The following is a 144,179-nucleotide window of genomic DNA, read 5'->3' on the forward strand; positions in this document are numbered from 1 at the left end:
GTGTGGCAACAATAAACAAAATACTGAGTGTTGAGGCTGAAACAAAGCCCATGGACAGTTCTGAGCTCAATCTGTTAACTTTCTCAGTAAGATTGCAAATAGACTCATATCTCTGCCCTCCTGGAAAGCGGCTTCCTCCTGCTCCCAGGTGCAGACAAGTCACAATCGGTGATGTTCTCTTTGCAGTACTCACTCAACTGCACCAGGCCTCTCACTGCTGGGAAATTGGCTATTGTGTTGAGCTGTTCAAATGAAATATGGAAACTTTGGAAGTGTAATTAGTTGTGAGGGTATTTTCTGCTCCGTAGTGCACTTTCAGAATAACACACATCCAGTGTGAGGGGTTTTTTCTGCACACATTCAACAATATTTCCCATACTTAAAACTCGTTATACTTTGTAGACTATTTATCTGTCCAGTGTTCTTTTACCTGTCTCCAGAACAACTTTTTGTAGTTTCCAGTGCATACAGATAACACGATGCAGATATATTGCCAGAAGAATGCTACCATGCCAGTGAATCTGTTGGCTAACTAAAACCAGTGTATATTAAAAGCAGTGTCCCTTTGACTCCATCTGTGCATAAGTCTTTTTTAGGTTCATCATATAATAATTACATTACTTTTGGTGTGGTATCTGTAAATGTAGGTATTTCAGTCAGTTTTACGGTAGCACAATTCTCCCTCTAGTGTCCAAACTGTAAATTGCAATTATAGTATTCAATGCAATTTCTCTGTTTAGACTGAACTACATGTAATGGAATTACTGACAATACATCTCTGTTCCTCATACTACTAAAGCAGTGAATGTTACAGATTCCTTGAGGTCAGAAATGCCAATTTCTTCGAGTTTGGAAGTCTTCAAATAGCTATCACTTGGTTAACTATCACCTCTCTTTACTGTACAAGGTAAAGCACTAACAGCCAAGGACATAATTTGCAGCAAACCAAATTTTTCTTTCTACTACCTGTACAGAGGGAGTATGTAGATGATTTCCTCAACAAAACAAGCTAGTCATCTGTTCTGAATTCTGAATTCTGTTCTGAATTCTGTTCTGAATTCTGGGCGCTCTTAATACCACCCTCTGTTCCCTGAGCACCTCCTAGATTTAAGACAGACAATCCAAAGAAGCAGGGAGTTCACAGCTCCCAGAGGCTCAGGCTTATGGTGCTCTTAGTCAGTCCTGAGAGTGAGCAAGCAGGAAGGAATAGCTCCATGAGATCCTTTTGCACAGTTCAGATAAAGTCTGCCATCACTTGAACCGAGTGGTTAATACTGGAAACTCCTAATCTACTGCTGAGATCTAGAGCAGTGGCCCTATGAAACTCTAATACAATTGCACTCTGAATGACACCATCTCACACTACACCATGCCTGCAATGAAATAACAGGGATGTTCATTCCTACATAACCCACCAGCTGGTTCCACAAAATATAATCATCTCTACTACTATTTCCTCCTCACGCTGTTCCCTGGTTCACTGTGGAGTCACTCTCACAGGTTGCAATTCTTCATGAACTGCTCCAGTGTGGGTCCTCTCCACGGGGTACTGACCTCCAGGAACAGACTGCTCCAGTGTGGGTCCCCCATGAGGTCGTAGCTCCTGCCAGAAAACCTGCTCCACTGTGGATCTCCATGGGCTGCAGAGGGACAGCTGGCCTCACCACAGTCTGCATCATGGGCTGCAGGGTATCTCTGCTCTGGTTCCTGGAGCATCTTCTGGTCATCCTCCTTCACTGACCTGGGTGTCTGCTGTTTTTGTTACAGTTTTTTCACTCTTGCACACGAGATACACACCATGTTTTGTACACTTTCCTAAATACATTCATGCAGAGGCACCGTTTCAGCTGCTGGGCTCAGCTGCGTCCTGCAGTGGGTCAGGAAGGGCTGAGTGGAATGGCTGTGTCTCACATGGGGCAGCCTCAGCCTCTCTTCACAGGGGTGTCCTGCAGCCCCCTGCCAGCATCTGGACATGGACACCCACTACAGCTTTACAGACAGGCAGAGGTAAAATATGAAGTGGAAGGAAAGGTGGTATATTTCACATCAGTTGTTTGATCTAATGAACTCCCATGACCACTGAAGCAACAGCTGAAAGCAGTGATTTGGAAATAGTAAATAAAAATGTGGTGGATGCACTCAGCCAAACAGCAGCAGTTTGGTCCAGGTTCCAGAGGAGGTAAAGGACTGAGCTGCGGCCACACCAAGAGCTGCTTTTTGGAAACCCACAAGGAAGTAGAATGGCAACCAAACACCAATAAGTTGTGGGCGTAGGGAGCCTCGTGCAGACCTTTCCCACTGTATGCAATTTGACTACGAGTCAACCACTTTATTCTATAAATATGACAGCCTGGGTGAGCCCACTTTGAGCTCTCTCTGCTAAATACGCTGACTGTATGGCAATGGTTTTATTACTCACAGGTCAGTGGATGAACCCAGTTTAAGTTTTATGTCAATCATTTAGCTTATGTAAAAGCATACTAAACATAATGAATCATCTAGAAGTATAAAGTGGTGTGATTTTTAATATATTCTCTGCTTCATGTTACTTAGTAAGCTGGATTTCCCAAAATCTTAAGCTGTAAAGTTATGCCTATCTGCAAGCTACACTGAACACCTGCAAGATAAGGTTCAGTTTGCACTTTGCTGGGAAGAACAGAATTGACTGGGGAATAATTATTTAATAATTGTTTAATTAATTAATAATTATTTAATATTTGTTATCAACTTCAGTGCTAACAAGAAGACATTACAGACATCTGCAAAATGGGGCCTGTTTTGCACTTCACTGAGAAGAAAAAGATTTATTCAGACAAAACAGCACCAGCAAGGCTGTGGACCATAAACAATATCTACAGCTAAACAAAACAAAGGCACATATGCGATTAGTGAAAAAGATCCAAGGAGAAGCAAGAAGACCCCAAAACAAAGTATTGCTATTGGACTGAATCACAGCATTAAAGGTCTGTAAATATATAGAAATCTATGGTTTTCTCTGCTTATCTGGACCCCTGTGCAGCTACCCAGCTCGAGCCAGCCCTCCTACTATTCTACTCCATTAATTATTTTTTCCTTTTAGTTCTGTGAATTCTGTTGCCTGTAAGTTTGCTCTCTGGTTATCAGGACTCGCCTGAAAGTTTGCTTCTGGAGTTCTGGAATACAGACTTGGGAGTGAATGGTTGTCAGGAGAGAAGACTCCTGAAACTTAGCTCTGTGAACAGGTCCTGGAGGAAAGGTCAGCAGCATTCGGCTTGGCTGATTTCCCCCATGCAGGGAATAACAGGGTGAACCTGCCACCAAACTCTTTTAAGTCACACTTTTATTTGAGAAATCTTAACATTGTTCTGCAGTAAACAGAACCCTCACCACATAATGATTAACTTTAAATAGAGGCACGATGTCCACATTCAGGCAACCTGATCTTGAAATCCACCCTGCCCTGCTGCGGCTTCTGTTGGCACCTGTGGAGATGTGCCTGCCGCACAGCAGGACTGACAAGCTCGCTTGTTCAAATCCTTGTTATTTCACAAGCAGCTCACCGTGCCTGTAAAGGTACAGAAACACAATGGGGAGGCGGGGCTGAAGCCCAAAAACAGCCGCCTCCCCCCCGCCCCGCGGCGCCTTCCTCCCGCCAGCTCAGCGCCGCGGGCACCAGCATTGCGGGCGGGACTACATTTCCCACAGGGCGGTGGGCTCAGGGCCGCGCATGCGCGGCGTGCCACCCCCGCCCCTTCCTGCCAGCGGGGGCGGTCGCGCAGTCGGGCGCAGGGCAGCGGAGTGCTATGGCGGGGGAGCTGAGGTTTGACGGGCGGGTGGTGCTGGTGACCGGCGCCGGAGGAGGTGAGCAGCCCCGTCCCGGGTGCGGTGTGGCGGAGATTTACTTTTGCGCAGGAGGCGGCTGCGCCCGTGGCGGGGCTTCCCGCGGGAGGCCGGGCGAGGCGGGCACTTGGCAGCCAACGCGGCCCTGACAGGTGCCCCAATGCCCTCCGGTGGCAGGCGAGGACACCCGTGAGGGCTTATTTCGTTAAAAACTTTTTTTTTTCCTTTTTTTTTTTTTTCTTTTTTCTTTTCTCCCGCAGCACAGAGAGGTGTTGCGGCGGGTAGCGGGGTCAGCACGCCGGCGGAGGCCAGGCCCGGGGCGGCGCTGTGAGGTGCCGGCTCCGCGCATCAGGGCCACCGCGACAGCGCGGAGGTTGCGCAGGGGTTGTTGCTGTGTTTCTTGCAGGGCTGTGTAGCCACTGCAGTTTGATTTGAGCCCGGGTGCCCCTGAAAGTTAGCACGTTAGTACAGCCTCCAGGTGCGTGCTTACTTTGCTTTAACACAGCGGAAGGGTCACACCACTTCAAACCAGACAGTAATGCATGTCCTGCACCGTGTACTGTTTTGTTGTACTAATTCCTTCCAGTTTTGCCTTGGACCTAGCAACGGACGCTTGTAACCTGTGTGGTCTGGCACAGTCTTGCTCCAGCCGTGGCTGGAGAAAGCAGCCCCTGGCCCGCTGCTGCCTTCCCTGACCCCCTTCTGGGAGGCAGCCTGAAGTCACAGGGGAGAGGGCAGCAGGGAGGTGGACGGGTGGGGAGAAATTCTTCAGCAAAAGGGTTGGCCTGTGCTCTTGCTGGGCCACGGGCCTGGCCTCCCCAGGGGAGGTGGTTCTGCAGTGGAATGCTTGGTTGTGCCAGGAAATGTTTTTGTATTTCTTGTTGTGATGTGGGATTGATTGTTTGTTGTGGGGTGTTGGTGTTTGCTTTTTTTTTTTTCCTTTGGCCAGGGTGGTGGGGCTACTTCTTTTGTTTGTTTTTTTTTTTTTGTCTTCTTCCTCTGAATGCATGCATTGACCTTTGCCTACTTTGGTACTTCTAGCAAAGATGTGAGCTGTGAGTGTGGACAAGAGAGAGGCAAAGTTTGTTGTGGTGAGCTAATAAAGCACGTTGTTCTGCCATCTTCTAAGATGCTACCTCTCCACAGTAAAGTTTTGCTCTTTTTTTGTGGAGCTGCATGTAGTCAGAGGAGACATTTTGGGGGCCTAGATTATGTAATGTCTTGCAGAGAGGGGCCAAGAATGTGGGATTTTGTAGAAAGCACTGAACAGTCCACTCATATCAGCTGAAGACAACAAACCTGAGAGTAACTGAGGCCAGATCTTTGTATGGTGCTTTTCAGCTTTTACCAGACCTACATTTATGTGCTTCTCTCTATATAACAAATCTCCCTGAACACAATAAAGACACTTTAGCAATAACATAACTCCTAAAAAGCACTGCATGGACAAGAGTACAGTGTCCTTTGTACTTCTGGAATTAGGCTGCTTGAAAATGGTTTGTTAACAATGAACACTGTAATTGGATGTGTTCTTTCATGATTTTTTTATAAGTGGTTGATTAAATTTAAGCCAAAATAAAGGGAAGCCCTGTTAACTTCAGAGTAATTCTTGTTTTTCTTTTATTTAGTTTACAGCACTGTAGTTAGACTTTACTGCTAATAGCATTGTTTGTCAGCTTTGATTTTTTAATTGGATCAGAGCTGAGAATTTATCTGAAACATCTGAATCCCTAATTTGTTTTAAAGTGAGACCTGTTCTCACATACACAGGCATCTAAAAATACACCAGTTTCTTTATCAGGTTGGGCAAATCCTTTATGAAGTATTATTCCTGCCTGTCATGCAGTACTTTCATTGTTTATGCAATTCAAGCTAATTCTGTTTGTTTGTTTGTTTATTTATTTATTTATTTTAAGATTAGTTTTGATTCTTAAACATTTAGTCTTTGCTTGTCACTTGAGAATACCAGCACATACAACATGGCCTGGTGTTTGTGCACTTCTCAGTTATGTGGCTTCTCAAAACAAAACACAGAAAGTTTTCTTGGACTCTGGTTATGTCAGACTGTGGATGTAAATGCACCTTGCATGTGATACCCCTGCAGACGCTCATAGGAGTCTTAAGGAAAATTCTGATTTGTTGGTGTGAGATTAGTGAGTTTAATAATAGTCTAAACAGTTCTGATTTTTTTTTTTCACTTTTGATTTTGAGAGCTAGGTTTGAATGTTTTGGTGAGAGGCAAAGAGATACTGTTTCACTCTGAGAATTTTTTTCCAACTTCAATTATCTTTTGATGGTTCAAATCTCAGTTTCTTTTGGAATGGAAAAATAAGATTGTGGTAATTGATTTCAATAACTTTTGATGGGTACAGTGGATAGTATCTCTGCAAATCATCTATTATAACAAATAATTATTGTATAGCACACCTAGAATCCAAGCTAGAGTACAGGTGCTGTAGTCTAGCATTTGTATGTGAGGCAAAAGTGACAGTCTTGTTATGATAGGTAAACTATGAGTGCATCTGGTTAGCTGTGATATTAAGTGGTTCTTTTACATGCAAATAATAGGAGGGATTTTGTCAGTACATCTTCAGTTACAGTTAAATCTTGTTCAGTTTCTTCTTTAAATCTTAAAAACTGACTTTAACCGGGGAAGTATCTTATTCACTTAGAATGTAATTAATTAACTTGAAAGACATCAAGACATTAAACTTTTTGCCTTGCAAATGTGTTTTTCTATCACAAGCACAAACTCAGCAGCAGACAGCTTTCTGTGATGGTTCTGTTGAGTGCAATACCGAAGAGTAAGTGTAGGGATATTATTTTTTCCCTCGTGACTGGAGGCTTGTCTACAATTTATGTTTACTTTTATGTTTTGAACTTATAGGGAATTTTTAACTGCTGGGGGAAATAGAGTTTTACTTTGAAACTTAGAGGTGTTTCCGTTGATTTGGTGCATTTTTTTTTCATGGAATTCATTTTTGTTTAGCTTTTTCTCTGAATTGTGATCCAGGAGATAAATTGACTCTTTTTTTTCACTTTTATTTTTTTTAACTAGGTTTGGGCAGAGCATATGCTCTGGCTTTTGCGGAAAGAGGAGCTTCAGTAGTTGGTAAGTTTAATGTTAACTAACTTAATCTAGACAATAACCTTTGCTTTTTCATGTGGTTCCCGTTCAACAGTCCATGCCCTTTTTGACAGTAACCTTTGTTATTTAATGGTTTTCTGTCTTATCTTTTGCTATTTAAATTTTGCTTCTAAGCTTTATTTTCTTATGAAGCAAGTTGCCACCTTTGTCCAAAGCCTTATCTTTGCTGAAAAGCCAGTTTCAATCAGATTGTTTCATGGACTTGACTTTGATCCACGCACACCAGTCTTTACTGTGAGTTGTGGCCAGAGAGGTTGTTGCATCAGGTGAATACTGTTCAGAAACTTCTAATATGACTGTTTCAAAATGTGAATATGTATCTTCTAGTACCATCTACCAGGAAACTAATTATTGGAATGTAACATGGTAGAAGTAGTGCTCAGAAAACACAGAATGTGCTGAACATGCATTACTGCTTTCTGCAGCACATCACACAGAAGAGCCATCTGATTTCAATGACAGTGCCAAATAGCTCTTAGTAAAGGATTTGTGGTAGTTTTGTAATCATTTGGTTGAACCTTCTTCAGGAAATATGTAGTTGTGCAAAATGCTGTATCATAAGCGGATTCCGAAGGTTAAGTTGTATTCTTGGGCACTCTCTGGCAGTTGTTGTCACATTTGTCCTCCTCTGAATTAATTTCTACAAACTGATGAGTTCGAGGTTAAAGGTTAAAACAGATTATGGACAATAACTTGCTCACTGATTTATTTTTTAATAGCTTTTTTTTTCTATAAAAATCCCAATCTTAGTCTGCAAAATTTAATTAAAATTGTTTGGCTTTACTTTATTGACTACGTGTGAGATGTCTGTGTGTAGACAACTTAAAAAAAAAAACTAGTGTTTTTTTCTGGTAGTTGCCAACTTTGATATTTATCTTAGTTACTAGGAACATTAATACTTCATCTCAAGTTCTTATTTAACAAAAGTTGTGTTACTAAAGCAGCCCAAATTGTATTGATTCTGTGTAGCTAGTGATGTTCTGACTTTCCAGAACAATCTGAAAGAAAATATATTACATTGCCTGATCATGGCTAATACTCCTTTAACTCAGGGCTGTATTACACAATAGCTAAATCAATAAGTTTAGAATTACCTGTCCGTAAGGAAAACTTCTTGTTTTCTTTAGGTAACTGCACCTCACTTCGCCACTTCCTATAGCAGTGCTTTGCATTTACCTCTATATGCTTGTATTTATTTTCCTTACTCTTATTCTCTTATGATTCTGACTTCAAAGAATTGAGAACTTACTTGTGTAAAGATTTGAATTTTTTTAAACTAAAGCAGATATGAGACTCATATCTTGTTTACTTAAAACAATTTCTCCCCCCCCCTTTTTTTTTTTAAGTTATGGAAATGAAGGCATATTGTGTAATAACAGTGATCCAATGTTCTACTTGGAGGAATACCAGTGAGTCCCAGCATAGGAGCTTTTTCTGTCCACACCCTCATCTCAATGTACAGCCTTCTAGTGAGTTGAGTTGCTGTCAGTGTGGTTAGACTGACCAGTTTGACCTAAGTGGAAATCTCCCTTGTCACCTGAAGGCTGCCTGCTGCCACCTTTTTGTCACACTTCATCTCTTGTGTGCTTCACATCAGGAAAAGTTAAAAGCAGGAGGAAGGGAATGGATTGTTTTTGTCTTGCAGCCTGTATTATGTCCAGACCTTACTGTTTCTTCCTTTTTAGCCTACCTGAGGGGGGCTCTTCTGTGTTGCTGTTTCAGTTTAGATTAGAGTCATACTTTTGAAGCATCTCTCCTGATTTGTATCTATTTGCATTTTTGTTTGCATTGTGGGATGGTATTGAAGTGCATGAGTGGAATTCCTTTGAAAACCAAACTGGAAGATGCAATTTACCAGTGCGCCTAAATTGTTCCAAATGAGTGCTTCATTTGTGGTACCAAACTAAAGCAAGAAATGAGCTTGTTTATATAAACAAACAAACAAATAAAACCTACTGTAGTTGTCATGTTGTCAGCACCATTTCATTCTACATATTTGCTTCTGCTGCTCTGCACTTCTGCTTATGATGCGTTCATAGTCTTTGAGAAATTCTTCCCTATGGTTCAGACTGTAACTGTAGCCTGTTGCAACTGCTACAGATTTTTTCAGGCTCTTTTCTATTGGGCATATTGAAAGTTTTCAACTGGAAATTATATGGTGTAAAGCTTGAGGTTAAAATAATTTTGCTTATCAGTTTTTGCTTGTTTGTTTTTAACTATCACACTTTTGGAGTTATTTTATAATTTCCAAAGCCTAGGGTAACTCTGTTCTTTCTTGTGTACTCATTCTTGCTTCAACCATGTTAGTGCCTGCTCTCAGCCTAAGGTGCTTTGCTGCCTCTGGAAATTTTCCCAAATGCTTAATTAAGCTTTTGTCAGCAAATTACTGTTGAAGTGAAGGATAAACATATATAAGCATGTCTTCGGCAAAGAGTTGTAATGTCTATACAAAAACATTCAGTTAATCTTGTTAAAATGTTTACCACAAAATAGTCCACTCTTCTTTTCTAGGACAGACTAGAAATCCTAGTACTGTTCCTGACTTGTTTTCTTTTAATGTCATGTTAAAGACCTTTGATGTTGCAGACTGAGCAGTCTGCCCTTGTTACTTGTTCTAATGCTTCACTGCACTTGGCAGTTTTCCCTAATGCCTCACCTGAATTGTTCTAGCTGCATGTTTGAACTTTTAGATATTGATCTATTTAACCTGGAGATTTTGTTTCTTCTGTTTTTTGCATCAGTGTGTTAATGTACTTGAGCATATTGTAATGTTCTGTTGTAATTTTTCCTGCTTTAGGCTAGGCAGTTTTGGGGTCTGATTTGATTTGTTATTGGCTTTTCTTTGTCTATTATTTACATGGCTCACTTTATCTAGGCTTTGGCATTTTCATTTACTCATTTGAATTTTCTGCACTGTTCCCCCATTTCTCTTGAAGTGCTGCACACAAAGTTGAATAGAGGATTCCAGATGAGACTTTCTTGATCTGAGTAATAGAGAATGGTGTTGTCAAGTGTTCTGCAAGCTATGTTCCTCTTTACATGGAGAGTTAAAAAAAAAGGGAGGGGGGAGGGGGAGCACAATATGTGTTTATTTCCTTATGTGGTGATACAGCATACTGTTCAGCATACTGTTTAGCATCAAGACCAGCAAGAATATCTTGAGTATTTTGTGGATTTCTCTATGGCTGGCTTCTGGGACTTTATGAAAGTTAGAAGACACAAAGCTGGAGTTCAACTTAGCAGAAGACTGTTTAGCAAATACCAATATTGCATGTAAATCTACAGTAAATTCGTATTTTCTTACAATTTCATTTTGCACCCATTTAAACATCTTACAGTTTTTTAAGATTCTTTATCCAAATGTAATGTGTGTATGCTTTTTTTTTTTGGGGGGGGGGGGGGGGGCGGGTTGGGATGTTCTTGTGATGAATTTTATGAAACTGTGAGACATGCAAATACAGCAATGCAGCAAACTGTGGTGATGACACACTGGAGCTACCATTAATGATGCATGTCCCAGTATAGAAAGCAGCTTGAAAACAAAGCAGCTCTGTCAGGTTGGCCTCTTATCCTGCAGGAGCAGGATCTGAAGCTCCAGAGCAACTCTTCTCCCACTGTTGAGACCACTTCCTCTGTTCCATGGTTAAGGTTACTAGTAAGATTTTAGCTACTCTGTTAAACAGGAACAAAGTATTTCCAGTCTTCTTTAGTGTTCATGCAGTAGCTATATAGCAGTTTAACAACAGACTAGAATCAGTCACCTGTGACTGCTATGTAATCTTGTTCTTAATCTCTGAACTACAGTAACATGGTTAGAGAGGTAGCCTGGGAAGGGCAAGCAAATTGAATGCATAGTGGACAGAGAAAAAAAGGTTGTTTCCTATGTTGTTTTAAAAATTGATGCTTTATGTTATGCTACTCTTTGAAAAAATAATAATGTGACCTACTGTTCTCTAATTATCTGAGATACTCAGCAGGAGTCAGATGCAGCAGGTTTTATTAATACTCCTTACAACTTCCAGTGTGATAATGAGAAAAGGAGAGACCATGAAGTCTGAGTGTTAACAATGAAAAATCCATTTCTTTTTGATGCACAGTGAATGATCTTGGAGGCGATTTCAAGGGATATGGCAAGAGCTCCTCAGCTGCTGACAAAGTGGTCGATGAAATCAGAGCAAAAGGAGGGAAAGCAGTACCCAATTATGGTATGTTCCTTTTCCAGACTAGTTTAATGCTTTATCTGTAGGAATAGTGGACCCGTGGAATGAGAAGTTGACAATGCTTAATAAAGGACTACTGCCAGCTTGCCGCTCCCATATAAATTGAATAGGTGGAATATAATGTGGAATATGGAGGCAGAGATGCTGAAAACAAGTACATAAAATATTTTTAATTAATACTTATATAGTAATGTGCTTTTCTTTCATATGCTTTCCTAATATCGAGATACAGAGAAACTGTCCATCTACAGTTGTCAGAGACAAAATGGGAATGGATGATTCTTACTTGTTTTGCTTCTTGTTTTTCTTGCACTGGCAAACATTATGCGATTTAGACTTACTGTGTGGGTTTTGCTTTAGACCACATGCAACTAGTGGCTGAATCTGAATTTATTTTGTATTGGGATTGTATGCAATTAATTTTTGTTATCTCCATTAAATTTGCATTCAATATCCTGGAAGTGCAGTGTATCCAGTTCATTTTAATTCAAATTTTGTACTTTTTTCTTATAGATTCAGTGGAAGATGGCGAAAAACTTGTGAAGACAGCACTTGAGGCTTTTGGGAGGATAGGTACAGTTGCTTAATTGTTGTACCTTTGTTACAAGTCCAGAGCCATTAAAAACAGAGCAATCAACAACACATATATGAAGCACACTGTGGCAACAGTGGAACTTACCAACCCTTCATGCATTTAGTCAGTGAAACCTAAATCATGGGCTTTCCAGAAGTCTGAATGGGCAACTTTTCTGCCTTTTTGGTACCTTTTAGTATAAATTTAAGGCTCAGTATTCTTGTTTTCCTGCCCTTCAGAATTTTGGTACTTCAGTAATGATTGACAATTTCTGTCTCAAAGTGCAGAGTTCATAAAGGTTTATAACTAGCTGCATAAAAGTAGGATAAATAATGTTGCTGAAGAGTCAGAGATGCTCTGTCATGTTTTGGAAGCTCTTTTGCCTATGTGAGGATCAAAATGCTTTAACACAAATCAAATAAAAAAGCTTGAGGTATTCTATCTAACCAATAATGTTCCTTTTTGCTATATGATTGCCGCTGTTGGTTGTGAAGTTTATGTGATTTTTAACTCAGGGTTAAATGGCTAGAAGTACATATGATCAAAGCCCACAGGAGTAAAATGTTTCACAACAAAATTGTTGATTCAGGTTGCTTCAGTGCCTCTATGACTGCGGTTCATTTGGTCTTACTGCAACAAAGTTAGTGGCATAATTGAGAGCACTCTGGAATTCAAACCAAACTGCGAAACTGTGCAGGATGGCTGCATCCTGCAGGTGTTGTGTTCCCAGGTAGCCAGTGCTTCTCAGCTGTATGTCTCTGCCAGGCTTTTTGCTTTTCATTGGCAGGCTGAGACTTGCCTGTACCAAAGTCTTTGGTCTTGTCTTAATTATTGTCCAATGATAGAGTTCCACTATTCAAGACAAGGTGCTATAATATAGTAACATGGTGTATGTGTGCAGTGTTCTGATTGTCCATATATACTTTTAGAAATGGGAGAAAAATAGGAACAAACTTGTATTTTATCAGTGTATTCACTTAGTTTATTTTCTGTTTTTTGCAGATATTGTTATAAACAATGCTGGGTGAGTACACCTGAAGGTTTTTTCATGTTTGATTGGGGGCTGTCACTTTGTGTAAACAACTGTTCATCTTTTTTTTGTTTCTTTTGTTTTGTTCTGATGACACATTTTAGGATCCTAAGAGACCGTTCATTTGTTCGGATAAGTGATGAAGATTGGGGTGAGTAGATAAACTTTAAAATGTACTTTCTGTGTGAAAGATGAAAGGTACATCCCTTCCATTGGTACAGAGAAGAAGAGGTGAGGAAGGCTGTCTATGCCTAATCAAAGAATTACCTTTTGCCCTGAAAGCTTAGTGGTGAGCTGCTTGTGTTCAGCTGCCTTGGGTTCAGCTTGCAAGCCAGATCTGTGCTGCAATGCATGGTAGGTGTATGTAGTTCCAGAGGAGAAGGAAGCCTCTAGCTGCAACTCCTCCTTGCTGAGTGGAATACAAAAAAAGAGGTGTATGAAACACACACAGTAGTTTTTGTCAGCAGAACATGTTCCTAGTGCCAGTACTGCCTGGCTGAATGCTAAGCAGGATAAAAGAAGACGCAGAACTAACAACAGAGGAAAGAAAGCTGATGTGCCAAGGGACAGAAGAACAGGGGCAACCTTCAGTGAGATGGTAGGTGGTGATAGGTCAGTTGAGCAGACTTCTGCAAAGAAGATCTGGCTTCTGTAGTCCTTGTTTGATTGTGCTTAAGCACAGGAAGTTTGAATGCTTGTGAGTTCTATAGAGGAGAGCCTCATCCAAGAGGCAGAAAAAATGATCAGTGTATGTTCAGGCAGGCATTTAAAAATGAAAATAAAAAAGAAAATAAAATGCCCAACACTTTTTTAGTAACAGTTTGAGAGTGTGCAGTGAGTGAAGTTTTTGTCTTGAAGAAAAGATGTTGTATTTCAAGTTGGGAGATGAAATCCTGGAATTATTAAACTGCCATTAATTTGTTCCTAGATATAATTCATAAAATTCATTTGAGGGGGTCATTCCTGGTCACTCGAGCTGCATGGAATCATATGAAAAATCAGAAATTTGGCAGGTAAAAATTTATCTTTTTTAAATTATTTTTTTGTTGGTGCTTTTTTTTTCAGTAGGGTATAGCAGACTGATGCATGCCCTGACAGTAAAGTAGGAGTTTTGTGTCCTTTTCTTTAACTATCCCTGCAATGAGGGAAAAAAACCAAAACAAAACAGTCTAAATGTGTAAGCCATCATTGTTTCAGTTCTGTCCCACTCTGTGTCTCTCCAGCCAAATGTTTAAAGGATTTTTCCATGTCGATGCAAGTATCTGAGACAGGTGCTGTAGAGTTGCAGAAATACCATATCTTTTCATGAGGACTGTTCAGAAATGTTTGCTACATGTATGTTACTGCAAGTCCAAAGACTTATTCTCCTGCTCTTTCTAATTGAAAGGACAAGTACATGCAGTTCTGCTTGTGGGTCTTGTTTTTTTGTTTTGGTTGTTGATTTTGTTGGAGGTTTTTTGCATTTTTTGTTTGTTTGGTTTTGTTTTGTGTTTTTTTTTTTTAATATATTTTTACTATATTTATTTATTTATTTCCCACTTTGGACAAATGTACTTGTCTTAGAAGCCATCGGGGTGTTCTAATCTATTTTGCTATGTGTTACTGTTAACCTAAAGAGTGCAGTGAATTCAAACCTTTACATTTCTTGTCTTTTGTTGTTTTTTCCTTACCAAAACACTGACATGATTGTACTAATCTTAACAACCATACCCACATGTTGAAAGCTGTGTGAGCTGCTTTATCTTTCTGTGACCAAACCAACATTCATTCTCATCCAAGTAACTAAACTGTAAGGACAAGGGAAGAGATCAGCAGGCAGAATATATGGCTAAAGTCTAGGAGTTACATCCATTTAGGAAAATGCTTCCCTTGGCTCCTTTTCCATAATTGCTTAGGTAACAATGGTAGTGAGTGCTTCTGCAGTTTATGTATAGGTTTGTGCCATCTGCAAAATACCTGCTTTGTATTGGTTTTGCAGGTTTTTTCATCTTGATCATGTTGAGTTAGTACTTTTAACACATCTCTTTATTTAGATTAAAAGCTGTGGATTATTGTCTGTGAGTCAAATAATAACAAAAATGAAATAAATTTTGATCCCAGCTATGCAGTGTGTTTACAGTAGATTGGAACAGATCCTGGTAAGTCATCTTCTAAAAGTGAGGGTGTAGACCCTTTCCTTTTGAATTCCAGTTTATGAGAAGACACGCAGCACAATGTTTTCTTTCATCAAACCAGCTATGAACTGCAGTGGTTTTAGAACTTCTTGTGAGCAGTCATCTCACAGCAGTAATGTTAAGGGACAGCAAAGGGAAAGACTTTGATATCTTCTTCCTTTATGTCCCTAACACGCATTAGGATTCTTTGAAAGTGAGCTCTGTAAGAGTGCGTTTTCACATGTTACCAGATAGATATTAAGGTAAAGTAATTTTGAATAAAATAATTTTCTTCTGACCACTGAAGCCGTTAGTTATAAGAATAACGCTACTTAAAGTGCCATTAGAACATGCACACACTTTTCCCTATACTGTACACTGTTATTACAAAACGTCAGTTCTAGTTTTGTAGTATAAATCAAAAAGGCTCACAACTTTTGTTAGTTTTCTGCAACTATGACAATACTTCACGATTTGTCAGATGTTTTCTATCAGTCAAACACAAAAAAGGCATCTGTTTGTTTGTTTTTTTCTCTCCCCTAAGAATAATTATGACTTCCTCAGCTGCTGGAATATATGGAAACTTTGGTCAGGCAAACTACAGTGCTGCAAAACTTGGCCTTTTGGGTCTTTCAAACACAATTGCAATTGAAGGCCGGAAGTATAACATCCACTGCAACACAATTGCACCCACTGCTGGATCCAGGCTGACCCAGACTGTCATGCCACAAGGTGAATCTTTTAAGGTCCACATGTACTGATATTTTTTAGGGAACTTACTTGTCTCTTAGAAAATGCATATCCTTTACACTGCAAATGCTGCTCATTCGTTACTCCTGCTGTCTTTTTGTCTCTGAACTGTCAACTTACTTGTTTTGTTGTAAGAAATTCTGAAACAAGAATAAGAAGCAATTTTTGTAATTCACAGAAGCCGTTTTAAGTGGCAAAGCTCTTTGATTGTGGTCTCTTCCAAGATCTTCCTAGGGTAGTGGAAAAGCTTGTTTGTTTCATCAGATGTGTAGTCAAGTATGTGCATAAGGTGTTCACACTTGTTATAATACTATCTAATTGCAAAATACCATTTTTTTTGCACATCACACTATTTGTACTTCGTCCCATGATCAGTGGAAGATTATAATGAACTGAACTGCCTAATACATTGTACTTTTCTTTATTGCACAGTAATTAGTCTTGAAATTCTTTAACAGGTTTTGACAGAGCACTGCATTGGGAGGTCAGTATAAAGGGCAGTGTAGGAGACAGCTGTGTGTAAAGTGTAAATTTAGGATAAACAGAGTGACTAATTACTTTGGCAAATGACCAGATAAAGCAAAAAGAATTGGAAAAAAAAAAAGTCTGTGAAAGGAAAGCCTTATAGAATCAGCCTATTTAATTTCCCTCCTGCTCCTCTTTTCCCTAGTGATAACAGAATTCATAGCCAGGAGAATCATTACATTTTCAAACTGATATACAAGATATTGAAGAGTAATATATTTTATACAGTTATGCATGGATTGAATGAATGATTTTGTTTGATTAATGAGTTCTGTGTAAAGTACTGTGCCTTAGGTCTAAGTAGTCCAAGTGATCAGGAAGTCTAGCACCTCTATACGTTCTAGGTTCCAAGGATTTATTGCTCACAGGAGAGTAAAATGCATTAAGCTTGCACCTGTCAGTTCCTGAAGTGTAAAGTGGTGCTCAGTAGCTGAAATTTCCTGAAGATATTTACACAGAGTGATAAAACCACTCCCTGATTTTCTTTCTGAGTAATTTTAAAATGAATGAGGTCCTTTGGTCTCCCCGTGAGATAGTAAAAGTTCTGATCATTGATTTCTTAGCTCAACTCCGTCCGGTCCAGGTTTTCATATACTCTTAGAAGCTATGGACACCAGAACTTTAAAAACATTGTCATATGTCTTATCAAATTATTTTTTTTGTCCTAGTCATTACTTTCCTGTTCATCTTTAGGTGTCTGCAAGCAACTATGCTTTAGCATTGCCACAGTTGTCTATGTTCAGCTTGTCTCACTTAGTTTTGTTCTTGCTAGAACTCTAAATGCAGTTTACATCTTTTTGCCAGATGACAATGAAAATCCCAAAATACAATTGATATATAAATTTAGCAGGGCTGGTAATTCTCCATATCTCATTTGGAAACATAAGCATCTCCAAATGGGATGTTTCTAAAATATTCAGCAGCTGTAATTCTTTTCATACTGTCTTTTCTTTATAACTGACTAGCAAATTAAAAGGGAGATTGCTCAGGTACATCTCTGTCATGATTATGGCTAGCTGGCTCATCCTAGTTTCAGGCTACCTGTCAGGAGGAAATTTAGGAAGGTACCTGCCTTTGCAGTCTGCCTATTATGGTGTTGCCAGTATTTAGACAGTCTTTCATCTATCTGGCTGAGAACCAATGTCACTGGGTTTGGAGGCATACACATGTCTCATGAGTTGTCCGTATTTAATGAACCTTCAAATGTTTCATTTCATTTGTCCTTTCTTTTCATGCCAGAACACTGTTGGTTATATTCGCTTGGGCTCTGCTGGTCATCAGAAAGTGTTAGAATTAGAATGACTTGGTGAAATCTTACAGTATTTCTGTTTCATGATACCTCCCTCCAATTTGCTCTAGATCTGATTGATGCTTTCAAACCAGAGTATGTTGCTCCTCTAGTTGTTTGGCTTTGCCACGAGAGCTGTGCGGAGAACGGCAGTCTGTTTGAGGTAACTTTTTTATTTTCTCTGTCTTCCCCCTTCTTCCCTCCTTTTGCTTTTCCCTGAAATCAATCATTTGCTCTAGCCTGTCCAGCTTTAACCATTCAGTTTCAGCAAAAAGATTATGTGAGATACTACATACTCAGCACAGACAGAAGACATGTTGACCCTGTTGTGCTGTATCCATCAGGCAGTAACAACCTTGTCGTATTTTGGTGTGTCCTCAAAATACTACTGATCTGATTGTTACAATTCGTATTGTTGTACCCTTGTAAGTTTTAATAGGTACCAAAGCAACTACTTCAAAAGAAGCTTTTGTTTTCTAAGTCATTCAAATGACAAAAGCAGCTTGCAGGAAGGATTAATTACTTAGTTGTAGAATACATTATAGGTAGTGTCATCAAACTGCTGTCTTACAAATTGCATGGAAGCTGTTCTCCTGTTCTTGGAGTTTTATGTTGCCTATGTTCCAGTGCTTCATTAAACTGTTAAATACAGTCAGCAGTAGTTCAGAAATTTTTATTACATTGAGTTTGTTCTGAAATACAGTTTTGTTTGCCTAGATTACCAAAACTTTGCTTTGTAACATGCGGTAAGCTGATAATTTTTTTTTCTTGCCAGGTGGGAGCTGGATGGATTGGAAAATGTAAGTACTTTATGTTGCATTGTTGTTTGTTTTTTTTTTTAATTGACAACAAAAGCATGCAAATCATCTTTGCAGTTAACTTCTGCTCAAGACATTTTTGTATAGGGAGAGATTAGTCTAGGATTCTGAGGAGACTGCTTATTTTAAGTAGAAGTCACAGATTTCACTATGCATGGGGGAAACTTGTAAATTAAGTACGTGCTTTGTTATGCCTTTGAGCTGATTAACAGTCACTGAAAATCTCCCTAAGTGACCTTAACCCTTGGGTCCCAAGGGCATAATTGAAGTCTAGAAGAATCTTCATTTTTGATCCTGAGTATACATTGCTGCCTTTTCTTGAGAATTCAGTTTTTCATGGTATAAAAGTAGCACATGCTGGTAAACAAGCTACTTTTTAATTGCTTTTCACCTTTATAAATACTTCTATAAAAACACTAGTGGTACGCATTAACATGTTGGGGCCATCAGCTGCCTTAATAACCAGTAGCTATGCTAGCTAAGTATTTTCTTCAAGTAACTCCAGTGACTGGCTTAAATATAAATGTAAAGAAAACTTGCAGACAATACTGAGAGTTTATGGGATGAAAAATTTAATTCAGTGTGTGAAATGTCTTAGCTTTTTTCCTAAATATGTTGAACCTAATATCAGCATTCTTTCCCTGAACTATTCAAGGACTTTTCAGCCTACATGAGTATCACAAGTGGGTTGGAAGTAGGGCCATTAATTCAAGAAGTAGTTCCTCCTTCTTCCAAAATGTTTTTTTTTGTTTGTTTGTTTTGTTTTGGGTTTTTTTTTTTGTGTGTGTATGTGGTTTTTTTTGTTATTGTTGTTGTGGGGTTTTTTTGGTTTTTTTTTTTTCCCCACTTGATAAAGATTTTGTGCATTTCAGACTAACTGTAAGTGTTCTAGTGGCACTGGAATGGCTTTTCGCAGGTAGTATATTGCAGAGATTAAGCAAATTGGGGCAGCTCTGTAAAACCTCTTGCTGCTCTCCAAAGGGAGTTGAGTTTTACTACATCTGAAGACCTGTGGCTTCTCCTCTCTCATCAGAAGAAAATACCATTTTTCGTCATGATAATGGCTACTGTTGAGGTCCTCAAAATGAAACCAGGTTGTTAATGAGGTACCAGTATGGCCTTTTTCATTGTCTATGGCTGATTAAGAGTAAACTGAACATGAGAGATTAAGGATTAGTTGTGATCTAGGAAGTCCTTATCCTTCCAGAACTGATTTCACATTAGCATTACCTATTTCTTTCAAGTTACAGTATTGAAATACAACTTCAGGGACTATTTGGAGATGCTGGCTACGGGTATTGACATTTTTCATAGTGATTTTCACATTTTTCCTGTAGTTTTCCTAGACTTTCAGAAGATTCCTAACCATTAGTAGCCAAAATCATATCAGAAGAGAATGTCAGTAGATACATTCTAGCTACAAGAAGAGAATGTCAGTAGATACGTTCTAGCTACAATTTTTCTCTAGACAGAATCCTAAAACTGGCTTAATATTTTCAGAGAGCAGCCAGTCTGTTGTGACTTTACTGAAATTTAAAACGAGTGCTGTTCCTTCTCTAAATGTTAGTTAAAAACAGTGAGCCCTTTTAGTCCAAGTCATACTGGTGAGTTAAATTGGAGTACTTAGAACCTTTATTTTCTTTCACTGACTTAGTGGCCTAAATGAAAACGATCTAAAGAAACTAAATGTTTGTTACTTGTACTCTCTTGCTTATGTGTCTCATTAGTGCGCTGGGAGCGATCGTTGGGTGCTATTGTCAGAGGAAAGAATCAGCCAATGACTCCTGAAGCAGTGAGAGACAAGTGGGAGAAGGTCTGTGACTTCGAAAATGCCAGCAAACCTGGAACTATCCAAGGTAAAGGTGATTTTGATAATGTGGATAGTTTGGATAAGCAAAGATTACAAGAAAATCCTTTCTTGTCAGACATTTGTTAAAACTGTACTTCAAAAGTCCACAGTGCAAACATGTAACATTAATCATTTAGTGTTTCAGCATGGTCAGACCTTCTTAAGGAAAATTTTGTGTTCTTACCTGTGGAATTAAGACAAGTTTTCTTAAGAGTTTCTAGGGAAGTGACATCACCATCATTTTGTGTATTACAGCCAGACTAATGGTACTGTTTTACTTGATTGCACCTACATACAGGTAGTAGCAGCGTAACAGAAAGATTGTATTTTTTTCTCAGCCCTGACATCTTGTTTTTTGGTAGACGTTTCCATACCGAAAAGCTCTCTGGTTAAGTTGTTTGGTACAACACAATAAATAAGTTCTTCCTTAATGGCTTGTGTTCCCCAGTAATGTAAGCCCCTTGACTGGTGACCAAGATGACTGTATCTTTCAGTGCTTTGTTTACTTTGTTTCTGTTTGTTTTTTTAACCAAAATGACCATAATCTGTCCTGCTGCCATACTTGCTTCTCTTTCACCTTCCAGGCTTTCACTTTGTAGTCTTATGTCTCTCTTCATTTAGATCCATAGTTGTCATAGTTCATAAATGCACAATACAAACTGATTTTCATGACTGCTTTCCAAGATTTCTCAATACATTACCTTTAGTTTGTTAATGTGAGTTATGCATGCGTAGTATCACTTGTGGTTTTCTTATTATGCATGCCTTTATTTAGGTTAAAGATTGAACATTTGTCAAGTTAGGAAAAGCCAGCATTTAAGTGTCTGGGGCAGGAGAGAAAGAGGCATTCTTACGTATAGTGCCAGTTGAATTTTAAATATACTTAGATACATAGTAGATATTTAAGCTCTTGGTCCTGAAATCCATTAGGGCGTTTTTCTTAAACCTTGGGGATGTATTTTTAGATGCCTAAACCAAAACTGGAGTAGGACACAATATGTCCTTTCCCTCAGGTATGGTTAGAGGAATATAAGTGCCATACCGCAGCTTTGTATCACCTTACTGACAATTTTCACTGATCTTTGGCTTTCAGGTGTCCCATTTCCACATGTGTGTGCATCTAAAAATGTTCTCTGTCCTGCTAGGAAACCGTGGTTGTACCAGTATAGTTCTGACTTCATAGTTTCTGATCTGTTCTCTAACCTGTCACGTGTATTATGTCATTTTTATGCTTTCCTAGCAGAAAAATGTAGAAAAAAAGTTGTAGATGGGAATTTATTTTGGAAGTTGCTTCAGCATTACAAGTGGTGTTCCACATCTCCCTTTTGATGCTATCAGGAGAAAAATTAGACAAGATTTTTGACTTTTGAAGTAAGCTTGCAATATGACATATCAGGTTCCTACAGTCAGGAAATTGTAAATACTACATTAGCATGAGTCTTCCATGCAGTGTGCATACCTTAACTTCTGTTCTGTTAGGAACTTAGCCAAAATACAGCACTGTCCTTTCAGTGACATCATGCCATAGGTACTGCCAGGCCGAATGAAAATTCTCAGGTTAATTTTTTGTATGTGAGAATTAGCAGCAGGGTTGAGGAAAATTCTGAAGGAGTTAGCTGAATAGAATTTTCAGTTCTATATTAAAAGCTTTTTCCTACTGTCAGTGTCTCTATTGCTTGAAGGTATTCAACTATTAAATAAGGGAAACTAATCAGAGTACTTGCATTAAAAATGACAAGCTACAGTACCTAATACCTGCAAGTTAAACCTCTTGCAAAAGGTTTCATTAATGTAAGTAATTTGATACTGTGAAGAGCAGTCATGTATTAACTATTATGTATAGTTATTAAAAAAAACAATTAGATAAAGTATTTGCTTGTAATGTAGTAGAAAATCCCATAATCAGAGATATTAATATTTTTTCATAATTTGGACATACTGAGAAGTTTGACTTTATTCATTCTAGATTACAAAAAAGCAGAAGCATCATCTGTTGTTTGTTTGTTTGTTTTTTTAAAGGTAATTTTTCTTACTTGTATAACATTTATATGTAACTTAATACTTGGATTCCTGTTTTACATTTTATTTAGAATTCACTTTTTTGCAAGCGTAGGAGAAAGTAATTCTCCTAAATACAGTGCTCCACATCTAATGTGTGAATAATCACGCATTTAGAGCCCTACCTAGCAGAGCACTCATTTGGTGCTTAACTAGAGCAGGTTCAGAATTGTGTATTTTAGCCAAGGTCATTCTACTCGAGATGCTGAACTCTTAAGGACTAAATGGAAGTACTGTCTTACCTTATGTTTTAGTGGTGGCCTTTTAAGAAATGAAAACATTTAATTATTTTTCTTAAATCCAGTTTAAGTAAAAAGATATGAATTTTTCTTTCCATCTTTTTTTTGTGTACCGGAATATGATTTTTTAGGGTTTGTGTAATTTTAATTAATAGGAAATAGCTAATTGTCACTTGATTTGGAAGTTGATGTTAATTCAATAACTCACTGAAGTTTCTCAGATACTATGGTAATGTGCTCAGTAAAGCAATCTTTCTTGGTCATTACCCTGGATCTTTCTAGACGAGCAGCTGCTGATTGTGCAGTACAGTATTTTGCGCAACCTCTTACCCCAAAAGTGATCTGACACGGTTGGTGTAACTGACTATGTCTGCCTTTCACTTTCCTTTTAATGCCCCAGGTGTCTTTGAATGTTCTCTGCAGTTATTCCCTAAGCCTTACAGGCTTAGTCGTTGATGTACTTGGAGAAGTTCTGGCAGTTCCTCTGTACTACCACAGAGTGTCAGGTATAGTCCTGTTAATTAGCAAAACATATGGTTACTTGTGCATTCACTACAAAGTATCTTTTAAACAAAAGAACAATCTGAGAACAGATTACTTGTTTGGGTTTTTTTTTTTTTTAAGCAGCTGTGTGAGAATTTAGGCTGTAGGAAGTTGAAGTGGAAGATGTAGTTTTGCTGGCATATATTCTCCTACATTCCCTTTACCAGACATGAAAGGTAACCATTTACTTAATGCAACATGAAAATGTCACTGCCTCTGAGGCAGCAGTGAATCTGCAGTGATTTATGTGTTAAAGTTTTTTGTGAATTTACATGATGATGTTATTTTCTTACTAATGATTAAACTGAAGTAATAGTTTCAGCTTACTTTATACCACTTCAGAACAAGCTAGAAGTCATTCAAGAAGATAATCAGGGCATAATCAGACCCTTAAGGTTAGGACACAGAATCAGCTTACAGCATACATCAGTGAGTCACTGTAACTGGCTCCCTGGATGGCCTTAGGCAGTACCAATTACATAATAATGTGATTTGGTTTAACTAGTTCTAGGAAAGAATTGGTCAGGTTCTCATTTGCAGCTGGATCTAGGAGCTGACATATTTGTCATGGTAACATGATTGTGTATTTTGAGATACTGATAGGTCCTGGGCTCCTGTGGGTAAGCAGAAAGTCCAAATTGAATGTGACACAGAAGCTTCTAAATGTATGGTGTGTGTGCAGTAGGTCACAGTTGCATGTTTCACTACATGTTGGCATCTTGCCTCCTTGCATTCCCTCTTAGTGGCCTTTGCCTCCACAGTACACTGCCTGCTCTTGAGTCCCAACCTGATTCTTCCTGTTACGCATAGGAAGAAATCAAATTCGGTTGAGAGATAGGTGGAAAACAGCCATCCCTGAATTAATCTCAGAATTAATTTTGTCTGTTACCCACATGAGGCAATCTGTCTCTATTTCCTTGGCTGTGACGATGCGAGACAGCTTCACCTAAATCTAGTAGGCTAGAAGTCTGTAATCTGCTGTTATGGTCACATGCATTTTTAATTTGCTTAGAAGCTGTCTAGGTACAGAAACCAACTCCTGTATTCCCACTAGATGATTCTGGCACATCTCAAAAGTTTCTCTCTGGTGTAGAGCAAATTAATGCAAAGCACGTAGGTGTGTATGCATGTATACTTCGTGTGTTTATAAAAAAAAAAATTGCATAAGAAGAAAACTGTTTCAGCTTCAATTTCAGCTTTCTTCATATATGTTTAAAAAGGGTTTAAACACTGCTGCTGTTTCCTCTGTCGTTAAGGAGCATGGTTCACATGATATGTTCCCTAATTGGAAAGTGAGAGGAATACTTTCGGAAAGAGACAAGCTTTGCCATGACTGTTTTCAACCTTACTCTTCAGGTTAATCTTTCCCTGCTGTCATCTAATTATTTGGTCTATAATAGCAGACTCTACTGGAGTAATGGACATGCAAGGTTTTAGAGTTCACTGACAACGTTACAAGTTAAAAAATACGCCCGAACCAATATTAAAAATAATTATATTAATGAAAAGGTTTCCTATTGAGCTTGTTTCTGCCAAAATGATACTCTTTGAGCTACTAATATTTCTTGGATCTTAGAAGAACCTTATGCAACTTGTAGAGTCATATATTAAAAAAGTACAAGTTGTAATAGATAAGTCTACTGCTGAAACATTAATTTCAGACATCTTTGTGGGTTTACATGACTGAAAACTCATGTACCACTCTGTGCTTCCCTCCCCATCTGTTTTACTTTCAGTACTCAAAATGAGTACAAAATAAAGACCGCTGAAAGCATCCTTATCAGTGTCCAAACCTCACTTACCAGTGATTTTGTAATGTTTCATCTTTCTTTTTTGGCTAGCTAGCTAGTCTCTTTTCTTGTGCCAGGCAGCAGAAGAGCAGTGAAGACTGAAATAAATTAATATATTCAGGCATTTCAGTTGCATGCTGCTGTAGCAGTCCCTGGAAAATAAAAGAATATGTCAGCACTGGGATTCTTAACTGAAAGAAGTTCTCTAACATACTAATTCAGGGGAAAAAAAGAAATTTAATATTTTTTTTTCTCTGTCGTTAAAAACAAACAAAAAAAAAGAAAATTAAAAAAAAAGGAAAAAAGCTTTGCTCTCTATATGTGATGATATTCTAATAGCTTGCTTTAGCTTTTCAGGCACTCCAAAGGGGTAGCATCGTAAAAGTAGCTTTCATATTAAAAGCATGCAAATCACCTTGAAATGTAGAGCATTACACACACTTCTGCACATACCTCTCAATATTAGGACTCAGAACCACAAAAATCTCTTGTGGTTGATGTCTGTCGTAGAGGTAAAGAAATAAACTCAGGAGTCCTTAGAAGAACATTCCATCCTTAAAAACAGCCTTTTCTGCATACATATGCTTTGAAAATCAATAAAACTGTTATGAAATGATCCTGGTTTGATCCAGGTCAAGTGCTGTTGCTGATCACAAGTATAACAGAAGGCCAAAGTTTAAAAAAACAATTTTGGTGAGGCCTTTGACTTTAAACTTAAAGAGCAATACATCACATTTGAAAAAGTGGGGAAAGGAAGACCCTGGGAAATACTGACCTGTCAGTGTCACCCTTGTGCCTGATAAGATCATGGAACAGATCCTTCTAGAAGCTGTGCTACAGCATATGGAGGACAGAGAGGTTATTTGTGACATCCAGTATGGCTCCACCAAGGCCAAGTCCTACCTGACCAACCTAGTGACTTTGTATGATGGAGTAACTGTATCAGTGGACATAGGAAGGACTACAGATGTCATCCATCTGGACTTCTGTAAAGCCTTTGACATGGTCCCCCACAACATCCTTCTCTCTAAATTGGAGAGGTATGGATTTGATGGGTAGACTGTTTGGTGGATGAGGAACTGGCTGGGTAGTCACATCCAGAGAGTGGCAGTCAGTGACTCAGTGTCCAGATGGAGACAAGTGACAACTGGTGTCCACTGGGACCAGTACTGTTTAATATCTTCATCAATGACATAGTGGCATTGAGTGCAGCCTCAGCAAGTTTGCAGATGACACCAAGCTGAGAGGTGCATTCGACATGCCTGAGGGACAGGATGCCATCCAGAGGAACCTGGAGAAACTTGAGAAGTGGGTCTATGCGAACCTCATGAGGTTCAATAAAGGCAAGTGCAAGGTCCTGCACCTGAGTCGGGGCAGTCCCTGGTATCAATACAGGCTGTGGGATGAAGGGATTGAGAGCAGCCCTGTGGAGAAGGACGTGGGAGTACTGGTAGGATGAAAGATTGAACATGAGCCAGCAATGTGAGCTTGCAGTCCAGGAAGGCAGCTGCATCCTGGGCTGCATCACAAGTAGCATGGCCAGCAGATTGAGGGAGGTGATTCTGTCTCTCTACTCTGCTCTGGTCAGATCCCACCTGGAATACTGCATCCAGCTCTGAGGTCTCCAACATAAGAAGAGCGTGGACCTATTGGAGCAGGTCCAGAGGAGGCCACAAAAATGATCAGGTGGCTGGAACAGCTCTGCTATGAGGACAGGCTGAGACAGTTGGGGTTGTTCAGCCTGGAGAAAGCTCTGGGGAGACCTTGTTGCGGCCTTTCAGTACTTAAAGGGAGCTTCTAAGAAAGATGGGGACAGACTTTTTAGCAGGGCTTGTTGTGTTGACTAGATATATGAAGAAATTTTTTACAATGAGAGTGGTGAAACACTGGCCCAGGTTGCCCAGAGAGATGGTAGATGCCCCATCCCTGGAGACATTCAAGGTCAGACTGGACGGTGCTCTGAGCAACCTGATCTAGTTGAAGATATTCCTACTCATTGCAGGGGTGTTGGACTGGATGATCTTTGAAGGTCCCTTCCAACATAAACCATTCTGTGATTCTGTGATCTTCTTGGTGTTCAGCCAGACCGTAGCCAGCTCACCAATTTGAGAGTCCCGTCATATCATACATTCTGGAAGAAAGACTCCTTGAAAAGGAGATTGTAGTATTCTGCACCATTATTAAATTACATGTTGCCATTATACTATTTTTTTAAATGATGTAATTGCATGTAAAATACGTGTTGGTAATCTTATTTTCGGATTTTACCATTAAGAGTGATAGTTACGTTCCTGCACAGAAATCAGTTATGGACATGAAAAGTTGAGGAAACATTCAGGTTTACCTGGAGTTCAAAGCTGTATTTTCTCTTGAAGATTTTAAAGCAATGTGAAAGTCTTTCTGTGGTTTGTGGAAGAAAGGTAGAAACTGTCTGTTACTTCTACCGGCAGCTCAGTATTGCTTTTCCTTCATTCATTTCATGAATGAAAAAGAATAAAATGGATTACCTTTTAAAAGGTTCTTATCAATTACAGCTCTCTTGTTTTATGCATTTTCACATTACGTAAATATCATAACCCCATGTCATGTTATGACATTGCTTGTACCCAAAGATAAAGAAGAGGTGAGATTCAGACCACAAATAAAATGTTATGATGATTCTGGCAGCGAGACTGGGAAGCAAGAAATAGTTTAGGAAATCAAGATTCTGCAGGAGGGTATTCAGCTAATTTGTGCTGTGCAGTAGAGCAGCACGGTGTTAGTCCCAGCAGCAGTGCCAGTCAGTATGGGCATAGGGGTCTTCAAGTGGAAGGGAGGAGCTCCAAGGTAAATGTAGTTACATAAACATTTGGTGATCCTCTGATTTAAACAATTTTTATTTTTCTGTGCATGATTCTCACCACTTTTTGTTTGATTCTATAACACACAAATGTTTAATACTGATTTTTATCCCTATTGTGCTTCAAGGAGCAAGCTGTTCTTGATGGTTTGCCTTTGCCATAGCTGAGTTCTGGATCTCAGCCATGCATCATCTCACTTGTAATCTTGTCATTGTTCAAGCCTCAGACTTATTTATTTATCTATTTATGTATATATGTATGTATGTATATATATATGACTTGGGAAAAAAAGGTAACTGTCAGGAGATAAGATCTGTTACTTATATTGCAAATATTTTTCAAGACAAGAAAAGGGATACTAATTTTCAGATGTTTACTTCTGAGACAGTTGAAACAGAATGCCCATTATCTTATGTTTAACACTGTGGTTCAGGGAATAAAACAAAGTATTTCTTGACATATTCCTCTTGGCTTAACTGGTGGTGTTTAGCACCAGTTGTGTTTCAAGCACTTGAATTATATAGGAGACATGGTTGACTGCTGGATGCAGAACTGGTGGAGATGGCATAGAGCTCAGTTATCGTCAGTTGTTGTGTAGATGCCTGTGAAATGCAGCACTATGCTTAATTTTCAGGTGCGTATTTATTTTGTTTAAAAATGCATTGAGAAGTACCAGGCTATATCTCATTTGTTGGCACGTTTGTTGTGTGTCTAACTGAATTGTCTCATTTATGGCTTTTTATATGTGATTTTTTTTCAATAACATTTTCTAGAGTCCATAAGTGTATTGAATGATGCTCTAAGTCAGATAGAGTCTCAAGGGGATGTTTCTATGAATTCAATAAGCTCTGGATCAGTGGCCTCTTCATCTGTTGACACGGTAAGTAGCTCTGTGTACCACATGCACTCAGGTGAAAACCTTGAGCAGAGACTTGTGTTTCTGTTCACCTTCTACTCTGGCTTGCTGTCTGTCAAGAGAAGGGTGAATTTTAAACTATGAAGTGAGCAAGCAGAATAAGAAACATCTCCAGGCTCCACTCTATTTTTCTTATTGATGATGGGAAAACTTGAGGCTAAATAGACTGAGTAATGCAGAATGCAAGTGCTTGTAAGTTCTGTAAGTCTCTTTATTTAGGGTATTGTTCAGAAAAGGGGCAGAGAATGAGTCTTGCTGGGCAATATGATTTTCCTCTGGCTCTTTCTCTATAGGTAGGTCATTTTTCCTCATTCCAATATTACTACAGTGCTAGTTATTTCATTCATGTTTTGTGTTAGAAAAATTATTATGCATTGCTGGGAGTGGATCTGTATGAAGTTATATTACTTATTTTTGAAAAAAATTGCTTGCAGCAAGGTATAATGCATTACATTAGGGTTGCTTATACTGCAACAAATACAATAATATTATATGGTATATTTATGACTCGTACCTTATGTTTACATATGACTATAAAGAAAATGCTCAAATGTGAATTTTGTTTGATATGAGAATTATAGAAAAAATGCAAGTGCAATATTAACTATTACGAAGTTTTATTTTATACTGACTTTTAATTTCCAGACAAGCATTGTTGGCCGGAAATTGGCTACCAACGTGTATAAATATACTCATTTGGAGCCTATTCTTTATGCTCTTGGTGTGGGAATGTCAACTAAGGATCCAGATCACCTAAAATTCCTCTTTGAAGGAAGTGAAGATTTCTGCTGTTTGCCTAGCTTTGGAGTAATTCCTGCTCAGACTTCGATGTTTGATGGTGTTCCTTCTATTCAAGGACTAAATATTGATCTCGCAAAGGTATGGAAGATTTAAGTATCTAATTCTATTTGTGCTTTGTATAACTATGTGACTTTAATTAGTATATTTGTAGTATTCCATTTATTCTAGAAAAGGAAAAAAATCCTTTTTATTAATTTGTTTGTTCTGAACAGTTTCTAAAATAACTGTATATTGCCTTGCAGTTGTGATTGTGAAAGGAATAGCATGTATTGATTGTTGTTATAGTGCTGCCTTTCTTCACACAGATGCTGCATGGTGAGCAATATCTGGAACTGTATAAACCATTACCAACCTCAGGTCAGTTCTTTTGTGTTGCTGATTTGCTTTTCACTATGACAAATTCCTGTAGCCATAGTATAAATGAGTATAAATGGAAATAGGGAAGCTCTGTTTCCAACTGGATTTTTTGCATATTCTTTTTACAAGAGCTAGGGGAGAGGAGAGGCAACTTGTTGCATTATTGAAGGGCTTCTGAAACACTGTTCTTGATATCAAGTGTTGCCTTGCTGTAGTATCCTTAGTAAATTCATGCCTAATCTTTGATATAATAAGCAAATACACTACAAACTGGATTTTACTGGTATAATATGATATTACCAAGCAGAACTTTTAATTAATTCTGTAAGGCTGTATCATAGAAATTTTGGGATGTTCACCTAAAAATTCTTCAACATTGGTTGTGTCTGTGTGCCTATAAGAGGGTAAGATTTAAATTATGTATACTAAGATTCTATTAATAAAGAAAAATTCTTTATGTCTGCATATCCAGATTTGCAAGGATTCCTAGACACTATTATAATAGTGATAATTGTGATTATTGTGACTGTTACTATGATTATTATGACCATTATCATTATTGGTAGTAAGGAAATGTGAAGAGTGGTCTATTGACTTCTTTCCTGAAGCAAAACCTTACAACGTGTGTGTGTTGTTCTTTTTTTCACAGGGGAATTAACTTCAGTTTCAACCATTGCTGATATTCTTGACAAAGGATCAGGAGCAGTCTTGCTTATAGATGGTAAGAAGTTTCATAATTTTGGAGGGGATGCAGTGAAATGACAGGTCAGTTTGTAACTGGCTGTACCAATAACTGCCAGCCTTTCCACAGTAAAGACTATTAGCTTAATAAATCTCAATGAGAGCTGAGAAATGAGCTCTGTAGCAATAGATGTGTAATACATGTAAGTGTTCTTGGGCAGTTAATGTACTGAAATAAGAGCGCTCTCTTTGGAGAAAGGTTTCAGAGAGGGTTTGATTTTTTTCCTATGTAGGAGGAATAGTACACTATGCAAACTGAAAAAGGTTCTTTAATAATAATACTTAGTCCTATCTGAAGGCAGCTGTTTTAGATTCTGCCACCATTCAGCAAGAGGGTGTGTGCGCACTTGTGTGTTTTGTGGGGTGCTTTTGAAAAAATTAGTCATGTGTCTGTTGTGTAGACTTATCTGCAAAGCAGCCATCTTTAAGAGCTTGTCCTGCTTTATTTTTGATGTTTATGTTATTCTTTTCTAAACAAAACAAAACACCATTTCCTTCATCTTGTATCCAAGTTACAGGGAATGTCTTTTAAAGTCGATAAATTGTGATTTTTCACAATTTTGATATCTTTAGGTGTGGTTATACCAAGATCCCTTGGGAAATAAGGCTGCAAGAGGAGGTTATAGGCAGCCAGTCTCTAAACACTCTTGAGTTTTTACTCTTCTAATGTACAGATAAAATTTTGAAAAGATCTTTACTGTCCCTTTGTTTCTCCTAGCTGTGTTTTGCTTCCTTTCTGGGCTAACATTGAAGTTGTCTGTTTCTGTAACTTGCAAAAGTTATTTTTGAGAGCATAGTTGTAGTGGTTTTGAAATTTCTTCCTGAACTGGAAATGAACATTATTAACAATACTGTAAATTTTAGTCTGGGGCTTAAGGGAGTGGAATAGGCATGAACTGGAAATAGGAAGCTGAATCTTGATTCAGTGTAAGAAGTTTAATTTCTTCAAAAAAAGGAACAGGTGACCTTAACCTCAGGATTCTTTTCAAACATTTTTAGCACCTTGAATGTAATCAAAATTTTGATGGCTCATTTTTTAAAATTTTAATGCTTTCATATAGACAAAATTCATGATACTATTATTTGAATCAGATCATTAGTCCTCCCTGGTCAGGAAGTGACTTGCAGTAATGAAACACGGAAGTGTGACTATTGTCCTTTCAATTGTTAAAATGAGCTTTGTCATGTTTGAAGCTGAGCTTTTCTCTTGTAACATAGTAGATATATGTAAAGGAGATAGAAGACAATATGTGATCTTTCTTTTTTGTTGTCTTTCAGTGAATACCTATTGTGGAAAGGACCTAGTGTGTTATAATCAGTTCTCTTTGTTTTTTGTTGGAGCTGGAGGATTTGGTGGAAAACGAACATCAGAAAAGGCCAAGGTAAATTAATGTATATTCATATTTAAAAAAAAACCCACACAAAAACTGTCAGCACTGCAAGAAAAATATTTGCTGTATCAACTAGCACTTCAGCAGTGTGGCAGTACAAACACAAGCAGAATTTAAATGCTTCTGTTCACTGAAAAGCCTGACTGAAAAGGTACTCTTCAGGGTCTGGGAAACCAATGGTTTTGTTCTGACAATTAGGGAGAAAAAGGAATTGCTGAACATGCAACTGATGCGATATTCCTGCATTCGAATATTTGAAATTACAGATATGGAATATCCTAGTGGAAAACAGAATAGGAGATTCTGGAAAATGTTTAGAATCTAAATCCTGTGTATTTGGAATTATAAAATCATGTCCAAAGTTAAAATAAAATGGAAATTCATATAAAATGCATGATGGTGTGGACAGAACACACTTGTAGAGGATTCTTATTAGATCTTTTAGAAGGATATTTTTTGAAATCAACAGTGTAGCAGGCTGTAATCTCACCAAATTTGACCCAATTAATTCCATAGAAGTGATAAAATCTACTACATGGTTGTATTTTGCGCTTTGCTAATTTCATTTAAATCGTACTTCTGTAGGTCAGATGGAAGATTGTATCAGTTGAACTGCCTTATTGACTGTTGGTTTTATGAAACTCAAATATAAGCTTTGCAAACAGTAAAAACTGTGTGTGTTTTGATTTTATGTATCTAGTTACTCTCAATCATGCTCTCCATAAATGAACAGATGAGGAAAGTTACTAATTTCTTGGTAAAACATGGTTTAGGACAGGTTTTATTTTCTCAATCTACTTTTGATCTGAAAAATTCTAGAGACTTCTTAGATCAGAACAAGAAGTGGCTTTTAATTTTAAGTGTTTGTTTTCTCAAGCAGATTTGGAGAGCTTTACCTCTCTCATATGTAGCTTTAAGAGGAGACTTTTTGGCTGCTCTTATTTTAGCATAGGCAGCAGGGAGGGTGACAAAGAAGTTGAGATGTTGAATACTTGGTCTGGGGCCCTGCTACTGAGCTGTTGATTGTGTCAGCTAGACTCAGTCCCAGTTTAAACCTGTCTCAGCTCTGCTGTTGTGATAACATTTCAATTTCTGCCTCAGTGCTTACAGCTCCAGTTGGGAATATGTGATCTGTGTGTCATCAGTGTGGTATTACAGTGTGTTCTGCTGCTCTACCTCAGATATTTTTTTTGCTTGTCCTTAAAGGAGTTGGGGACTGCTATTTATACTTAAAAATAAATTGAAACCTAGTGATAATTCTGTGTTTATGTATACAGAAAATGCTTATGTGTAGTTTTAGTAGCTTGGTTTTCATGTGTTAGATTTGTCCTAATAGGTATGGTGATACGTTAAAATTGCAAGTTCTTGCTCTAGTAAAAAGACTAGCTTACTAAGAAGCTGAAAAGTACTCAAATGTGTCGTGTTAGGTTTGAACTTGCAGTTTCTAGAAGAGATCTCTAGGTGTAGCTCTTCATAAATCTATGTGTATAAGTGAAAGAGGTTTGGAAAGCATAAAGAGGAGAGGAAAGGAGAGAAGCAGCATTTTAGTTTCTCACTTCTGCTGTCATGGAACTCCTGCATTTTGCGAGAGAGTTAGCAAATGACAGTGTCACGTGCATGAGGCAGTTATTCAGGTGCCTGATGCATAATTATTTTCTCCCTCAATACAATGTTTAAGGGTAATGCCAGCTATAACCAAATGTTGTTACTGTGAACTACAACCTTAAGGCACTACAGTAATTAAAAGTCAGTTAAATAGAGGGCATTTTAAGCTCTGTAATTTTAAAAATTTATAATGAAATACCTAGTTTTTTTACATCTGTAATACTATAGGTAATATTCTTTGGGATTTTTTGATATAAAGTTACAAGGTTTTTTACATAAATCAATGTGAGTTATATACAAGTTTTCCCACATGTAACTTTATAAATCAAATATTGAAATGCCTGCTACTTGATTGAGAAATGAGAAAAACCTCTGTGTAGTATAACAGATTCACAGAATATTATTGCAGGTAGTGTGTAAAAGTCTTCAATGGAACCCTTAATTCTTCTCTTATCAGATTTTATAATAGTGCATGTAAAGAAAATAGTGGTTCAAAGGAAATATTGCTTAACTCTAGCGGTGGCATCAGTGAGTCCAATGTGGTGCCTTGGTACTTTTTAGTTAAACATTGCACTTCAGGCAACTGCAACTTCTTCACTCTCTCTTGTGAAATATGAGAATATTATATAAATGACTTTACACGTTAAACTATTATTATAAAATTTGCTATTTCGGGCAGCAGTTCTTCTTGTGGTAGAAGAAAACAAAACGTAGTCTAGTTATGACAGCACAGTGATAGCAAATTTAACAGAGGCCTCTGCATTCAGTAGCCCAGTTTCAAATGATATATTTTCTTGTTTTGTCTTTGCAAACCTTCCTAATTAAAAAGTCTTTCATGTCCCTGAGTGCCAAAAAGAAACCCAAGCTGATGAGACATATTTTATAATGTGTCTTTTTGTCATTTTACACATTTGTGGTATCTGCAAACTAAGGAGAACAAATTTCCAAGTTGGGGTCTATGATTAACTATAGGTTGTGCAAGTCACATCTCTCCTCTTGAGTTGGGGTTTTCTTGCCCTCGTGGAAAAGGGGTTTTCTTACTTATTCATACATTGCTTAGTTTTAACATCTTAATGGCTCACGAGGTCAGGTTGAGTTTCTTTAAACCAACTGGAAATGGATTGACAAGCCATTCTTGTTTTGAGAGCATGTGTTCTTGTTATCAAGCTGATTAATTTTTAGGTCCATTGTGGTTCTCTAAAGTGACAAAAACAGGAGTGATGTTATGAAGCCTTCCATTCAAGAAGTGGCTTTGCTATGCTGTTAATAAACAGGAAAGAGCCTTTGCTGTTAGTAGATGTGAAACTACATAACACTCAATTTCTTTTGATTTCTCTTTTTTTTTTTTTTTTTTGGTAAAGGTCTTACACAAACTAAGTAGAGTTATTACAGCAAAGAGTCAAGTTGCTTTCTTTCATTTTAGAGCTCACACTACTTTGGGGATTTTTTATTTGTTTGTTTTGAAAACTGAATAAGGAGAGGGGAAAAATATTTCAGCTACTTCAATAGTTTTGAATTGGTTATCGTGATCTTTCTGTTTATCTTCATCTAGGATGTTCTCTCTCCATCTGTTGGTAAAGTTTATGTCTTCAAAACTGAACAGTGAAGCTGTAGATTGCACAAAGAACAGGTTGTTTTACAACAATGTGGGGCTTAATATGCAGCATGTAATTGCAAAAACTAAAGAAAAAAGTTGAACACAAATAAAAAGAGCTGAAAGCTTTTCCAAGGAAAAAAGTGATGTAGTCCATAAGTGAGGTAGTAAATAATTTTGTAATCTGTTGCACGTTTTAGAGTATTATTTTTAAAGCTTCATTTTTGTGTTCCGAAACACTAATGTTCTATCAGACAATGTTTTTCTGAGTGAGTGATTCTTGATTGAGCTTTTTCTGATAGTTTGGAAGAAATATAGTCAAACTGATGAGCTATAAATTGTAACTGCTAGCCAGATCTGATGCCTTAGGATCGATGTCTTTGTAAAGTAAACCTTGATAAGAGGCTTTCTCTGGCCCAGACATTTTTTCTATTTGTCTGTAAAGGTAGAAGGAGTAGGAGGAGCCCTAGCAGCTTTGTAAATGCTGTTTCTTTTTTATACATTCCTGACATATTCTGGCATGTTCATGGATAAAAGATTTTTGCGGTGAAATATTTATACTACTACTTTTGCTTTAGGTAACAGTGAATCCACCCAGAAGATTCCCTGATGCTGTAGTTTCTGATGTCACAACAGCTGATCAGGTAAAGTTTTGCATGTTCTCAGTGTGGGAATGTTTGTTTTGTTTGAAGAAAGGAGTCTTATATGATGTCCACTAATATTTGAATGTAAGTAGGGGTGTGCTTATATACTTAGGTATAATATTAAGCTAGGTTAAGTTATGACAGTGTGTTCAATGTGCTATCTAAACCATTCTTTTCATAAGGCTAATGCGATTTTAAAATAATTTATTACAAAATTCTACATAGGAGTAAATGAACATTTGCATTCTGTTGTAGTTTAAAAAAAGAAGTTCAAAATCTATGACATTTACAACAAATGGTGGAAGCAAACACATTGTGACTGGAAAAAAAAAACAACCACCAACTCTTAAAGTTCACAATTTTGTAAAAGTTAAATTTCTGTAGTAGTAGTTGTCAGGGAAACCTGAAATTCTGACAGATGTCTGTCCAGCTGTATTTCCGTCTGTCTGCAGTCCCACTGGTTTACAGGCATCTACTTCCCATAGGCAAAAATGTGAATAAATAAATATACCTTCCTCTGAAGCTGAACATAGGCAGGTAGGTGTCAGACAAATAAGACAGGACAGTCTGGAGCTGCCTGTACTAAGATACTGTGTAGTATTTTCGAAAGAAACGTAGTCATGGCAGGAGGCTGTAGGTTTTGGAAATGCAATTAAAATGGTAGGTATCAGCTGAGGTGTGGTAACTGTTATGTCTGCTAGCCTCTGATGCTATATGGAATAATCAAACTTACTGCTCCTCCAGCTGATTTGTGTGCTTTAAGGCCAAGTTATCCCTGCCCACTTAGATGAAGAAAGAGAGCTTAAATCAACATTTCTCTTTCTGTCACTAATGTACTGGCTGCATCCTCAAATACACACCGTTGGTCTAGGAGGTACAGATGTCTAATTTTTATGAATAGGCTTAATTGAAAATTGTTCTTGGGAGGTGGTTAAATGCAGTGGAAGGTGCTGTCTAGGAGCTGGCACTTTATTAGGTAAGATCCAGCAACCCTACTGGCTTGGTAACTAAAAGTATTTAGTGCAGATTCTCCTCTGACTGGTTATACCAGAATTGATTCCAGGTCCCTCGATTTTCAGATTACATTTATGATCACCTTGTTGGTATGGTAATCTTAGTTTCTGAGCCTTAAGCTCTTATACCTAGAATTGTTACTGTGTATAAAATGCTAAATTCATGAGATAAAAGATAGTATTGACCTTATAATCAGAAGCTGGAAAACCTTGCGACTGCAAAATTGATTTTTTGGAAACAAAGTGGCACAGAATAGCCACCACACTTGTTTTATTTTAAGATCTACTCTGACAGGTACATAAAGAGAATATCTCTCCAATTAGATCTCGCAGGAGCCACTGCCAGTGGACTTTGAAGATGGCAAGAAGGCTTATCTGCCAAATTATTCAGTAGCATCTGTGCTTAAGTCATGATTCCTGTGCACAGGAGGGGAAATGTATAGAACTTGGGAACTTTATGGGCAGGAAGATAGACTTTAATGTGAAGGACAGCTTGGAGAAATGTTATCAAGATTTTACATTTATGTGTCTGTGGAATGACATGTAACTGCCTAAAATCCATTTTGAAAATGGAAACTGGCACATGAATTGCATAGAATTTCTGAATTTTCTTTTTTTAGTGTTTAAATGAAAAAGTGTTGGCAGAACTGTCTGTTGCCATTCAGCTGTTGATTTAGCACCGAGTATGAGACAGGCTGAAAGAGTCATTTTGTAGATTACATTTGAGTTAATTTGAACTGTATTAATTTCCAATGATATTCGTGGTGTTCACCACTCAAGTTTTTGTATTACCACAATTAGATAGCTAAACCACTCTTCATAATTAGCATTTTCCCCCCTTAATATTTCATAGCATGATCATGTAGTAAACTTGCTGATAATTAGATCATCACAAGTATTTTACAGTGATGACTCCAATCTTTCACTGAAGTAAATGACTGTGGTTATTTTGAAAGTTATATTCAGTTCTAGCTCAGCTATACTGGGTTAAGATTTTTTCAAGAGGAAGAATTTTTTTTCATGTTTTCAGACAGGAGTGAGTGCTGCCTAGGGAAGAGGATACTGGAAACAAAGGGCTAATAGCCATCTTTCCTCTCACCATGTGTTCAGTAGAATGGAGGGTACAGCCACCTACAGTTCCTTGAAAAATGGTTGTGTTATGTCAGTCACCATTGACAGAACAAGCCAATCCTTTTGCTTAGTGGTATCAAAGACTAATAGCAGGTAGTATAATAAACGTTTATCCCATTTAAATCTGGACCCATTCCTGAGAACTTCTTTAAACAGCAACCAGTCCTTATGAATGAGTTGCAGTACTGTGGTGTAAGCTGCTTAAAGATGAAAAACGGTTAAGGTAAGTTTAACAGAAGTATTTGACCTTCTAAAAGGCTTTGAGGCTTAAAATTTGCATCTTGCTGAAGAACATAAAATATTTCTTCTGTGTGTCCATGAATTTTTCTGCAAAGAACTAGTTGACATTTTGTCTGTGTTGCCCTGTAGAGATGTGCGTGTGCTGTGGTATTTTTCTGGCTTGTTCTCTCTCTGTAACCTGAGCTATGCTTTACTAGATACACTGCCGTAAATCTTTTGAATAAAATAGACCTTTTGACAGAAGATCAAGAAGTCTAGAGGGTGTTTGACTATTAGCCATTTAGCAAGAAATGAATCATTCAATTTCAACCCTGTAGGGAATGTTTAACGTAGTTACAGAGCTTCAATATAATCTAGCTACTGTTGTCCTGCTGGTTTTCAAACCAGGGCTATAAATTAATCAATCAAACAGATTTTGCTGAATGGTTCCTAATCAAAAGCAGTGAATCCGAAGCAGTGAATGACCTGTATCTCTGGAAAATGTTTTGTCTGTAGAGTTTTCTTTTCACTTCTTCCCAAATGTGTTGATTTCTTGGAATTTCCTTTTCTGATGGTGCATAAAATAAGTTGCAGTAGGTATTTAAAGTGAATAATGTTAAAGTGATGCAGGTCACTTTTGAGGAAGGAAAATAATGTAGACTCTTTAATTTGTCGGGAGCTTTCTGTGTTTGTTGGTTGGTTGGTTTTGTGTGTTTGTTGTTTTGTTTTTTTGTTTGCTTGTGGAAAAGCTCACAGCATTGTGATATTGTGCAGTTTGCCTCCCAGGAAATAAACTATTCTGTCTTCAAATAGCAGAATTAATATTCAGAGTGCACAATTTTGTGACAATAAATAAACAGTATAATAGTAGCCCATAAAATGGAATTTTTTGAGAAGTTGTTTCAGTTTTACTTTTCTGTGTCCTCCTGTTTTCTTCTGAAAGCTACCTGTTCTGTTTGCCTGTATGGAAAAACTAAAGCTGTACCATGTGGAGTTTGCAGGACTTCCAATTTTTGTTAATGTCAGCTCATTTCAGTAAAATGTCTAATAATTTGAAGCAATGGTTGCAAGTCAAAAAATTCTCTTTGCTTGCAACAGTATCAAATATTTTACCAAAGCATGCTCTCATTTTGAATTCTGACTCTTGTATATTTTTTACTCACATTTATAGGGAGAAATAGACATGACAAAGTATAAAAAAACCCTTTTAGATAGACCTTGAAAAACATGGTGTCTCAATCTACCATGCTTTGGGACCAGCTGTGTACATGCAAGTGTGCTCTCTATTAATCTCTCCAAAGCAGTGTCATGTGAGCTATCACATGTGACTTTCTTCCAGGGCTAGTCTTCTGTGCAACTTAGGTATCTCAACCACATAATGCTTCTGCTCTGTGGTTTCCAGGGTCAGAAAGTCAGTTTTCCTGTGTTATTTGCTGCAAGTTGTGTTCTAAGAAGGACTAATGAGAGGAAAATAATATCATGGTTAGTGACTGGTTGGAGCTGCAATTCTTCAACAATGGATTTTCTTTGCTTTTTCTGTAGAATTCTTGTGGCCTGTGGGCAGGGCAGCTGCTACCCAAATATCCCAAAGTATTCAGACACAGGTGCTCCTTAGTCAGTGGCTGGTAGGAGTGGATGAGATGATGGAATTTGGAATGTGAAGTTGGGAGCTGGGCAATCACTGAATGAAACTGAAATTCATAGGAGCTCTGTTCTGAACTTGTACAGCATACTTCAAGAATGTGATGCACTTTGAAGAATTGCATCTTCAAATGTGAAATTTGGAGAACTATAACTGGTTTGTGGTGCTAGCAATTAAAACCTTTTCTGCTGTCTGATAGTTTCCAGTCTATAAAGAAAGGATGTTTAAGAATATTTGAGACAATTAAAATTTGTTCGGAGAGTGTTTAGAGTTACAAATAGCATCAGATGGTGATTTTTGAGAATGTGATATAGTGGGCAGCATAAGAAAAAGCTAATTTAGGGAATATAATGATTCTGTACTTATTCAGAGATTTTTAGAGAGAGTCAGTACATTCACACCTGAACTAATCTGATAAGATTTAAAATATACAAGCTATGTAAACCCTTCTGTTCCAGGTATAGATCAAGCATTTACTGACAGACTGAGAAGCAAATGCTGCGTTTTAGAGTTGTGGGTTTGTTTTTTGGTCCCTAAAATACAGTTATTTTCAGAAAAAAATACAGAAAATAATTGGCACATGCCGTGTTTCGAGTAGTGTCATCACCATCCTGTGACTAAGACTGCAGCAGTGTCCTTCCCTTCCTGAGTCATGCTTTATTTTGAGGATGGTGTGCTAAGACCCATAGAAGCTTCTGCATAATTGAGATGTGGATATTTACATGTAGAAAGTCATCTTTTATTCTACACAGATTTGTGTTTTCATTTTAAGCATATCTAAATATTTGTGTGTGTTTTTAGAGAACACATATGTAGATACAATATCAATGACTACTTATTCTATGAGAAAAAAGTTGTTTATTTCCAGCTTATGTTTGTTTCCTTGGAGAGATGTTATGCTTATTTTAAACAGATTAGAAGAAAAAAATTATAGGAAGGGAGTGTTTTGAGTTAAGGTCATTTTTTGAATGAGTGCAATAAAGTCATGTGAGAGAGATGGATGGGGAAAATGTTGTTACAGAACAAATGTTTTTTTGATGTCCTCGTCTCTAAAGATTGTAGTACAACATTGCCTGAAAACACGTAAATTTAAATTAACTTCAGAGAATAGCGCAAGAGAGCCTCCTGAGAGCCTCAGGTGATTTTTTTTTTCCCTGTTTGTAGCATAAATAATTTGTTTCATGATAGAGAAAATGAAGTGCTGCAGTTGCTTCACAGATATGCAGAGCACACTAGAAATACAGTGCTTAACAAAAGCAAAACAAAGCGTTGTGAAGCCATTGCAAGAATTTGATAATATTTTCCTAATTTGTCTGGAGATTTCAATATGCGGAGGTGATACTGTTAGAACCCTTGGAATGGTATAGTGAGTGAGTATTTCTAATAGTAGTTACTTTAAAAGATTTTACATGTTATGATGGTAATTTCAAGACTTATACATGACACTTATCATACCGTTCCCATGTTTATTCCTATTGTGAGGATCAGAATGTAGTTTTTAATCACAACAATTTTGAAAAATAGTTAAGGGCTTGGATAATACTAGAATTTTGTGTTGTAAGATGATAAAAGAAGAAAAGGTGCTGGGCTGGCAGTCATTTAATTTAAACACGATGCGCTTCCTTATGAAGAGTTTGTTTCTTCAGCCTATCTATGCTTCTCTTAGTAAAGGATATAAAAATTATTCTCCTGTTCGAAGTTCCCAAACCTAAAGTGCTTTGTTCTTGTGGTTTAAAAGAGGCGCACTGGTAAAGGAAAGTCACGTACATTTGCTGTGCTACTGAAAAACAGCTAATGTTCTGTGAAGCCTGTGCCAGGAGATATACATTGGTTTTAAATTTGAGAAATGTGTGGTAGGGATAAACAGTAAAGACATGAATGATGTGGAGTGAGGAAGGAGAAAAAATGTAGTGCCATTTTATGTGTGTTTTACCTATCCTTGTTTATAGCTCTACATGTGAAGGTGTTTTAATTGAACATTTTAGTAATTCTTATTCTTGAGGGAGTCAAAGGTATGTAGGGAATAAGGTAGTGTTCGGATAGTCCAGACCACTAAGAACACATAATTACAGACCTGAGGTAGCCCAGAAACCATACCATATTCGTAGTAACAATCTTGTTAAAAAGTAGAATCATTTGTGATCCAGGTTTCCACAAAATGTATTTAGGCATTGGAAACTATTATGAGCAACTTAAACTATCTATTTTGTTTATTTTCTGTATGCGCCTACTTTGAGAAAAATAGTTGGTTCTCTGGAGGAACAAATAAACCCATTTATCTTTCTGTATGTTGGTTTCTATCTTTCCTTACCCTTAAAGAGACGATTAATTTTAAAAGAAGATATGGCAAATGGGAATCTCAGATAATCAAAGGGTAGCTCCTTAATTTTAAGTACAATGAATTATTTAAGTGCTATGCTGAATTTGACCCCTTGAAGCATCAGGACTGCAAGTTAACTGGAAACATTCGTTGTTCCTCATGTAAGTCAGAGCTCATTGGAATGTGTAGGTGAGATTTGTGGCTGTTTTTCCTTCATGAGATTGCTTGCCTGCTTGCTCTTACTTAAAGAAGCTATTAGGTAAAGTATACCTACATACATGCACACACACGTACGCATATGTGTATGTATACACGCATATACTTGGTAAGATAAACTCTTGGGCAGAGCTCTTTTTCTTCCTAGTTAGAAGGGAAAATACATGGATAGTTGGCTTCCTTTTCCGTTAGCTTTACCACTGACCTTTATTGCAGTCTGCAGGCAAGACTGAAAAATTGGCACAGACATGTTGGATATCGCCTTTCCTTTTGTGGTCTGGCAGAACTCCTAAATTGTTAGGAAATGAGACTTGACAGCTTGTGTTATTAATTGGAGAACAATCTAACCATATTATGACTGACTTCAATCTAATGTCCCACATCAGTTGACTCCTGTCATCCTCCAAGGATGCATCACTTTTTTTTTTTTTTTTTTTTTTAATGCTATCACTCAAGACTTCGGGAAATGTCATTATTCTAGGAATATAGAAAGTAGAGCCAACAAGGCTTTAAACCAGTTCTTTTCTCATGTGGAATGTAATTTATATAATGAAGCAATACCAAAGACTGTGGTAAATGAAACAAAGTTTATTGGCAGACATGACTTGGCTGTGCTGAATCTGAAATAACCTGCTGTGTAACTGTTTTATTCAGTTCAGTTTATGTGTTTTCTAACTGTGACCAGTGCCACTCCAGTTGTTGAAAGCACAAAAAAAGACTAATATCATCTCCTATATTAATGTGTCAGACTTTTAGTTAAATATACTGATCACATTTAATTCTCTGAACCTAATTATTTCCTAAGTATATGTTTATTTTGTTAGCGAAGCACACATATTTTTTTACTACAGTAAAAAAAAAAAAAAGGCATTTGGTAGAAGTGTTGTCTCCTAAGTAGTGCTTATTATCATCCCCCAAAATATCTGAATCTTATTACAACTTTAGTAATCAACAGCTGCATACCTAGATTAAAGCTGAGATTTGAGCTTAAACCATGAATTTATTGTCTTTTTTCATACATAAATAACATTTCCCAGTTACACAGCTATATGTTATTTAGTTGGAATTAAAATTTATTACAAAAGCTCCTTCATGAAAGTAGCCTCCTGAAAGCATTTGTAAAAATCAAAATTAATGGAAGAATGAAAGTGAGGCCTTAGAATTTTAATGTAGTTTTAAAGTTATTTAATTATTTAATTAAATTATTTAATTTATTCATAATTTAAATTAAAATATTTAATTTAATTTATAAAAATAATAAATTAAATTCTTTAATTTATTAATAATTACAAATTATTAATTTATTTAATTTATTTAATTATTTAATTAAATTATTTAACATCTGGCAATATTTATTTGGTAGTTCTCAAGAGTAGCAGTTTGCTGTTAGATGTTAGACTTTCTTGAAAAAAACTTCAGTAATGGAGAGTGATACTCTGCTTTGTAGAATTCTGTCAAAAGCAACTTTCTTTAAATTGTCAGTTTTCTACTCCTTTTTTTTTTTTTTTTAAAGGAAATAAGGTCTATTCCTCACTAAGAGTCTCTTTCATAGTGTTACAACTTTGATATTAGTGGCATTAAGGCCTTAGCTCTTAGCAAAGAAGCTAGTGGTACATCAGAGCTGCTCATCTCTGTCTTTGAACAAGCACTCAGGGAAAGCATGGAGACAAGTGAAGACATAGCAAGATTGAAGAGCAGCGTCTGCATGTTCTGTGAACCCATGCTGCTGTGGGTTTTTATGTGTGCGAGTAGCAGTGTGATGCCACTCTTAGTTTCCCATTTTTCTTTCATTTCTTTGAGAACTGAGGTAAGAGAGAACAGTAAGTGAAGGGAGCAGGTGCTCTCCATGGATGATAATAGTTAGCCCATTTCCAGCTGTCTCTTCCCACTCATCACTTCACTGCAGCTGCCTTAGACATGTTGTAGTAGAGTGTAAGTATTCACATTATCTCAGTTTGCTTTCCTGTTCCACCCTCAACCAGAACTATGTGTTTCACCACACAGTTCTTGGATGGCCGCTGTGGAATGGCCTCTGTGGCACAGGATCACTTGGCTGTCCATTTGGCTTGCTCTATTGGATTTGATTTGGCTTGTAGATTACAGAATCGCAGAATCACAGAATGGTTGGGGTTGGAAGGGATCTCTGGAGATCATCCTGTCCAACCCATCTCCTAAAGTAGGTTCACATAGAGCAGATCACACAGGAATGTGTCCAGGTGTGTTTTGAATGTCTCCAGAGAGGAGACTCCACAACCATTCTAGCGTTCTGTAATGCTCAAAGTGAAGAAGTTTCTCCTCATGTTTAGGTGGAACCTCCTGTGCTTCAGTCTGTGCCTGTTGCCCCCCATCCTATCACTGGGCACCACTGAAAGGAGTCTGGTCCCGTCTTCTTGACACTCACCCTTGAGATACTTATAAACACTGATGAGACCCCTCTCAGCCTTCTCCTCTACAGGCTGAACAGGCCCAGCTCTCTCAGTCTCTCCACATAAGAAAGATGCTTCAGGCCCCCAATCATCTTTGTAGCCTGATTACTAGCTAAGAATCCTGGCACCAGAGTATGCTGCCTTTAGCAGATCTTGACTTTATTCTTCTCACTAGGTGAGATATCTTAGCTATTGCTATTTCTTGGTGATGCTGTAAGTTTAAATTCAGGTTATCTGTTCCTTCAGCAAAGTACTTGACCTCTTCTTTATCTCTTTTGGGAAGTCAAACTCGGACTCATCTGCACTAGTCTTAGATTAATATGGAATTTCTAGTATTTACTATTTTCCTAACAATTTATGGGATAAATTAGAAGATAATGATAATAATTGAAAAGGTTTAAATAAATGTGTGATTTGAGCAAAAGTAGAATTACAGTTAGAAACTTCAGATCCAGTGATGCCATCTTACTTGTATGTCTTTGTTTTCAAAAGGAAAAACATTTAAAATAGTAAACAATGTAAGTAGCCACGGACAAGTATTAGGTTAGTACTTGCCTTTCTGAGATGCGTGCTTTAACTGTGGTGCAGTTTAGGATTTTCTTCTTACCATTTTAGTTGCACATATGCAGCTCCCACACACAAAAGCAGTAACAAGCTCTTCTACGTTCCACTGTAACTGAGACTTGGAACACTTGCTGTATTGTTGAGGGCTACCAGGACAAACAAGAGAACATTAGAGTTTATTCTGAAAGCTGTACGTACTTGAAGAAACAGACCTGAATATTAACAGATTAAAAATGGATTATGGACTAAAATGATAATATGAGTTCAGAACTTATTTAGTTACACTGTAATTTGCTTCAGATTTGATAGAAGAAGTGGTGTTGGACATACATCACAGAATCACAGAATGTTAGGGATTGGAAGGGACCTCAGAAGATCATCTAGTCCAATCCCCCTGGTGGAGCAGGAACACCTAGATGAGGTTACACAGGAATGTGTCCAGGTGGGTTTTGAATGTCTCCAGAGTAGGAGACTCTACAACCCCCCTGGGCAGCCTGTTCCAGTGTTCTGTCATCCTTCCTCACTGAGAAGAAGTTTCTTCTCAAATTTAAGTGGAACCTCTTGTGTTCCAATTTGAACCCATTACCCCTTGTCCTACCGTTGGTTGTCACCAAGAAGAGCCGAACATACTTCCTTTGGGGAATCTTTGTTTATCACTCTGAGAGATCTGTTAACTTCTTTCCTCCAAACAGGATTTAGTGCAGTTTACCCTCAATTGGATAAACAGTATTTTTTTACGATCCTAGTCCAAAATTCTGGGAGAAAATGTGTAGTCATAAGGGATTTGCAAGGCCAGTAATGGGTTTAATGAAAATAAAATCTGTTTTCAGTTTAAAATTAAATTTGTGTTCAATTTTAACATGACATCATATAAAACTACTAAATTCTTGAACTCTTCACTAGTGCTAGTTAATGGTTTTCGCTGTACCTTTGTGAATGTCATGCTGGGGGGTACTCCACAATCATTTAGTCACTGGATTTCACTCAAATGCAATGACCAAGGAATAAGTTCAGAAAGATGCACAGATTGGCTTGGTATGCCTCTCATATTACGGATTGCTGGCCACTGTGCATGTACAGCACATACAGGATTCAGTAATGAAAAAGCTACAGCCACACCCAGAAAACTGAAGTACAGTAGCCATATTCTTCATAATTTATCAACTTTATTCATATTCATTGTGTATACAATACACTAAATCTGTGTTTCTCTACCTTTTACTAGTGAAAGAGAGTATTTAACATGAAGCAAAAGTCTTCTAGAAAGCTTGGTGTATTACTTTGGAGTTTTGCTGTTTCACGGAATCACAGAACGTTAGGGATCGGAAGGGACCTCAAAAGATCATCTAGTCCAATCCCCCTGCCGGAGCGGGAACACCTAGATGAGGCTACACAGGAATGTGTCCAGGCGGGTTTTGAATGTCTCCAGAGTAGGAGACTTCACACCTGCCCTGGGCAGCCTGTTCCAGTGTTCTGTCATCCTCACTGAGAAGTTTCTTCTCAAAACTAAGTGGAACCTCTTGTGTTCCAGTTTGAACCCATTACCCCTTGTCATACTGTTGGTTGTCACTGGGAAGAGCCTGGCTCCATTCTCGTGACACTCACCCTTTATATATCTGTAAACATTAATAAGATCACCCCTCAGTCTCCTCCAAGCTATGGAGACCCAGCTCCCTCAGCCTTTCCTCATAAGGGAGATGGTCCACTCCCTTCGTCATCTTTGTGGCTCTGCGCTGGACTCTCTCCAGCAGTTCCCTGTCCTTCTCGAACTGAGGGACCCAGAACCGGACACAATATTCCAAATGTGGTCTCACCAGGGCAGAGTAGAGGGGAAGGAGAACCTCTCTCAACCTACTAACCACCCCCCTTCTAATACACCCCAGGATGCCATTGGCCTTCCTGGCCACAATGGCATAGTGCTGGCTCATGGTCCCCTACGCTGCTCTCCAGTAGATCTTTCCCCAGTTTATAATGGAACCCGGGGTTGTTCTTGCCCAGATGCAGAATTCTACACTTGCCCTTGCTGTATTTCATTAAATTTTTCCCTGCCCAACTCTCCAGCCTGTCCAGGTTTCGCTGGATGGCAGCACAGCCTTCTGGTGTGTCAGCCACTCCTCCCAGCTTGGTGTCATCAGCAAACTTGCTGACAGTGCACTCTATTCCCTCATCCAAGTCACTGATGAATATATTGAATAATACCGGCCCCAGTACTGACACTTAAAGCACTCCACTAGATACAGGCCTCCAACTAGACTCTGCCCCATTGACCACGACTCTCTGGCTTCTTTCCTTCAGCCACTTCACAGTCCACCGTTTTTAATATTGGGACCAGCTACCCATGAAGTTGCTAAGGGAGAAGTGTATCACAATCAGTCAGTTATTTTACTCTTAAAATGGAAGAATAAAGCTTTTTCTGATCTCTGTAAGATGAATCATATCTTGAAAAAACATGGTACTGTGTGTGTTTAAAAAAAAAATAGCATGTAATTATTTTTAATTTGTGGATTAATCTGTCATGGGAGATGACTCTCTAAAATTACTCCTAAAGCAAAAGAACCTATGGACATTCTGGAAAATGTATTACTTCACTTTTGCCAAATTTTAGTGGAGCTGGATCTGTATGTCAACACAGCAGGCTGTTTTTCCCTCCCATTAAGCAATTGTATTGTTTTCTTATTTACCAAGACCACACACAGTTCTTGACACGTTTCACTGGAGCTTTGATGGTTTGTCTGCACAATAACTTTTGATTCTATGTTAACTGCTTTATTTTAGAGCATAGTATCTGAGGACTAGTAAAATAGATTGTGATCAGTTTGTTAATCTGTCATATGTTTTTGAGTGGCTCCTGCTTGTTTCTATCAGGCACGGCTAGCCTCCCACTTCTATTTTTCTCTTTCTACAGGCTGCCTTATATCGGCTGAGTGGGGATTGGAATCCTTTACATGTTGATCCAAGTTTTGCTGCTCTTGGAGGTGAGCTGAAGGATACCATTGTATTAACATTTAGATGAAGGATGATGTAAATGTATTTTTAATACTTTCTTTTTTCACTTAGGCTATGAGTCTTCAACAACCTGGAAGAAGGTGCTTTTATGTAGCTGTTTTTAGAGTCACCATTAGATGTTTTCAAAGTTCTGTGTGACACTTTACCTTAAAGCATTGCTTCTTGTAGCTGAAAATGTGGGATGATACTTGGGCATTACCTGCAATGGAAACCTGTCTACTGCCCTGTTGTCGTTTTAGAGCTTATTGGTTGGCACTATCCCCTATGTACAGTCTCTTTTTCATAAGCAAAAGTACTTGACTATGAAAGGCTTCAGAAGAAATTCTGTAAATTCTTTGATATATAGTTATTTCCATCCGAATAATTTTGAGATTGTATTGTCTCAGTGGAACTTTATGTACTTACGTGTAGTTTTCTCAATCCCAATAAATCTCAGGAGGGCAGGAGACAGCAAGTTTCATAGCAGTTATTTCCAGTTAGATTGTTTAACTGCACCTCTTGATAGCACAATAGTCTGGTCATCTATGTAATAGTACATGTGGAAGTGAGAAACTCTAGGCTAAATGAACTGATGCTTGCAGAGATGTAGTTACTAAAGAAGAGTCTGTTTTCTTAAATTTCTGTTTTAAAAGTGTTTTAGTAGTCCTTTTCAGGCTTTGCTAGTAGAATAGTGTTATTACTCCAGGCAGACAGCAATTTGATTTGCTTAAGAAATTTTCCTAAATATTTATGCAGTCATGAAGACACTGGTCTGTAATAATTGGTCTGCAGTTTTTCAGTTATTCTTTTAATGTAGAAGTATCGTAATATGGTGTTCTTACCAAGAGAAATAAAGCACAGCTATGCTTCTTTGTTCAGATCACGCTTAAAGTACTTCCACAAATCATCTCCTTTCAATAAATACATACTAATTGCTTGGTTAGCTCTTTTGGTATGATTCTATGTAAATTGATGGTAATAAGTAACCAAATACCAGAGTCCATAAAGAGATTTCCATGGTTATTAAATCAGTGTGTTTGTTTGTTCAGCTGATGATTTAGGATAAATATTTAGATGGAATCACCCAATTACTCTTGAAGATGCTGGAGGAGAAAAATACAGGTTTATAATTGAAACCCCAGTGTTTAGTATAATGATGATAATCCTTTAAAAACCTTACAAATGAAGATGAGTACAAGTTTTCTACCTGCTCACACGGAGAGCACTGGCATTAAACACAGTAGAAAATGAAATTAACTCTATAGATAAGGCAATCTCTGTGTCTGAGCAGAAAACCGCCACACTGGGTTCTGGAACTGTAGCAGTCTCCTATTCATATACCCATACTAAATGTAGGTTTAAGTAAAGAAGAAAATGACTGTAGAGCTCTTTCACAAGTATTTTTTGTAGTTTTACAAAACGTTTTTTCTTTGCACATATTCACACCCCTTCTTAATTTCAATCCTTGTAAATGTTCTCTTTGGCTGGCTCTCACCAGTGTGCTGGAAGGAAGCATTCAGTGTAATGTGCTCACATCATTCCAACGTTATTGTTAAGCTTTCTTGTGGGTAATGTTTCAGGGGAGGTATAAACATGTGTTTTCATGTAGTATATTCTTGTGCTTTTATTCCTGTAACTTGTGAGTATTTCCAAGATATTGGAAAGTAAAATCAACATTTACTTTGTTTTCATTTTAGTCTAGACAAAAAAGTAACTTGATTACCTTATAGATTTTATTTGATTATGCATTAGTTTTTTAAAGAAAATAATGGGGAGAATAGGACTGAATATATTTGTCTGTTGCGGAGTTCTGAAAATAGTGGTTGTTTTCAGTTCTTGCATAGTGAATTGAAGTACGGTTTTAAAGAGCCAACTGTCATGGTAACATTCTGTATGAGAGATGTCGAATACTGATATTTTTACAGTGAAGCCAGTAATCTGTTGTAAAATTGACTGCACAGTATCTTGTACTTTCAGAAATACTCCGTGCGTAGTGTACAAAAAAAAAAAAAAAAAGTGCTATTTAACTGTGCATATTCAAATACTTTACAGGAAAGAACTAACAGCGACAAAATAGACTTCTGTTCCTTTTAGCCTATATTTCTGTCATGTCTCCTCTCCTATCTGAAAAAGCCAAAATTTCTGTTTCTCGTCCTGACTTCTGCTAGTCTTGACATCCCTTTGGAACACGTCTCAGAATTCCCATCTTTTCCAACATCAAATCCTACTGGCTTTTTTGTCTTTGTCTTAAAGGTGGTTTCTTATTCTATGTCTTCTAATTCTCTTTGGGCCAGACTTTATCCTATCTCCTCCTTTTTCTTCTTTTTCTTTTTTTCCTCATTTCCCCCCCCCCCCTTTTTTTTTTTTTTTGATTGGCTTTGGTTTTGCTTTTTCTTTTTTATCCCAGCTGTTGTTTGTTGTGCCAACTTTTTGTATGGTGTAGATGCTACAAGGAGTTGTTTAGAGCTCAGGAAAAACAGACTGGCAGCTGGAAGTGGCAGATGAGTTCCAAGCAAAGCAACTGGTTTCAGAGCCAAAGCTGGACATCTGCAATTCATGGGGTCTCCAATTCATGTGCTGTTGCAAGCATGATCAATTATTTATTGTCTGCATTCTCTGTCAGGTCAGAGCAACCTGCTAAGGGATTAGAACATACTCAGTACAAGCAGCATTTTTAAAACTTAACTGTTGCATTTTAGAAAGACTCAGGCCAGTTTTCAAAGGATTATTTAGTTGGGCTTTGATGGAACTGGAAAAATATTAAGCTTTAATACAGAGATTATCCTCTGCCAAGGTTCAGTTCCTGTTCCAAAGGACAGAAGTGTGAAGCAACCTGAGCAAAAAAGTCAATATAAACAAAACACTGTAATTTTATTTTTCTTTTTTGTCAGGTGTGTTCAAAATGCGTGAAATCTTTTCAGGGCTTTTTCCACTTCTAAGTAAAGTGAATCCTGAAGTGTGTAGTACGTGTGAAGATTTTTGGCAATTATGAATAGGAATTAAAAGTGGGAAACCTCAAATAATATTGGTATCAACTCTTTTTAATCGGTACAAAACCTGTTACCCTTAATATGCTTACTTCTGTGTAACTGTGTTTCTGGTGTGCCAATGCATGTATACAAAAACAGTCAATCTCCTTATTTTTAGTTTTATCACCTCTGCAGACAGAAACTAAACCTACTTGTGAGTCTTAAATAGCATAGGTAGTGTTGGAGTGCCAGTTCTCATTGAGCACTTTCCTTTGCCTTGAAGTAGAGGAAGCAATGAATGGTAGCAGACATTTTTTCAGTGAGATAATCCTTTTCCTTTTTTTAAAATCTAATTTAAGAGCATTATCGGAGGAAAATACTATGATTAAATATAGGTATTTGTAGAAGCAACATGTGTACTCCTAATATTACAAATGCTAAAATGTTACTTTTTGAAACAGGATTTAAGAAGCCTATACTTCATGGACTATGCTCCTTTGGGTTTGCTGCTAGAAATGTTTTGAAGCAGTTTGCAAATAATGATGTGAACAGATTCAAGGCAATCAAGGTGTGTGTCTTTCTTCTTTGCAGTTAATTTTCTTGATTTTCTGGTTTTAATGCCAAAAAAAATCCTTTGGGATGAAAAAAGGCTTTTGCACTGTGTCAGTTGCCACAGTTACTTTTACTTATTGCTGCATGCATTTTAATACTTCTATCAGGCATGTTTGCTTAAATATTTAGCCTTTCTGCATTGCTAGTTGACTGATTTTTCTCTTTGTTTTTTCTCATTTTGGTGGAAGCTATGCTTTTAAGCTTTGCATGTATGTATGACAGATCTATTCACAATACCACCCTTTTTTTTTCCCCAACTTTTTAGGTTCGCTTTGCGAAGCCAGTCTTTCCGGGTCAGACTTTACAAACAGAAATGTGGAAGGAAGGAAACAGAATCCATTTTCAGACCAAGGTTAGAACACACTCACCATTGTGGGCTTTAAAGAAGAATGTGTTGGTTAAAAGACTGGGGATACAAGGGGAAGTGAAAAAAGCAGCTTGTCAAGAACAGCGTTGAAAAAGGTTTTGTAAATAAATGAATAGAATTAAATATTTGTACTTATATTATGGTGATTTTCTGTGTGATTTCAGTAAAAATACCATTATTTTCATCAGACTCGATACACTCCTGATAGTAAGTAGAATCAGAACTCATTTCATCATGTTGCATTGTTTGTGTTTGTCCATTCTGGACGAGCAAGAAGTAGTCATTCTCCTCAGCTCAGCATAATTTGTACTTGTTTTCTTCTTGTTTTTCCACAAGTGTGGAGTTAACTTATTTTGGAGAGAAATTATAGTGTTTAACAGGATTATAGAAAACTATGTTGTTCCAACAGTTTGGAATTATGCAGATTTCTTTATGGCCGGTTGGCTTTGTCTGAAAGAAAGCCATCTTTGTACTTTTGATAAACTGAGGTTAAATCATACTGAAAGCAGACATGTAACAGTGATATTATGGATTAAATAAATTCCCAGCATTGTCTGAAGTGCAGTGGCAGTGGTGACAAGCAACTAGGGATGGTTTGAGTAATCTTTAATATCTAGTCTTTCTGTGCAAGAAACTAGGCTGTGATATTGGATATTCTTCCTCTTTGGCTGTTGATAATGTAACTCTCTGTATGTGTTGTTAGTGAATAATTTTGCGACCTTTTGTTTGATGTCCTAAGTCAGAACAGTTTATCAGACTCCTTAAGAAGACAGTGCCAAAATTAAACCCAGCTGCTCTTCTAACTTAACTATTTTTAAGAAATGGAACTGAAAGGAATTGAGGTGTTTTTCTCCTTTATTCTTCTAATATTTCTGATTTTACAGTGTTTAAAAAAATGTTTGCATTCCAAGTTGCAGTATAAGACACCTGGAGATAGCAGAACCCTCTAGGCAAACTCTTGGTAACTGTCTCGCTCCTTCCAGGAAGAACATTTTAGAACAATGTTTTTCTCAGAACTGTTTATGAATTAACGTTAATAGTGACTTATAAGACTGGAGGTTAATTTTCAGATAAATGAGGTTTATATACAACTTTGTGAACAGAAAAAAACAACAATATATTTTTATATAATTTCTCAAGAAGCAAATTATTATGTAGTTTGAAGAGCTGTTTACAAACTACAGTATACTAACTTGCCTCAAGACTACAGTGCATGCATGGGGTGTTCTTTTTCCAATCTGGAACTTTTTTTTTTCTCTTTTCTTCATCTCAGATTTTAAAATGTAAGGAAGACTTCTTGATTGTCCTTCTGTTGTGACTGTTTGTGAATATGGTATCTGTTTAATGTAATTTTTTTTCTACCGCTACAGGTCAAAGAGACTGGAGAAATTGCTATTGCAGGGGGCTATGTGGATATAATACCAGCCCTGGACAAACCAACTGCTCAGGAGCCTCTGAAGGTAGCAGGAAACAATAGAAAACTTAACTTTCAAAGCAGCGTAGTTAGGCTTTATTTTTGTGAAAAAAAAATGTGGGCAAAATGTTCATATCACCAGTCTTATTTGCAGTAATTAAATGATTATATGGGTTCTGAGATGTGAATACATACAGTACGTAATATACAGAAGTTCATGGATCTGTTTGAGGGAAAAAAAAAAGACGTTTTAGGATATGCAGGATGAAGTTTGAAGAGCTTGATACCAGTTCAACTGTTACAAAACACCACTGAGGGACACAAGTTTTGAACACTTGCATAACTTCAGATTGAAATTAGTCTGTATAACTTGGGGCTGTACCTGTTAAATAAGCTTTTTTTTAAAAAAAATTCATATGTGTTGAAGATCCAACTCAATGTGAGTTGTAGAAGTGTGTGATCTCAATTATTTCAGAGAGACATGGAGAGGGTGGCAAGAAAGTATTAGAATAAAAGAATTAGTGAAAATGACGTAGTGTGCCCATAGAAAAGAGCAGTTTTGGCATTGAATCATTTTGAAAGAAGGGTCTGACTGCTTCTTGCTCTTGTGGTTTGGCCTAATGTAATATGCATTTTATATTTTAAAAAATCTTATGCATGCATGCATTAATCCTGGGTTTAATTAGTGGTCACTTGCCACAAAAGTCAGAACTGTACATACAGTGCTGAGGATGTCCTGGGTTCTTAATGTGGTCTAAAAGACACAGGTGCACAGTGCATTGCTTTAATAAACTACATTTTTTTTTCCTATAGATTCCAGCCTGCAAAGGAGGAAACTAATGCATTGAAGTTTCTTAAATACTAAGATAGTAGCAGTCACATAAAACTTGTGGGATATTCCTGGAACCTGTTTCTTTTTGCTGATTGTGTTCATTAGTCTTAAATTCTGAACTGTTGCCAAATCTGCATTTGTAGTTCAAAAATATACACATTTGAAGTTTCCATTGAAATAATTACAGAACGTGCTGTGTTTTTGTTTTGTATTTTATTTTCTTTCCTTTCCTGGGTGTTTTGTTTTGTTTAAGCTTACTCTGAGAAATTAAGGTGCTTTGACAGAAATTTGCTGACAGAGGCAGACATTCAGCAGGGAAATTAGCCTGAGTGAGTGAATACTGGCAAATGTAGATGTCATCAGAAACTCTGTTATATAGTGAAGGATGTTCATCTTAATGAAAGAGGTGATAAGATAGCAGCAGGAGTATTACAGATAGGTACAGCAGAAGAGCAAAAGCCATGGGAACTTTGTTCCAATTCCACCTAGGTGAGAAATGTCACCGAAGCAGCTCTTTAAAGAGTAACATTTTATCCAGTACAAATATTTGTTGAAGAAAGACAATGAAAGGTGTGCAAAATAATACTGGAAAAGTTGAAAATGTAAATGTAGCTAATCCTAGTTACATTTATACAGTCCTAAAATTACATTCAGCCTTTTGAAGGTAACTGTGAGGCTGATGTGGCCCCCAGTGAAATGAGTTGGACACCCCTAACTTAAATGGTAAATACCTTGTGGCTGCACTAGAGTTCTGACAATGTTCATAGTGCAGTCTGTTTTGAATGTCTTCTGTGTCAGGTTAAAGTAATATATTGGTAAAAGCATTTACGTATTCTAAAGAGTAACATGTCATTTGCCCTGGAAAAAGTGGCAATGGTTATCCTCAAAAGGGAATAGAGGGCAACTTAGAAGCCCATAAAGAGCTCTAATTATAAAGCATATCTCAAACTGTAGTGATAAATGACAAAAACTGTAAAAGCAAGATTTGAAATAATTCTCAAGGAAGAGTCCTTGAAGCGTTTTCTGCTTGAGTATACTATTTAATGCTGTGACAATTGCTAGAGGTGATTATTTGTGGTGGAAGAAATCTCAATTGCATTTAATAATTCTGCAAGAGAGACTTTCCTGGACACAGTGCTTGAACTAATAGAAGTATTTAGTACTTTTAAACAGTTTCAATTTTAAATTCTTTACTCTCACTCTCTTCTTTTTTAAGACTGCAGGGCTGCAGAGTGACCTTGTGTTTGAAGAAATTCGTTGTCGCGTAAAAGAGATGGGAAATGAATTGGTAAAGAAAGTAAATGCTGTATTCCAGTGGGACATCACTAAAGACGGCAAAACAGCAATGCAGTGGAGTAAGTCGTGGCTTTTATATAATGCCTTGATGCATTTTTTTAATGAAGTGAGATTAATTATACTCATTCTAATTAAATGGATTTCTTGAAAATAAGCGTAAGATAGTAGATGCATATTCACTGGGACCTAAAAATTAGAATGCATACTGAATGCACAAGTGACTAGGTCAGATAATCTTCTGTAACGACAGTTACTAACCTTTCTAGGAATACACTTCTGTAACTTGCACATTTAGATGTAGTCGTATGCAAACCTTCCTCTAGAACAAGAGTGCAACTCTTTACATTTTCTAGAATGGATCATGACTGCACTTAGAGCTGCAAGTTAAATTAACCAACTAGGAGTTCTGTGCTACAGTAATTAGTCTGTGATGTACAAGCTAACTAATCTAAAGTATTTATTTCTATTGCATTGTTCTTGTTACTTTAGTGAAAATATAGCCCAATTTGTTTCCATTTAAGTTTTCTGAGACTGAGGTTTAATTAAGGTGTGATGATGCTTAGCCATCCTTGAAACATGGGACTGGGTTGATGAAGAGAAGCTAAAGCTTGTGATAGCAGTAGGTCAGAGGGGAGGTGTTTCCTGGTAAGGTGGATTCTACAAGTATGTGAAACTTTCTGATGGGGGCAAAACTACTACCTCAAAAAACTTTTCTTAAATTATCTTTACTTAAATTCTCTTTCACTCAGTTTCTAAGGGCTAGTATTTTTGCAAAACAGTCTAATTTTTGTAATTGCATATGTTTCATAATCTTTGGAATTATTACTTGGTTGTTGTTGTTTGTGGGGTTTTTTTGTTTGTTGTTTGTTTGTGTGTGGTTTGTTTTTTTTTTTTTTTTTTTTCTTTTTGTCCTGAGGTGTCCTAAACAGTGTATAAATAGAATGTAAAATTTTCCAAAGGGATAAACCATAGTCAGGTTGTAACTTGTAGGCATATGCTTTTTTGTGGAGAAATGCAAGTCATGGGGTCAAGTCTGTGACTTAGACTGCTTCATTTTGGTTGGTCTCAATGGTTTGGGGAGATGGAGCCGAGGTGGGCTGCCCATTGACAGGCCGAGGGGAGTGAGTGGCATGTTGGTAAGTCAGATCTGGTCTGCATTGTGTTTTGTCTCATGGACTGTGACTTTTTTAAAACTACTGTTAAATCTTTGCAATGTCTGTTCTGAACAAACGGTTACTGTGTTTAAGAAACAACTCTCCCTCTTATAGAACGGTGTAGAAACCTGTAATTTCATTTTCTTTTTTTTTTCCAGACAGTAACCAGCAGAGATTCTGAGCAGCAAGACTGCTTTAAAAGGTTCAGGAAAAATTTCATACATAGATTGATCATGATAGATTTGTTCTGCCTCTCTTTCCTATTAAGACTTTTTTTTGAGAGATAAAGGGTGATTTTCACTTGGATAGCAGTTAATCAATATATTGGATATACCTGTGTAGATTATGTAGGCTGAGTACCTATACATCAATATGAGAGGGGGGTAAATACTGTATAATTCAACTCACAATGTCTGTCTTAAAACTCATTACTGCTCTTAATTATTCCTATGGTCTCTACAGTTTTTCACTTTTATACTCAGTAATTTTAATGATAGTCCTGTGTAGAAACTGGACAGAAGGTTTTGAAGTCTTTTTAGTGTTCTTGCTTATATTTTTAGAAGTTATGTTAGAAACACATAAACTCTTGAAGTGGATACTTGTGTTTGTGGTGATTCTGTGATTAATCAGTCTTGTCTATTGTTACATGTGTAACTAAATTTAATTTAAGTGATGGTCATGTTTATAGTGACAACCAGGAAACTACTTTATCTTCAAGATCATTTCTGTTTGTCACCTAAACTCAGTATTATGTATGTTTGATGAGTGAAGGGGCAGATCAATGGAAGAAAAATCTGGTGATGAGTGTTCAAGACACGAATTAAATTTCTGACTCAGGAAGACCTTAAGCTGAATGCAGAACAGGCACACTTTTAAAGACTTGGGCCTGAGCAGAGGCCTTACCTGCTTCATGAGACAGGGTTTTATTAGTGGGGCAACAGGTGGCTGTTTCTGTCATTTTATCGAGAGAGATTTTAATCCTGCTTTGAGTAACTCAAGAGTCAGCCTTTTCTGTTTTTCAAATGAAGTTTGTCCTCTCTTCTGTTTCTTGCTGAAGCAGTGGGAGGGAAGTACTGTCTTCTTCCAATGCTTATTTCCCTAGCTAAAGGGGATTAAATAGGCATAACTTTTCTTTGCCCCATTCCCTATGCTTCTGTTGCAATACACAATATCTGTACTTACGTATAAATTTGGAACTACTTAATGCTCCTTGTGGGATGACGGGTGGAGGAAGAAATCTAACATTTTAAACATTTCCTGCAGTTTACAACTGTTAGGAACTTAAACCAAACATTTCCAAAATCTCAGAAAAGTTACTGCAAGTTTTAATGCAGCACGAGTCAATTCTTTCAAGCTTAGGTGTCAAAACAGTGACTAGTGTTTACGAATGACTGTAGCCTCTGTGCTGTCGCAAATATGTAAGGCTGAATGTAAATATCTAGATGACAAGAAGGGTGTGTTTAGCAAATTTAGGTGATATTTCTCATTAGGAATATTGGCATGCAAGTACTGCCTTTGTATATTACTTTTTCAAATAATGTTCTGTGTCATCCCATGGTTTGCTGAATACTTTTGTATGTCTTTTGAGATTTCAAGTAGTTAAACAAAGCCAGTCTTTCCCAACAAAGGAATGAGAAAGCAAAAGTTGGTTAAAATTAAATATTAATATTTTAAATATTAAATTTTAATGTCAAAATATCAAAATACTTGTGTAAACTCATTGGTAGTGTGTTAGCAATTGTGATAACTGTAGTGTCAACTGTTGCATTTCGTCCTTAAGTGGAATAATAGCATACTGCTATTGCTGTCTGCTTAGTAGTAGATTTCTAATGGCAAGGTATATCTGCATGATTGGGTATGTTTTTAAACACTACTCTAGTAATTTAAAAAAACCCAAACAAACACAAAGCAGAAAAAGACCTTCCAGAGACAAGCATTTAAGATTATTAAGCTTAATGCTTTTTGCTTGTCTGCATATGTTATTATTCACCTTTCAAGAGTATCATAATGTACTGTCTCTTCTACAAGATGCCAGCATAATTCAGTTTGCTAGGTGAATGTGGCTTTCCATTCAAAGCAGGACAGCTTTCTTGCAGTTGAGATATTCTTGATAACCATAAAGATTTCTGACAGAGCTTTGTATGGTCATCACCAAAACTTCTGTAATGCATATGAAAAATGACAGCCAATTTAGAATATGTAACATTGACAATGCCATTATGTGACTTGAATGCTTGACTTTTTCTGTTGTTAATGGAATGGAAGTTTCTGTACATAATTATAAATTTTAGCCTTTGACCAATTAATTTTTTACTTTTGAAATTGAAGATGATAGTAAGCTGTTACCTTTCCTCTAGCTTGAATTTAATCGTGTCACTATTTTGACCAGTTTCAAACCTGCTTGAGATTTTAATGTTAGTCATTAGAACTGCACTTCTTTACACTACATTTAAATTTGGCCAACTGATTACTAGTTCATCTTCTGTGTATACTCATTTTAAATCTGTTTTCTAAATGCTATGCTAAATTAGACTATAACAATTTTAAATTATCTTTTCTTAAAGTCAAATTGCAGTTTTGAGAGCCATAACGTACCTAGCTACCACTAAGCAAAGAGGAAAATATGACATGAAAATTACTTTAGAATTTTGTTCAAGTGGATAAATATTGTGTATTCCTTCAGCGTATGGTCAAAATTCTTGACATTATTATTGAAACTGAAATGTCAGGAGGTAGATTGCTTCAGGGAAGACTTTTTTTAAGCCTTGAGTTGATGCTAATTGTTTCATTATCTATCTTCTTTTTAGGTCTCTCTTATGAGGACCTCCCAGGCCTTTACAGGCAGTGTTTGTTGTTCTTTTGGGCTACCTGCTAGGCCTCTTTATTGATTTTTTTTTTTTTTTTTTTTTTTTTCATAGTTGTGCAGGTTTGACTTTTAATTTTTTTACTTGTCACTTTTGCACAGCTTTATGCTGTTGTGAAAACTGCAGCAATTGACAGCACTAGAAACAATCTGGGCCCCGCAGCTCATTACTGTCTTAGTCAATGTTTGTAGCTACAGCATCTTCTGCTAATGTCCTTGAGCCTCTTAAGATCTGGGAAGAGGCTGGAAGGGAAGCAAATAAGAGAAAGCAGCAGTATGAAGGACTGCTGTGAAATTTGTTCTCACATGCGCAGTTGTTCTGGTGGTATTTGTTGTTACAGAGACACTTCTTGATGGTATTGTTAATATTAGTAACATCAGTTTGTTTAATTAGCAATGACTTCTACTTTTATGCAGTTCTCTGTGGATGGTGTGAAGCCATGGGGAGATGTAGAACCATTGATGTTGCACACAGGATGTGAAATTTAGCTCATTTGCTGTCTAAACCATGTTGAACTGTAGCCACTGACAACTGATCTTAATTAGTGGTATTTCTTTATAGAAGCAAGCTGTTCTAATTTAACAGGATGCTGAAAATCCTCTTAAGAAGATAAAGCAATATGATTTTGGCAGTATCAAAACCTAAGGAATAAGATAAGTGGTACTGGAGCTATCTTTTCTTATGTTTTAGCAAAATTCTTAATTGAGATTCCCCAACTTCGACTCTTTCAGTTGGCTTTACTACCTGAAGTATGCTTTGTTCTCTCCTGAGACCTCATTGCAGCCTCTCAGTACCTAAAGGGGACCTAAAAGAAAGCTAGAGAGGGACTTTTTACAAGGGCATGTTGTGATAGGACAAGACTTAGTAGCTTTAAAGCAGAAGAGGGCAGATTTAGATTAGGTGTAAGGAAGAAATTCTTTGCCATGAGGGCAATGAGGCACTGGAGCAGGTTGTCTAGATAAGCTGTGGATGCTCTATCCCTTCAAGTGTTGAAGGCCAGGTTGAATGGGTCTTGAGCAAAATGGTGTAGTAGAACGTGGCCCTGCACATGGAAGGGGGTTTGGAACTACGTGATCTTTAAGGTCCCTTCCAACCCAAACCATTCTATGATTCTATGAAGTTTCCTCCTTACAGGGAATGGAAAACAACCCCCAAAACTTGCTCTTCTTTGTTCCCCCCCCCAAGGAGAAAAATAAAAAAATAATTATCATGTATGTTCCTAATTTTTCTTGCTTCCTGATATACACCTAGCCCAGAGTATTCAGATGACAACTGAGACTAAACTATGGCACTGGTACAGGAACAAATGGTTATAAACTAGCAATGAAAGAAATGAGCTAAATACCAGAACAGATTCCAACCATCAGAGCAGAAAAATTCTAGCTTTCCAAAATGACCAGCGGGGGTGCCTTCTTGTAAAGTATAACTTTATGAGATAAAGCTATATAACAGTGGGCTGCTGTAGCAGGGAGCAGTCTTGATGCAAGTCCCTCATATGTGTCTTCTACATATCTCATCACTGCAGCTTGCATGCTGCACTATGACAGCAGCAGCCAGCTTGATAATAACTTGGTACTGGCATAGCTGTGTCACTGCTCAGGTGGCTGGTGACCTGGGCAGCTTCCCGGCAACAACCTTGTGCACAGCTAGTGCAGATCCACTGCTAGCAGTAACAGATGAGCAGCCTAAAGGTGTCTCTGGTGTTCTTTGTTCCAGCAAACATGTAGCCCTCCATAGCTGCTGCACATACAGCTCTTCCAGCCATTCACATTCTGCCCACCTGGCAGAAAAGCAGAATCAAAAAGTTTCAGTGGAACAGTAGTTATTCCTCAATTTTTTGTTTTTACTTGTATACGTTAAATGTTACATTATAGTAATTAAATATCTATGAATTTTTATTGTTCATAAGATGTTATTGTCAGAGACATAATAAATAGGTCAAAAAATTATATATATGTGTATATATTTTTTTATATATGTGGTTTTTTGTTTGTTTATTTATTTATTCATCTAGGCTAAAACATCGGACATTTAAATTATATAGCAGGTAGCCAGTGAGCCGAAAACCCTAAGATTTGGGGCAGTGGTTTGGTTTGCCTTCAAAGAGTGCCTTACCATTTCTAGGAGAGAAATACTAAGCAGTCAGATTATTGGTTGGTTGGTTGGTTGTGGTTTTTATTCTGCTTTACAGAGACTAAGTAACTGCAATACAAGATTCTTCCTTCAAAACAAATGGAACAACGTGTCACCCACTCTTCATTGCCTGAAGTCATACTGCTTCATAAATTATTAAGCAGTTTTGTCATAATTTGTCAGATGTTCCCAGTCAACTACACATAATGATTTCTTTCCAGTTGTCCTACCAAAGTTTTATTCTTTCAAGAACTGGAAAAGAAATATCTTCTGCCTTCAGCAGTACTTTTAAAAGAATAATGAAAAACAACAGATTGGTAAAATCTTCTGAGTACTGCTCTAGAGAGCCATTAACTATCAGCTAACAAACCTCAATGGCAATGTCTTTTCTCTACAGAAGGAGATGCTGAAATGAAGTAGCTTAACTCTAAAAAAAGATAAATATTTTATAACCATTGAAAACAAAGGCAGTTTTACAGTAATAACATACTATTAGATTTATCTTTGTGAGGTTTTTTTAGAATTTCTAGTAAGTTATAATTTGAAATGGGTTAAGGCTTTGATGTGACTAAACATAAGAGTTTTCCCCGTGTTACCATGATTATTCAATGTTTACAGGCATATTTGTGCTTTGAGAGTTTACAATTAATTATAGATGTGGATTGATAAGCGGTGCTCTTGAGACTTGGATAGGAAATGGAGAAGAACAGGGATTGTAAATATGTTAAGGATGTACTATATTCAGATTAAAATCTAGGAGCTGCTAGAACTTGCATGAGTCATTATACCTTTGTAATTCTAACTTTTTGTTATCTAAATTTTACACTGCTGAGACTGATGGATGAGTATTGTCAATGAGATATATCAAAACTGTTTTACCAGCCAGTGTTTAGTAGAGAAGAAGAGGGTCAGCTTGGTCCTGGGAGATGTTATGTCAGGTTTTCAGCATCCAGATTCCCTTCTGGAACAGTCTGAGAAGGGCAGGGACAGCCAAAGATAAAATGCATGCAAAATTAAACACAAGAAGGGTCTCATGCTCTTTTGTTTTGTGAAGTCCAGAAGTAATTAAAAATAAATAATTAAGAACTATAGGCATCCTGGAAAACCACGTGTGTGTTTTGTAAACTTATACCTGGGGCTTGCTGACCCATGCTGTTTGGCTCAAAGAGAGCTCGGTTTGTCTACATTGGTATGGTTTGTTACATTGCTAGCATTTGAGTAGAGATGTATTTTAAAAGCACATTGATGGTTAAGCTTGGTTAACTTAATCTTGGGAGCTGGTATCCACTGTGAGACTTGTTTGGTTGGTTGTTTTTTTTTTTAAGTATTAGCCTGTGCCTGCGTAACTTGCAGTAGCAATGTCTAAAGGCTCACATACAATGTTAAATTACAGATAATAGTAACTGGTTTGGATCAATAGAGTGTTACACAGCTTCTACCCACAAACACAGAAGGCGTAGATTGTTACAGCTGGCGCTCACTGTTTTTTTTTTTCTTTTCCTCTTATTGCATTAAGTTAGTGATGTTCATTAAACCTGTTCCTGAAGATATAAATTACCTGAAAATCAAGTGGATAATGATAATAATCCAGCATGTCATTGTACACTTAATTCCCCTTCTAGTTCTAACTGGATAGATATTACTTAGAACAGATTTCAGAAAATGAAAGGCTGTACAGACCAGGAATAGTTTTTGTCTCTTTGAGTTTAGTTTACGTTACCCTTTCAGAAAAATTATTTGGAAAAAAATACTCTAGATAACTTATGCAGAAATAAGTCCCCATAGTTAGGCCAGTGTCTTAAAACTTGGCAACTAAGAGAAACTGACAGTTTTAGTATTGACTAGGCAGCCAAGCTTCTGTGATTAGAGATGTCATGTCCTTATGGGAATGTCCACTCGAATAATTTTGGTTTATGATTAAAACAGGGGCCACCGAGAGGAAAAGGTGTAAATGGAAAGACTGGGAATTTGCAGACTCTGAGAATTATTCAGCAGGGCACATCCTGTCAAAATAATCTACTAATATTCTTCTAAACAAATGACACAATACCTGATAGTGTTAGCCTTTTAATAGATTATTTTGGCAGTTCATTTGGTGTGGGAAAAGAACACTCTGAAGCTCCAGACACTTTGAGGAATTTTTGGCTTTCCAGAAGGAAAAGACACATAATTGGCAAGGTTTTAAATATTCTTTGCATGAAGAAGAACAGCAGGCTATATTGCCCGTGGGGCAGAACAGGGAAAATGCTGCATGTTTGAACACCACCATATTTGCCTTCTCTGAATATGAGATACTGTTTTAAAACATTAGAGACTTATTACTAACTTAAGCATTTTGCAGTAATTGCATAGATCAATATCTTCTGAATCTTAAGCGTTGTTTAAAAATGATTTTTGCCATCTATACAAGAACAATCAAATGACAGTCCTCGCTGTAAATCCCCTTCTCCTTAGTACAGGAATATTTTTTTATTTTATTGTAATCTCAATTATTTTATTTCATTAAAGATGAAGAATTGAAAGCTTTTCATTTTCTAAGTGGCTGTTAGCTCAGGATTTATGTTTATATTGATTGCTTCAGAGTAATTGATACGGTTGTTCATAGTAATAGGTAAGGAAAGTTGTGTTCTTCAGACTGAAGGTTTTATTTTAATTTTGAAATAAAATTATCTTTGCTGCTTCTTCTCAGCAATTGACTTGAAGAATGGCTCTGGAGCAGTGTATCAAGGACCTGCAAGAAGTTCTGCTGATACAACCTTCACTCTCTCAGATGAGGACTTCATGGATGTGGTACAGCGGAAGACCAACCCCCAGCAGGTAAAACCTGGGTGTCACAGACATACTTGCATGAGGAAATATTACTTGCCTTAAATCAAGCTCTGGTTGATGACTGCATTCTGAAGTTGCAATACTGGATATTTTGATAGTGCAAACCAGATTCAGATGAGGTATAAGCACATCATTGCCCTATACTGAATTAGTCAGAAGGTATGGAATTTGTTCCATCTTTGTTATCTTGAGACAAAGATACCTCAAATGATGTAAATCTTGGCAGTACCAAGTTAGTTGTATGTTTATTTCCTGACACTTCACAATATATGATTTGCAATGTTAGGGTTTGTCAGTTTGATTGCTCAGGCTGTTTTGATTGGCCACATTGCAGGAAGTTGGTATTTGTTGCAATATCCCCATGTACTGCTACTACTGCAGCAAAGAGAAATCTGGGAACAGTACATGCATGTAGATCCATTGAAACTGGTCAAAATTTGCCCAAACTAGGTAGCTTTTTAAGGGAAAGCAATATTTAAGAAAGATGTGTAACCTGGGTCTGCACTTTTAGCTTCTTAGAGTGGTAAACTGCTTAAAACTACTAATGATACTAACAAAAATGCCTTGTATAAACGTAAATTAAACTGTCACAAATTTAATATGTAAGCTTACGGATTAAAGCTTGAGCAAATGAAAACTTTAATTAAGCTCATCATATATCAAACAGTTCATTTTCTTTGATCCCAAGCAGAAGTTGTTGGAGACTTTGATTGTAAAATTGGAGACGATGATGCCAAACATTTGTTCTGAGTCTTGCATACCACATGACCCTCTATATAGCGCAGGCATAAAGCATAAACAAACAAGATGTTGACGTATAATCTTCAGAGTGCTAAAGAACAGTGATTGCAATTCCAGAACATTATCTTTTCTTTGGTATTAGTATTTTCTTTGAGTTTCTGTGAAGTTTTTAATCTAAAGGAGCTCAAAGCATCTATTCAAATTCTTTTCTGCTGGCTTTCTCTATTCCTTATTTGAATGTATTTCAGGTTAATGGAACTATGCAAAAGCACATTGTTTCAGAACTTGCAAAGGGCTTTCAAATTGCAAAGCCACAGTGAGGCAAAACTACTAAAAAAATATTGAATTAGGTTGAAAGAGAGTATACAGTTCTTTGAAGTAGGGATAATAAAAATGTAATATACCAGCATTTCAGTGAAAATACTGATTGATCTGTGAAATGCAATGAAATCGTGTTTCATTCCTGTTTGTTTTAATATGCTGCGTATACAGCCAGTGCATTTCTTTTGAATATGTGTGTATGAACATTACGCAAGTTCCTATTTGGATTTCTTATGAATTTGAGTGAGTAGCTGACCTTTACATTAGGCCTTGGATTTTCATTAAATGGCCTTTTTATTCCATCTCTTTAATTCATGTAAGGATCTATAGGTATCTATAATGTAGAGAGGGGAGGATGGGGAGCTTTAATTTTGTGCCCTGACAAAGTTTCACTATTAGCTTCTGTGAAGAAGTTAGTGTCATACCCTACGTGTAGAAAAGAAATGGAGACCAGTGAATTTGTTTTGTATTTATTTCCCCCCCAGCTAAGTGATAGACTTGGCCTTGCCTGCACTCTAGATAGAAAACTGTGATTCGGGATGATATTAAAATTGAACTTGCGTGGGTTTTTTTGTTGATGACCAATGGGTATTATGCGCTGAAGGTTTTCTCCTGAGCACTAAACAACCACATTTATCTTTGGCGTCTTGTTTGGTTCTAGAAGCTCTTTTGATAGTGGTTGAATAGCTGAATATATTCTTCTCCCCTCTGCTTTTTGTAGGCATTCTTTGCTGGTAAGCTAAAAGTGAAGGGGAACATCATGCTGAGCCAGAAACTGGAAATGATCCTGAAAGATTATGCCAGACTCTGAACTGCTTGATCATGTACCACAGCAATGAAGAACAACAGAAGATAGAAACTTCTATTAGTTCAGCTTCAATGATAGAAACATTTACAGGCTGCTTAACATGAATGTACTGATTTACTATGCTGCCAGTATACAAGCTGTTTTAATTGCGGTAGACAGATAATTATGAAATGAACATTAATATTATCCCTTTTTTTGTTTCTCAGCAGTGGTGGAGAATCATACTTCTCTCATTGCACACTTTTATCTAAATAAAATGTATGTAGTTCTTACAAAGATGAATATATATCTATATTAATTCTGAAGAAAATTAAACCAACACACTTCTTTGATATCTCCTTTTATGTGTCTGTCAGTCTTCATTTATATTGCCTTAGGTACACTGTCTAATTTCAATCAGTGTAGCTGGTTTATTATTAAAATGAGCATTATATTTTGTCTTAAGCTCTCATGATCCCATTAAAACACCTGAAGGTGGAAGTCAGTGCTGTTTATTTACATCTTGTAATTATGTGTTTTTTCCTGTATGGGAAAAGTCTCTTGAACTTTAGGTCTGCCTGCCTTATTTAAACAGTCCTTTTTATGTAAGTTACTCTTATAAATTACATGGGAAATGGTAAGCATTATTCTTTAGGGGAAACATTTTAATCTGAAAGGTATTGGACTGTGCCAAAACCCGTCACTGTAGCCAAATTGTTCTTCATGTAGATGCATTCTTGTCAGGGCCAGCATCATGGCAACAGGAAAAGAATGAGTAAATTCCTAATTTTGTACCTATGGCCAGAACTAAGGTAGCAGCTGTGGCCATATGTTTTCCTAAACAAAGTATGCTCTTAATCTCTGAATGTCACATGAACACCTGGAAGTTTGATTTCACCAAAGTAACCAACATTTTGTGTGCTCAGTAATTTTTTTCTCATTCATATTTGTTCTACGTTGATACCTTTTGAAGAATTCAGGCCATGTAAGACTTGTCTCCTTCCTCAGAATGCCAAAATAATTTGCTTTATCTAAGGGTTTTTTTTTTTAATATTGGAAAACTGGAAGGTACATCACTGCCCTGACTGTATAAGTGGACTGTAGCCATTAAAGAGCCTTTTGGGGCTACAGATAAATTTGACAGTTTGAGGACAAATTCTACATGCTGTAATACTGAGTCAAATTCTCCACAAATTTATTTCTTCACAGCTGTCCTGTCAGCCATGCTTTCATTCAGGCAGAGAAATATGAATCTGAAACATGTCAAGTATCTCACATAAATTACACCGTGAATAGATGTGAGATAGAACAAATGTGATGTTCACCACCTCAGAGAAGCCATCCAACAGAAATGATTGAAGAAATGTCATTTAACCACTTAGCATTTAGCTTTTTCACAGCAGTCATTTCTGTATATGTGGGACCTAATCATTGCCTATGCTGCCCAGCTTCTATCTACCGAGCAACTTTGTGACATATACATAAAGGTGCCTTCTGTTACTTTCTCTTAAGAATTTGTATCAGAAAGGCAAATTGATTGCAGCTTTGTATCTTTATGCATGCACATGGTAGGCCCAAAAAATTCGATTTTCTACATGTATATTTCCTGTCTGTAAATCTATATATAATGACATAAGAATATGTGTATTAAGAAAAAGGAACTGTGAGGAACTAACTTTGAGTCTAGGAAAGCAATTATCAATACATCCACTTAAGCATATTATATTTACTTAGGTCACATGGTCTTGAAAATTCATAACACGTGATTGTTTTTCTCAGCCCCATAGATTGTCTGTAGCCTTAAAGCACTGCGCTAGAAGCTGGGAACTGACTGCTAATAAGCTTGCTCCACCTTGGAACTGGGAAGCAAAAATGTTCAGGAAAGGGAAGTTGGTTCTTTTGAAAGCCATTACCATTTAGCATATTAGAGTTCAATGTAGTAAAGAACATCTGTCTGCTAAACATATTGGGTGAGGATAAACGGATAACCCAAGAATCATTAATTATAGGTACTCTTGTGATGATTTCTATCCTTTATAGTTTCAATTGGACACAAAATAAACATGCTTCAGTTTTATCCCTAATACCAGTCTTAATTAGAAATACAGAAGGCACACCCCAAATTTACACTAGTGTTTGGCATATACATCTTAGATTTTAGCCTGACTTCAGCTTTTTCTTGCACCATGACTTTTTCATAGGTCTTAATTTTGGGTGGAACAGAAAGTCCCTACTTTACTGTGAAAGGCTCTTCCTTTTGCTCTCCTTACAGAGGCTACAGAGCACACATCTAAAGCGATAAACTCTATTTTCTTGAAGCACAGTTCAGGTGTTAAGTTCTTTAATCTGCTTTATGGCCTGACTAGCCATTATGAATGATCTTGGCACATAGGTTTCATCTCTACACCTAAGTATTTATCTTCAGAATGTTCTAGTGAGCTCACACTAATAACGTAACCTGTTATTGTTGAAGGTAAGGTCACTTTGCGATGTTGAATATATACCCAAAGTGATTTGGAGGTTTTGGGTTTTGTTTTCCCACTGTGTGGAAACATTCTGTTCATGGTTGCTAGCTTCTAAGAGTAGTATTCTCACAAACAAGTAGTAAAACCAAGTATGTTTAAGAGAATGCATGTGAGGGAATGTTAGCCAGTTTGGCAGGTGGTTGTTTCAGTCTGAATGATTCTCAGCTGCTTTCATCTATTAACTGAACATCATCATTCTCTTTGAGGCTCATGTTTCAATCCTTTCCATATCTGGAGCATTTTGGGGAATTTCGTGTCACTCAGCAGCAGCAGTACCGGAGTGGTATTGCATCCGTTTCCACGCAGGACTTAGAGACATGCAACAGCAACACACCACGTTTTTTCTTTTTTTTTCAGGGTAGCTGCTGCTTTGAATGTTTTTCCTTTGGTAGGGATAAGTGCCATTGCCTTGGATTCCAGTGTCTCACTTGTTTGCCACACATCTCAGATATCACTCTTTAGCGATACTGCTAAATTCTCTAGCAGATAAGGAGGCTTTTACAAGCACCTTAGCAATAAAATTCTTAATGATGCATGTACTGTATTTAATGTAGAGGAGAGCAACATTGTCTGCTGTTTATTGCAATGTGTGCTTTATAGTGTTTTGATTAATTCTGCATATGTGCAAATAAGGTGCTGTCTGGACATCAGTGTAAAGTCTGGATGTCAGACTTTGTAGCAGTTGAAGGTAAGAATTCAGTTGTTTGTCTTTCTGGGATAATTGAGTTAGTGCTAAACCTGCTAGTGTAAATTGGTGTGATTTTTAATCATGGCACAGTATTGTTTTTCTCTTCCTCCTTCTCCTTACATTCATTACAGTCTTCCTGCTGGCTTGCAATTACGTCCATTCTCCAAAAAGTAAATTGCAGCTCCACTGACGTATGTCCTCTTCAGTCACTTACGGGTCCTCTAATTAAAGCAGGAGAGCAGTAATAACAGATAGGGAGGGTTTTTTGACTATTAGTACTGGCTTCAGAGAAGCCTGTGCTGAATTTCATGCTTTCTGGTCACTGGCATTGTTCTTCATTAGTTTATGTCAGAGGAGTTCAATGTACCTTCAAGCTGTCGTCAGTAATTACAGATAACAGCTCTTTAAATCAAGTGCATTCATAATCAGGGAATATTAAAACAAGTAAAATGGGGGATAAACGGAAGCATGAGAAAGAGGTAAACTTGAACAACTTCAGAGAGAGAAACTTACATGCTATCTCCTCTCAGGCTTATTCCCACAAGCACCACACTCCTAAGGGTTATTTGTATTCTGATGGGCTGTGCTTCTTGTAAAGAGGACTGCCCTTTGTTTTGTTTTTAGGTAAGGCTCTTTAATATAATGCAATATACCCTGACAGAGGTCAATGTCACTGAAATGGTATCTTCCATTACCCTCGACAAGCCTTAGAGGCAGAGCAGCATTTGGAAGGTGATGACTTTGTCTTTACATAATATTGCGTCCTCCTAGCATGGATGAAGATATGCGTAAAGAAAGGATGTCTCATTGCAGTGTTTTCTTTCTGATCATAATCTTTGAAAGCATAAAGGGAGAAAGGCAATACTAATATCTGCCCCTTCCTGCAATGTTTTTTTCTTCTACTTCAGTTGGTGCAGATATTTTTCTGCTCCTGTGAGAATGAGTTCTCGATGCCGATCCATCTCCAATAGAAATTCTGTCCTTTAGGCCATCGGCTGTATCTCCGGCAGGCTGACTTCAACAGCATCGGACATCAGCAGACCTGAAGTAAATTAGGAAAAATATAGTAAACTATGGATGCAGTTGCATATCTGTGACTTCTAGATCACCCTCACGATACAATTAAAATGTTTCATGTGTCTAAAAATCAGTGTGCGAAACTGACATGACAGGATCTTAGATCAGTTGATAGGCTGAGGTCTGTAAGAGATGAATCTCTTTGTGTCTTTCTCTGAATACTATCAAAGTTCCCATAGTCTGCTAAGTTCAATCACATGTACTAAGGTCATTATGTCTCAAAGACAGAATGAAGCAAGGTACAATTATATGTAAAGTTGTCCAAATTATATGGTGTCAGGTGTATGCATCTTGCCAAGAGCTGTTTTAGAATGTTATTCCTCCTCCTTCCCATATATTACCTTTACCTTCGTGGTGTTAAGTGCCTTTTTTTCATTAGGATTAATACTATTTTAATCAAAAATTGACATAATATAAGCTGAAAGAACAATCATAAATATGCAAATTTAAACAAATATTTAGGTTAAGGTTAATCTTTTTACAATTTCTAATATAGAACTGTATGATCTCATACAATATTAAAACATTTTTTAAAGGTTTCTGCAACTCGCTGTTCTGAATGTCATCTTTTTTAACCAATACTTCCTCTTCCCCTCCCCTGCCTATGCCCTCTTATGTTTTGCCAGTTCTTTTGTGAAGGAACATCAGAAGGACCACAAACGTAGGTTAGTGTAGCGGTGTCAGTAGTTCATGAAGACTTGGATTTGGAATGGGAAGGAACAGGTTGTTGTGGCAACTGCGTTTCACCTGGGTCTCGCTCAACTTTGAGTCAGGACAGAAATGAAGCTGCCAGAAAACTTGCAGTTGGGATTCCAAGACTTCTGTTGACTAAGTAAAAAATTGAATAAGTAGGTATAAGTTTATGTTTCTATCCAGGTTCATGTTTCTATCTGCAGCTCACTCAGAAAAAAGCCTATATTACTGTAAATGTTTAAAAAATGCTCACATTGAATTGCTGAGGTTTGGTTGCATCTTCTTACTTTACCAAAGTAATTTCTTGTTCCTGCAGGATAAAGAAAGAAAAAAAAAAGAAAAAGAAAATAACGCATTAATTTCAGACTTGAGTCTAAGAGTCTGCAGTCTGGTTAGTGTTTCCAACGTTATTAGGACAGCAGCTTCCCACACAAAATAGTAATTGAATTGCTGCTTGCATCAATCAATGTGCCTAGCTTAAATCTCATAGCACTATACAAGTATTTATCTCTTCTGTTGCTTTTTTGTGTACTGTTCTTTACTTGTACTAGTCTCTCCATTGTGAGGAAGTGCAGGAGACTCATGAAGCTGCCTGACCTTGCCATGAATCTCCCTGACACTCCTGTTCTCTGCTCCCCTATGTTTCTTTTCTCGTCAAAACTTGGTCTGTGCTCTGCACAGTTCAGCCTTCTGCTGTGTGGAGCTCAGCCTGATTTTTATGAACAATGGGCAATGCAATTTTGGATATCTGCTGTAACCTTATCAGAGCTCGTAATAGCTGTGGTGCTGAGAGCATTGTAATCCTGTTAGAAAACGATGATAAAAGGTAGCAGAGTTTCTGATGGAATGTAATACATGTGGTTTTTCAGGTGTTTCTTTTTTCATAAAGATAAAGTGAGGCCACTTGAGTACTATATCAGGGAAAATGTAACCTTCCTAGCTCAAAACATATTTTAAATGAATTTTTCATTATTTGATTCTTCAGTGCTGTTTTTCACATACGCGACCAAGCACAGCAGGGAAAATTATAAACATAGAAGAGAAGAAGAAGAAAAAAACCCAAACCCAACCAACCAAACAAAAGACCTCAAAAAACTTGTCTGTTATTTTTCATTTTCTGAGGAAAAAATAAAAAATTTAAATGAGGAAATATGTTCTTTTTATGGTCTGTGAACCCACATCACCGATTCAGTTGGGTTAAGCAAATGCCCAGAATACATGCGTAGGTGAGGCTGGTAACAGTCAACACTGACTGAGCTCCAGTTTGGCTTTAGGAAATTCTTCTGAATAGATGATGTTACTCACATTTGAAGTAAAACCAAACGTCTGATCACTTGCTGTCATTCTAAGCATGGGGTTTTTGAGGGTTTTGTTCGTTTTCAAGAGAGATGTGTTTATCTTGGTGCGTTTTGCAGCTTCAAGCTCGGTGATTAATTCCAAGCCACTTAATGAGCCTGCAATTTCAGTAGTTTTCATGGTCAGCCTGAAATCTGAGACCAATGTTGTCTGTTATCGAAGTATCTTATTTTGAAAGGAAATGACAATTTACAGTCAGAATGGCATGCGTTTATTTAACTTTTCACTATTCCAAAAGGATTGGTGAAGCCGCTTTTCAGAATCCTAGCAGGATTGTGATTAGCAAAGGCATGTGCATGATTATTTGTTGCAGTTCCTGTAATCATAGTATCCAGCCTTACTAAGCTAGACTTTTCAGAGTCTGCAGCACAGAGGTATTTGGCGAAACTTTCTAATGAAGGTCAAGGAGACCTGAGAAAAGTTAACTTTTTTGTCTCCAGTGGCTTAGACACCAGAGGCTGTAATGTATCTGATACTTAATACCTCAGAGCCATTAAAACATTAAAACAGAACCATTAGGTAGCTTTGGACTCAATAGTTTGTAATAAAATATATATAGATGTGTTTCAATTCTTCAGAGCTGTTTGCAAAGCTCCACAAGTAAGTGTGTTGCTACAGCCAAAGTGTTTTTTTAAGTGCCTTCTCCATGTCATCAGTCTTTAAGGAGTTTTCGTGTTTAGCAAGATTCTGTAGCTTGGTGAAAAATTTACGTAGACCATATTTTTCTTGGGCTGATAAAATACTGTTTGTAAGTAGACCAAAATGGAGACTATAACCCATACTCAGCTGTGGAGAGCAGTACTCTCACACAGTTAGCTCTTACTAAACCATTCCACCTCGGAAGAGGCCACAAATGAAAGGGGTAGTGGGGTCTGGGCGATGGAAATGCTGCTGGGTGGTAGATGCAGAGTCTGTTCTTTACATATAAATTTAACCATCATGAAGACAGAGTCTGGCTGTAAACATCTTGACTGTTCTCTGTACTCCAAGAGTTTTAACATGTATATTTAATGGAGCAGTCTCTCACTCTGTTGCTAGGTGATTGACAGAGGCAGCTAAAAGACATACTGCATTATGGCTTTTTCACTTATTTTTAAGTAGTTCCTGAAGGAGCTAGGCTGTACTTCAACTGTGTAGTCACTGGTTTGATCACCATAGAGTTGTTTTATGACGGAAAAAGAAAAGCAGACCACAAAAGATCATAATGACTCTGATCAATTTGCACACAACTGATAATGGTTTGAAGAAACATTTCTCTGGAAACCAGCTGTGCTGTTTCTGGCCTCTCAGTCCTGACCCCCAAGAGGACCCTGTGCTGGCCACACGTCCCACAGGCACGCTCAGGAGCACAGAACCTGACTCCAGCAGCACAGAGTATACTGAAATTGTAGGTTTAATGAAGGTTTTGTAATGCATTGCCATTTCCCTTACAATATGTCTCAAGCAACTCCATAGTGATCTGTAGGTAGAAATTACTTGTGTCTCTCCCTCTAACCAGAGGTAAAGACTTGCCATGTTTGTTACTAGCATCCCTTTATGCTCTGGTAGTGCCCATCACCATTGTGTTCCAGGTACTCTAATTATCATGGTTGCATTAATTCAGAATAATTATTCATGTTCTGCGTTTAGCTCAAAATGACTCCTGGTTCGTACATGAAGCGGCAAAATGTGCTTGGATGCTTTTCTGGCTTTTACTACAGATACTGGTTGGCTAATACAGGGTTTCTACTAACCTCAGCTGTTAATTGATGGTTAATTTCCTTTTTTGATTTATTGAGGCTTATTTGTTTCAACATAGATGGATTTGTGGAATTATTGCACTATACTGCTTATCGATGTCCCTTTTCAGAAGGATTATTTGTCCTCTGTTACATACAACAAATAACAATCTTATTGTTAGGGAAAACTCATCTGTGAATTTTAGCAGCTCTAATTACATTTTGCACCAGAACTTAACACATGCCTTTTAAAAAATTAAAAGCTCTCATGGAGGAGAAAAACAATAAAAAGCTATCCGGCTATCTGTACACTGCATCAGTGTGGTTGTTTCACTGATGCCTTCTGTTCTTGGCTGTGAACTGGTGTTTGGAGCCCATACTGTGTTTTCAGCCTCCTTGGTGTTACTGTCAGTACCTGCATCTTCCTGAGAGCAGCCTTGCTCTGCCACTGATTCCTGCCTGTAATCAGTGATTTTTACCAGACATAGAAGTTATTCTGTTCAGCTTCTCATTCATAATAGTAGTTTGAAACTTCTAATGCTTCTTGTTTGGATTTTTAGCATTTATCTGTTTTTATGGTTTTTCTGGAGCAAGACAAACATTGTGTCAAGTAGCTGAAGTCACCATGACAGTACAAACTTCACTTTGAGAAATGCTTACCAATTTAAAACTTCTCAGTTAGCAAATAATTCTGTAAGATAATTAATATTTAGTGAAATTCTGCTGATACAAAGATGGGCATGGATATTATCAGTAATTAATAAATTCTGTGCTATAAATCATGCTCAGTTTGCTCATCACAAATACTGAATCATCATGCTTTGACTCCAAGCAACAATGCACGTTTAAACAATCTATTGTTTTGGTTTTTTTGTGGTCATGAATATGCAAATATATACACAGTTTGAAATTCTGATTTGATTAACAAGTATTGTTATGTAAACTGGAATTAATTAAACACTACATTAACTTTCTGCACACTCTGCATCTTGAAATAGCTGATTTCTCCTTTGACGCTTATAATATGAAGAAGTGGCATTCAAATATATATAAAGATCTCGGGGCTGCTCTGGGCAGATGAGGCAAGGGAAGGAGCTGACAAGAAGCAGGATGTGCTCTTCCAACAAATGAGGCCAGAGTTCCGGTTGTTTCATTCACAGATCTGCTGTCTATGGGAAATTAAGTGCCTCTACTATGGTCCTGCTACCAGTTCATGATGTGTGGAAAGCAACAAATAAATTGCTTAAACTTTCAAGATCCATGTGGTAAAACCACCACAAAGGTATTCTAAGACATAGATCTTTTAGACAAATATACATCTCAATGCTGCCTTCTGTGTAACCACTTCTTTACATTGAAATGAAGGTGGAAAACATGTTGCTTGTTGAGGATTATTATTCATATCTTGTGCAATTTGAGTATAAATATTGTTTTCTTGATATTCTTTATGGCCAGATAATGAAAATGATGTTCTGATAAAACCAAAATTACAGGCACATTACTACCTGTTGTTACCAGCCAAAAAACGTGTTATGTGGAGGCAGTGCTCTGTAATCCAAAAGGAAGGAAAAGCCAGAAACTCCAGGTAGCCCAATTAGCACAGCAAGTGGTTAAGCACAGTAGGACTGCTCGGCAGCATAAATCATTAATACAGATGGAATGTTTTAACAATATTATTTAGCTACGAGGATAATTGAAGTTTTAAAGGGTCATAAAATCTTGTGTTTCTCTGTGTACTCTATTATAAGTGTAATTGCTTTCATTGATTGCTAGAACTGTTACAAAATAAGTGGAGTGATGCTAATCAATCATTTCAGAAAACCAGAAGAATACACTCTGATGGTAAGTTCCTTGAGATTTTTGTTTAATTAAAAATCCAGCCAGACAGGAAGGAGAATGAAATCATCAACAGTGCTGTAGAGTACTTCTTATAGATTTGTAAGTGAATATTAACTCAGCTCTGGCAATACAGTCAGATGGAATGCTTTCATTGGGAGGCTCAAACATCAGTATCTTTCTCCAGTACTTCTAAATGTGATTATGCTAAATTTCATTTTAATTCAAAGACAGCAAGAAAAAGTTCAAGAGGAAAAAAAGGTTGAAGATACATCTCTCTTAACTTGAAGAGTTATTTTTCTAGGCTAAACTTAGAGCAGTTATTTTGCATTGTAAGCTTTCTATAGGATTTGGTGTCAGAAAATCTTAAAATGAATGGTGTCTAGGTTTTTTTGGTGTGTTTTTTTAAAAAGCTCTTGCATGGAGATTCTGATTTGGTACTGATATGTTCCTTGGACAACACTTGCTCCATACTTATCTTCCTGATGGTATTGTTTATGTAGCCTCTTGTTTTTCATAACTTTGAAACTCATCAGCATAATGGACAAATTTGGCACACAGATGCTACCTGACTTGCTCATGGCCACATAATAGATGAGTAGAGCCATTTCTTAAATTAAACCTCCAAAGTTCTGATGTGCAAATAACTGAGAGGTTGTTTTCTCTTTCCATTTCTCATTTTCTTGGGAGAGCTGTAGTCTAAAGATACGCAAACTGGAACTATGTAAGAATTCCAGTCTTTTATAAGGTTGAAGGTATCTAATAGTTCTATAAAACTGGGTCCAGAATATCTGAAAAGATCAGGAATGCTTGGACTAGAATTTCTTTCTAAGAATGAAAAAATAGACTTTTGTTTCAATGCTGTGTTTTTGTGTTACTCTGATCTTAGTTGTTGCATTAATAATAGTCTCTTAAATATTTAAAAATATTTCCCCAACATGCTGATGACTGTCCCCTGCATGGATGTCTTTTTAAAGTTATGCACAGACATCTGTCACAGAAGAACTAATTTAAAAAAAATCTTCAGCAGCAGAATGAGTGAAATCTGAGGGAAGTGTCATAAATCATTAATAATGTGAATATATTAAATCTCCTCTAAGAGCTAAAATGGAAATTCCCTTGTTAGACATAAATGTAATGTTTATTTAGCAAAGGCAAATATGATAACTACATTGTTGGAAAGACTAATTTGTTAACAATTTAAGAGTAATTTAAATGATAGATCAATTTGCAAAAATCTACATGTGTTAGTCAAGACAACTGGTTTTTCTTGGTGCTAGAGTGCTCCAGGAAGTCTTCGTGCTGCATATATAATTGTTGGATTCTCCTCTCTCAGCCAGTATCATAGGTGCCCATAATGACAACTTGTTCCATTTTGTCAGTTTCTCACTGAAGGAGAAATTAATTATTATTTTCTTTTTCCATTTTACAACCAAACCCAGAGTGTTAAAATGGTGCACTGATATATGCACGTTAAGTAATATCTGGGTCTTGTCATGCTCACCTGCATATCAGCAGGAAATTAGACATTTCTCACTCTTCTCCAGACTTGGTGAACAATAGTAGTGCACTTCCATCTGCATTCACATGAGGCAAATAAAATTATATAATCAGATCAAACTGGAGCTGGCATGTTGCTGAGCTCAAAAGAATTCCCTGTTAGATCTTGGTAAAATGCAGACAGCTTCAACTTACATGCTTTGTGAGTCAGAGGGAAGATTTTCACATTTATAGCATCTTTTATAGAGTCTGTGGCTTTTCTGTCTTTTCTTAGGCATCCGATTTTGTCTGTTTAAGATTCAGTGCCTATGCAAGAGAAATCTGCTGATAACCAGCCTATAATTTTATTGCACTAAACTGAACAAGGTAGAAGCTGCCCTGGGGAATGAATAATCTTGCCATGAATATAAACAAACATGCAACCTTATGCTTTTCCAAACACTATCCACTAATAACAACATTCCTTTTCTGTTGCAGAATTGTGAATGTCTTCCTGAAGACATACTGTAATAAACCCCACAGTGTCTTCATGTCCTGAGAGCAATCAGGTTTTCTCTTCCCTTTTATCTCCTGGCTGAGAGAACCTGAGATGTGCCCCTGTTATTCCTAGAGTAAACACTGTAAATCATGCGATCTGGTACTTTGCCTGTCCTGAGAAAGCTGTGCCAATAAGACCTGAAGGTATCTTGCCAACATTTAACACTGCCCTTTTGAAGTGATATTTGTTCTTTCTGATAAGGGAGATAATGATGCACTTTTTTGACCTGCTGAGGTGTTTTCAGAGCAAACTCTATGTTGGTAATTGCCAGACTTATGAAGCTGCAAGTAACCTTTTGTATAATTACTTTTCTCATTGATGTATCTTGATAGGAGATTTCTCTCATCATGATAAAAGCCAAGGATTAAGAAATATATTGATAACTTTAAAGTCGTTGAAAGTTCATGGCTTCCAAAGGTCTGTCATGAGACAGTACTTCAAAATGAGAAACAGAGGGAAATCCCAATTTGGATCAAATTAAGAAAGCCCAAAAATAAACTAGACAAGGGTATAACAATATATAGTGAGATGGTGTTTAGTTGCTGCATGGAGCCATGTTACATTGGTTTTATCTTTACAGTGCTATTCTTCTGACATGACAAGTACTAATATTCCCTTACTCCGGTAACAAACATTTAGTTTATATATGTATTGAGCAAAGGAAACGATCAAAGTAAAACTGCTGTGTGGCTTTGGCATAACAGTATCTGTGCTGTTATCATCCTCTGTTTAGCTATAATCACATTTACTAAAGGCACTACAGTTCCCACAGCTAACCATATCAAATAGAGGAATGGTTATATTTTGCCATCTTTGATTCAGAATTATGTATAGAACATTGCTTTCATGTTAACTGTTAAATTACTTGAGTCATCATTGCCTGAAAGAAAAGGTGCTTACCTGAAGGAGTAAGAAACCATGAAAATTATATGCTCTGTTTTAATGCCCTTCCACTTCATATTTTAAATACTTCCATTAAGGAACTGTGTTCCTCATGAGAAGCATTACTGAACCTGCACCCTGGCTGGTCATAAGAAACATTTCTCTACTGGACAAGGTCAGATTTGTTCTACTGTGTGTCACAGACTTGGTAGTATGATAGCAGGTACGATTAAAATATACCTTTCCGAGATCCTAACAGGAAATGGGTACAGTTCATCACTGCTGTAAAAACCCAAGGAGCCATCAAGAAGAGCTTAGAGTCTTTAGGTGATAAACATATTTTTATTGCAGTATTATGCATCTTTTTTACTCCATTTTCCCCCAAACTTCTGTGTAATAGATCTTCAACATTCAGTGCAGGATTTTTTAAAAAACATCAGGTCATATAAAAAGATGATCTTTATGAATGAATCATTTTCAAATGCAAACAGATATTTCCATCATCTCTGCACTAGTTTGGTGACAATTTTGGAAGCTGTTAGAAATGTTTTTTTAATATTCTGATCTGGATTATCGATCAATTTATAGTCAATATTTTTCAGCATTTTATGAATTTGTTTGCCAGAATCAGAATCATAGAATCATTTATCTTGGAAAAGACCTTTAAGATCATCGAGTCCAACCATAGATGTAACGCTGCCAAGTCCACCTCTAAACCATGTCCCTAAGAACATCATTTGCATGTCTTTTAAACACCTCCAGGGATCGTGACTCCACCACTTCCCTGAGCAGCCCATTCCAATGCCTCATAACCCTTTCCATGAAGAAATTGTTCCTCGTATCCAATCTAAACCTTCCCTGGTGCAACTTGAGGCCATTTCTTCTCATCCTATCAGTTGCTACCTGGGAGAAGAGACCAAAACCCTCCATGCTACAACCTCCTTTCAGATAGTTGTAGACAGCGATAAGGTCTCCCCTCAGCCTCCTTTTCTCCAGGGTAAACAGCCCCAGTTCCCTCAGCCGCTCCTCATCGGACTTGCTCTCCAGACCCTTCACCAGCTTCATCACCTCCTCTGAGCTCACTCCAGCACCTCAATGTCTTTCTTGTTGTGAGGGGCCCAAAACTGAACACAGGATTCGAGGTGCAGCCTCACCAGTGCTGAGTACAGAGACATGGCCATGTCCTTAGTCCTGCTGGCCACTGGATTTCTGATACAAGCATATAGGCATATTAATCTTCTTACTGACTGTGTTGAAATTAACTTTTTAAAATGCTATTGGAAGTCAGAAGTTCACAAATATGTAAGCCAATAAAGAGAAAGTCTTTCTCTCATCAACAATCTTTCTTTCCTCCTTGTTATATTTTCTGGATGTGGAAAAAGTGTAATTTAAATCAGCTCAGAGCTGATTTTTAAAACATGTTTCTTACACACATCCATACGATCTCAACATTGAAGTGAAATTCTGTAAATTGACTGAGAGGCAAAAAATGCCCTCAGTGCCAAACTTGTACATAGTGACAGCTACATGGCAATGAAGTCTGATATCCAATAGCATTTGCTAACAATTTGTGATGGTCTTTCTTTCCAAGTCACTCATTTCAGGATCTAGTGCAAACCTCTTGAGTTTTGAGGTTCTCATTCAAATTGGCTGTGTACATACGGGATTTATTTGTGCCCACCCTCTTCTGCTTACCTGGTGCTGTCTTCCTAATCTGCCTTTTCAGCAAGTCACAACATTGTAGCTGGGTATATATAACTAGTGTTGTGTGTACGGCATAGCTTTTGTGTGTCCATGACTCTGGTTCTTTAGTCTAAATCTGAAGACACAACTCTGCCTGTAAAGTTAATTTTTCTGTGATGCTGATTTCTGCAGTTGTACCACACTGCCAGGGTTTGGTTGTTGATGTTTACCTCAGAGATTACTCAGATGACAAAGATTAATTATTTCGGGCTTGCCTAGCTCACTAGGTAAGAGGAAACTGTGGAATTTGACTTAAGGATTTGTAGAAAAACTTCCTTGAAATTTTAATGTAAATTGATACTGTGAGGGGGCCTCAGTAAGATTGGTGTTGGTGGCTCCAGACTTCCTTACATCTTGTGGTATAGTGTCTTTCATTCATAGCAGCCCTTTCTTCTGCGTTTTCTGTTTGAACTCATAGGTTTGCAGGAAGACCAAGTTTGGTTTCAGAGGATGAAGCTCTGCACTCGTTCCTGCAGCCACAGATCTGCCTGGCAGAGGGACTTCCCAGTGCATGGAGGCTGGTGGGAAGCAGAGCTCAAAATGGGCCATGAAGCTCATGCTGACCTCTGTACTTCTGCAAGCACCTGTGGCGGCTCACTTAAAGCTAGCCTGGTGTCTTTTTGCCAAACTGCCATTGCTATAATTGCTTCAGTGGAGGCTTGTTCTGAAAACACAAAGAAGCTTTTCTGTGTAGAGATGATGAGATTCACATGCTGTGTGCTTTGGCTCTGTTCTTCTGCTTGGCTATGGAAACTGCAGTTTCATCCTGTCAGCATTAATGCACGTGAGTCTGAGGTACTACCTCTATATCTGTGAAGTAACACAGACCTTTAACCCAACAACTGTGCTAAACTTCCTGCTTGCTACTTGGAGGACAGAACAGTCAGTGTGTCATCTGACAGACAGGAATTTGTCCAGAGACCTGACAATGGGAAGAACGAGTTGTTTTTCATGATACTAATTTTATTATTTGTTATAAATTTTAACTCTCAAATTTTGTTATTATTTCCTTGACATTAACCATTAAGGAGAAAACCTTTGGTAGGACCATTTTTCTGTGTTAAATTCCTTGCCTGCATTCTACTGACCAGGTGGACATAAAGGTCTCTTTTTGTCTTCTGGTCTTTAAACAATGGAGATAAAAATATCAGTTCTTAAAGAGCAGTAGGTTTAAAACATTCCAGCAGCTCTGCTGTTAAGTTGTACAAACCTTGAGCAGTGTCAAGAAGAGAAGTGGTTAACTGTGGCATTGTACCCTGGGAAATATTGATATAATTGTCAAAACATTTGGGGCATGCCCGGCAGACAAAATGACTAGGTCAGTATTGTTCACATTGTTAATGTTGGACCTTGAATATTACTCAGATTAATGCAGTTCAGTGACAAATATGTTGGCAATTTTTTTCCTCTAAATTAAATAAATGATAGCGTGTTGAGTTCAGTGTAACTGTAGGTTGGAGGTACTTAGTAATAACAAATAGCATGTATTACTGTTGCTTTGTTGCAAATCTAGACAATGTCTTTTGATTTAGAAACAATTAGAAATATTTCATACAGCACCAGCAATAATACACACTGTATTTTCCAGTTGTTAATTGATATGCACTGTCAGTGAACTGAGCCACACTGTACTTGCTCAGATAACCAAAGAGCAAACTTACAGTCTACGTAGCAATTTATGGGCAGACTGCTGCCTAAGAGTGAAGACTGACAGCTCCTCTTCACTCGCCTTTCTTGGATTTGTTTGCTACATATGTCCGTGAGTTCCTGCCTTTCTTCTTGTTTAGCCCTGCTAAACCTCATAACAAAATATGAGGTGTGGTTATAGTCTCAGGTTTTTCCTGAGTGCCTCCTGTTGCTTTTGGTCTCAGGGTTGTGGCACAGAGCTGCCTGAACGTCCCTGCATATAGCAACAGCTACTCATGCCCACTGATTGTGTGAAGCCCACATAACCCAAAATTAATGAAATTAATGACATCTCCAGCTCCATGTTGGATTTTTTGATACAGTTGTTTGCTTTCTTTTTCTCTCCTCCAAACCGATTTTCTCAAAAAATGTCACTTTTTGTTTATTTAAGGGCAGAAGTTGTGTATACATTAGAGCATCAACCTTTGTGCCTGAGATCAAATTAACATAAAAATTGTTTAGAATAATTGATGAAAATTCAAGTCTTGTGAATTATTTGAGTAGTCCTGTGCAAGTGTTTACCTACTGAAATTAACTATAGCATTATGTAGCAGTTATGTCTGTGGTATATGTAAAATAATATAAATAGTTTCTGAGAAAGGAAGTGAGAGGAATCAAGTCATTTATCCAAGATATTTGACTGAGTTAAAATTAAGTGCATTTATACAGGGATTGTAATTTATTATATATCTATCCCAAGCCTACCACAATGACCTAATGCTTTTTGACAGCCTAAGTTTTAAACAGCAGTTAAACACAGGTGCTTGATTATAAAGGGCCTGTGAAAGCACATAGATTGATACAGACATTTAGCTGCTCTGACTGTCAAACATGCTTAAGAACTACTCAGACTGTGGTAATTGTTTACAAAACAAAAGCACATGTTAAGCAATTGAAGGTTTCAAAACACTTTAAAAAGGAATTTGGTGTGATATGTAGGATAAACTAGTACTGAAATGCTTAATGTGGATTGCTCAGCAACAACTTCAATGCTTGGGAAAATAACTCAGCTGAGATTCTTTAAATGTCTTAAAAATGTGGTTCTTACAATGAGATTAGCAGTTTCTATGGTTGTATTTTTTGTCCAGGCTTTTTTTTTTTTTTTTTTTTTAATGAGTAGTACCTCAGTAGTCAATCATTTACATAGAATGTGACTCAGTCTCTAGTGAGAGGAGAAGCATGCAGGTACTTTATTAGCGGAGGGAAGTCTCCCTACAGACTGTGTAGTCCATATTTCACTTTATTCACAGCAGAGAGGTGGTGGTGCTAGTTCAGTTCTGTGCCAAATCTTGCTCACTTTGTCCAGCCAGTAGTGAAGCAGAATGTTCAGCCTGGAGGAAGGTTCTGGGTGCAGAGCTGGGTACCAGATGTCTTTCTGATCTATCATGTTACCATTTCTGATATTTGGAATGACTCCTACAAGGTTCAGAAGACGTAGCTTCTGCAAAATCTGGTGGTTAAACACCTTTCTCTGAGCAGTCTTACACAGATGCGAAGGCTGTAGAAGTCATTCTGCAGTGGATGGTAACTGGGCCAGCTGCTACATTCACTGCTGTCTCCAGTTGCTCAGCCGCTGCAGATGAAAGCCATTCTTACTTTTGCTGCCTTTTCACTACTGACCCTCTAAAATACTTGTGGATGCTTAGGTTTATCTCATATGCAGATACAGTCATCTTAAATGCCTGTGTTACTTGGGAGCATTGGAACATCCAGTCACCCTCTCCTTTGCTAAATGACCCAGGCAACTGAAGGTGAGAGGGCCTGTTTCGCCATCCCTGGTGTACAGAAACAGCCAGTTGGTCCTCTGCCTCGCTTGTCTCTAAACTCAGCATCAGACAACCATGTGGTAGAAAAGGAGTTAGATATAATAGACCATTAACCAAATCTTAGCCAATGAGGTGATGCTGCTGTAGAAAGCTGACTAGCAGCCCGGGATGGGCAAACAGGGCTGTTAGGCATGTGCAGCTGTTTTACCTCGACCCTTATAAGGCCTCAGTGATGTGTAGGGTTGTGCTGGTTGTAGAATCACTGAATCACTGTGACAGCCATGAAGTAAAATTTGTTAACAATAAACTCCATCCAGAATTGACAGTATTTTATTCAAAATCTTAGAAAAGTGATTATATATAAAACAACATTTGCAGCAGGTGCACTAGTGATAAAATACAGCTTTGAGAAGAAAAAGTTATTGGTAGAAGTTACTTTTAATATTGACACATTACCTGAAGGCCAATATCAATGAGTACATTCAGGGGGGAGGTACTTTTTCTTAACAGTTTATTGTCTTTTTCATTTTTTTTTTCTTTTTTTTTTTTTCTTCAACCTCTATATTCTTGGTCTTCATGTCTTCTGCTTTTCATGTCTTCTGCTTTTCTCTCTTGCCTGAACTATATTTCTTCCACAATTTTTTCTTACTGCCTCCAGCCTTGACAGTGGTACTGTGTTGATCTGTGTACACATCTGTTAAAATGCTAGCAGGTTTTTTTCTGAGCACACCTGGTTATTTGTTGTGAAGGAATGAGCACTGTTAGTGCTGACCTAAGCAGGACACTGTTGAGGTCCGTAATAGTATTTCAGATTTTTTCTGCTTCTGTCACCCTTGCACCCCCCCACACTGCAAATGGTGTATTTCATGTACTTAATGAAGATAATGACAAAGAATAATACATGTAATTTCTGTTAAAATACTCAATTTTCAATGGTATGTCTGTGACAGCACAGAATATTATAATGGAAAGCTTTCTTTTAATATGGGTCTAGCGCTAGATTTTGAAGTGTAAACCTGTCTTCCCTTACAATCACTGCAGAAGCGTATGGATGACCCTATTATGCTCTTTCAGTTTTTTTTTTTCTTATGCTTTATTTATTCCCAAGAGATTACATAAAAAGAGATTTTTCTTATCTATAGTAAAATGTAAATGTAGATTTAATCAATTCTGATTGAACCATCTTTTAATTTGGCTTTGTTTTGAATCCTGGGCAAGTCCAGTTCTTGCAGAATAATACTATTCTCCCTGCTGATCTGAAAAATATGCAAGGTAGCTGGATGTGTACTGTAAATATTGTTTCTTTTAGAAAGGAGAGAACAGTGAAAAGAGACAATATCCACTGTTAAATCTGTGTTCAAGTAGAAACAAGAAGCAAGTCCCTCTGGACTTTTCTTGGTGCAAGGCCAATAGAGAGACCAATAGTCTGAGATAGTTATTGAAGAAGGTGAATCCCAAGCAAAGACAGATTCAATGTGGCAGGCGGAGGGAGAAGGGGACGGGAGGAAGTAACCAATGGATGCAGGGTGGTTTGAATGGGACACGCACTGCAGGCAGTAACAGGACAGCAGTCCAAAGCACAGCAAGTGTGCGCCTGTCCCTTGGGTTGCTTTCTGCCATCCTAAATAAACTGGTTTGTCTGTTGATGGCAAAGAACAGGATTACTTTGGTGAGTGAGCTGGGATAAGAGAGACTGTTTCATACGTTGCATGCCCTCAGGGTACTGCTTACAGGTCACCACCACCTGATGGCAGAAGGGTGACTGGCTGGGTGTGTACCTCTGTGTGCAGGTGTGCACATCTGGATCACATTGGTGATACAAGTTCTGCTGTCTTCCACTATGCATGCTTTGTGTACTGTCCTTCCATTACACAAACAGCTCTATCACCTTGGAGGAGTGGTGAGTTTCCTTTCCTTCATTATCTCTGCAGCAGAAAGCCAGATACCCCAATTCCATGATTTTTACAGCACTTCAACATGGCTGAGTTACTAGTCACTGTCTTAACTTCCTTGCAGGACATATATATTCTGTATTCTGAATTTTTAAACTCACAGGCATGTAACGTTTCCATCCCTAACAGAAGCATCATTATTCTTACCCCATTTAGTTGAAACTTTGCATTTATTTGAACTCATGCCAGGTGAGAAGCTAATTATCACCAGCCATCCCTGCAGTGCTTCCTGGCAAAACCTTTGACTCCTTCTAGCTTCCTTGGCCATGGACAGCACTGGCAGTCAGAGCTCCTCAGGAACTTTTGACTTCCCTAAACCCTTCATTAACTAGTTATTTTCCTCCTTATTATTATTATTATCCATTATGTTTCCTAGGCAGTATTCTTCTCATTTATGATTAAAGTAAAAGCTGTGGTTTAGCTGAAAACAATTATGAGAGAGAAAGACAGCACGAAAAACTGTTTGTGTCACAAGTGCAGTGTTTATTTTGGTTTTGTTTCACTACTAATTATCTCTTTGATGGTGGATCTCAGAACTTTTGTTATATTTCATTCTTGTTATCATAGTTCACAGCCTGACATAGGTGACAGGATGATTGCTTTCCCTTTAGAAAGTTTTATCTTTCTAAGAGGTGTTATATTTGATTGTAAAAAATCAATATGTGTCTCCTGACTTGAAGCTGTACTCATAATTGGTAATTGGGTTAAAACTACCAAGCTATCAAGCTGTTGATATGAAAAATGATTGTTTCCTGGTTAGAGGTGAACCAAAATCTTTCCTTTAACAGTATTTTAAAAAATATAAATAGCTGTGGTAAAACTTCATGAAAGCAGAAATGAGTGATCTTGAATGTATTTGTTTTCTCCCTCTTCTGCAATCTTTGGAAAGCTGCACTAGGCCAAGATTTTTTGGTCTTCAGAAGAGAGGAAATAATAAAAAATGTCGATAGGAGCAGCACACTTCCTGTTTCCTCTTTCATAAATGTCTGACTTTCTAGACAGCTGGCAAAACAGCCTCTGATGTCTTCCAAGACAGTTAATAGAAATCTCCTCCACTGTCACTCTGCAACCTCATTCAGTATTTCAGACCCAGTATTGTTCTTTAATCTGGTATCATGCAAGAGATAAGGTGTTTTGATAAGGTGTGGAAAATCCACTCACAGGAATTTCGTGCTCTATTTGAAAATACTAGAATATTTTTCTCACAACCCAGAGGGCAATATGGTCCTATGTCTTACATTGCTCACAACATCTGTTTCAAATACTTTTGGAGATAGTTCTTTTTACTTTTATGGTAATGTGTAACAATTAGCATTTCATGCATGGATGTTTTTATGGCAGTAAACTAAGGGATGGCATGTCTATATAAGTCTATGTCAGCTGCTGTTAAAAGCTGCAGCTTCAAGTATGAGATGTTTATCCAAATCTGATGGCTGACCTTGATCTGTGATCATAGCTGAAGTATTTAACCTCTCTGAGTATCATGACCCCTCAGTCATTCAGCACTGAGCGATGTTTTCTAACACTGAAATATTTTTCTGTAATCCTCCAGATTAAATATTTCTAGTTTTTCCTTTCACTTAAAATAATATTGGTTAACATGATTTACTTACCAACCGGGTAGGTTCATCTACATTCCTGGAGATTTACAAATGGTGTAATCATTCCCATTTCTAGGGTATTTAATGTTGTCATGGATCAGTAGAAATAATGCCATTCTTAATTTATCCACTTTTACCTGATAAGCCTCACTGGAGCCTCTCAACAGTGAAAAGATATTTTTCACAGTGCTCTGGATCCGTTTATGTTGAAAACAGAGGATAAGACAGCCAGCAGGAAGTCTAAATGTTTCACAAAGGCGATAAGAAGCACCTTTGTTTTTAGAATGAAGAAACTGAATGACAGAAAACCAGCATGAAGACCAACCACATGAGTGGCGTCCACACTTGCTTGATTTATCTCTGTCACTTCTAACCATCACATTTAATGTTCATCTAGTGTTTTTCAGGGACCACCACAGGGAGAAACAACATCTGTCCTGACTTTTCCTTGCTGTAATTTAGACGCACCATTTCATTTTTCCTCTACCAGGGATTTTGTAAAGTATTCTGCTGTAAGGGCAGTGATTTCATTTATATTTGTTTTGTTAAATTTCTAAGTAAATTGAAATAGAACTTGCTTGTGTTTACTGGAATTAGAACTGAATCTTTCTTAACACTTTTCTTTATATCATACATACAGTTTCAGTAATGTTGCTTTGGTCAATAAAACCTCCAAAAATACTTTAAAATACTAAGTGCTTTTATGAGTGAAGCATTTTGATATTTTAATTTGAAAGCTTTTGGGCTTTTTTTGAAATTACTTGGAAAAGTTTTAGTAAACCCAATTTATTTAATCTATGTAAAGGGCATTTTCAGTATATAAAAGTGCATTTGTTTGCATACCTCTTGTTATTGCCACAAGATGTCTCTGTACTTGCATTCCCTATAAACATGCTATGTTGTGAAGTTACATCTGTAAGACAAGAAATTTGGTGGAACTTAAAAAATGTTGTAAAACATAAGCAATCTTTAGGTTTTAATTACCTCTTGATCAGCTTTGAGCTACACATCAGCAGGATGTTAATCTATACGGTGTGTTACTGCCCGACATTATTATATAACTATCTGGGAAACTTAAACATAATATCTCATTAGATTTAAAAGCAGAAGATTGTAGATTGGTTTTTGTTTGTGCTTTTATAATGGAGATTTCTAGATCTGTTGCGCAATGACAATCTTTTGTTTAAATAAAATGAAATAAAGCAATCCAAATAAGTAAAGAGGAAACAAAACTGAAGGCATTAGAGACAAAAAAAAAAAGTCTCTAAAAGGAACAGTAAAAACCAATGGGACAAAGGAGGGGAAAGTGGTGTGGTGCACGATCAGGTTCTGAGGAGCAGTTTGGAGAAGAAGAGTGATTGCATTTAGTTATCCTATAACATGAACTGTATCTCTTTCTGATACCAAAGCCTTAAAATTAATGACCACAGTATGCAACTGTTTTCTCTCTTTTTTCCCTTCTCTACTTAGGGAAGCCAACTTTGCATCCTTGCCCGTTTCAGACTGACGGGTATTCCTGTTCTGGACATCACAGATTTACAATTTAACAGCTTTAATCTCATGAGTCTCAATCCAAGAAAACTGTGTAACAATTTGCAAAATTCAAGTGATCCTAGTGAAAACTTTCTTTAAATAGATTGAAAATACTTCCTATGCTACGTAAAATAGCTTTACGCTGAAGAAAAATGAAGCTAAGTGTCTTACTATTACTTTTTGAATGTCAGTGCTGTAGCAAAAGACTTGACCTTTCTACTGCCTGCCTCTGTCAGGGAAGCTATCCAAAGCCACATGAAAGAAAGGATGAAATTCCTAAAACTTAAAGAGAAACTAAGCAGTCTCTTCCTCTGGCACCTTTCCAAGTCTTAGATTTGACAGTCAAGTCTCAGGGTGAGAACTGCTTCTCAACATTTGCCCTTTTAGACTGCTGTGCAAAGCAGGAAGGATGCAGCTCTGAACTTGAACGCTGCAGCAATCAGTTTTCCTTTGCATAACAGGTGAGGCCTGAAATACGTTGTGTCCAGAAATTTTCAGAATACGGCTTTTCCTCGCTCTGCTAATCAGATGTTAAGAAAAGAAATTTGAGACTCATAGCTGTTGAAAATCTCAGCAAATACCACAGTATATGTATATGCTAAATGTTGGCCATATTTTTCTGGAGAGACTGAATTATTGCAGGAGAGAGTGAAGAATATTTATCCACTGTAGCTTCATGACCCTTTACTCCTCAAGCTTATTAGCGGATGTGTGTATAGCTTTTGATCAGTGGCAGCGTGCTTCAGGAAGGATAAACTTTCTGAATGATGGGAAGTATTTTAGGAGTCTAGAGCCCTCATCCTTTTGCCGTTTTTTTTTGTTTTGGCGTCATTGACTTATACATGAAACTTTATCTGCTTCCAAATATTTGTGTGTGTGTGTTTATTGGCTCTTGAGGGACTTAACAATTTATTGCAATCAGTTTCTTGCTAAGACTTTCAGTTTTCTTTAGCTTCCACCTTCTGTTCAGTAGGTATTAGTCTTCTCTCTCTACAATCTCTGCCATCTTCTAGCTTGTCTATTAAAATTACATCCTTGACCAGCTTGAGCTGCCTTCTCTGTATCTGTTGATTCTTTCCCTCATCATGCAAGTAGTACTTCTGAATATGTAAACAGCTTCATCAGAGCTGATTAATTAGTTTTAATGGGATGGTATTTCCACCAGATGATAGACCCCATCAGTATAACCAGGCAGGAAAAACTCTGTTTAAGCTGTGCTACCCAGCAAGATATTGTCTTCTAAAACCCTAGCAGAACCTTGAGGTTTATCTACCTAAGAAACTGCAAGAACATAGGAGGGGGTTGAGGCTGGACAGAACAGATCTGACCTACAGCTGCTTTTATCTCTGTCAGATTTCTCTTTTCAACTCCTGAGACCAAACAGAGCCTGGTTTATTTGGTATGCTAACTTTAACAGTGGGAGAGCTATTATAAGCTTGGTTTTTACTTAACTGATTGACCAACACCAGGTTCCCATAGGAATTCTCTTGTACTAAAATGGGGATGTTTTCTGCTTTATTCTTCATTTTATAATTTTAAAAAGAAAATTCCAAGCTCATGAGGTAAATTTAAACACATTTAAAAGCAGATTAAAGTAACCATTAGTCTGTCAAGCTTTCTTTAAGGAACAATTAAGGTACTTGCCTTGTAGAAAAGACTCATTCATACCTTGGCTGGATCTACAGGTTAATATTGTTAAATTGATTTGATTTGAACTTTTAATTTGGACTGCATGCATTTTATCTGCTCACAGTATTCTAGTAAATTTGCTGATGCCAGATTCTGTCCATCCAGAACAGCAGCAGGATGTGTCAAGCAGCATCTGAGCAGTCCCAGAAGGAGTTTCATTGTTCTCTGCTCTTTCTTATTTCCTAAGAGAGGAACTTGCACCTGGCACAGTTCCTCCTCATTTCCAAATTCTTGCTCAGCACCTCTTGCCAGTACAGAAGCCATTAGCTTGAAGTGCTCACTGTGACCATTCGTTCTCTTTTCAAGGGGGGAAAAAACAAAGCAAAAAAAAAAAAAAAAAGTACAATATTCCACACTGAAATTTTAGTGAGCCTTTTTGTAGAGACAAAATCTTTGGAGTTTTTTATACTTTATTATGAGCAAGGACCACAAATGAAATGAAACAAAACAACACTAGTATTGTGAAAGCCTGTGTTGTTAAGTTTGCCTATAAGAAAGCCAAGGGGGAAGATATATTTTGTCAGACCCGCATGTGACATCCTTGAGAAAAGGTTACATGAAAATGTCTCCAAATAAATAACTATTTTCTAAGCACATTCTTTCACTTTTCATGGGATCTTAAATGTCAGCATATTGAAAATCCAAAGCTGCCAACGCTGACACATGGTTAATTTTGTAGATTTACAGCCAGTAAGACCTTGGGAAATTCGGTAATTTAGTCTGAACAGTTGTTGGTGTAGACTAAAGCAATTTTCTGAATTAGATTTTAAATATTAGGGGAAAAGACCTGATCCTGAGTTAAAATGGCCAGTCAGGGGGACTCTGTTATGATTTGTAACATAGCTGTGTTCTGTGTGATCTGATTTCAAACAGCTTCACCTTCCATCCACTTGATGATGTTATGTCCATGTCACTTATGCTATACAGAAATTATGGAAGTTTTTGCAGGTACATGTCACCTTTTATCCTTCTGTTTGAGAAGCAAAGGAAACTGAAATTCTGCAGTTTCTTATAAAGCTTGCTTTACAACTTTATAATTTTTGGTGGCTTTTCAAAGTTCTCTGACTTATGAACTTTCATCTTGACATCAAATTTGAATGTAATTTTAGATTGTTTGCAGTGGGTGACTGAAGTCCTTGGGATTTCTCTCTTAATCCAATCAGGAAGAGCACTTGTTCTCTTGACCTAGGAACTGATGTTTGGCTTTTTACCTGCCATGATTCATAAGTCGTATTTGGAGTTGCAGCTTCCCACAGTGATGCTCCCTTGTGTAAACATTTGCTGTGTTCTCATATTACTTCAGTTTGAGCTAACATAAAACACAGGCTGTGTTAGTGTCTCTGTGGGAGCAGACAAACTCTCCATAATACCATGCAATCCAAGATGAGGTATTCTTGCATGACGATGTTTTTCTTTGTGATGTCATGGGCTGTCATTCAGTTTTGTATCTGTGTAATTTCTGTAATGGTATTTTATAGCCTTCTAGTTTCTTAATTTGGAATTTTTGTGGTGTTATGTTAGGTGTTGTATGAAGGCCTAATTGTGCTGCACAGATCTTACGTTGTGATGGGTTGACCTTGGCTGGTGACCACCAAGCCACTCTATTACTCCCCCTCTGTCAACAATACAGGGAAGAAAAATATGTCTAAAAGCTCATGGGTAGAGAAAACTACGAGATCAATGACCAATTGCCATCACTGGCAAAATGGGCTTGATCTGGGGAAATTAATTGTCCTAATTTCAACTAAAGCAGGACCAATTCTCTTTTAGTGGATTTTCCTTTCAGCTAAGTTCTCCTAAGTAACTACACTTTTCAGAAGTCGGCTGCATGTTTTTTTCAGACAGTGTCCACTTCAGAACTGGCAACACCCAATGGTTACAGTTTTGCTGAGCCTATGGTAGGGATGGTGTGCAGGAAAGGCCGATGTTTATGCTTATTGCTATAGCAGCCAAGGTCACTGATAGGTCTCTTGTGTTCCACAAAAGAGGGGTTGTAAAAGTGTCATACTCGCAGGGAGGGGCAGACAGAACAGGTGACACAGATTGACCAGTGAGGTGTTACGTGCCACACACATCATACACAGTTCAAAGCTGGGGAATCGCAAGAGTGTCACTCTCTTCGTTCATGGCTGGCATCTGAAGAGGATCATGCTTGTTGCTGTCCTGCCTGCAATCCAAACCATGCATTCCTGAATTCGTTTCCCACCTACTGCAGAGTCCAGTCCAGGACTTCCTGATGTCTGCTCTGCCAGCCCCATGGCATAAAATTCTGTGATCACCTGGGAGATTCAGTATTTGTTTTGTATATTTTGCCTGATTTTTCTTATTATTAGTATCATTAGTAAAGCTGTTTTAATTTTCCAGCTTGTAACTCTCCCTTCTCCTTTTCTCTTTCCTTAGTGGGGAGGGTCGGGGTTAATAGAGAGTATCTGTCACTCCATTTATTGGCACTGTGCTTTAAACTGTGACACTAATGGAATTTATTGCCAGTGAAAATCAAGAGTAGGATAGTGAGAAATAAGAACAAATCTAAAAACCACATTCCCTCCACCCCTCCCTTCTTTCTGGGCTCAACCTCACTCCCAGTTCTTCCCATGATTCTCAGCCATTTTACTGTTGTTTATGCATCTTCAGTCACAGATGCTTTGAATTATCACATTATCATTTTTACAGCCCTCCATTTTCCACACTATTTTATCTGAGCTTTGTGAAGGATGCTCAGACTACTAGGATCAATTTGTACCAAGGGCACAGAAAGCTGTAATGTTTATAATAGGGCTAGCAGCTAATGGTATACTTTTTGCATTTGTTTCACTAGTAGAACAATTTGTTCCTTTGGCTTCCTGTTAGCACTATACTGTGAATTCCTTCAGACATTTGTTGGTTTCATTCTTGAATCTGTTTCCATTTTCTAGGTATTCTTTTACGATCAGCATATTTTTCTAACCTTCTTTCAGGAAATATTTGTTTGTTATATATAGTGTGCAAAATTGAAGAAGAATCTCATAATTAGCCATTGTGCATTTCTCTGTGTTGGATCTTGTGTCTGGTAGACTTTAATGATTGTGTGATTTTTATTGTATAATGTTTATTGTATGATGACATGGGAAAACATTAGAAATATCTGTTCTATGCAAATGCACTAATAAAACCAATGTACAGTTTCAAGAAACATTTATGGGTTTCTTCTTACTGGTGTTTCCACATTGGCCTTCAAATATTTCTTTTCCCTGGTTCAGTTTTTAAGGCCTTTTCCTTTCCAGCTGTAAACTAGAAAAGTAGTGACACTGACTTATTGTAAAACTGTTCTGAGTTTAGTTTAATGGCATAAACAGACTGTTCCTTTCACTCATTTAATTTGGTTTTGGTTGTGTGGCAGCGCACAACAGTGTGCAATGATTTGCCATTGCATTTTGGTGTAAGGGTGATAATATTGGCTATGATTCTATACTTATTAGTACCAGGTCTGTGCATCACTGAGTCAATTGACTGCACAATTAGATTTATATCAGCCATAAGCCTATGACTGAAGTCCTGTAAGTTATGTAAAAGTGCAAGCAACACCATGATGCTTGTGGGAGAATAGGAAACATGCTGGAAGAAAGTTCTTGTTAAGCAACCATTTTGTCAAAACTCTTTCAAAATGTTTTGAACATTTGGATAGATTGAGATCATACTGATTGAGTGCTTAATTTGGGCTACTTAGGTCAGTGGTTTAAGCCCTTTGTGAAATAATGGCCTTGTTAAATATGCCAAAATGATCATAAGTGATCAGCTTCTATTAGTCTTTAATATGGTCATCATAGCCTGTAGAAAATCAAGCTGATGTTTCTATGAATATATATATATATATATATATATATATATATTTACGTGAGTTAAGAGCTAACTTCTTAGGCTTTGGGCTTTTTAACAAGATTATTCAGCAGGTTTTTTTGAAGAGGAAGCGTTGACCAGGAGACAGCTATTTGTATCATATCACTGTCATTTTCTGGAAAAGTATATGCTGTGTTGTGGGAGAGAGATCGTTGGAAATTAGCAGCCGGGTGTAGGAGTTCCTGATAGGGGAAAGAAACAGGCAGGGAAAACAAAAAGTAAAGGAGATGTTTTGGGGCACACTGAAGTGATGACTGCATGCAGTTTACAGAGTTCAGACCAGGTTGTGGAACCTGTTAATGCCCATGCTCTGTTCCCTGTTCAAAGTGCTGGGTACGGAAAGTCACTGTGAGGAAAGAGACTGTACACAAGACAGCCTTTCCCTTTTTTTGAGAGAGTAAAATATAATGGACTTTGCAGGATTAAAAAAAATATGAGGATTGAGTATGTGAACCCCTTTACTTACTTGTCAATAGTTACTTTCATCATAACAGGATGCACTTTTCAGAGAGTTCGGAGATACCTAATGGTAAAATCTGATCCACTGATGTACTGGTTTGTACTGCATTGTGCCTATGTAAGAAAAACCTGACTTATATCTTGAATTCTTGTGAACACTTGAAAACTTGCAATATGTTTCTAGTTCAAAGATTTGATATCCCAAATGGTATTTCAAATTCCTAAAAGATTCTGTGCAACATTTCAGAGTTACAGTGCCATTCCCTCTGATACCCAGAATGGATTTGTTTGATTTTCACTTTGCTTGGGTTACATTGCACTGTTTTTGTAATGGGATAATTTCATACTTCGGATTTGTGCAAATGTGAAAAAAACTCACATCCTGTGATTTTGAATTTGTTAATTCCAGTCATCTCTTGCAGACCAGTACTCTGTTCTCTGGAGAGGGTCTCTTTTCTGTGTTGGCACTTTCTTCTGTTTTTTTCACACCATTACTTCTGGCTCATGGACATCAAAGAGTCAGGAAAATGCCTGGCAGCTGTTGCTTTATGTGACTTGACCTTCACTTTGTTCCAGAGAGGATCTTAAAAGTGATGAGGAGAGGAGGCTTTTAAAAATCTCTCACAGCCTGGAAGATGTGCTCAAATACTTTCTTGCCCAAGAGGAATTGCTCATCTACTCAGGTATTAGATGCAATCCTATTCATTTGAAAAAATAAATACAGTTGATTGCTTCTAAACACATAGGAATCAAATGTTAGGGAACAATAAATTAATAGTTCAATTTTTCTTGTAATTCAATGTGTAAGTCAACTAGTACCCAGCACCAGAAGTCTTTTCTCAGTTTCCTCAGAGTTACTCCACCTGTCTTTTCTGACATGTCTTGTGTCTTATTATTTTCTTACTACATCTCTTTTAGTTTCTCTGCACATGTGTACAGTTGTGAAAGCTGTAATCAAGTCAGTCCTCCCACTTTGGCATTTAATATCAGCCCAGATAATTCAGGTTCCTCAAGGGCTCCCAGTGTGGCACACTGTTTGTGTGATGGCTTGTATTTTTTCATCATCTCTAATCAAAGGACATTTCACTGTTCCCTTGGGCTTCAGATGAAAGGTGTTTCTATGTACCAGTTCCAGTCTGATTTCTCCCAAGCCATAACATTGTTATTTTCAATACTTCATAAAATCAAAGATTCAGAATTGAACTGTCAGTCCTAATCATACAGATGTTATGGGTAGAATGAAGTAGGGAAATGTATGTGCTTTTTAAAAAATTTTAAAAATGTGGGTTTTAAAAATGAGAAAGGAATTATTGAGGAAAACAATTCTGTAGTCCTTTTTGCTTTCCCAAGCCTCAGAAAAGTAAATCAAGGAGAAAAATTATTTTATTTAGTTGGAAGACAATGAAGCCTTTGCTGCTAATTCAAGAGTAAAATTTGATGGATTAGAATGAATGTTCTGCATAAGTAAGAAAGAAATTTAAACTACAGAAAGAAGTTTAGCTCTCAGATGAGCTCAACTACCACAGTCCTTGCTAAAAATTTTCTGTAACTCCATATATGCACTCAATATTACTGCTGCTACATGATAGTTCTGCACAAATGGAGTTCTAATTATAGGATAGACTTCTACATATTATGTTAGAAATCTTATGTATGGTAAATCAGGTTCTTTGAATAACATCTAGTATTTTATTTGTTTACTGAGCAACCAAACAGCAGTCATAACAGTATATGTGAGAAATAATTTTTACTTCATCCTAGAAGAGTTTATGTAAAGTTTGTTACTTCTCTCTTCTTTTCTCTTGATAGGAGCTTGTCTTAGTAATTAATTGTATACTGAAAATATTTCTGAAAAGAAACTGGGTAACTGTAAGTTACTTAGTACAGCCCTTGGATAATGCATCCATTAAAAACTGTGCTGTGCTTAAGCAGGATTAACAAAGACTGTTCACTAGCCACAACACTTTATCCCGATTAATAGAAAAATGCAACCAGGATAACCTCACAAACACTAATTCCTTTATTTTTAAAAGACATGGGTGTGTGTTATGAAGAACAGTGTTTTGGGGGCTGTCATAATTTTTGAAAACCTTGTAAATAGTGTGTTTACTGTTAGCAATATTTCTTAACTTCTCTTATTCTAATAAGGATGCTACTAAGGTAATCATTTTACTGTCCTTTAAAACCCTAATGAAATTACTTTAAAAAAATTACTAAAATGTCAAGCTGCCATTAATTTTCATTATTGTCTAAGAACTTAAAGTAGTCAAGATAATGTGCTGCATTAATCTGGTGCCTCATTTTCTTTTATATTTGCTTTGGTGCTTGTTAAAAACAAAACATTTAAAAATCTATTTTATTACTATTTTATTCCTATTTTTTTTGTAGTCAGTAATGGAGATAAGTCTAATTTTATGATGCAGATTACAGCTTTTCTGCTGTATGCACAGAATATGGGAAAAACTCTCAATAGACTGATATAAAAAATGAAATTTGGAAAGCAAAATGATTAATGGAGGAATTTCTTCTCCTCTTATGTTATTGTTGTCACCAAAAATATTTTGCTTCCTGAGATGAAGCACCAGGAAATTTCTGGGACTAGAAAACTTCTCATTTATAGCCAGATTATCTCTGAACAAGTTTTAGGTTAATTAGAAGACCAGTTACAATTGTTTTTTCTAGTAGGTAGAAGGGCTGGAGGAGAAACAAAAAAAGTACAGTTTAAAGGCAGAGCTGGCACCTTAGCACTGACAGAGATGACTTTATTTTCTTGCTGTTAGGATGACTTGCAGGAGCTAAATATCTGTACCAACATCATTACTATGTGTTGTCATTCATTTAATATTTGAAAGACTCTACCATAGCTGGTGTGCTGGGCACTCTTGCGTGTTGCCACACACTTCTTCAGGATTAGGCAGAATGTTGATTAAGACAGGTCTGTTCTTTATCCCTTAACATTGCAGCCTATAGAAAATGTAATCATGTAGTGTTACTTATATTTAATTTTCTGCTCTACATGGCCACTGAATGTCTTTGAAAACTATCATTTTTTTTTAATATTCTGGGTGAAAAATAATGGAAAAATCAGGATAAGACTTGCTTGTGACACTCCTACAGTCTTGTTGGCAGACAGAAGCATGCTAACAATATCTGTGGTGTCTGAAAAAGGGTGATGGTTTGGAAAAAAGAACCATTAGTGGAAGGACAAAAAGAATTCAGTAATGGATAATTCAAGTGTATAATATGGTCATCTAGAGGAAAGGACAGGCCACATATTGAGAAATTGTTGAAAAGAACAAATGAGCCGATTTTTTTTTTTAATGTAAATTTTTGCTTAGCTGTTAGAACTCATATTTAATTATTATATTCAATATTTGCACCAGAAGTGCTACAACATTTGCCAGACTGAGGAAGCTATGTGTTGAAGGAACTGAATTGTATTTTGAAACCACTGAAATTCCCGTCTATTTGCTTAGATACTTAGGTTCCCGTTCTCCGACCAAGATGCTTTTGGATATGCTGTTAGTAACCACTTGAAATTCACCTGATACAGTGTTTCACATGTTGTGAGTTGATCACTGCTGAAGGAGCTGTACTCTGCTCCTGTCCTGTTCTTTTTCAAAGATCTAAAGATATTTTAGAATAGCTGTTAAGCAAAATAATTTGTTAATATCCTGACTCTAAGTCTTGGAGAAATGTCAGTCTGTCATCCTATTTTTCAGGACATCAGATAGAACTAGTTAATAGAAGAATAAAGTTTTTTTCTTCAACATCTTATTCCTGGTAATGACTCAGTGGTAATTATGCATGTGAGCTGTCCTGACAAAGTCACATCGTACAAAACTATCTGTCAGACTGAAAAGTGAAATGGAAATTTACTCTGTTGTTGTAGTTGTTGTTGTTGTAATCTGCAGATTTTGTTTACAGCATTTTCATTCCTTTGACCACTGCCCAGACAAGATAAACCCCACAATCTGGAACCTGCATAGCCTAAAACTTCGTAATTCACTAAAGCCAGAAAAATCAAGAAAATAAACTTTTATTTGACTAGAGTCACCTTGTTTGATTATCCACTCAGTCAATACCTATTTAATGTTTTCTATACCCACCTGCTACTATGCCTTTTGAAGAAATATTTGATCCCAGAGAAAGTGCATCCTTGTATCAGTAAGAAGTTTCAACCTAGTGAAAGAATCTGTTGAAGCCAACCTGTCAATGCCCAGTTATCTAGTCCTAACATTTGCTTGTATGGAAATGCAGAAACCAGAGACCTTATGTTGGGTCACTGTCACATCTTCCAATCAAAATTTAGTGCTGTGTTTCAAAGGAGCTCACTCATTTGCATTGTAAAAAGCCTCATAACCTTATTATGCTGATAGATACAGCTACTTATGCTTAATTGATAGAATTAAGTAATTATATTCTATTATTTTGTGTCAGAAGTGCCTAGGCTGAAAAATCAATGTGCCGCAACATGCTAGCATGTATTTTTGAAGCACTGAAGAGTCTAACTAACATGGTACTTACGAGAAATCATTTTTATTTACTATTTATGAGTTTAAAAACTAGCCCAGAAAAACAAGGAATACATTAATATCCAGGCACTGACATCTGATTCAGTTTATGGCAACTCAGCTGAGAATGGCTTTATGTGAATCTAAGGATTTAATATCCGTTACTTGGATCTGAAATAGTTTATGGTTTTGTAAGCAAGGATCAAATATAAAACCATCATGCAATTAAAAGTTTTGTTATTATGGCAAAGGTACTTAACATGCTATGCAATCTATATGTAATTTGATTTAACTCTGCTACTCCTCAGCTGAAATGAGAATGTGATAGATGTGCTCTGGGATGTGGTCTAGAATTTCTCACCTGTGATTACACAGCATTTTTCTACTGAAATTGGATTTATTCTGGCAGAGAAGAACTGGATTCAAGAAGACAACTTGAGTATGAATATTCTGGGCCATTCAGATCATCTTTATCACATCTAAAACCAGCAGCAGATCTTTACTCTGTCCTGTACAGCCTGAGAAAATAATTGGCATGCTCATTAACTTTTATTCATGTCAAGAGCTTAGTGATATTTACCTATATGTACTGTATGAAAAAGATGGACATACGGCTTTTCTTTACTTTGTCATGTCTTTGCAGAAGTCTTTATCACACTGTTTCTTCACAAATTTCTCCCTCTAGCTATTTAGAAACAACAAAAGAAAAGTTGTCAAATTTTTCCTCTTTCCAAAGAGAAGCTTCTGCTTAAGATTTGGCTGCTTTGAGTTACAAACATCAGTGAAAAACTTGCTATATAGAGAAAGTGGCTCACAATCAAAATATAAAATAGGAACCAGTCTAAGCAAATAATCTGTTAATCACATTTATATTTGTGTTAATTCTAATTTCTAACAGTCGCTTGCTGTCATTCTTGTGGCATTCTTATTTCTAGCGTTAAGAAATTATTTTGATATCTTCCACAATGTTTTTTTATTTTATATTGACAAAGAAAAAATAAAACCTGCACCAGACAATTTCTTAAGCATTTGGGTTTTAGGAAGATGAAAGTAAGGCTAGGTATTTTTTTCCATTGCCTGTCATTCTTAAGCTACACTGAATATAAAAGGTTTATTTTATTTTTTTTAATATATATATATATATAAAAATAAATATAAAGCTTTTAATTTTTTTTTTTGTAAAAACACTGTATTGGATACTATCAGTCTGATTTTAAGATTATTGTGAATTTTAGCAATAGATATAACATGTGTTTTTGAATCATAATAATTAAAACTGCAACTTTTGTTGCTTTTAAAATACATGAGAGATTCACAAAAAGCATGAACTTAAGAGGGGCACAGTTTGACAGTTATATGACTGAGTTTAAGGTCTCTAAAAATGAATGACAGATATACTTTGAATTTCTGTGACAGGAGTTATCTCTGTATGAGGTGATAATTGTAGGTTCTTCATTAACCTGTCTGAGAATGTGAACATATGACAGACTTCAAGAGAGTGGACCCAAGAAGGGCAGAAGCAACTTTGCAAATGCATGCTATCCATCAATCAAATTGATCTTAAAGGGAAACCTAAAGATTTGACTTCTCCATGAAGTGTAAAAGTGAGGATTTTCCTTGCTGGTGAAACTGCAAAAAGGAGGGAAAATTATCTGAAATAAGATTTTTTTTTTTTTTTTTTTAAGAAATTAACACAAACGAGTCAGATATATGGTAAGACTGTGATTGGTTTGGGGCCAAATAAAACAGTTGCTATTAAAACAACATTTTTTTTCCCCCCTCTTTACCACCTTCAAGGACACAAAAGCGGCAAATGATTCTCTCTTATTTCTTAATACTGATTGATTGTGTGTTCCTCAGATGGACTATTTCCTTGCCTAACTGGTGAGGATATTATATGCTTTCTATAACACAGTGAAATATATGAAGGGTACAGAGGGCACAATCTAGTTCTGTTGGCATTGCATCTGAGTCACACTCTTGTCGTATAAAGAAGATATCACAGGTGTTGAGAACTCTCTCCTTCCAGTTCATATTGTGACACATAATTTTCTCTTCTTTACTAGTGTTGTCAAGGGTAGAGACAGATAGGTAGAGCTACCAATTTCTTACTGTCTGGCCTTTGAATACCATGCAGGTTTTGCCTTTTTTTTTTTTCTTTTTTTTAGCATGCTCTTAAATTTAAATCTGTTCACTTTTTCATTCATCACTTGTATATTGTACTATCTTTTCCCCATTCTACTAAGGGATTATATTTTGAAAGCAAATTATGAGGAAATAGGCAATTTAAATAGAACATCTTGCACTGTAACTTCTATAAATGATCCATAAGCAGTAAGCAGGCTTACTAAGAAAGTCCCCATCACTGTGACAGGAAACAGAAATTATGTGCATAAACTAAGAGATAAAATCCTAGCTGTCATCAGTATCTGAAAACCATATGGCAGCTCTGGATATGACCCTAATGGATGTCCACTCTGAGCTCAGTAAGACTGCAGGGTGATGCAGCCCACACTCTCCGCAGGTCATTTATTAGCTTGCTTTGTGCCCTCAGAGCATCAGCCCTCTATTAATCCCTACCCTTTCTTTTGCACAAGAGGCTGAGCTGGGTTGCTTTGTTGCTGTCCTCAAGGCAGCCTACATTAGCTTACAGCTGCTGTACTGTTAACGTTCTGAAGTAAATGAATTCTCCACTGTTCTGTGGTTTGATAACACGATTATTACATTAAGAGAGAATTCACATCTGAATTGTGTAAATTAGTCAGTACTGGCCACTCAGTGTCTTCATGGCATGTTTGTACTCTTCTTCCCCCTTTCCTTCAGTAGAAATTTAATTTAAATCAGGCAGTTGTTCCTTGCAAAGAAAACACTGAGGACTCTAGAATTTTATTTGACATTTTCTTTTTTTCATCCTGATCTGACAATTCTGTAAAAGACAGTTTCTTTGTAGATCTGAATTTTATCATTGCTAAAGAACAAACAAGCCCAGAAGCAAACAAACAAACAAAACATTTTGGCTTTTGAGGACTATAGACAAGTTAATCTCTCATTATAGCTTAGTATTGTTATTTTTACATTAGTATTTGTCTATTTATTTCTTTGCTTCTCTCTCTTTCTCCCTGTTCCAGAAAAAGCCATGTCACGCTCTAATATTTATTCTTTGTTTCTGTAATTTTGAGAGAGTTCAAGCTAAGCTGAGAACATACTGCTTTTCATAGGGCAGACAGACATTTTGGCTGCCCTGTCTCTGAGACCTTTCATTAATTCCAAACTGCCTTTGGAAGAGCACCCTCAATTAGCTGTGATTCTATAACAAATACACTTAAATCTCTGCATCATCCCGAAGGGTCCTCCTTGGTAACCTTTCCTTGTCTTTGGTTTGTCTGCTGAAACTTATTTAAAGCAGTCAAGTGTGCTTCTTCCACTTTCATTTGAGAAGCAGTTTGCAGCAATTCTCCCCAGTGTGGACCTGACTGCAGCTAACCATGTCTTTGTTGCTGTTGGATTAGAAAATTGCTATATCCTGGAAAATGCTCAAGCACATTTTTGTTAGTGCAGGATGAAGAGTGGAAGGATGCTGTCAGGTGATGATTTATATAATGCAACCGGCTCAGCCAGTGCTCATAAAGAAGCACAAAAGCGTAAAAGAAGCTCATGTTATCCCAGGTGATATCCCAGAGACAGGTAGAGAGCAAAATGATTTTAGACCCCTGAAGCTTCTGCAGACAGAGCAAACAGCTTTTTCTGACTGTGAGATCTGTGTTGACTTGATAACTGTGTCAAACAGAAGTATTTTAATCCTTCAAATATAGGAAAATACGTAAGCATCCAGATACTTGTTTGCTTGCTCATGTTTCTGAAATACTTAATACGTGGTGGCTATGCATATCCATGTTTTTAAGCTATGTCTGTTTACCTAGACATGTCTTCATTGTAGTCAAGTCTACGGAAGGTTCCTTGCTTCAGCAATTCAGTTATGTCTTTGGAAGTCGCATGTCTCTGTTGCAGGTTTTGACATAGTTTTCTTGCACACTGAATATTGAAAGCAACACAGAAACAATCACAGTCATGCTATAATCTTCAGTCCACCATTTGGAAGCACAATGACATCTGAGATGCAGTACTTGTTTCCAGTAATTGTGGTATGCCTAGACAGGTAAGGCATGGCTCTTTCAGTGAAAATATGAATTTTGGTCTATTGTGTGAATCTCTGAATCTACATGCACTGCCAGAAAGTTTTCTGTGTGGGAACAAAGTACCTTATTGGTCATAAGAATGACTGTATGGTGGTGATATGGAATCATTGATGTTGCTGTTAATTCATCTGCATCCATGGCACAGTAACTTCTTCCTTAGAAAACTATGGATAGTAGCTGATGACATATTAAAAACTTATAGAAGCAATCACTGTGTCCTCACTAGCTGATCCTTTTAAATAAAATTCATCATTAAAAATCCAGTGCAATTTTTTTAGTATTTGTTTTTGTTATATTAAAGTATATTTTTCTTCAAATTTGTTTCTTTTATGTCTAGCTTTCTGAATTTTTCTTTCAATTTTTCCATACATAATCTCTTTGATCTATTTTTTTTTTTTTTTCCCCCACATGTGAAAGGTGATGATTTTGACCAAAATCATCAAAATGACATTCTATAGCAATGGCTGATTTTATTTAATTTGTGGTGTGTTGGTGGACAGTGATTTAAAGGGTTTATAGCCTTACTAAACAATAGGAACTTGAACTTTCTTTAAATTACGGCTGACATCACTGAAATTCTGGTGTAGTATACAAATTTGATAAAGATGTAGAAGTCAAACAATTTTATTTCAGTTTTGTATATAACTAAATGGAAAAGGAAAATCAAAGTCTGTAGGGGTGGACCCTGAATTTGCAACATGAGTAAAGTTTATTGTGTTGGAAAATAATTTTTTCTCTTTTCTTCCCCAAGAGGCTAAAAAAGTCTTACTGACAGGGATTACTTTGCTTCACTGCTGTGAGAAATAGATAAACTATTTTAGAGAAATAGAATATCTACTTAAATGACTGCCAGTTTCCTTTAACAACTGTCTTATATTCTCATAGTGTCTGTTTAAATTCTAGTTTGCTAGTTTTATCCATAGCCATTCACACATAAAAATGTATTTGTTATTTAATTTAGTACGCTTATTGAAAAAGGAAGTTAATGACAACAGTTTCCCAAGTTGCCATAATGGAAAAGGGTAAATTGCAGCAAAAAATAGGAAAGTTTTTTGTTTCATTGGTGGTTTGTTTTATTTTGTTTTGTTTGTTTTTTAAAATGGAAGGCTCTTGGAAGTAAGAACTTTATGAATTTTCAAAATAAATATTAATAGCAGATTAGCATTTAAACAATGTTTTGCCAGTCAGCTGCGATAGTAACAAGGCTGACATCACCTTGTTTCAAATTTGGCAGGAATGCAAATAAGTAGTAAAATAGGTAAATAAAATTTTGTGGAGGAATTTATTATAATAAATTCAAGAACTTTGTAATTCTTGACTTTTGCTATTTGAATTGAATTAGTACCAAAAAATAAATTTCCCCCATGTCTCTCCTCCTCTGGCCCCCTCCTCCTGAATAAAGACCCTCAAGAACATGGGAATGCAAAAAAATCCCAGGTTCTTGCTAGGATTTTAATACCAAAGCTTAGCTGCAAAAAAAGTTCACCCTTTGTTGCACAGGAAAAAAGTCTTTAAATCTGCTGGCAGAAAAAAAGTAAAGTCTCTACAGGAAGTGAGTTTAAATTGTTTAAATACTTTCTTTCAAATGTTGAAAATTAGATGCAATATCAAGTGTTTTGACTGTCTTCACAGAGAAAGAAAGATCTTTCATTTGTAATAAAATTCTATTTCTTACATAAACAGCCTGAAAACACAATTCTTATGGATTATAAGCATTGAATTTGAACTTACGAGTTTTTTATTTCACATTATAGATGTAATAGTCAGGTTCATTTAGTATGGCTCTTGATACATATATATGCAAGCTGTATATCTCTGATACATACTAAGAATTGTAAAAGAGCATCTTACAGGAAAAACTAAGGTTATGGAAGTAGTTTTCTTTTAAACTGCAAGAAAAATTGATCAGATCATATGACCTAAGAGTATTCAGCTAGGAGAAATAGGAATAGCTATTTTATAACAGTGAAAATATGCTCAAGACATGTAATTACAGGAGGGTAGCTGCACTGTCATTGTATTTCTCCATTGATTTTATGCCTGGCAGATTTGCAGAGGAAGAGCATTTTCTACAGCATTTTGTTAGAATTTTTTTTAGAGATTCTAACTCCATTTCATCTCTGGTGAGTATTGTTTTTCTTGCTTAAATTCTACTTCCCTCTGAAGCAGTTAAAGGAACTTTGCCATTAAGGGAATTAATCTGAATATATTTCAATCTCAGTTGATCCTTGTGTTTGTTTTTTTTTTTTTTTTCAATTAAATACTGAGTAAATCACAAAAGATTAAAGAAAGAGCATACACTAATTTTGCATGATGTTCAAATTATTTGCACTAACCTGAAGGCCAGACACTAAGTAATTGCCTTTGTTTTTAAGTTCTTCTTGGGGCTTGGCCATCAGCTTCTGCTGAAAATGAAGACTGCCTTGCCAGTAGACATGTATTTGGTGGGAATGATGTTGCACTAAGCTCACTTGAAATCCTCTGGTGGGGGACGCTGAGGGTATTGAAAGGATCAAAGCAGGGACCACACACTCCTGTGTGCCTCTTGACATGACAACTGGCCATTTTGTGAGGTGCTTTTATGTATTGCTGCTGATTGCCACACGTTGCTACCAGCTGATGAGGTTAGCTGTCAGCCATGAAGCTCTGCAAGGTACTCCAGAGATGTTCAAGAGGCAGTTAATAATGCTTCCTCCTTTGTATGACAATAACAAATGACATTTATCAGCAAGTTGGATAGCTCTGCTTCTACCAGCTACAGATATTTTGATGGTTTCAAATGCTTAACTGTTGTGGTTTTGGTGGTTGTGGTGGTTGTGGCTGTTGTGGTTGTTGTTTTTGTTGTTGTTGGTTTTTTTTTTTGGGGGGGGAGAGGAATATATTACAAGAAGAAAAAGCTACTGATAGGGTATCTGATTACAGATGTTTTGCTCCTCTCTCCATAATATAAATTGAGGATGATAATGAACTTTTCCCATCTTATGCATTAATTTATTTTTGTTTGTCCACTACACCTGGAGTACCTCTTTTGGACTAAAGCCAAGTGTGGTTTTTCTCATTTGGAAGAAGAATCTTAGTAATTCCTGAATCTTGGAGTCAGTTCTCCTCAGACTGCAAAAGTAGTCTAAAGCAGCTCCAATTAAATCTTACGACTTTGGTAGCTGGGAGTTGGTAAATCATAAGGTCACTTCACTGTCTTTTTTACCTTATTGTCTTCTTACATGAGATGCAGATGAAATGGAAGAAATGAGGACAGAGGAGCTGTGACATCTTGGACTACATGTGGACTTCCTTTCCCACTTTTCTATTTATACTGTGAGAGTGGTCTGCTCTGGCAGCCAATGCCATGTTTAAAATGTTGGGGGTCAGAAGAGGTAGAGTGTGATTTATTAAATTTTTTTTTTCTTCTTTTTTTTCTCCCCTCCAGAGAGTACCTGCACGTTTACTGTAATCTCTCTGGAGGATTATGTTTCCCACAGAATGTAATTAAGATAGCAGTGAATAGGAATTAGATAATCGTCTTTAAATTATCCTTCATGATGACCACTGTGTCCTGTATTGTAGAAAGCAAACTGACCAGTATTGTGTGGAATTTTCTAGTCGCTACATGTTGTTGTCTGTAGTTTTCAAAAAGAGATTATCTGACTCTAACTGAACACAGCTGGTTTGCTCATTACTTTTCTTGTACAATAGCAGAATCTTTTCATTATTATGAACAATAAAATATGAAATCTAGAAATCTTCACAACCAGAACTACATTCAGACAGCAGATTGTACTAGTTAAGAGGAGGAAACACTAAACAGGACCTTCACAGTAGGAAATATTTCTCTTATAGTTTGTTTGACATATAAGATTTGGTGCCTTGGTATGGAACTGGCTCATTTATGAGATTCCTTCATGTCACAGCTGTGAACTTTGGCTGCCTGGTTGTTGACAGATTGCAAAAAGAGCTGGATTTTTAATCCGTTCCCAGCACCTGCCAGTGATTTATTGCTGGTCATTTTACTGATACCACCTCATTCTTTCAGCACAGCTGACCTTTTCTAGCTGTACTGGTCATTCCTTTATGTATTAGTCCTTTTCCAGAGGGCATTTTTTTCCGTTTTTGCGGTCGAATTTCTGTAATGGGAACTTACCGTGGAGAAACAGAATTATACTTCATGGCTTATCCAGAAGATTTCCCTACTGAGAGTTAACATGCTGTTAGTGGCACTCATTTATGAGAAACCACAAATAAGAGGTATAGATGAAAGGGAAATATGAAAAGCCAGGTTTTGCTTTGGGTTCAGATCTAAAGCCCCAGACTGTTTCCTGAGTCCTATATGTCCTGACTTTGAATTTGTAACCACAAGTTCAGTGCCCTTCATGGCTGACTTTCCCTAGAAACCCCTTTAAGTTCTGTGTCTGTGCATAATGTGTAGCTCTACTGTGGAAAGTGATTATAAGAGAGACTTCATTATTCAACAAATGTGTCCTTTTGTGTATTCAATGACATATCTGCTGACTTCAGAGATAAAAGTAAGATATGCTACATTACCTAACAAGGCAGAGTGAGCAGAGATAGGAGAAAAATCAGTTGGATTCCAGCCCATCTTGCACACCACAAACAATTTGGTGCTGTTTGAGTGTTTCCATCAGTTATCCCTATGCTCTAAAGACAAAGGTGTTGCTCATATGTCAGCAAGGTCATTGCCTGCACTCATGGTATGGCAGGGAGCTTAGTCTGTCCTGCAAGTAGGTGATATGAGCAGCCACAAGGGAGACCTGGTTAGAAGGGAAAATCACTGAATGGAAGAAAATATCTGCTGAAATACTGACAGAGAAATGAACAGAGAAAATGCCTGCTAGCTTGGGTACCACTAGCTTGGGCTCTAGACCTGTGAAGCATCCATGAGAAGTCCAGCTATCAGTTTTGAGGTGCATCTGGGCACCTGGAGGCTGGACACATCCTGAGACACCACTGATAAGCACAAAACTAAGGAAACATATGGCTACTTGTCACCTGAAAAAGTAGAAATATCCTGAGAAAATAAGAATCCGTAGCTCTCACTGGCTGTTCTAACTGCAAGAACACAAAAATAGCCTGGAAAATTAAATACAGGTCTGAGAAGATAGAAAATATTATTATCTGTTGGTTGTCCCAAGGTGAAATTAACATCTATTGTATGCTTTCAATGGTGGTGTCTTACACCCTTTTATGTCTCCATGATATAAAAATGACTTCATTTTTATCCAAAATTGAGGTTCTGTTGCTGAGAACTTCCCATATGGCACATACTTTTACTTCTCCTAAACAGGCTGAGCTCTCTGTGTGACTTTCTATGAGATTTTGGACCTTTGCTAAGGGATGCCTGACTGACTTCAAACTTGGCACCACAGAACACCTTGAAGTCAGAATTAGTTATTGATTTCCTCCACTCTGGACACACTTCTGGGGTCAGTTTGGTTTGTCCCCCTTCTGGGATGTTTTGCCCCCCTTTTGGAGTCTGATTACTCTGCTCTGTATAATATATACATATAAGTAATCTATAATAAGTATAACTAAGTAATATAACATATATTACTATATCAATATTAATATACATTATATAACTAATATATAAGATACAATTAATTTATAATATATTAATGTATATTAATATACTAGTATACAATATATTTATTAATATATTATATTGTTGAAAACTGAGTTTATGCAGCCGTTAAGAAGAAAAATATTTATTCACTTATACTATTGCTCTCTCTGAACATAGGCTGATTTACCAGGAACTCACACAGGAGTATATTCTCATTTTGCTGTATATACTTGTAACCTAAGACAAAATTGTTTGGATTTTTCCAGAGTCAAAGAAAACAATAATTTCTTTTATGCAGGACAAGTAGGTTCCTGTTCAGACTTCAGCCTCTTTTATTTTGCTTTCTATCATCACAGTACTTGACAATATAAGAATTCAGTTAAATGAAGATCTTTGTCATATAATGCAGGTTTACCTGTAATCTAGGCTAATCTATGATCTAGAACCAGCCTGAGACATCATAATTTACTAACCTTAATGTTGCAAGTGTTGGACAGGATTTTAGTTGTCTCAATAGACCATGCTAGATAGAAAGATAAAGAATGTCAAAAATAGCACTTGATGTGCAAGTAAAAAAATAGAAAAGCACATGTATGCCCTATTGAAAACATCCTCACATCATATTCATGCTTAATGCATGCAGTTTTTGGAAGAAGTGATATTTTAATTCAGTATTTTGTATATGATAGCATAGTATTAACTAGTAATAAGGCAGAATATAGAACCCTTGGTAGTTTTATTTACAGATTTTTTGCTAAAATTCTAAAGGATCTTATGTGAATGTGGGATTCAGTGAAATAAACTCAATAAATGAATACTCAAAATATAGAAATATTTGAAAAATATCAAGGTCCTTGTGTGCATCGACTCTATTATGTGCTTAGACATTTCTCAGCATGTTATTTTTCAACAGTCCAGTAACCAAAATCCTCTGAAAATTAAATTGACTCAAGTTATGTATATTGGATATAATATATTAAAGGAGTTTCTAGAAGTGAATTTGAATTATAATTTAGTGTATATCTGAGATGCTTACAAAAAAACCCCTGCAACAAAGAGCCATCTGTAGCATATTGACGGAAGCTGAAACTCAGTATGTGTCACAGACAAGTAAATATAGGCAATAACTCAAATTCAGCAGTAGTCAGTTAAGCTTTCAGTATTTTGTCTAATGTCTACTTATCTTTATTGTACACTGTATTGTATACCCATACAGTTATGTGTTGCTTTATATGCACTTTTAAAGCACTAATACTAGAAAAGTCCTTGGCGTTCAAGTAATCCAAGGTATAAACACTCTTGTCTTGATTGACAACTGTCACATTTTCCATTTATGCTCTTCTTCATAGGCTGGGGGAGCATTCTATATTTTTAGGACACTTAGACTGGTAAAACATAGATACTTCAAAGCTCTTTAGCATATATAAGTCTTATATAATCTAATACAGAGTAATTTTGATAGGCTAATTAAATCTGACTGATGTGAATTTGGAAATGACATCTTTCTGTGAATGGAAATGGAATTGAAATCAACATGGGTGCTTAGCTTCTCCAAAAGAGATTAATTTCTCTGACCACTACAAGATCTGTTCACTCCTAAAAGACCTAAAAGATTTAACGCAAACATATTTTCTGTTATTTTATTCTTAATATCTGACTCCGAACTTTGTTTTATTGAGCACAATATTTTATTTTCCTAAAAGATTAAGTTCCTATAGATGATATAAATTTACAAAGTTGTATTGCTCAGTGCACACAAGTTCTTTTTGCTTATACACACTACAAACAATTTCAAAGCATATTTTCCACTTATTTGAAAACCTCCCAAGTCCCTTAAAATTCAATTTATTCTCTAATCTCAAACATAGTCTGAGTCTAAAAATAAGATGTAGATAGGATACGAAATTTGGTGAAAAATCTGAAAAATGTGCTCTTTGATCTTGATTACTCAGTCTTTGAATAATACAATAAAAAACATCCTCTTTCCATCTGAAAGTCATTGCTACTTAATGGACGCATAGACTGATATAAAAACAAATAATAAAAATTTTACGATATATATATATATGATATAATCTGTCTATCATAAATTTTTTGTGGCTACTGTGTGGTACATACTCAGGGTTATTTGTGTTTGGGTTACATATGTTCAAGGACAAACATTTGGGAATAGATTTAGGACTTTTAAGTCTGGCATGGGTTGGAAGAGATAGAGACTTCTTTCAGTGCAAAACAAAAGGAGGTTTTATGTACACTGCTAATGATTCTTCTCCCTATTCTTGGTATTATCATTCACCACATCACTTGGAAAGAAGCACAGTGCAAAACAAAAGGAGGTTTTATGTACACTGCTAATGATTCTTCTCCCTGTTCTCGGTATTATCATTCACCACATCACTCAGAAAGAAGCACCTCAGATTCACTTAGCACTCCTCTATGGCTAATCAGGTTCTGAAATAAAAAAGCATCTATTATTGTTCTGGCTTGTGTGGCTAAGTTTTCCCCACATGGAGTTTGTAATGCATTAATACTATTGGTTGGTCACTTACCTCTTGAAATGTGATGTTTCAGAATGATTGAAAAATTGTGGGAATTCAGGTCAAATTTCCCAAGTAGTCTGAATGCAACACGATGAAAAAACATGATGAACTATTAAGACAAGTAAAAGGAATTTTGGAAACACTTTAGGACACTTGCAATAAAACTCCTTGCCTATCTTCATGGAAAGGCTTGGAACAGTGAATACACAGTAGTCATAAGATTCTTGACATTTCTAGCATACTCAACACCAAAGGCAACCTGTCAACACATTTGTTCATCTCAGTTTTAGGGTCTTGCTCTCACCTTTTGCTGTGTAGCAGAGCCTTACAGTCTAACATTGAGCTTTAAGGCAAAAAATTGAGAAATCACCTTCTGTAGAGTTCAACATCTCTCTTCCTTTGAAGATCCTCTGTTTCTTGCCTCTCATTGAACTTCAGCATCTTAAGTCACTTTTGTTGGTGGAACTTCTAGAACCAATGGATGTGTCAGTATTGCTTTGAAAATGTTCGTCTACCAAAGCAAGGCTTGTAATAGGTTGACTTGTAGAGATTAACAAAAACATGGTAAAACACGATCTTTGCATGTATGTTAAAGCATTGGCAGAAAAGCCAACAGAAAACACATGGATGAGGTTCTCTGTGCAAACATAATAAAAGAAAAAGAGATCTTGCAAGTGTGACTTAGTAGTCGTCAGAAATGGTTTTACTCCCTGAAAGTATAATTTGTTTTAGCAAAGTGCACGGACTGAGGAGACAGTGGAATAACTGCGGAAAGTTTCTCTCAGATTTCTGAAGGTCTTACTTTGTAAGTGTCTGCTACATTCAGCAAATTCGTACGACACGAAGACAGCATGAATAGCTGTGAAGTTTTCTTGGCCATTTGGATCTGTCATGACCCGGAGTAGCCGGTAGGGGTCCCAGTTGTGAGAGGCATTCCCCCTCCCCCATCCACTTCTGCACAGGGGCACTCTCGTCTTCATTACCACCCATCCGGAAGTTCGGACTGCTCTGGTTTGCAGTGAGTCAAACATCTATCAGCTTAATGCTTTAGATGTTAGGTTCACCTGTATGTTACAGAATCTTATTTGTATGGGTGCTGTAATGATTTTAAAACTTCTATATGACTTTCCATCATGAATTTGTAAATTAATGACACTTATGAAATCAGAGCACCTCTTGCATCCAATTTCTGATGTGGAATTAAGCTTTTAATGTAACTGCTGCAAATAAAATGTTGCTTATGGTCTAAAGATAGTTCATCATCAGTAATCAAACAATAAAACTCAATGTTGTATATTTTCCCAGTCCTTGTGTCAAGAGCTATGCAGAGCAATTTAATTTGAGATTTGTAGCCTGTGAAATTAAACATATGTAAATCACTGGTACATATTTGTTCATATTTTGCAAAAGAGGATTTAATCTAGAAAATTACCTTCACTTTCTATTGCACTTCTTGTAATGTCCTCTAAAGGCCAGATCTTGATGAACTGTGTTAAAGCAATAATTCATGTGTTTTCTTGAAATGTTTCGTGTTTTTCAGAACAATTCAGTTTTCTGTGAGAAGATGAAATAGGCTATGATTTTATTTGGTTTGTTTCCTCTTTGTCATTTCACCCACTAGTGCACATTTATGACTTTGTTTCTTATGATATGTCAGCAAAATCTGAATTTCAAGTGTTAAGTTTGGTTTCTCAAAACTTTAGTAAAACTTTAGGATGTCAGGGCAGATAACTTAAAGGAACAGGAAAATAGATAAGTTTTGCTTATTTTAGATTCCCAGATACCTTATTGTTGATAGTATTTGGTAGATTGACCTACTTCCTACAAGAAGATATGGACTGTAAACATATCTTCAGAAATATGCAAAATGTGTTATAACTGGAAATGTATTTGAGAGTTATCCGGCTGATGTTGGATTATAGGACCTTGATAGTTTGACATGACTGACCTTGTAACAGATAAAAAAGGAATTGTTCAGCCTATTTAAGACTTGCTTTTTTATGTGTTCTAAATAAATATTTAAGCAGTTGATGTAAAAGCCATCATTGTGAAAGAATTTTCATCCATTTAAAATTAAAAAGGTTGTTGAAATTGAAACAGGACAATGAAGATAGGATGGCTAACATCTTTGACAAAATGACAAGAACTGACTAAAAAAGCGGGGAGTAACTACATTGTTTAGATTACACATAGAAATATCTGTATCTATACATCTTTATATAGTTTTTTTACCTTAAAAAGAAAATTCTAGTACTTTCAAAATGATTTTTTTTTCCCAAATATTCTGTTTTGTTCCCCTTGTCCTTGCTTTTCATTTTGCATGTCAGCTTTGTTTTACAAGCTAAATTATAATGTTTACCTTGGCAAGAATATATTTTTGTTTTGTTTTGTTTTTTTACATTTTATTTGATCAAAATAGAAAAAATATTTAAACCAGAGCAAAAATAACCTAACCTAGAATACACACTGGTTCTTTAAATGCACAATGTGAGATTGAACCTTCATGTCCCCTTTCACTGGATGGCGTTTTGAAGGAATGTGATGCAAACAAAAAGAATCTGAAAGGCAGAAGTATATTGTAACTTATGGGAGAGGCTGAAGCAGAATATGGAAGGGTAATTTTGGCTTTGAGACACTAAGTTTCTCAACACCAAGTTACATACTTTAAAAAACAACTAAAAAGTGAAAACTGCATATTATATTGGAAAGATCTTGATTTAAAAAACTAAATAAGCTCAGTTTCGATGGATTGTCCCAAGTTGCTTAGATCTACTCTACAATTACTTCCTCAGGCATGTGGATTTAGGTGTTTTGTGTGCACATATTTGGTGGGCTCACTGAGCAAGGCTTTATCTAAAGAGCTCCAGCTTTGTTTGAAAACAGAACATGATGAAAAAAGGCTCATGAAGATACCAGATGGAAGACGTTCCTGTTATGACTTGTTGTAGGAGGGGAGAAGAATAGTCTTTAAGAGAGAAGGGAGAAGAACAATCTTTAAACTGGAAAAGGATGACACAACTTGATAGCCTGCAAGTATCTAGCATAATTTTAAATCAATTTTATATTCTAAAAAACAAATAAGGCTTGTTGTAAGCAAAGATATATGTAACCAAATTAATATTTCGTTTAATCTTACAAAAACAAATTGAATCCAAAATATGGAAGATGGAGATGGAAGATGTTTCAATGTAAGCTTAGGTTCATAGAGCTCAGCTTCTGATAAATCTAAACACTGTAAGAACTTTGTTTGTTACAAAGATAGGCATGTTACTATGGTGACAACTGCATGATTCAAAATTGCATATGTTCTGTTACTTGAATAATCCCTGCAGTGATTAAACAGGATGCATGCATTTGCCATCATTTCCAAAACCAGTCTCTCCAAGATACGAGATTTTGCATACTTGTCAATGTTAAGGAGTTTGCTGATGATGAGTAGGTCATTTTTAAATAATTATTTTGGATTGATTTATTTTTGATTTTGGACATCTTATACGGCATAAATACATTTTGGCTTGGTATTTCTAGTGCTGCTAAAATATGCAAAAACCCTCTCATGCCAGTATTCAAATGCCCCTATACAATTAAAAGCCATATAGACTATTTAACCACAGTATTTTAATTTTAAAATTGTAAAAGACATGGGTAGCAACCTGTCTTTACCATATGTACTTGTAATTTTCTTACAATAATGTTATCTGCTGGTGTAAAATTTTGATGGCACTAGGATTAATACTTATTTCTGGGACAGTAATTATTTCATTTAAAACAGGTAATACATTACATTGCATTCTTCAGAAGATACAAGGACTCTTGTCTTATGACAAAGCTGCCTTATACTATAACAATGTAGTCAATTTACCTTCAGCTTTGAGCTGCACAAGGTAAGAAAGTGTTTGAACAGTCCAATAGATATTCCAGGGTATAAAAATATTCTAGAATATGTGCTAGAAGTTGATAACATTCTATTCTGCTTTTTACTTTAAATGATGAGTCATCTTTGAGAAGAGGAGGCACACAATGAGCTGCATTTCCCTTAGGAGGTAAGGAATGTGTGTTATTATCTACAGATTCCATACTGATTCATGCAAATACCAGTTACTTACTGATTATCATGACAAATAACAATGTCATGATGTAAACCAACACTGGACTGTAGTAATCTTTCGGTGATAACCATGCAGTTCCTTCAAAAGCATCTGAGGAGCAAGTTAAACTTGTCGAAGAGTATCAAACTATGCTTCAAACTATGCTTCTCCAACTTTAGTCCACAAAATTGTCCTTCAGTAATTTGTTTCGTATGTCCTGAGATGAAGACTGCCTCCGTTTAAGATGAGCTATTAACAGGTCAGGTGTTAATGATGCATTAAATACTGATATGTTATCTGATTAATAATCTGAATTGATTTGACTTTTAGTTTGATGAAATGAATTTGAAAGATTAAAGAAATATAAAGTAGTAAAAAGTGTTTTTTTGCTTCCCATCTTCATATATACAGAGTGAAATCTATGTATGTCGGGATTCTCACAGTCAATCCAATATAACTGGCATTATACATACGCATCAGAAAAAGCCAGCATTTGCTGAAATATTTTGATGAAGCATGTGTTTATGTAATTTTGTTTTATTTTCCTTCATCACTGATTTTTATCTTTTGTAAGTTCTCATTTTGCATGCCTAAAAAGTTAAACTATCATATGGATGATCGCTGTGATGGGTGTATCATTATTTCCACCGCTGTTTTATTTTTGTTCATTTGCATAGTTTACAATACATATCTACAGGGAAAAGAAAATGATTGTATTAATTAGAATCTTTTCATAATTGTAGTGAGGATTATCTATAACTATAAGCCTGACACAGAAAGATGAAGTTACTGTCATGGCTCAGAATTTTTGATGTAAAGACTATTAGATAAAATGAAAAAATGCTGGAAAAATTTCTTGTTCAGGGTCGAATAAGCTGAGTATGATTTTCTCTCAAGGAATTGCCTAAACAAAGACATGATTTTAGGAAATACTAATTTTTATACTAATTTCAGAGGCTGTGAAAGATACTCAAATTTGTTTGCAATAGTATCAAGGCACCAATGTGTTTCTATATGTTTCTTTCAGTGACTACATGAGATGAACATTGCCTATTGTATAAAATTAATATATGCTTTGTTTAGAGGACTTTCTTTTTTTCGTTAATGTCAGCAACAGTAAATTACATTGCCTGCTGTCTAATTTTACATTGCTAAATCAACATAGAATCATAGAATCATTTTGATTGGAAGAGACCCTCAGGATCATTGAGTCCAATCATAACCTATATCATAACCAATCATAGTACTAAACCATGTTCCTAAGAACCTGTCTAAATGCTTTTTAAACCCCTCCAGGGATGGAGACTCCACCACCTCCCTGGGAAGCATGTTCCAATGCCTAGTAACCCTTTTTGTAAAGAATTTTTTCCTAATATCCAATATTCTGGATAATGAAAAGTTTATAATATAGAAAGTAAGAAAGTATTTCTCTGGCATTCCTAATATAACACAGTTAATATACTGTATTATGCTAGCGTAAACTGAGAATCTTTAGGGTAACAAAGTATATCATGTTAACTGAGTATCTGAAAAATCTCTTGGACTACTTAAATTAAAAATACATAGTTTCTAGGGAGCCAGCCATGAAGAGGCAAACGTGAAGGTCAAAAAGAATCAGTGCTGCTAATGTGCAGATATTGACACAAATGAAAGATTCATAGAAAAATGTCATCATTCTGATGCCAGTCAAAGTGTTATATACCATGCAGGAACACAGGATGTGTCGTTGCACCTAACCCTCTTCACAATCTTACAAATGTTAGAAAATTTATTGTTCATCCATGTTTTTGTTTTGTTATTATGTAATGGTCTGTTGAACGTTAAAACACAAAATACAGTTCTTAGAAAGACTAGTGCATTCTTTGTAGAGGTCAGGGCACTTCAAATAGACTTGATGAACAGATGTGCTGTATAAAGCACCAAACAGAAGTGTGTCCTTTCAGATCAGTTGCTGGAATGAGAAGTGAGGGAAAAACAAGTGGGTAGAAATACAGGCTTATTATTGGCTTGTGGAACTGCATGCTCTGAACTGTGGAGCTGGAATTTGTTGCTACTGCAGATATGACAAGTAGAAATCTATCATGAGTGCTTGATTAATACATTCTAGAATTTTTGGAAGAGGTAAAATTCTAGGGTTTTCATGGAGAACAAAAAAACCCCAATATCTCTGAAGAGTCTGGAAGATTGAGCTCTGTTGCATATTGCCCAGAGAGGCTGTGGAGTCTCCATCCTTGTCTGAACACAGTCCTGGACAACCTGCTTAGGTGAACCTGCTTGAGCAGGTGAGTTGGACTACATGTTCACCAGAGGTCTTTTCCAACTTCAACCATTCTGTGATTTCAAGTATGTCATTAAAAGTTGCTATAGAATATGAAGAGAAATCACTGAAAATATGGTTCCCTTTTTAATAAATCAAATAGACTTATAGTTCATTGTGACTATAATGCCACCTATATTCCTGTGTGGCCAGTTGATTTACTAATTGAAAAATTCTGGTGCTTATTTTTGTCCTTCTTCAAGGATATCGTGTTTCTGACACAGATGATTCTATCTGGCCCCTCAGCAGAACCACCACAGGACACAGCTGAGCCTATCAGCCAGGTATGTGGTGCCTCTGTGAAAACACATTGAAGAAATGGTGATAAATACTGAGAGAAAGGAACAGCAAGATTAGAAGAGAGGAGGACACACCCTGGTGGAGCAGGCACACCCAAAGGGGCTGCAACCTGTGGAGGACTCATGTTGGAGAAGAGGAAATGAGTAAGAAGGAAGGAGTAGCATGAGAAAAGACTGAGAAACAAGGAGCAGCACTGTCCATCACCCTGCTGAAGGAACTGATCACAACCAGGGTTGTAGAGACTGGGAACGGGGGAGGAAGGTGTCTCGAGTGTAGCTGAGTCTGGTAAAGGTGGAGGAAGGCTGTCTTGCATAGGTTTTTAAACACATGTTTTTGTTTCTCAATACCCAATTCTGCAATTAAATATTTTAAATTAAATTAAATTCCCAATGTTGAGTCTGTTTTGCCTGTGATGGTAAAGCCCATGAGATTTTTTGCTCCTGTTCTTCCTACTTTCTCCTGTGGAGAGTGACTAAGTGGCTGTGTGGGTGCATTGCTGCTAACTGGGCCCAGCCTACCACAATCTCATAGGCTGGCACTGAATTTGCAGCTCTTCTTTTTTTGTCATTTGTTGGTGGTGGCTCAGTGTTTATACAGATGTAAAATTAAACTGTTCAGCAGAAATTATGGAAAAAAAAAAAAAAAGGCAAAGAAATGTAAGTTTAAAAAAAACCTAGTATGGTGTGTGAATATAAGTTTTCCAGGTATTCTGCAAGATGTGGATGCTTTGTTATACTGATTTACAAAACAAGCAAACTCTTACTTTTATTGATTGGAAAATCAGTCCATTGAGAGCTGCTACATGAGTTTCAGCTTGGGAAGTCTGTAAACCTCAAAGGACTAGAGCTTATTCTGTTTTAGTAATCTTCTTTAGCCATTCACTTTATAAGGGGAGAGACTACATTGGTCTTTATTCTGATGAAGTACTGTTATTCTAACTCTCTTACCTAACACAAGAAAGCACTAGAGGTAATTTACTTTACAGTAACAGTATTAGATAAGGAAAACAAAATTAGAATATGCTTCATCAAACAAAACAGAACCAAAGAAGAAAAGTATGAAGTCTCAGGCAAATATATTTTCCCCCCATTTTCTACCATTCTAATGCTTTTTTAGCAATTTTTTTTTCTGTTTCTCTGGAAGTTAGCCTGGGCACTAGAAAAACAATGCGCAGTGGAATTATTTGTTTCATTGCCCCTCTCCAGATGAAGGAGTTTATTTACCTCTCTAGTCTGCAAGACAGTCTGTCCAGAGTCTCAGCACTTGCATTTAGGAAGGTCCTGCAGCTGCTGAGCCAACCCTTGGCAATGTTGTGGACTAAAGGGGCTGAGATTGGACAATGCATATGGAGCTCTTCTTTCCTGTCCTCTCCCTCCTCCAGCCATTGACAGTGAAGCAGAGCTAAGCTGTAGTGGAGGGAGCGGTAGGGAGATGCTGTTGAGGCTACAAAGTGCTCCTTTGGGTGCTAAGAGATGATCCGGAATACATGCTGAGATGCCAATTGCACAGCATTTTCTTGAGTGACAACTATGAAACTGCATTTTCCTACACACTGTAGCCCTTGTGTAAGTATCTCAGTAAAAACGATACTCAATTTCTTAGTATATAAAGGAAATACGTTTCAGCTTCCATTACTTAAGAAAAGTTTATTATCAAGTTCTGTCTGAATCATGATCCAGAAGAAGACACTTCTTTACTTTAAAGTCCTATTTTCTGAAACATATTTCTCTATGATTTGTATTGATTCCACATAAATAACAGTATCGAAATCAATGTGAGTGTGCTTAAACAGAGTTTTATCAACTTCATTGAGGCACCAGGTTTAATTTTGTTGTTAGATGTTATTCTGTTTCTTGATTCATATTAGAGAAAATTTTTCATAACCGTGAGTGTGCTTTTTAGTATTTGAGGATTTACAAAGCTGGTGCAGGTTTGCTTAATTTGCTTGTCAGAGAAAACCTCTAGACATTTATTGCATTTGACCTGTCTTCAGCATGATGTTAGCTTCTGATTGCATCACAATTGTCTACATGTGGAAATGTGGATGGTGCAAATTACAATACATTTTTGGCAGCTGATATGTTGTCAGGAATGTCACACAATACAAATGAGACTAGTAGATATTTGACTGATGCTTAGCTGACTGCCTTGTTGACATGTTCTGTTGGACCTGAATTATTTGTTGTTCTTGAGAAGTTATATAAATTCCTTGAAATAGATATTCATTCCCTTCTTTAAGGCAGATTAATGTCTTCAAGTAATAACAACACTCTGTTTCCATGACTACAGTGCTGTTAACACCTTGTTAGGATTCCCAAAGCTGAGAGCTGATCATTGTTTTTAATAATACAGCAGCATTTTTGCTATTGGCTCATTTCGTGACTGACAGGAACTAGTGGAGTTGCAAGTTTCAGAAGTGAGTTCTCACTATTCATGTTATGGATTTACTCAAAATCCACTATCCCCAAAACTGAGGTCTCCCTGTGGCTTGTGCCTAGCTGCCTTGAACATGGTAGGGCCCAACTCTGGGGAGCTACACTTGAAGCAAGATACTGAGAAGTTCATGTGTCAATCTGAAGGAAAAAAGAAAGGGAGATGATGGAAAAATGTATGGAGTTTTCACAGTTACATAGCAACCTAAGGGCACAAGACAGTGTCTTCAATGAAGTCAAGAGTACCGGCTTTTTTTTTTTTTTTTTTCCAGAACTCTTTTGATGATGAGTAGGTGGTGATCATTGGTAGGCTGATTGGTATTTGTTGGAGTCTGTACAGAATTCAGTCATGGAATATTCACTGATAATGCCTTGCCCTGTGTCTGTTTCATCTATTCTACTGTTCAAGTTTGTATTTGTTTTCCTACCTTTGCTAATGATCATCACAATAACATTCCATAATGAACTGAGTGTAAGGGATGATGAGGGCATAGTGGCCACACAAGCTGCAGGTGGGGATGGTCAAGTAGTAACTGCTTGTTGTCAAGAGGGTAAATGGAGAACTGATTGCTGAAAAGGCATGAATTTCTGCAATTGGGCAGAAAGAGTGAGGAACTGGTCTCTCTGTAGAGGACAGCCTGCTATCTTGATATAACCATAGTGCATATGTAGTGGACTTTGAATCTACCTGCAGCAATTGTAGTGTTTTGTTGCAGTTCATAAACTAGCTTTAATATTTTTCTAAATCATATGAGAAATTCACTGTAGCATGATTTCTGTTCCTACCCATAGGCTTTAATGCCTCAGAAGTGAGATCAAGATACTGCCTAGTTCTTTGCTGGATATTGTGAGCTCTGCTGGAATAGCTCGGAAGAAATACCAAGAAATGTGAATTATTGGCTCACAATTATACAGAGACTAAGCAAAGGGACTCTACAGAGTACCGTAGACCTTGCCAACACACTACAATCCTGGCAGAAAGTAGTTTTCATTGTTTAATTGTTGTGAAACTGTATCAGTTCCAAGTTACACATATGGAGAAATATGCCAGCTAAATCTTTTATTAATTACATCAATGTACTTGTGTCAAGAAAATTGATTTCTCTTTAGTAAAGACATATGAGACAGAAAAGGAAAAGCTTTATTTCTTGTTTATGTAACATTGTTTTCAATTAGCATGGTCCAGATGTTCGTACATTTTAAAGGCGCCTTTTGCACTGATTTGGGCTTCTTATTAGGAAACACTAGTGGATTATGTTCCAGAAACGCTTTATCCTTTTTAAAATAGAGGTTGGATCAACTGGATTTTCTCCTGACTTTGCATTCTGAAAGACTTCCTTGTTCATGTGTATTTAGTTTAGTGTTATAATTTCTACTATTAGGCACATGTAAAATCCATCTTGCATAATAAATTTATTGACTTGTAATGAAAGTAATTTACCTGTTTCCTCAGGATAATTTCATAGTTATCATCCTTCTGTGACTGTATGGTGTTTATGTTTTAGAGTAAAATCTTTAGCATAGGAGCTGAAATGAATAAGGAATCTGATGTTCCTCATCGTAATTTAGCTGAAAATCTTACTGTTTTTAGTGAATATTTTTCTCTGACTGGGCTTTTACAAGAGCACTTTCACCATACTAGCACAATGACAAATTTGCCAAATTGTCTCCTTTGTATTTTCATGTATTAGGTTAATTTTAGATTTCCTCCACTCCCTCAAGAGTAATTTTTCGGAAGTGTATTTTTGCAGCGTACTCTCAGTTTGGTGTAGATGCACACTCTAAACCACTGATTTTTCATGTGTATTTATGTCTTCATCACTGATCGTTAATGAGCTTAAGTTACTTGCACAAAATCTTACTAACGAGCTATAATAAGATGTAGCAAACTTTAATAAAACCTGTTAAAGACTCTTTAATTAGGGTCTCAATGAAAATAATTTTTTTGGGATGTGTAATTTTTCAGACTTTTAAGTGCAGTTTTGAAAACATATGCAACATTATTGTTTTCTTTTTATTCAATAAGGAAGGTAGCTTATTTAGGAAAGTAAATTGTTGTTGTTTTTTACAACCAGTAAATGCTGGTTGTTTTTGCAAACACAATAAGTTTTCAAAAATGTTAAGGTGGACAGATTAAAAATGGAATACATGCTCATATAAGTTTGCTTCCTTTGCAACTCTTTGGGATACGTGACTCAATAGAGTTGGATGTATTGGTAATATATAGACTGTAAATTATTATTTTGGCCAAAACAGTACTGTGTAACTACATTCTACAACATGACCTTTTACAGTCTATTTCTGTGATGTAGGGTTAGATCTACCTGGAAAAATTTGGTATTTAATTACAAAAATTGGCCAGAAAATGAAAAGTGTCCATATATTAATACCATAACTTTAAGCTAAGATTACTTTAATAATTTTTAAGAGACAAAGTCCCACATTTTTTTCTGAATATTATACAAATTCTCATGTAAAAAAAAAAAAAAAAAGTAGTTATGTGGGAGATAAGTTTAAACTGATGTTTTAAAATCTACACTTGTTTTTGTGGTTTACTTTGTAATTACTTAATTAATATCTGATTTTTTTGGGGGGAGGAAAAGAATACTTGCTGTGTATTTGTATGAGATAAAACAGGTGAAAATTAGATACACTTGACTAATTCCTTATTCCTGGTCAACACTCTCCTGAAATTGTCTGGGAAGACAAATCTGAAGGGACAAAATAATTGGCATTCACAATAAGGTGTCTGGGGAGATTTTTAACCTCACAAAACTGCCAACAGCTCACTGCACATTCAACCCAAGTGTTAAACCAAGAGCAAAGCTGTTGCTTATCGAGGTATTCCTCATCCAGAGAGATGTCACACAAGAGGTTTGTATAAGTTAGGGCAGGATTTGTCTAATAATTTCCCAGCTTAGTCGTTTCTTGTGAGGAAGTCAAATATTGAATGTGGGTTTTCAAGTTATATTTAAACACCATAGTGTTTATCAAGTACTAGAATCATGTCTATCAAGCGCTAGAATCACATCTAAACTAAGCAGCCAGCAGCTCTTGGGTTTTTATTATTGGAATCAAGATCTTGTCAGAACCTTTGTGGCAGTATTATGTAATTTCATATTGAAGATGATAATATCCATGTACTAGAACGTTTCTTTTGTTAAGGTGTCGCCCAGTAATTTTTTTAATACAATGACAGGGGGATTGGACTAGATGATCTTTCGAGGTCTCTTCCAATCCCTAGCATTCTATGATTCTATGACTCTGAAGTCAGCTTTTGCTGTGAATTTGGTGTCAGTTATGCAGTAAAACAAGGTTTTAATTGACACCTTGAGTGGATGGAATTGCAGAGATGTTCTCTGATGAAATGGCTGCCTTGCATTTTGTTATGTCACCAGAAGTCTTCAGTGAAATGACATCTTTTTTGCCTGGAATATTCATTATTAGTGCAAAGCTGTAATAATTGCTCTGGAAGTATGGAAGTTGTGAAATTCAAAACTAGAAGTTCATTCACCAGATTTATTTTGAGATGGAGAATATTACCATCCTCTGATAACTTTGAGATAAGAAAGAATTTATAGTCAAGTGTTGAACTGAATTATATTTGTGCTGGAAAAAAGATGAGTTTTCTCTTAAAGTCAGGTGTCGAGTGACACATACATAGATATATTTATGTATTTTTTTTTTAATATATATATATATGCATATATACATATATCGTATGTATGTATATATTTACACAGATAAAAAGAAAATGTAGCCTCTAAACACCAATAATTCTAGATACTAAATACAATAAGTATTCTCACCTTTATTTTAAATTAATGCTTTGTCAATAGGTGTCCTACTATTTGATGATCTTGGCAATATTCTAAGTCAGAAAATGTGGTTGCCTCTGATGACCTGAGAGCTTAGACATTGTTCTTCTATGCAATTGATAACAATTGTTAAATATCCATTGTTTTTCTTTCAGGAGCAAAAGCTTTAAAAATGAGCAGGAAAATCTCCTCTGCCCCAAGGTTGAAATGAAACAGCCAATCACTGATTTTAGCCAAGGTGATACATGGTTTACCTTGTCATGATAATATATGCAATGAGATACATATTCGTCTTTGTCATTTGACATTATTTAAAGCTATTCTGATCAAAACTGTGGTACTGCATTATTTATGATTTTGTTTTTCATGGGAAATGAATAATAAGCCTAGCTTTGGTATTGCCTGAAGTAAGAGCTATGCACATTTGCACATGTACCTTTTCAATTTTAGTCAGAAGCAATATTGCTGTTTGTTTAAAAAAGTATTTGTATGTTTGCAGCCTCTAGTTACTGGAAAATGTGAAACCCTTGCTAGAACAAGGTATATAAGGTAAGTTATTCACTGCAATCTGTGTATGTCATCAGAAAAGGTAGAGGGAGAAAAACAACTAGATCACTGCCTGCAAATCAGATGCACTGGAGTCTGACATCTCAAACATGCTACTGGAATAAACTAGTGGTATATCTGTACTAGCACCAGGACTACTTATGTTTAAAAAATTATATAGTGGGGGACCAACATAGCGTTCTGTAATGTTGGAATACATAAGGTACTTTGCAGAGGGAGAGAAAATATAGTCTACTCATAGCCAGATTTTGTGACTGTGTATTAGTGTTTTCTGACATTCAGAACCTGAGAATATGCTGAAAACCCATTTGTAAACCTTACATTTTCTGTCCAGTTCTGTCAGGAGACAGTATTATACCCTGTGAAGGCAACACAGTATACTTGTTGTCCAGGCCTGGTTGCAAGCATCACAGGAGAGATGGAAGACCAGCTTTCTGTCTGGTCTTGAGTCAGTTTAGTTTCAACAGCTTCAGTAGAGTTTCATCAGTTTACACTAAGTCCAATTTTGCCAATCGTGTATACCTGAGAAAATTTCCATGTTTGTCATCAATATTGCTGTAGATTTAAAGTAGCAGGTTAACTCAATATTTTCAGAAGTATTAATCAATTTTTCTGACACATCTACTAGTTACTGAGTTTAAAGGGGAAAGTTCTACAGGAAGCTGTAAGTAAAAAAACTTGTCAAACAGTGACTGAGACAGGCTGGGCCATTAAAATCTCTCTTCAGGTATCATCTTTTGGCCTCGTTTACTACTTGGACTTCAATTTGAGTGACTAAATATTAATGTGATTTCTTTTCAGCTGGTGTGCCTATAAACACCTATGGACAACTCTTCAATTCAGATTAGTAGAGCATATACATATTATTTTCTTCCCAGCTTTAGAGGTCTGCTGTTTTCTGCTTTAATTTCTTTTACTCTCTGTAAAATGAACACCTTCCCAGTTTGTTCTTGGCAGCTGAACTCAAGCCAGTAACATAATTCAGAGCAATTTCTTCCCTCATTCTTTCTCTACAAGTAAAGGGTTTAGAGATTTACTGTTCTGTTTTGCTGTGGCCATGCAGCTACAGCCTCAAGGATCAGATCTGCACTTGGGGAAGGCGACAGCTACAAAGCTGACAAAGTGAGAAAAAAGGAGATATTTCTTCAAAGCTAACTCTTTAGCCCTTAAATTAGAGCAAGAGACTAAATCAGTATTTATAACACTGCTGTTGGTTAGCACCTCCAGAAATATTGTTTGCATGTCCCCAAGTGTAGGAATCATGGGGCAGGCCAAGGAAGTCTTCAAATTTACGTTGCAGCACAAGGGTGCCATATTAACTGTGTGCAGTGAAGTATAACAACAGCAGACCCTGAAAGATCAGGTTGAGCAGATGAGAAATACAGTAGATTACCAACTCTTCTGAGCAGCTTTCATGCATGAAATGAATTAGACTTTGTAAATCTGGGTGTAGACACCAAGATAGGGATGTCGATAGTGAAGGCTAGCCACTCCAGTCAAGTATCTGTCAGTTTCTCCTCAATTTATTTTGAACCTTTGCTGTCTGTCATGGTGTAATTACCACTGCATTGTTGTAACCTCTGCCTGCTCCTAGTGCTGTCTCACATATATGCCTGTAGACAAGCTGATGGGTCTGTTGGTGATATTCATCAACCATTATACAATCTTAGTAAGTATATCAGACCAAGAATCTGTTATCATTATTCAGACTGACATACATAAATATGCTGTACTTCAGAAATGGCTCTATTACTCTTACCGTAATTTGACTGCAAGTTGTGGCCTGCGGGGATTTACTATGTATTTCACAATACCTGTTAAATTTTACTGTTTTTCACATTCATGTGTTATCATGTTTGGTGGAACCTGTTTCCTTGCTTTGAATATCTAACAGCAATTATCAGTAGCTGCTGTCAGAGTTATGTTGACAATTTTACAACTATTCTTATTTGGTTACTAATGCTAGCACGTGCTATATCAGTGGACAATTTTTTTTGTCTTTGTAAACAACATGTTCAGCAAATACTTTGAGTTCTCCCTTGGAAACTGCTCAGCTCTGAGACAGTGATTTTAAAAAAAATCAAACCCAAAATGATTGTCGCTATGTATTTATACCTGCAATTATCTCTGACAATTGGGAAATGCCAGTGAGTAATTTGGATTAAGTTGACCTTGAGAATTTAGAAGTCAATTTGAATCTATGGTATTTTATGTGTATAAAAAGAAAGATAAAGCAGAATGTGAAGCCAAGTTGTTCAGTGTTTCCCTGTTCCCAAGGTTAAGAACAATGGGTTGCAATCTCCAGACCTGGATGGAGTTCTGATCTCAATTAATTTATTGTAGGTGAACTCCAGGGCACAATGCTCAAGTGATTTTTAGTTCCAATGTTTATTAGCATTTGTATTTGAAATCCGAGTCACACTCCAGAGATATATCGCCATTTCAACCATTTATAAAATGTAAGGCAATTGCTGACCACATCTGACAAGCACAAATAACACCACCAGCTGAAAAATTGGAATTACAACACAGCACACATATGGATGTGACTGTATTGAATGTTTTCTGTATTGTTGTAGGTGAAGCTGCTATGACATAGAACTAATTCTCTAATGTAAATATGTCAGAAGATAGAACTATTGTTTTATTTGCATAATCTGTCATGTCATTCCTTCTGAGAGTATGTCACCTTTCTGAAAATAGAACTCATTCAGATATTAATGAGATTATTATCTTTGTAAATATGCTTTCCTAGGAAAAATCCAGCTTTAGAAATCAACCGTTCATCAAAAGCAAAACCATTTATACCTAATTGGGAAAAGCCAGTAGCTAAGGAGTAAACTTTTCAGAGTTTTGAAACACACACACACATACACAGATTGAAGTTAATATTCTTAATATTTCCATGACTATATTATGTTAAGTAGGCACCTTCAAATGACAAACCATAGCACAAATGAATAGTGTTATTTTGTAGAGTAGTTTTAAATGTCAATAATACATATTTTTTAATATTAAAGAACAATTGTGTAATATTTGGAAAGTAGAAAAAGTAGAAAATTAGTTGACTTTGAGGCTGGCAATTTTTTCTATGTGTGCGTGGATTTCTGATCCAAATTAATTCTGACCATATAAATATGGTGTTTATAGTACTTATTACTGTTTCTTTGTCATAAAGTATCACTGCTGATTTGTGCATGGATTAATTTTGTGAAATATGCCCTAACAGTACACTGTATTTATATTTAGAAGGTAATTACCCAGAATATGTGGGTTTGTTAATTCTTTTTTTATTAGGAGATCTAATGTCTAAAAACCACAAGTAGCAACTATCTATATATATTTTTTTTCCTGTGCCACTTTCCCCACTGGCTGTTGTGTTTAAGGTGGAGCATGTTTCTGTACAATTAGTATTTGACATTCATGAGACAATCTGGACCACTTCTGAGACACTGTGAATGTAATAAAGAAATCTCGAGGAACATGTTATTAATTAAATAATTTAATTATATTTTTTTCATTAAACTTAAGATGGAGTAGACAGCTGCAAATGGAATGACTTCACTGTGTCCTGATCTCAGGTTCTTTAGAGGTTTTTATGTGTGAGCTGATACACCAGAGCGCTCCGGTTATAATGATTGTGTCTTATTTTTCTTCTCTGCCTTATTTCTGTGTAAGTCCATGTCTGGATGTATGTGAGCAAGATTAAAAAATGTACCATTCTAATAATGTAATTAAACTATTAATCTTCCTGTATCTCTGAAGGTTTGTAATGTAGCTTCTCCAGTAAAAAAGGTTCATGGCTTAGTCCCAGGAGTCTTTTTGTGTGCTGGAGATTTCCTCAGATCTCCACTTGACACAGTTTAATACCATCTGCAGACCTCTGTAGCCCATATCCTGTAATCGCCTGTTACTGTTGTAGAAGAGAAGATAGGGAAGTGGGGAACACAGACAGAAGGGATCAAAAAGGATGTAAAGCTTTGCGTACGTAAAATTGGGTTAGCAAGTTCATAGTTACTCAAAAGAAGAACAATGTAAGGATGTCTCAGGCTGCTGATAGTTGCCCTGCTTTTTGAGCAGTGCCACTGCACAGAAAAAGGAAAACAAGCTGTTCTCATTGTGGATCTGAAGGCTGCTGTGTTAGCTCTCCTAGGCCAAAAAATTTATTCCTGTAGTGACCAGAAGCAGTTTGGGAGAACAAGATCTTTGATAACGGGAAAGAACAGTTTATGCTGCAAATAATCATTCAACCATATGTGAAAACAAACATGCTTAAAAAGTGTGGTGGGAGCACCCCGAGACTTGGTATTGGTTATTCACATAAACTTGTATCTAGGTTCTTTTATTTTTATATTATTTTGAATAAGAACTGACTGCAGTATATCAGCTCCTAATGTATGGTAAATAATAGCAAGCACTGTGTCTGTAAGATAGAATATTGTACAATAGCAGAAGGGGCTTTATGAATGCAAGGGCTGGCTGTGATGCTCTGATGAGGGTTTAGTTACTAAGTTTAATGGCACTGCTATTGTATTTCTCTATTTTTTTTTCTTTCTTCTCTCTGTATTTCATTATCTTCTACCAGTGCTTGCTCTCTCTGGGTAATAGCTGTAGATTTAAAAGCACAGAAGGATACAGAGCGGAAATTTTCAAAATTAGCATAGATCAGTGAAACTCAGATGTCTCTGCTGTCAGAAATAATATTATGTTTCCCTTTGCAAATTTCTACAACTAAATTCTATTTATGCCTCCACAGAAATCCAGATTCAGCAGTTAGAAGTGATGAACTTGTAACAGAAAAAATCACTTGGCATGTCAGTATGTAATAGACTCCTTTCTGAGCTTTTATGTACTTATTAGGTCTGGAGTATCAAATGCTTTTTGTTCTGTCCATTTTTCTCCATCTTCCCACCACAGTGAAGAAGTTTGGTGTACAGAGTACAGCTTGCTAGCTTAGTTTGTCTTGAAATGAGTCTGGATTTTAAAACACTGGAAAAGATTAAACTGTACATGCTAAATTTTCCTGCTACTTAATAATATGATGTGGTTGACTGAACAGTCTTTTTCATTATGTTTATCATTTTTTTTTGCTCCTGAGGGGTTTCGCATTACAGAGTAATAACAGTAAAAAGTGTCTAAAGTAACATGGATCAACAATCTAAGCGATCTATGAGGCTTTTTATTTTCCACGTGGAATTTAGTGGACTTGAAATTAATGTTACCCAGTGAAAATAATAAGATAATGGTTAATATTTGATGCTTTATGTGTATCTGACCCCTGCCTCTCTTTTGTGCCAAAACATTCTGTAATATGATACATGCAAAATGCCACTGGGAAAAGAGGAATATTGAAAAACTGTGGGGATTATATGAGTGCAGATTTTATGTTTTAGTGAAGTTTTGTAAGACACTTAAAAATTATCTCTTTAGTCTATTCAACCTCCTTTAAAAATGGTATATGATTTCTGCTACAGTTTTGTAGTATTTTAAACATTCACAACATAGATTTGGAGTTATAATTCTGTTGTTTTAAAGAGAGGTTTACAAAGTCTTGTCTGATGTAGATTACTGCTTTTTCAGGCAAAGATGAATGTAAAGTATGTATATTCAGCTTTAAAGTGTATTATTGTCCAGGTAGCTATGCTACTGTTGTACTGTGCGCAGGAACAATCTGAAGACCAAAATCCTTGAGTCCTTTAGCCACCTACTTCCAGTATGCCCGTCCCCTGCCCCAAGGATATACCAGAGGCCACACCATGACAGTGGCCCTTAGGCTGCCCACCTGGGTTGGGCTGGTGGACTTGCATGCTAGTGGAGATCAAGCATGCTGTTGCTGAAATTGGTACATCATGGATACACTACTGCTGCAACTTTGAGCACATCTCAGTACAAGCATGTGGGCTATTTCTGGAGAAAAGACATTGCAGAGGCAGTGGCCTGACCCATTATATAACCCTGCTAGAGGCTGCTGCTTTTGTTGCCACTTGGAGCATTCTGGTGAGTTGTGGTCCTCTGATCTGTTGGGAAGCAACAGTTACATTAGGACATTTTTGACCACGGAAATTGTGTATTATTACCTGTCTGCTGCTGATCTTCAGAAGGCAATGGCAGCCTCCACAGTGATGGCTCCTGGTAGGGTTCCAGAACTTCTAAGGCCTTGTTGGTACACTACTAGTAAATATATATATAAAATAGAAAAAAAGATACTCAAGGCAATTCCTCACAGACACACTGAGCAGTCCCAGGAAAAGAGCATCTGGTCCCTAAGTCAATCCCAGAGATGGAAAAGAGAGGAAAATGGAGGAAATCCTTAGAGGCCTCTGCAAAAAGGCAAAAAGCTAAACTAAATGTCCTGCACAGAACTTTCATGGCTGCACCCAAGAAAGTGAGTGAGAGAGCGGGCTGGGAGGCCCTGTCTCCTTAAATAATTAGCATTATGCTAGTGGGATGGAATACTTTTATTGATTAGTTTGGATGTCAGTCAAGCTCTGCCCCATCCACTCCCCACTTCCTTGATGCCTCACACCTGTGGGCAGAGCACTCAGAACGTCCTTGACTCTCAGACCAGAGCAATTAAAAACATTAACTCTGTGCTGGGGTGTTATCTCTTGTTTCTTAGACTATGTCCAAATAATGAGCATGCTAACTGTGAAAAAGGAAGGTTTCTAACTGCATGAAGAAAATTAACCCATTTTCAGTCACACCAGCACACAAGGGCATAATAATATGACACAACACAACATTACATATAATGGCATAATAACAGTGAGGGCAGTATTCTGCCAGATCTGTAGATGTGTTCTGTCTGAGTCTGCCTTGTTTGAAGGATTTTTGCTGTGCTGGACACCTGTATTTTTTTACCAGCTATTTTTATATGTGGGCTATCTTGTTACAGGCATCCTCAAAGCATTCATAGTTCTTTAAAACAAACAAAAAACCCCAAAACCAACCAACCAACAAACAAACAAACAAAACCCCAAACAAATAAAAACCCAACCATTTTCTCAGTGTTATTGCCTGCAGGACACAGTTTCACTATGGCATTTATGAATTAGCATGATGAAGTCTTATCAGAACGAGCATGTTTTTTTTTGTGTTGTACAATCTGATTCCAGGTTCTGATTCAACCAAGTGAATTTGCAAAAAAACATTAACATTTCCAAACTTGTGGTCTTGATTGCTGTACTTTATTTGAATAGAAACTGGTCATCAAAAATAACTTTGTCATTAAAATATGGGTAAACCTGGAATTACAAAACTCTGAAAAAGGTGTTGATTTTTTAAGCATTGAATTAAGGTACTCACAGAAGATGAAGGAGACCTGAATCAAATTTTCTTTTCAGTCTGAGGGCAGTTCTGTTCTTCTAGCTCTTAGGATAGGTCTGTATAACAGTTATTGGGGGAAAATAATAAATTCCATTGTGGATGTTCCTTCACTTACCTATCTGTCTGTCTGTCTGTCTATCTATCTATCTATCTATTTTTCTTTTTCCCCTTCCTTCCCCTAGCATTTTGAAATATGGCTTTGCTTTGAGAGTTGGACTTTGAGAATAATAAGAAAGATGATTAGGGTTCTTACCTTGTATTTGAATTTCAAACATGTTTTGTCCACACAAGGTGAAACAGTTTTGATAGAAAGATTGAGAGCCCCCACTGAAAGCAGTATGATCTTATTGCACTGTGGTGGTACAGTGACTAAAATTACTGGCTTGTCTTTAAAACAAATAATAACTTCCCACCACCCCAGCACCTTAGGTGTGGGAAATATATTCCACAATAAAATGGATTTTAATTTGGGAAAATAATTAAAGACTGGCCACTGGAAACTGAAACTGAAGTGTAACATCAATGATGTCATCTCTCTTTCTTGGGGTAAAAATACTCAAGACTGGTAGTATATTGAGAATTTTCATTATTATTTCAGCTGTTAATACTAAATGTTGATAGTCTCTGAAAAATATATTAATTTAATGTGTGAAAGTTACATACCAGAACTCTGAGGTATTATCCATTCAGTAATCTTAAACTTTCTGTATCAGACTATGTCCTTTTTTGGTTTTATTTGTCCCAGTTTTGTTTGACATTTGGAATTGATTTCAATTTCCTGATTGCACTCTCAGACATATTTTAAGATAATCTAATTGGTCAAAACAAAAATGAAATATATGTGTGTGCAATGAAAATATTGTTACAAAAATGTATTAATACAAGTCTTACTGATACCTATGTATTTACTTTGCAGCATTGCTTCAGTTTTTTTCAGGTCTCCCTCAAGACAAATGCTGATTGCTTTTTATGCAAATTTTATTGTTAATTTGTACTAAGACTATAGTTTTTCCACCTACAATACTTAAAATTATGTCTTTATTAAATGACTGATAATCTCACACTCAATGAAACCTGAATAGTATCTGTCAAACCATTTCATTTATTGTGATATTCATAAACAATGCAACAACATGTTTTGTCATTTCATTTCATTTCATTTCATTTCATTTCATTTCATTATTCAGCAACAAAGAAAATCTGTCACTGTCTAAAGCATTAATGTTTTTATTGAAATATTTTGACAAATTATGTTTTAATATTTAATAAGACTTTAATTTAAAAAATTCTATGAAACCCTTTCTTCAGTTAGGTTTGGACTTTATAAAGAATCTCTCTGACATTTGATTAAACCGTTCTAACATGGCCTCGCAGTCTATGTGTTGAACTCAGCTCATGAAACTCCTGAGATTAGGCCTGTGTCTTTTTCATGGGAGAAAAAACATTTGAACAAAGAAAACAGCTTGAAAAGGCCTATGTCTCTCTCCTTCATGATGGTGTTGAAAGAACAGAGAGGAGACCTGTGGTTGACCTCCTAGATGACTCCATCTCACAGAGCAGCAGTATTAGTATAGTATATAGTATTAATAGGTATATATTTTATATATATATATATATATATATATATATATATATAATATTTGTAATATTAGTATATAGTATTAATATGTTTCCTGGTGTATATGTGCATGTATGTGAAGATATATGACATTGCTTCCCTCTTTTTCCTGGAATCTCCAGCACGCCTGCAGAAAGCCAGAGTACAGGAGATACAGACAATACAAGAAGATGTGGTAGGTCAAGGTGCCAAGGTTGTGGTAATAACATGATGATTATCCTCTATCTTTTGAAGCCATTTGCCTGTGCTGTTTCTGATAAATCCTCTGAGCTATATAATAAGCAGTGCATTTGTGATACTGGTATTAAGTGATCCCACAGCACCACAGATCATACATTTTTATACTGTTTTTCCTTTTCACAGTCTTTTCTATTTCTCATTCTTGTGTTATCTCCCTTGCTGAGTAAATATTATCACTGAGTGGGGAACTCCATGATAATGACTCTTCTCAGTTTTCTTTTTGTGATCACAACTTCTTATTCCTGGCATATATTTCATAAGCAGTAATGACTGAAAAATTCCTCAGTATTTTTATGCATTTCTTGGTAATAGTTTTATCTGACTTGTAGTGGTAGTTATTTTCTCCTCTTACACCGATTTCAGCTTACAGTACTGCTCAGTTTACTTTTCGGTAATTTATACTCCTGTCTGTCTGACTTGGAACATTCATTTATAACAGGACTTACTGTCTCTGAGGTTGGGCTAACAATGTAAATTATTTTTATTATTATGGTATTATTCTCTGTACTATTTAGAAACAACAGTGTTAGACTATAGTGTCTCCAGATCTGGGGCAGAAAGATTACTCTTGTCTCAAAGAAATAAGCATTTCAGTAAGAGACAGTGTACAGAGGCAGATGCATGAAGAATCAACTGACTATACCAACTGGTTTGTTGACAAGTGCTTTCTGTGTACAAGCAGTCTGACTTTTGCCTGGTTTTAGTAGGCATAACGGCAAAGAGTTTGAGAGAGAAGTTAAGTTTTCAGACAGTTCCTGTAGTTCTTATCATGAATAAGAGGCAGTTGCTGCTATGAAGTTATACAGATTGATGGGGGAAACAGTTACAGGGCACAAGAATTAGATATCAAATGAGGACTTCTTTTTTTTTTTTTTTTAATTTTTTTAATATGTTCTTCCTCATTTTTTTATGAAAGAGCTGCAACTTGAAGAAAGGCAGGAGTATCCATATGACTGTATAAACGTATGTCTGAAATTACACTTAAGCATTGTTTTCTTACTGGACCCAAAGACAGCCAGACACTTCTCAAACACAAGTAAATTCCCTCAATCCTCTCTGAGTCGTATTCATTTTAAATTCATCTGACTGCCTACTATGATAACATTCATTGGTATTGATATGCATCAAGTTTAATATCATATGAATATTTGTAGTTTGAAACAGAAGAAGCATAAACAGAAAGCAAATGGATTTTAAAATGGGCACTCTAAATTAACAAAAAAAGTAAACGAATAAAGTGGCATCAGCCTCCCTATGACAGCTGAAAAGATAGGCAGATACTTCGTCGGTTTCAGTAAAGAAAACACCATAGTTTTACCTGGAGTACAGAGAGTCTGGCCTGTCACTTCTAGTGGTTAGTAAATGGATATTTCCATAGACTTTACCATAACTATTCCTGGTTTACAGATGGGTGTTGTGTTATGAAGGGTAATTTTTTTTTTATTTAACTTATTGGCAGCAGTTGTGATGATAAGAGAATACATGGTGAGTTGATAATATTTTATTTTTAAAAATGGCAGTGCATCCCTGAAGGGAGTACTTTTCTGATGTGATATATAGCAGCAATAATAGGTGACTGTAGATTTAATAGACAGAAATAATTAAAATTACATTGGCAAGCTCATTCTATCTAGAAAGGGAGCTCTAATTAAGCCACATCTCCTTTACATTATAGCTGTTCTGTCAATTTCAGTGTGATATATTTTGTCATTTTTATACAGATGCAACTTCTAGTCTTTAATGGACTAAAGAATTTATGTTTTGGCAGAATTATGAAGGACTCTGTCATTTTGGCAGAAATATGAAAGGCTTGCAAACTAAACATTCATGCCCTGCCTACTCCCCACTAAAAAAGAGAAAAGATAGATGTGAAACTTCTTTAATAACACCAGCTAAACTCTATTTATTAATGTTTTAATATTTATATTCATTCAGAGTACAGCTATGTAAGAATGAAATTCAATGAATTAATTAATGAGAGTGTTCAGACTACAAATACAATGATTAATAATACAGACCCTCTAAAATCCCCAGCAAAAAAGGAAAGGGAGCTTGCTATTAAAGAACTGTACAGTACATATATATTAAATATCCAGGTTTGATGTGATATCACTTCCTTCATGCTTGAGAAGTTTGTTACTTAGGAGCAACTAAAGAATCTGACTCCATAATTTGGTTGTTCATTTTTAATAACATTACTTCCATGGACACATCAGGAATTTATGCAGAATCTCTCCTTCATAACCTGAAGAATGATAAGAGCATGAAATCCTCAAGCCCTTGTGGGCATTTGCCAGGGCAAAAGTCAAAGGGGAAGGCCAGCAAGACTCACCTTATAGAGGGAAGTAAAGCGTCAAGCAGATAGAAACTAGGAGGAACAACAAACAATATGACTGTAAAGAGGGGAGAGGTTGAAGTGTCTAGAAAGCTGGTCAAGAAAGAAAATGGCTATAAAAATAGGAAAGGACTGGAGGCTAAGAAAGAAATGAAAGAAAGGAGGAAAGTAATGTAGAAGGTCAAAAGGAACAGCAGGAACTGTAAACATCTACAAATATTCTGGGCAGCGGTGTGGAAAAACTGTTATGTAAGATTGCAACGTATTTGCCTTAATAATGGGATTGGATTTGATAAGCTCAGACAGCATGACCAGTTTTGTGCTCTTAGGGTTCTCGGAAAAAAAGGCAAAAGTTTTCAGTGAATGCTTCTTTTGTAACATGTAAGAAAAAGAAGAATCAGAATATATCACTGACGTACTCCTAGCCCTCTGGTAACCCATAAGTCATTGAATAGTGTATACGCTGGATCTACATAAATCAAATTTTTATTTCATCAATGTCAGCCATTTTGTAAGATACTGTGAAAGAGCTGGCTGCACCATTTTCAATGAATCTTGCAATTGTTCAAACATTTATCTTTCTAGCAAGAATGTTAATAACAAAAAATGCAAGGAGGATGATGCGTATGAGAACAGGCTAGTTAATACATTATTCCTGAGCATAGTCACCAGAAAGTGAATGTGGGATTCCATATAGAGTTAAAGAATGTATATATCATTAATATAAATAAATACAATTTTAGGCATAGCAGCTCTTATTAAACACACCTCTGAATGTTACTTTTACAGGTATGATGTGCTTAGACTTCCCCTCAAAAACCAGGGCAAGGAGAGCAGTGATCATGTCTGTCTCCAAAGCATTTTGCCTTTTGAGGGGTGTAATTGGAGTACTGAGCACAGTACACTTGCAACACCTAGCATACCCTAGTGGGTGCTGACGCCATGTAGTTTTCCCAGGTCTTGGGAGCTGTGGTGGAGACGAGGCAATCACCATGGTGCCAGGCCAGTTCTGGGGCAAAAAGTGGTCACTAAGAAAGAGCAATCTGCAATGTATGTCAAAAGATTGAAAAGCTTAGGCTTCCAGCCTGCATTTAACTGAAGAGGCCACAGAGACTGTCCTACTATCAAAACAGCGATAAAGTTGCCAGGTATGCCTGTAGCAAATTTTAAACAACTCTGATTTTCTTTTTTTTGTAAGGAAACATTCAACCACCAGAGATACAGTTGAATATTTTGGGGAAAAAAAAAAAATCTAGTCTGTTTTTTTGAGGCTTGCAGTCATGAAACTAAATAAATAGTTTTGTCTAAGTGACCAGCAATTTTATATTTCAGTATTTTTTGTCAATGAAATATTCGTTGGTACAGTTCATGTGGAACATACACACATATATTCCTCAGAAAGTAGAAAAATGTGAGCAGGTTGATGAAATAATCTGTAGGCTGTGGCTAGGTTGAAGCTCTATATTAATAAATTGTTTACTAAAACTCATTTATACATATGCTTATTCACAGGCCTGCAGTTCCTTAGATGCAGTAACTTATTTGTAACATCGGTTAGTCAGAGTCATCAAGATAATATAGCTGGAAAATGACTGACTCCCATTCAATCCACATTTTCCCCTAGGCTTTTTCATTGAGAACTTAAGTTTCCTGAAGTTAATAGAGATAACTGTTGTCTTATCTGAAAAATATAAGAAAATGTTTATAAAGATATCTACAAAAGATAGAAATAGAAATTGAATTGACTAGAATTTGTGATTTCTTTGTTGATTCATTTTTAGTAAAAATAATACTTTTTAGGAGATGATGGGCCTCACAGTATGTAGCATCCTTTGTCATTTTATTTAACTCTTAATTGATTCCTGAAATTATTTCAGATTACTGCATGGCTAAATAAAGGCAAAATACAAATTCAATCTAAGGCACAAAATACACTTTGGAGAGAAAATAATGCAATAAGAGAGGCAGGTAGATAAAAATAATGAGTTTGCATATTACCAGCACATCTTCTGATAGTCCAGAGAACCTCATTTCCTTAAAGAAGGGGAAGGAGGCCTCTGCCCATGGAGTCACTGGGGCAGCCTCAAGTTGTTCTTGGGTGAAGATCTTGTATGGTCAGAGGATACAAACTTTAACAGAGAGGTTTGCAAACACTGGGGCACAGTAACATGTGGGTTATGGGATGCTGGGAGGGCCCTGCGAAAGCCGCCCACCCACCCGGCAGGAGTCACAGGGAAACAGCTTGTCACAGCATCGCTCCCAGGCATCTGTCTTGGATTTGGAAATATTGCTCTGACAGCTGCCTGACATGGAGCAAACTTGAAAAGATGTGCCAAATCTTCACTTACATCCAGACAAAGTTTCTAAGGGAACGAAAATGTCATTTCCTTTGCCCTCCTTGGCCCTGCTTTGTCAATGCTTTCCTTAAACCTCAGATCCTCACTTTTTCATAGACTAAGTGTGCTTCAAAATATATTACAAAATTCAAAATCACATCTTATCTATTTACCTGTGTTATCAAAAAACTAGTCTGGACAAAGTGCTAGAATGGAGGAGTCTTAGCATATTAAATTAAAGCAGTAGTTTGACATCCTGTTTTAATAACTTTAGTCAGATCTAAACTCGATCCCTATTGCAGGGCTTTGCAATGCATGCTGAAGTTTGGGTTCTGTTAACTCAACTACAAGGTTGATCACTTTTGACACTTTGCATAGCTGTTTTCTTTCTTACCTTTCCTTTTTGAGCGAGCTTGGATAAGGCTGAGAAACTGATAAATTTTATAAAGATGCAGCTGGCATGAGAGAGTCTGTGTGCTTATTCAGTTCAGGCTTAACCCCGTTGCTTTCTTTTTCCTTAAGCTCACGGAAAGAGGAAAAACCTCTGCAGCTTTTGTGGATGGAAATGAATTGTTATGATTCTTCTCTTATTGGCTCAGCTCTTTCATGGGTTGTCATTTTAGTGGTTTCAGCTCACGAATAGACCATCTGCTATTACATATGTACTCAGACTACATATATTTTTTTCCTCAACTTGATAGTTACAGTGTCTTTGCTTCTGTGGTAGGAAGTTTTCCAAGCATCTTCATCTTCAAGCTACAAATTGAACAAAGACCAGACACTTTTTGATGGGAATAGGAGGAGGTACTGCAACTTTTGTCTGTGGATTTGCTGCAGATGGTGTCACTATGGATTGGAGGTCCTGCAATATTCAGTAAATGCATTGTTTTAACTGTGGTGTTTTTATTTTATTTTATTTTTTTAAAATTATTTTCTTCTGAGAGATTACTGCTGGTTAAATTCCATTCCAAAAGTCCAGCATCTTTATCTTCTCCATATGTGCATATATATTAAAAAAAAAATTTATTCTTAAATGCTGTCTTTTAATCAGTCACATAAGAAGGATTTGCCTCCTCTGCACACTAGAAAAGATAAAAGAAAAAATTTCTGCCCTTCAAAACACAACACCCAGCTGTAAACCAGGAATGGTTATGGTAAAGACTATGGAAATATCCATTTACTAACCACTAGAAGTGACAGGCCAGAATCTGTACTCCAGGTAAAACTATGGTGTTGTCTTTACTGAAACCGACAAAATATCTGCCTATCTTTTCAGCTGTCATAGGGAGGCTGATGCCACTTTATTTGTTTATTTTTCTGTTAATTTAGTGTCCTCATTTTAAAATCCATTCGCTTGCTGTTTATGCTTCTTCTGTTTCAAACTACAAATATTCATATGATATTAAACTTGACTCATAGAACCAATACCAACAAATGTTATCATAGTAGGCAGTCAGATGAATTTAAAATGAATACAACTCAGAGAGGATTGAGGGAATTTACTTGTGTTTGAGAAATGTCTGGCTCTCTTTGGGTCCAGTAAGAAAACAATGCTTCCTAAATCAAGAAGAGCAAAACACACTTGGAATTTCTTGAAATTCACATGTGTTAGCTAGAAAGATTTGCAAATTCTAAGCTGAAGTTTACAGTGGTTGTACATGAATTCATGGGTGCCTGGAACTCAGAGTTTTCGTCCCTGTGCACATTAAGGTCACTATGCACTCTCATATCAATTACTTCTGATTTATAGATAAACCCCCTTCATTTCATGAGATTAAAAAGTTTCAATTGTTATAGTGGCTCTGTAGTACAATTATACAAAATTTAGAAGCCTCTGTAGTGATTACTGAATAAATGATTTTTGATGCAGGAAGTAATCCTATATCTTTTCTTATACTAGCCTTCTGTTTTCCAGTGGGACAAAAACATGCATGGGTTAAAATCATTTTACTAGTAAAGGTACCATCTTCTAGGTTTCCACTACCACTTTGCCAGAATATTTTTGTTTCTGCTCTGTATGTATATGTCTCTAAAAGTGCATATAAACTTATATATATATAGGTAGATATACATACACACATGCAAATAAAATATGTTTTCGTTTAGTTTAATGTAAACTTACCAATAAAAACTAATTTGCTTCTTGTAGAGTTTAAAGTAGGTTTTAAGAAACCAAGATACATAAAATCCAGTTGAAATTCTCATCACTTCGTGCAGTAAAGTTGCTAATATAGAATATATACAAAGATATCTGTCACTCTCATTCCATAACTGACTAAAATGAAAATATCCAAATATCTCAACAACAAATGCCATTAAAAACTCGTAAAAGTTGACAGGTGAAAATACATCCATATGACCTTTGAAAACTAACTGGGTTGTCTGATATTTGAAGTTCATGGTAAAAAACTGTATATATGTTGGAATTTCTGAGCATGGCTGACATTTTATAATTACCTCCTCCTCCATACTTAGATGTTGAAACGATTGAGGAGGAAGTAAACACGAAAATAGGAACTTGTTTTCATGACTGGCCATGTTCACTTCTGTTGAAAGTGATTTCTGAAAATCTGAATATGAAACTCTAACATTCGTACTAAGTACTCAAAGGTAAAGCACCCGTGTGCACGTTTGTATACATAAATATAATTGTGTGTATATAGGTATGTGTGCCATATTTATATCTATATATATCTAGAACTTACTATAAAATGTGTTAACATAACTACAGAACTAAATATAAAAGCATAGCTGACGAATGTCCAAAAATGAAATTTACAGTAACAGGTGTAAACTGACTGATGTGGTTGACTCAGATTCTTTTATTCACTAGCATGGCAGGGGCTTCCTTTTTCTTATAACTTCACAAATTTTTGTTTTCATAGGCAATTTGCATTGGTATTGAAGCAGAAAAGATATATATAAAAAAAAAGAGATGGAACAGTCAAATTTTAATTAGCTTGCATGGTAACACAAAAGCAGTTGAAGTGTGACCCTAGCCTGCTCATAATGAAATATAAGTAGATCTGTAACTAGATCTGTTTTTTTCACTTATAACATTACATTTTAAAAAATATATTTAACCTTTTTTCTTCTTTTCTTTTCTTTTTTTTTTTTTTTTCCCCTCCTTGCTGCATATTTCAAATATTTTATCCTGGAAGTTATAATAATGATAATAATAATAAATAGTAAGGAGTTTATGGATATTTTCCTGTGCATTTGCATATGGATTTATGCCAGTAATGAGATTTAACAGAAGAATGTTACAGCAAGAATAAAGAGGTGTTGAGATACACTTATGTGCAATGAATGTGCATATCAGCAGGAAAAAAAATGTCAAAAATAATTGCTCAGTAACAATTTCTTGAATATCAAAAGGGATTCAAAGACAACAACCAGCAACTCAGAAGAACACAGGCAACGTTAGTGGATGAAATCCTCACCTCTGCTTTCTAGCATACAGTACGGAGCTGCTGATAAAGGATTCGGCCCTGGGGCAGGAAAGACAGGTCAGGTGGGGAAAATATATGCAGCCTCTTTGAGGTATCTGTCTGTGTGATCTCCAGTACAGCAGATACAAAAATGAAGGTACTTTTGTAGCGTAAATTGGCCTTTTATTGAACTCACAGCATCAGCCTGACTAAAAGTCAATTGTGCTCTGTAGATGTTTACACGCAGACTTGTCATTGCATAATTGCTTGCTTCATAATTAATAGAAAGAAATAAGATCAATTCAGCTGATCTAATTTACTTGTCTACTTTTAAGATGAGCATGTCCTAGCCTCTGCTGATCAGCTTGGCTAGATCTCCACTGACTGTGAAAGGAGTCTTAAAAGAGCACAATGGATGCACTTGTCTCCATGGAAAAAATCTCTCCTTTTTGTCAGAGGATGTAGGGAGGCAACTAGGAAAGCTAAGGCCTCCTTAGAATTAAACATGGTGAGAGGGGTCAAGGAAAACAGAAATAGTTTTTTCAAATACATGACAGATAAAACTAACATCAGAGGCAATGTAGGCCCACTGATGAATGGAGTGGCTGCCCTGGTGACAGAAGACACAGAGAAGGCTGCATCACTGAATGCCTTCTTTGTCTCCATCTACGCTGTCGGAGGCTGTTCTGAGGAGTCCCACATCCCTGAGGCCCCAGGGGAAGTCAGGGCAATGGAGGAGTTTACCTTGGTTTATGAGGACTGGGTTAGGGACCAGTTAAGCAATCTGGACACCTATAAATCCATGGATCCTGATGGGATGCACCTGGGGGTGCTGAGGGAGCTGGCTGGGGTCATTGCTAGGCCACTCTCCATCATCTTTGCCAAGTCGTGAGAAAC

At 36.7% G+C, this 144,179-nt stretch overlaps 1 protein-coding gene across 2 annotated transcripts; it reads left to right on the forward strand.

Moving 5' to 3' along the window:
* Positions 1-3,593: 3,593 nt before the first annotated feature.
* Positions 3,594-66,877, forward strand: HSD17B4 (hydroxysteroid 17-beta dehydrogenase 4). 2 transcript variants are annotated; one of them, XM_080362237.1, is made up of 24 exons: positions 3,594-3,840; positions 6,878-6,931; positions 11,065-11,172; positions 11,701-11,760; positions 12,764-12,785; positions 12,896-12,942; positions 13,720-13,804; positions 15,489-15,676; positions 17,579-17,670; positions 18,283-18,307; positions 20,053-20,181; positions 28,418-28,524; positions 29,206-29,439; positions 29,667-29,718; positions 30,368-30,439; positions 31,738-31,841; positions 35,628-35,693; positions 48,130-48,199; positions 51,640-51,746; positions 52,056-52,142; positions 53,528-53,617; positions 55,620-55,758; positions 64,540-64,667; positions 66,463-66,877. In XM_080362237.1, the coding sequence occupies exons 1-24, from the start codon at positions 3,783-3,785 to the stop codon at positions 66,550-66,552; spliced, it is 2,214 nt and encodes a 737-aa protein (XP_080218363.1). In that variant the 5' UTR covers positions 3,594-3,782; the 3' UTR covers positions 66,553-66,877. The 2 variants fall into 2 exon arrangements, with proteins under 2 accessions (XP_080218363.1, XP_080218364.1); XM_080362238.1 differs by lacking the exons at positions 3,594-3,840; positions 6,878-6,931; positions 11,065-11,172; positions 13,720-13,804 and having other exon boundaries at positions 11,702-11,760.
* Positions 66,878-144,179: the final 77,302 nt, after the last annotated feature.

Source organism: Nesoenas mayeri (assembly GCF_963082525.1).
Source record: "Nesoenas mayeri genome assembly, chromosome: Z".
NCBI classification, from domain to species: Eukaryota; Metazoa; Chordata; class Aves; order Columbiformes; family Columbidae; genus Nesoenas; species Nesoenas mayeri.

What these genes read in the sequence shown, in the direction of transcription:
- HSD17B4 (XM_080362237.1), top strand. Translation starts at nt 3,783, where the DNA reads ATGGCGGGGGAGCTGAGGTTTGACGGGCGGGTGGTGCTGGTGACCGGC. An exon ending in GATAAGTGATGAAGATTGGG is followed by an intron (nt 12,943 to 13,719) that starts GTGAGTAGATAA and finishes ATTTGTTCCTAG; the next exon opens with ATATAATTCATAAAATTCAT. An exon ending in AAGTTTTGCTGCTCTTGGAG is followed by an intron (nt 48,200 to 51,639) that starts GTGAGCTGAAGG and finishes TTTTTGAAACAG; the next exon opens with GATTTAAGAAGCCTATACTT.